This window comes from Pan paniscus, chromosome 17, assembly GCF_029289425.2.
Source record: "Pan paniscus chromosome 17, NHGRI_mPanPan1-v2.0_pri, whole genome shotgun sequence".
Lineage (NCBI taxonomy): Eukaryota > Metazoa > Chordata > Mammalia > Primates > Hominidae > Pan > Pan paniscus.
Window position 1 is genome coordinate 89000636 of NC_073266.2, and position 144179 is coordinate 89144814.

Consider the following 144179-nt stretch of genomic DNA (forward strand, 5'->3'; position numbering starts at 1 on the left):
AAGTGACTATAAAAGAAATCAAAGGAGCATTTACTGATGGGATGGGATTGTTCTATATCATGATGGTGGCAGTCGTAATAATCTATATGTGTAAAATTTATAGAACTGAACATTAAAAAACCACATTTGAATGTATAATTTTAAATATGAAATAAAATGGCATATATATATACACATATATATGTTATTGCCAATATGAAAATATATGTCATTCACATTGATCTCAACGTGTTTATGAATGACCAGATGGATCTGGCGCTTCCTTAACTTACCATTCATTCTTCACTTGAGATACCAATTCTTTGACATAGAAACTCGCACAGATGGGGTGGGGCCAAGATGGCCGACTAGAGGCAGCTGGGTTTGGAGTCTCCCATTGAAAGAAAAAACATAATAAGCAGGTGAATCCTTCACTGGCAACCAAGGTATCCAGGTTCTCTAGTCAAAATAGAAGGCTGGCGTGACACACAGAAGGAAAAACAGTGTGGTGTGGTGGCACACCTGAGAGCCACACTGGGAAGGGGAACCCCTCTCAACACACACACACACACACACACACACACACACACACACACCCCAACCCAAGGGAGGTGGTGAGTGAGCATGAGCATGCTACACATTCAGGGAAACTGTGCTTTTTCCATATAACTGTGCCACCCATGAATCGGAAGAGCCCACTCATGAACCCATGAAACCATCATTCTCAGCAAACTATTGCAAGGAAAAAAAAAAAAACCGCATGTTCTCACTCATAGGTGGGAATTGAACAGTTAGAACACTTGGACACAGGAAGGGGAACATCACACACCGGGGCGTATTGTGGGGTGGCGGGGAGGGGGGAGGGATAGCATTAGGAGATATACCTAATGTAAATGACGAGTTAATGGGTGCAGCACACCAACCTGGCACATGTATACATATGTAACAAACCTGCATGTTGTGCACATGTACCCTAGAACTTAAAATAATAATAATAATAATAATAAAATCCTCAATAAAATAGTGGCAACCTGAATCCAGCAGCACATCAGAAAACTTATCCATCACGATCAAGTCGGCTTCATCCCTGGGATGCAAGGCTGGTTCATGGTACTCAAATCAATAAATTATGTAATCCATTACATAAAGAGAACCAATGACAAAAACCACATGATTGTCTCAACAGATGCAGAAAAGGCCTTTGATAATATTCAACATCCCTTCATGTTAAAAACTCTCAACAAGCTAGGTATTGATGCAACATATCTCAAAATAATGAGTTATTTATGAAAAACCCACAGCCAATATGATATTGAATGGGCAAAAGCTGAAAGCATTCCCTTTGAAAACTGGCACAAGAAAAGGATGCCCTCTCTCACCACTCCTATTCAATATAGTATTGGAAGTTCTGGCCAGGGCAATCAGGCAAGAGAAAGAAATAAAGGATATTCAAGTAGGGAGAGAGAAATCCAAGTTGTCTCTGTTTGCAGATGACATGATTTTATATTTAGAAAACCCCAGCGTGGTGGCTCACGCCTGTAATCCCAGCACTTTGGGAGGCCGAGGTGGGCGGATCATGAGGTCAGGAGATCAAGACCATCCTGGCTAACATGGTGAAACCTTGTCTCTACTAAAAAATACAAAAAAATTAGCCAGGCGTGGCGGCGGGCGCCTGTAGTCCCAGCTACTCGGGAGGCTGAGGCTGGAGAATGGCGTGAACCCGAGAGGCGGAGCTTGCAGTGAGCCGAGATCGCGCCACTGCACTCCAGCCTGGGCGACAAGAAAGAAAAGAAAACCCTGTGATCTCAGCCAAAAAACTTCTTGAACTGATATGCAGCTTCAGCAGGATACAAAATCAATGTGCAGTAATCACAAGCATTCCTTTACACCAACAATAGACAGACAGCCAAATCATGAATGAACTCCCATTCACAGTTGCCGCAAACAGAATAAAATACCTAGGAACACAGCTAATGATGGATGTGAAGGACCTCTTCGAAGAGAATTACAAACCACTGCTCAAGGAAATAAGACAGGACACAAACGAATGGAAAAACATTCCATCGTCATGGATAGGAAGAATCAATATCGTGAAAATGGCCATAGTGCCCAAAGTAATTTATAGATTTAATGCTATTCCCATCAAACTACCCTTGATGTTTTTCAAAGAGTTAGGAAAAACTATTTTAAATTTTATATGGAATCAAAGAAGTCCCCGTATAGTCAAGACAATCCTAAGCAAAAAGACCAAAGCTGGCGGCATCACGCTACCTGACTTCAAACTATATTACAAGGCTGCAGTAACCAGATGCCATGATACTGGTACCAACACATATCTCAGAAATAACACCACACATCTACAGCCATCTGATATTCGACAAACCTGACAAAAAAACAAGCAATGGGGAAAGGATCTCCTATTCAGTAAATGGTGCTGGGAAAACTGGCTAGCCATATGCAGAAGACTGAAACTGGACCCCTTCCTTAAACCTTATCCAAAACTTATCTCAAGATGGATTAAAGACTTAAACGTAAAACTCAAAACCATAAGAACCCCCAAAGAAAACCTAGGCAATACCATTCAGGACATAGGCATGGGCAAAGACTTCATGAAAAAAACTCCAAAAGCAATTGCAACAAAAGCCAAAATGGGATCTAATTAAACTAAAGAGCTTCTGCACAGCAAAATATATTACCATTAGAGAGAATAGGCATCCTACAGAATGGGAGAAAATTTTTGGAATCTATCCATCTGACAAAGGTCTGATATCCAGAATTTACAAAGAACTTACAAAGAAAAAAATAACCCCATCAAAAAATGGGCAAGGATATGAACAGACACTTCTCAAAAGACATTTACGTGGCCAAAAAACATGAAAAAGAACTCATTATCACTGATCATCAGAGAAATGCAAATCAAAACCCCAATGAGATACCATCTCACACCAGTCAGAATGGTGATTTTTAAAAGTCAGGAAGCAATAGATGCTGGTGAGGATACAGAGAAATAGAAACGCCTTTACACTGTTGGGTGGGAATGTAAATTATTTCAATCACTGTGGAAGACATTATGGTAATACGTCAAGGATCTAGAACCAGAAATACCATTTGACCCAGCAATCTCATTACTGGGTATATACCCAAAGGTATATAAATCATTCTGTTATAAAGACACATGCACATGTGTGTTTGCTGGAGCACTGTTTACAATAGCAAAGACATGGAACCAAATGTCAATCAATGATAGACTGAATAAAGAAAATGTGGTACATCTACACAATCGAATACTGTGTAGCCATAAAAAGGAATGAGATCATGTCCCTTGTAGGTACATGGATGGAACTGGAAGTCATTATCCTCAGCAAACTGAAGCAGGAACAGAAAACCAAACACTGCATGTTCTCACTCATAAATGGGAGTTGAACATTGAGAACACATGGAAACAGAGAGGGGATCAACACACACCAGGGCCTGTTGGGGGTGGAGATTGAGGGGAGGGAACTTAAGAGGACAGAGAAATAGGTGCCGCAAACCACCATGGCACACTTACACCTATGTAACAAACCTGCACATTCTGCACATCTATCCCATTTTTTTTAGAATAAATAACAAAAAAAGAAAATTTCACAGACTATTGGATGGTTAATTATCTCTCCTCTCAATTCCATTTGTTGTTATGCATACCTTTAATAAAATGTTTACATTTTAGTAAAATTATCTACCTGTAATGTGTACTTCTCACTCTGAGTCAGAGATGGTTGATAGGTTTCAAGTTACTTGTAAAGCCGGCTTGGTTGAGATTTTGTGGATTTGGTTTCAAAAGTCATGTTTTAAGATTGATTAAAGATTTATTTCTAGGTAGGTGCAGATCACATAAAAATTAAAAATAAATGCCAGTACTCCAAATGCCTCAGACCAATTATTCTCCTCTCAGTTATTAAAACAGAAAGACACCAAATCTGAAAATTTTTAGATTGCTATGCATTTACACTTCTATAATGTATTATTTTATATATACATATTATTATTATACATATTTTATATATATTTTATAATGTATATCTTATCAATGCTATGAACACATATGCTATTTTACATGTTAATAATGAAATAATAGTAGTAAATGTAACATCTGATGTTTAACAGTAACACCATGGTTTTCACACGTTTTTATACTTCTAGTGTTACTTTTGTAATTCATCATTTATTTATATGTCAGCGATTCAGAAATAGAGACTTTCTCAAAGTCCTATGTTTGCTAAAATGTAGTTTTAGATTTTATCTTCCACCTTTTTATCCATTGGGAATAAGGAGGATTACACATTTTTCAACCATTATTTTTCAAGTTCCTACCAAGTGTAGACCCCTCATTAAACAATGGGGATTTGTAATGAACTAAAGTTATATAATAGTTCATCTCATGAGATTATAGTGTATGGAAGGGGTAGTTTTACAATTAAACCGAAAATATATAATGTGTGATTATGGCCAATGTTAGAAAAGATGTTTCTAAGTGATTGGTGAAATGTTACATTTTTCCTCCCAGGGCTTTGCAAATTTTACTCAACAGTAATGGACTGAGCTTTTTTGGCAAAAATGTTACATATTAGCAAGCAGTTGGCATGGGTGTCACTAGAATTTCTCTAGTACTCGCGAATTATACTAAAAATATACTAAAATTATTCTAAACAAATGCAACTTTGTGTAAGTTCACTTAGAAAACACCAAATCCAAGCAAATTCAGCTATTATAATAAGATACAGGATATATATGCAGCTTGAGGGAATTATGTGTGTTTGCAATTTTTCCTATTGTAACCATTCTCTCTAGTTTTTTTTTTTTTTCTCATTTTTTGGCTAAACAAAATTATTCAAAAATCTTCTTTGGGATAATTGAAAGCAGGATGTGCTCTTATAGAATTAGTGTCTGTTAGTGTAGGCAATGAAATTTGGTACAGCATCCTCAAAACTCAAAGGCCTTCAGCTACAGCTGAACTGTTGATGCACCTTTCAGAATACCGCACTTACTTCATTGTGCTTTTACAGGTGACGACCAGACTACATTAAATTTTGCACATAATGCAACAGAAGAAATAGCAATGAAAGTAGTTTAAGCACCATTTCGTTAAATAGCATTTTGTTTGTGAGTGGGTCTTACATCAACAAAAATGGGAACTAGAAAATTCTAACATTTTTCTGAGCAATGAGTTTGTCATTTAATAGATATTTGAAAACTGTGATGATTTTTATTTGCACTCAATGGATTTATTTCAAATGACTTGGAAACAGAATAGGTACATACCAGTCAGCAAAACTATTTTAAAGCAACTGCTTCCTCAAATGCAAGGTAACTGGATTATTGAAATTTCAAATATACTTAAGTTTGAAGCTTATTCTAGGTTATAAAATATATATATACACATAAGTTACTTTTCTTCCTTGCTGTCCATACTGCATTGAAATATCATTGCTAGAATTAAGTGTCTCCTCGCAGAAGTATATGAGACAATATGAGGCAAATGTACTGGTGAGTCTGCTGAAAACTCACAACATTAAGTAAGACGTAGCATACGGTGAGCATAATATAAAATTGCAGTTCCAAGTTCAGCTAGTGATAGAGGATTTTTTCAACAATAATGCATTTTCAGCATTTAAAGAAATCATTAAAGTTTACAAAATATACCCAATACAATATTGAAAGCAAATTTTGAGTAAAACGCATCCAGTGTCATAGAAGCAAACATTGTTTCCATTTGCCTACATCTGGAATTGCCTTATGTTTACAAAATCAAGTGAATGTCTTCACACATTTTTTAATCTTACAAGATCTTTTGCACCAACAACAAATTAAACATTCTCAATGTATGCATTTTACAAGCATAACCATTAGCATCTGACTGACAGGCAAGCTGTGTTTATAGCTGCTTTTAAGGAACCATTTACCATTGTCTATTATAATCCTGATTGCTGAACAAATGCCATTTTAAGGTAGGGTGACAAATACAGGCATTTCCATTTTTGCCTCATTATCATTTACTAGAACTGCGGTTTGAAAGAATTTTCGTGTGATAATGTCATTGAAAAATAGGATTCTATTTTGTCCATTTAGCAAATAGTTTTATTTTGATGACCCTGGAACACTCTATTAAACGATAGGTGACTTTCATCAACTGCTTAACAAATCATACTTATTCCAGCACTTGAATTTATGCCGTTGCAGTATCATCTAAATGAGGGTTTCTCTATCATGATTCTGTTGACATTTGGGGCTGAATATTGCATTGCTGTTGGTGCTGTCTCGTGTCGTCAGCATCCCTGGCCTCTATGTAACAGATAGTAGTGGCAGCACCATCATCAACTGTGATAACCGCAAATGTCTCCAGATATTGCCCATAGTTCTCTGGGGATAAAACCTTCTTCAGATGAGAACTACTCATTTGAATAGTCGGTAATAATATAAACAGGAGGTGGGAGGAATTAATGTCCACATTAATGGACATAATGATGGGGAGGTGTCTTCCCATCAGGAGGCACGGGGGTCAGGGACACACTTGAGTTGGCAGTCTGTCCCTTAGCAGAGCTTGAGCACTGTGCTGGGAGATCTACTGCTCTCTTCAGAGCTGGCAGGCAGGAACATTTAAGTCTGCTGAAGCTGCGCCCACAGCTGCCCCTTCCCCCAGGTACTCTGTCCCAGGGAGATGAGAGTTTTACCTATAAGCCCCTGACTGGGGCTGCTCCCTTTCTTTCAGAGATGCCCTGTCGAGAGAGGAGAAATCTAGAGAGGCAGTCTGGCTACAGCGACTTTGCCGTGCTGCGGTGGGTTCCACACCCAGTTTGAACTTCCTGGTGGTTTTGTTTACACTGTGAGGGGAAAATCGCCTACTCAAGCCTCAGTAAAGGCGGACGCCCTTCCCCCAATGAGCTCCAGCATCCCAGGTCGACTTCAGACTGCTGTGCTGGCAGCAAGAATTTCAAGACAGTGGATCTTAGCTTGCTGGGCTCCGTTGAAGTGGGATCCTCTGAGCAAGACCACTTGTCTCCCTGGCATCAGTCCGTTTTCCAGGGGAGTGAATGGTTCTGTCTTGCTGGTGTTTCAGGCACCACTGTAGTACAAAGAAAAACTCTGGCAGCCAGCTTAGTGTCTGCCCAAACAGCCACCCAGTTTTGTGCTTGATATCCAGGGCTCTGGTGGCGTAGGCACTTGAGGGAGTCTCCTGTTCTGTGGGTTGCGAAGACCATGGGAAAGCATAGTATCTGGTCAGGATGGCACCGTCCCTCATGGCACAGTCCCTCATGGCTTCCCTTGGCTAGGGGAGGGAGTTCTCCAACCCCTTTGTGCTTGCTGGGTGAGGCGATGTCCCTCCCTGCTTCGGCTCGCCCTCTGTGGCTGCACCCACTGTCTAACCATTCCCAATGAGACGAAAGGGGTACCTCAACTGGAAATACAGAAATCACCTGCCTTCTGTATTGGTCTCGCTGGGATATGCAGACTAGAGCTGTTCCTATTCAGCCATCTTGCCCTGGATCCCAGTATTCTCTTCTTAAGTTCGTTATAGCCGTACTCTAATTTTCCTGAGGCTATTTGGAAAATAAACTACAGCTCTTGAGGATGAAAGCTTTATTTTGAAATATATTCCTCCTGTGGATACAAAACAGTGATTTTGTAATATAAACATTCTAGAAAACAGAGTAAAACGATAAGAGAGGTTACTTTAGCGATGGCTCATGCCTGTAATCTCAGCAATGTGGGAGGCCAAGGCCAGTGGATTACCTGAGGTCAGGAGTTCAAGACCAGCCTGGGCAACATGGTAAAACGCCGTTTCTACAAAAAATACAAAAAATTAGCTGGATGTGGTGGGCGCCTGTAAACCCAGCTACTCAAGAGGCTGAGACAGGAAAACTGCTTGAACCCAGGAGGCAGAGGTTGTAGTCAGCCGAGATCGCGTCATTGCACTCCAGCCTGGGAAACAAGAGGAAAACTCTGTTTCAAAAAAATTAAAACAAAAACAAATACTTTAGCAAATCCCAATTGATATTTCTCAACTTCGATGCCAGCAGATTGTTTTCTTTTAGTGGTAAGCATGACAGTTTCACCCTTTATATTGTGACTTAAATAAAACACACTCTGCATGTTAGTTGACATAATATGATAATTCTTTCTTTGGGGGTTTAAACCAAAGATAAGCTAGTGTAAAGGTATAGCAGGAAGAACATTCAACTAACAGCACAAATTACAGTTCTAACCTTTGTACTTTCATGGACAAAACATTTTAGTCTGAACAACTATTTAATTTTTTCTAGTTTATTTGTATTATTTCAGAGAAAAAGAATAAAACAAATGAAAAATTTCAAGCAATAAAATCATTTTATTTCTGATAGCTAGCATCTACCCTTGTTACAACCAAATGAGAGTTTACCATTCATCTTCTTTATTAACATGTTTTTCTTTTCAGGCAATATGACCCACAGCTTTGTTTTAGAAAATATTTTATTCAATTCCCAGACTTTGTTCAAGTTTTTCTAATTGACTACAAAATATGCTTATCAGATAGTTTACCTGGTCCAGACTTACATTTCATCATTTTTTTTCTCTTGTAAGTTTCTTAATTCATCAAAGTTTCTTTTTTGTTGTTGCTGTTTCGGGGAATAACTTTTGAAGACACAGGACACTTGTTCATCCTGGATGTTCTGCCTTCACATTTCATTGTTTGCTTGCTGTTTTTGATGTTAATTGTGTTCCTTTCCTTTATATCTTTGATTCTAGAAGATATAACTGGTGTAATGGACTGAATGGAATCATTCTGGCTAGAATATGGCATAATGTTTTGTTCTCTTCTTCTGTTGGAAGATACACCATGCCTGCTTTACCCAATATTAATGATGAAAGAATTGACTCCTGGGTCAGGCTTTCATTCCCCCTTTCTAAAGTAACAATTTCCATTTTCTTTTTATCGAACAGTAAGCTATGTATAAATTCATATGAAGCATCACACTGTACAAGTTCCCTAGGAAACAGTCACATGACTGTTTTAACACCAATTAGTAAACATTCTTGAATCAACCATCTGCATTAGTGTTTATGATTTACCTTTCTAATGCTATTATTTATTTTACAATTTCAGCTGGCATTTTTCAGTCATATGAATCTTTTTCTCATTAGGTGAGTCTATTTGCTTACACAGGATTAACGTGTAAACTCCTCTTTAATTACGCATTTTTAAAGGAAGGACTTGTTTTAATATCTTCCTCAAATATCATACTGAGGTTTTTTTGTATTTGAATATCACTATGAATTTATGAATTTTAATTGACTCAATGCTTACAACACATTAGAATGATTATTCTTGATTTTTCATATAGTTATAACTTTATCCAGTGGCAAATCCTTCAAGTTGGCAGAATCCAGTTAATTATCAAAAGGTGCCTTCTTTTTTGGTACCACCTTGTCCTGGGCTCTTCTGGTTCTTTCCCTGACTCAGATCAGAATTCAAGCATTTCTTCAGGCTCAGGTTCCTATTGCACACAGTTGTTATTAGAAGCTATCATTTGAGCTCTTGAAATTATCATTATTACTAAGGTAATGTTTATTTTTAGGCCATTTCAATGAAATATTCAAAGATCATGAATTTATATGGACAGTAGCCATTCAATTTCATTTCACTTAAACTTCACTGTATTTTTCAAAAATGTTTTCCTTTTGTTATACATGTGTTACAGAGCAGTGACTAATAGCAACCCCAGTACCTAAATTGGCTGTCAAAACCAAATCTTTATTTCTGGCTCATGTTATTAGAGGCCACAAGGAAGCTGTAGCTCTGCGTGACTCGTGGCTCTTGGCCCAATTGGCTCAAAATGTTTTCTTATTGCAAACCACCGACTGAAGGAGCTGTCCTGTGGTTGGGATATGACAAAGAATATTGCATCACCTAGCCCCAAATGGAAGAGGCAAGGTAATGTGCTCCTGCTACAAGGTGATCAGACTAATCACATGACAAGGGGAGCAGAATGATGTATCATACTATTACAGAGAAAAGCCAATAACCAGCAGTAATACTCCAATTGGCTACAGCTTGTCTTCATTGTCACAAATATTTGCATTCATCTACTCACAATATAAATTAAATTCACTCCCCAAGACTCACCTAAAAATTTGTGTAAACCTGACATAAGGCTTGAATTCAGAATCTTACAATCCAAATTATGTGATGATGCAGCTTTCATTTTTAAATCTAGAATGGAGAAGACTACTTTCCTTACCAGAGATTACCTTACACATGTTGAAAATGGGTCACTATTCTGGACCCTGCACTTCTGAGGAACGAACTCTGAACTTCCTCTGGCTAGACATTTCTACAAAGGATAAGAAGGCCGTGTGTACAAGGGGACCTTGTGGCCTGAAACCTATGTTCTCCCTTCTACTCCGCACTTCTGTTACTGGGGCATCGCATTCCCTATCCAAATGCCTTGAACATGCATCCAGGGCCTCCACAACCCTCCCAGTACCATCCTAGTCAGGTTCTACCGTCCTGCTTGTCTGTCTCTCCCAAAGCCCAACCAGTGGTCAAGAGGCAACTGTGTGGGGGAAGAAGAAAAGAACAGATTGTTATGAGGCACATCCACATGTGTGTACTCAAGGACCCTCCTGGGGCAGGATAGATCTTGAGTTGGAAAAAACAAAGGGCGGGGGTGACAAACCAAGGGCAAAGGGGAATTCTCATGCATTAGCCCATGGGGTGAAGGGCTTTGTAGGAGATTAATAATGCTGAATTTTATCTTCATTTTCTTTTTGTTTGTTTGTCTTCTGCTATCATTGGACTCCTTTTATTTTTTCTTAATTTTACTTTAAGTTTTGGGATACGTGTGCAGAAAGTGCAGGTTTTTACAAAGGTAGACGTATGCCATGATGGTTTGCTGCACCTATCAACCCGTCATCTAGGTTTAAAGCCCCATGTGTCATTTTCTAGGTCACCACAAAAAAATTATAGTTATATATGTATATAAATTTTGGCAAAAAGAATGTATCCTGACAGTTCAATTTATAACATTTAAACTCATATATATGTATACACACACACACATATATATACATGTATACATATATACATGTATACATACAAGTATATATACATATATACATGTATATATAATATATATTATATGTGTGTGTATATATATATATACACACACACACACACACAACACAAAGCTCTATTTATTGTCTTTCCTTGCTAGGCTTGATTTAGGAAGAGACCCTCTCCCTTTCATCCAACATCATCCAACATGCTATGGTAAAACACGAATGGGATAAGTGAAACAATCCCTGACATGAACAGATGAAAAGCAGGAGGCACTTGGAAGTCACTGATCTAGAGCAACTCTGAAATTCCCCTGGAATAATGGGACAAGACTTAGTTCTTTGCTGTACTGTCAATAATTCCAATATGTTCCATAGCACACCTGAACAGGGCACAGGAGAATGTGCCCTTTGACTTTCTGAGACTGATGCCTGACCATAGAAAGCTGGGGGCCAAGAGACATCTTACTTTGAGAATAGTCAGTCTTTTTTGAGATTGTTTTGTTTCTTTGGGGCCTTGTTCCTGGTTTTATGTCTAAAAAGTACATGTCATCTGAAACTAATAAATTTATTAATAAACGGAATGACTGACATGATCTGGGTTTGGCTTTTGCCCACCAAGTGTGTCTTAATTTGAGAATTACTTTTTACAAGGGATGAGTTACATCGTTCAATGTAGTGTGCCTGGGAATTTCCACAGTCTCATTTTTCCATTCAGACCTACTTTCAAACAGATTCTTACATTTTTATAAACTCATTTATTTCTTGTAGTAACTGATTAAATTGTTTTCATAGGCTCTCCACTCCAATTCCTACATAAAACGTGGAAAAAACCTGGAGGCCATTATTCATAGCAAACTCACACAGGATCAGAAAATCAAATACCGCATATTCTCACCTATAAGTGGGAGCTAAATGATGAGAACACATGGACACATAGAGGGGAACAACACACCCTGGCGCCTTTGGGATGGTGGAGGGTGGGAGGAGGGAGAGGATCAGGAAAAATAACTAATGGGAACTAGACTTAATACCTGGTGATTAAATAACCTGTACAGCAAACCTGCATGACACAAGTTAATCAATGTAAGACACGTGCATTTATACCCCTGAACTTAAAAGTTAAAAAGAAAAAAAAAAAACTTAGGCTGCCTTTTTTCCCTTTGTCTTGTTTTCTTTATAGTTTTATGTAATGTGCTCAAAACTTGATTCTAGATATACTGACAATATTTTGGATGCCCTTCTGAAATGAATGTAGCAATTAGTAAACAATTTGCTTCCAAAACTCTGCTAAATTCTGTTTCAACATCCACATACTTCTAGCACTTCTTTTGCTTCATCATTACTTTTGTGTATGTAAAGTTTAAAGTTTTCTCTCTGATCGTATTTCTCATCATTTTTTTTGTAATTCTACATTTAAAACTGTTCGAAGCCCATCAATAATGATTATGATGCCTACAATATCTTCTCCATTTCTCTTTGATTCGAATTCATCCTAAAATGGTTTTATTCAAAAAGGATTCCTGGAGTTATTCGTAGTAGTGGATATGACAGTTACATGTGTAGTTGAACACTACTTATATGCAATATTCTTGGTTCACATTTTCTGTCCTTTTTCTGTCCTATTGTTACTTATGTATACTTCATGGATTTATAGGCATTATTGGATTACAAGATCTGCAACATTAAAATATTTGTGGGGGATCCTGAGACCAGAGGGGATCTTTTACCCATTTTAGAGGACTACTTTTTTTCTAATTAATTAATCATTTATTTTCTTTCTTTCTTTGATGGTCAGTGTTTTCACCAATATATATCTTATCATTATTTATTTTGTACCAAATATCAGAGATTACTGGGTTGAACTCATCTGAAGATTCAGTTTGGATTTTAACTCAGAACAAAACCTTCTTTTATATCAACGAGAGCTTTATTTCTTGATTTGGTAAATAAGGTGTTATGAAATACCTTCATTTACATTATTCTTTCTAGTAGCTTAATCCTTGATAATTTCTCTTTGCATCCGTTGAAGTTGCTTAAGCTTTTCTCCAGGTCTACAAATTGATTATTAGCTGTGTCTATTATTTTTTCTCAGTGGCTCCGTCGTGTTTAAAAGTAAGGTGTTGTCTAAACTTCATTTTATATCGTTTTTTTAACTACAGTATTAGAATCCTTGTGAAATAAATCATAGTTTTGTTAAGTACTGGTTGAATGATATTGGGAGAATTTTTCTTACAGACTTCCAAATAACTAATATTCATGAGGTACGCCATTTACCGACCTTAAATTAAGTGAATTGTTTTGTAGTCATTCTGATCATCTTAGTCACAGTCCAAAAGTCTGTGCAGAGCATATCTATTTTTATGTTATGTAAGAGAAAAAATACACCTGAAATTAGTTACCTATGTTTTCTCAAAGTAACATTTTATTGCTTTAGTGATTTCTTCCTTAATGGATATTTTGGAGGCCTAGAATGTGACAAGGATTATGCTGAATTTGGAGAAAGACAAACTCATGACTTTAATTGATGATGTTTAATACTAAATAGCATTTGGTAGGATAAAAATGTGTGGATGATACAGAATATTGCATGAGTTACTTAAAACTCATACAATATAATTTAAATTAGGTAATGTTAAAGATATTGTCACCTGTATTAAAAAGACACATGGATATTATTAATCAAATGAAGGCCAGTTTATATTTTAATATTTGATTTATTATGTATAGTTACACTTGGAAATACGAACAGATTAGACTTTGGATTGAAAGAAAGAGGATGTCAACTATAAGGAAAACACTTACTAACAATTCGATTTGGCAATATTTTAATGTCTATTTCCAGAAAGTATGAGAAAACTAGGAAGTATGCTGAAGTGAAAGTAATTTTCATTCTTAGATCTAAGCTTCAAGGAACAGTCTGACTACACAAAGAAGAAACATTGAGCAGAAAATTCTTCTTGAGAATTCTGTTGACTACAGTTTTTTTAGTTCACATTTATAAATATTTATTCACATCTTTTAATCCCTGCAGTTTCTGAAATTCTTGACTATTTTCTGTCATGGAAAGTTATAGTTCATCCTTTACCTGTGTGTCTGTATTTCTTTTGTGCTTTAAATAAAACAAGAGAGTTGGCAGTTTTGGGGTATTTAGACATAGTTATGTTGGAAGAATAAATGGGACTTTTTTTCTCTGTGTTATTGTTTATAGATCTCTAATGGAATATTGTTGTTAGGGCAGTAGTAACAATCAGTCACAGTATTTTCTAAATATTATTTAATAATGACTGGGACAAGTGGGCCATGCTATGCTTCCTAGTTGCAAAAGCCAAAGTGATATATGAACGAAAAATGACAATTTACTTTAAAAATGCTTAGCTTTATTAAACTTTATTTTGTTTACTTCTTAACATATTGAATGACATTTGCAAACACATTTACATAATTGTCTCTACTACAGATAGTTTTATATATGTTCCACATTTTTTAGTAATTTTCTAACAATTACATGTCTAAAATATGTGTTGACATATTCAACATATATATACTCAGTGCCTGCCAATGGGCAGGGGCCATGAAAAAGCTTAACTTAAGAAGAGAAAATACAATTACTCAGCTCTTTGAGTGAATATGGAGAAGTAAATATTAATTGTAATTAAAGTCAAATACTGAATATGCTCCATGTTTTATATGTACACAAATTGCTTTATGTTTATCGGTATAGCAGTGTTTAACTTTGTAAAGAAACCCAGCCACATAGGGAAGAAGAGGTCCTTGTTTTTGTTTGTACACAATTTTGTACAGTTGGAATATTTTCATATGCATATGTGACTAATAAAACCACAATAAACTGGGTAGTCCTCAAAATTAATACCATAAATACAGTTTGGAAGATGCCATGACATCAGAAATACCAATTCCTCTTGAAACACCAGCAATTCAGTCAGAGACTTCTCAGAGGCAAAGCTCTCTGTGTGTCAGATGAAACCGTGAATCAGGAGCAGGAGATGGGAAGAGAACACAAAGTGATGTGTATTTGCATTGGGCTGGGGAGGAGAGCCAGAAAAGGGAGCACTTCATGTAGAAATGAGACCTTCAGGATCCAGGAGAGAGGGAAAACAATAGCAGGCAAGGGAGAGACATGTGCACTGTGCAATTGTGTGTATGCACCATTGTGTGAATGGTGCAAATAAGTAAAACTGCAGGCTACTGACTTTCATGAATATATATGTAAACACTCTTAATGGAATATTAACAAATAGATTTCAGAAACATTTAAATATGACGATACACAAGGACTATTTGGGAATTTATTGTAAGAATTTAAGGCTGGTTGAATATTTGACAATAAATCAATGTGTTCCATCATCTGAAAAGGCCAAAAAGAAGGAAAATTGCATGATCAGATCAATTGATGCAAAAAAACGCATTTAAAAAATTCAAACTCATGTTTATGAAGACTCTCAGAAAAATAGGAATAGGGAGTTGCATTGTGAATTTTAAAACTTCATGTTTCTTGTTGGTTGCTTAATCCTCTCCACAGACTATGACTACTCTGACCAGGCACGCTGATCCCAATAAAGGCACTTGACCTCCAGTCCTCATTCTTTCTCTCTGCTCCTTGTCTTCTCTGTGGCGCTGTTTCCACTTAATGCTCCCTACTATGTAACTGCCTCTGTGTCTCTCTAGGACCTAAAAGTATAACAAGCTTTTTTTGTGGGTGTGTTCCATGCCTCTCTTGTGTCCCTTCCCTGGCCACAACTGACTGACCACACATTAAAGGACAGAAAACAGGCCGGGTGTAGTGGCCCACGCCTGTAATCCCAGCACTTTGTGAGGCCGAGGCAGGTGGATCACCTGAGGTCACAAGTTTGAGACCAGCCTGGCCAACATGGCAAAACCCCGTCTCTACTAAAAATATAAAAATTAGCTGGGCATGGTGGTGCATGCCTGTAATCCCAGCTACTCAGGAGGCTGAGACAGGAGAATCACTTGAACCCAGGAGTCAGAGGTTGCAGAGAGCCGAGATTGCACCACTGCACTCCAGCCTGGGCGACAGAACAAGACCTGGTCTCCATAAACAAACAAACAAAGAAACAAAACAAAACAAACAAAAAACCAAACAAGAAAATGGGAGTATTTCTTAGCTTGATAACTAATGCCTGCCAAAAAAAAGTCTACAGTTAATATTATAATTCATGATGAGCGACTGAGTGCTTTCCCCTAACATCAGGAATGATACAACAATGTATTGTCACATTTATTTCTAAGTGTTCCTTGTTTGCCAATTGTAAATGGTAATGCATTTTAATTCCATTTTCTGCATGTTCATGGCCAGTATATAGAAACATAATTGATTTTCTTATGGTTCTTTTGTATCCTGCAAACCTTTTGAACTCATATGTTGGGTTTATTCTAATAAGCAAATAGGGTCCTGTTTGCTTATTAAAATAAACCTAACACGGATCCTTCTGCTTGTTAAATATTTCCCTTACGGAACGTGTGTCACGGACGTATAGTTTTAGTTTACAAAACTAAAGGTGGTAGTTCAGCTCAGATGGCTGAGGCAAAACCGTGATAAATGACCCAAATGATTTTTGCAAAATTCACTTGTGACCCAGTTAGTATTGGTGGGATAGATGGCAACAGGTGAGCATTAGGAAAAAATTTCAAATCCATGTTTTTCAGAAAAACAGATAAAAAAATGAATATATAAAAGGATCACCAAAATAATAATAACACTCAATATTAGAAATCAATTTAAAAACAAATTTAATCACATTTCACATGATAAAGTTATCTGTGGAATATAGCAATACAATCAAATTACTTAAAAATTTCATATACATACCCTAGAAGTGTAACTTTGGTTTTATTAATTTTATGGAAATTTGTCATTTTAAAAATATACACTTTTTCATCATATTTGCCAGTTTTCCTGGGGATTAAGTCTGCAGAACTTTTGATGCTGCAGTCCTGGAAGGGAAACCTGATGTGTATTATCTAAAATATTATTTTAATTTATATGTCTCAGCTGTGTGGCATCATCATAATTTTTGAATCATTCATAGTGCTAAATTAAAAGAAAATTCATGTAAATAATTATCTTCATAACAAAACTATCCTTGGAGAAATAGAGTGATTGGTGGGAGTGAATTTATCTCCAGAAAAGTTGCAAATGAAGTCCCGTGCCTTTATCAACACCTGTACAATGCTGGAAGTCATAGTGATAAAATTTAGATAAAAATCGTTCTATTTAAAAAGAAAAGTCAAAATACATATTAAGGAATATGGTGGCATTTGACATGTTCTGCAAAGGAATTTCTAATCCCTCATTGATGATATTATTCTGATTGGTTGTCAGTCTTCGCTAGTTCTATTGTGAGTATGTGTGTGTGCACATCATGTATTGTAGACTCTGCTGTTATAAGATTTAGTATTTACAGCTTTCTTTGTTAAGGGGACCTGACTCCACTTTATTCAAGGTGTTCTGGAATTTTGAACTGTCCCTTGTCAGAAAATTAGGTGACAGATCCTGACTCTATTGTGTTAATTCAAAGAATATTTCTGTTTTCCAGAATCATCATTTTTGTTCTTTTTTCTTGATTTGGGCTTGACTTTTTTTTCCTTTTCTACTATTCCAATGATCATATAACACTTTAGTATGATGTTCATTAATTTCACTTACAGGAATGGCATGGCCACATAGTCTCAAAAAATCTACGCAGGTCAAACCAACCCATTCTGATAACTGCTCTGGCCTTGCTGGAACTACAGAAACTGCCTCTTTGTCTCTCGAGGATAAGGGCCACCCTTTGCCATCTGTCACTTGGAAGACTCCTCATCCATGTAGAATTCAGTAAAGACCACTTTGATGGTGGCCTCTTCTGCTCTCTTTTCTGGCCACTGCAGAGCCAGCAATGTGAGATGCTAGAGCAGCCCCGCCAACATCCTTCTCAAAGCCTTGGTGAAGTGTGGGTGCGCCGGACCCTACAGGAGGAAAGAGTTAGTACACCTGTCCTCTTCTGATTAGTATACCTGTCCTCTACTTAGTATACCTGTCCTTGTCTCATTATTATACCTGGCCTTTTCTCATTAGTATACCTGTCCTCCTCTCCTTAGTATACCTGATCTTCTCTCCTTAGTATACCTGTCCTCCTCTCCTTAGTATACCTGATCTTCTCTCCTTAGTATACCTGATCTTCTCTCCTTAGTATACCTGTCCTCCTCTCTTAGTGTACCTGTTCTCTCCTCCTTAGTATATCTGTAACCCTAAGGTTTGAGATACTTTCTTCTACAGAAAATTGAGGAAATTCTGGTGTCTCAATGTCCTTACCAATTTTGTCCAAGTTCAAGTCAACTGGCTGAGCAAACTGTTAGGGCCTTTCAGCTGCTCACACTAATACATTGACTCCAGAATTTCTGGTTAATTCACTCGTATGAAACGTCAGCCTAACTCAACATTATGTCTCTCACCCATTCTTTCCTCGAGCCCCATTCTCTGTATGGTTTAGAATTAAAGTTTGCCAGTGAGAGTTACTCATGTGAGGTTTGGAAGATATAAATGAACGGAACTGTTATTTTTTCAAACATAGACATATGATGCGGTTGGATTTCAGGTCTATTTATAAGCTCTGACTTTGCAGTTATGACAATGGCAAACATCTACACAATTAGAGACTTTCTTCCCCAATTTAAGCACCACAAGATAAAATCAAACTTGTTTTTCAACCCCTCAGTTATATTAATTATATTTTCTTTTTTTTCCCCCCTTTGATATGGAGTCTCCCTCGGCTGGAGTGCAGAGGTGCAATCTCGTCTCACTGCAACCTCTGCCTCCTGGGTTCAAGCAATTCTCCCACCTCAGCCTCCAGAGTAGCTGGGACTACAGGCGCTCACCACCACGCCCGGCTAATTTTTGTATTTTAGTAGAGACGGGGTTTCACCATGTTGGCAAAGCTGGTCTCAAATTCCTGACCTCAGGTGATCCTCCCACTTCAACCTCCAAAAGTGCTGGGATTACAGGTGTGAGCCACCATGCCCGGTCTCAATTATATTTTCTAGATCTTCACTCTCCTAGATTCTTTAACTTTCATGAAGACACTACTTTTTATACAAACTACTTTTATTGTAATAATTACAGGAAATGTGTTTTCATATTCAAACCAAGCTGATACAATATATAAATAAACCAAAGAGTGTGTATCAGAAAATACGAAGGTAACTGCTTTGTTTCTTCTTTCATAGAGCCTTGTGCCTCCAAACAAGCAACAAAAAGGCCATGATCAAATTCTTTTTCTAATTAGCTCTAATTTCTTAGAGGGCTATCTGTACCTGGTCATGAAACTAATTGTTTTTTTTAATCTACCTCAAAAAACATTATTATTATTATTTTATTTATTTATTTATTTATTTATTTATTTTGGAGTCTCTCTCTGTTGCCCAGGCTGGAGTGCAGTGGCGCGATCTTGGCTCACTGCAAGCTCCACCTCCCGGGTTCACGCCATTCTCCTGCCTCAGCCTCCCAAGTAGCTGGGACTACAGGCGTCCACCACCAGGCCCGGCTAGGTTTTTGTATTTTTAGTAGAGACGGGGTTTCACCGTGTTAGCCAGGATGGTCTCTATCTCCTGACCTCGTGATCCACCCGCCTCGGCCTTCCAAAGTGCTGGGATTACAGGCTTGAGCCACCGCTCCCGGCCAAAACATTGTTATTCTTAATTTTATAAATATTTATTAAATTTTAATTGTCAGGCAATAAAAACGTCAAAGTGATGAAAACAGTGTCTTTAGACATGGAATTTATAGTCTCTGGAAAAGGGGGATTTTATTCAACTTTTCAATAAACATAAGTACATACTTCAGCAAATGCTGTGACTTAGAAATAAAGATGTGACAGCCTATGGCAGAGGGATATGACTTGGTCCTTAGCTTCAGGAATATTTCCCCGACAAAATGGTTTTTGAGCTGAGATCTAAAATATGCACAGAAATTAACTGGGCTCATGGGGGATGCTGTTCAAGGCAAAACGAACTGTATTTGGAAAAGTCCGGAAGGTAGAAGAAGCATGTTATATTCAAGGAATGGGAAGGGGATATTGAGTCATGAAATTAGCAAAACCAAGGGTGCAGTGATATTAACTGAGCTAGAGAGGAATGCAGGGGCCAGATAAGGCAGGGCCTTATAAGAACTTTGAGTTGTATTCTGAAAATAATGCAAAGTAGAGGAGTGATCTGGTCATATTTGTATTTTCCAAAGACTATTCTGGCTGCAATGTAGACACTGGATTTAAAGGAGGGAAGCAAAGCTGACCGAAGTTAGGATGGTGAGGAGGAGATTTTCATAGTTCAAGTGAGATAATGATGTCTTGTCCTACAGTTTTGCTGTCAAGGTGAAACACAAAGATATAAGATTGTTAGGACATAGTGCTGAATTTTACATGAAAACTGACAGTGCCCTAGTTACCTTTTGCCTCTGGATTTCCCAGCTCCAGGACCGGAGATAATGTTTCACAAAAACAGGAAATATGGAAGGAGGATGTATAACTATGAGTTGCCTTTAGAAAATCTACATATTTGGGTCACTGAGCCTGGATCCCAGAGGAAGACATTTAAAGTTATAAAGTTGTGAGCCATCAAGCAGCACTTGGTAACTGAATCAGGGGTGTAGAGGAAATGGCTTGGAAAGATATTGTCTAATGAGAAGAAAGAGAAGCCTGGATCTTAGATTTCAGGGGTTCAAGCAACAAAAGATTCTGAGATATTTTAGACAAGAAATGAAAAAGGAATGCAAATAATATAATACAATTGAAGAGTGTAGAAAATCCTTTCAAAATATAATTTAGGTGATTAAATATAGATGAGTTGTTAACCATATATGCGTATATACACACACAAACACACAGGTACACACATGTGTGGTATGTATAAAAATCTACATTTTATGTGCTAATCAATGACTTGAATTTTTTAAAAAGGAAAAATTTTATTTTACCTCTATATACTGCCAAATTATATTGTCAATTACTTTCTGGACCTTATGAGGAATAATATAAAAGTCATAAAAATAGTGACATTCTTTTGAGACTTGATCAATCATTTAGGAAAGCAGGTAATGTTGTCTAAAATCCCTGCCTCCAGCTCTCTTATTGTGTTGCCTCTTGCCATTTGGCACACTGTCTCCAGATGTCTTATGCTCCTAATGATACTTGTGACAAATAAGAGGAAAAGGGAAAAATTTGTTCTGCTAGATGGTAAGATACTTTACAAATCCATAGTAATAAAAAAGAGTAGTATTGGCATGAGTAAAGACAAATAGATGAAAAGGACTGAGTAAAACTGAGGGAGGAGCATATAAATATTTGGAAATTTAATGTACAATATATTTAGTACCCTTAATCAATAGGGAAAATGCAGTGGTCAATGGGAGAAGGATGGAAATGATTCTCTACCTAATACCAGCTAGTGGATGAATTCTAGATATGTTTAAGACAAAACTGTAAAAGATAAAATTATAACCTTAATAAAAAATAAAAAAACTTTATTAGCTACATGGGGTAAATAGCATCTTAAGGAAAATTTAAAAATCACAAATATATGGCAAAAATTGATGATTATGATTAAGACAAAGTCAGAACTTAGGTGCAACAAAGGAGATAGAACAATATAAAAATAACCACACAAAAAGTCTATATGCAACATTTTGGCAAGAACAAGTATAAACAAAAATATATGCATTAAATGTTAAACATACTAGATTAATTTTGAGTAAGGTGATCTTTTAGCCTATTTTTGATATTGCAACTATCCTTCTCAAAACATCATGCTAGTTTGGACAATAAATTATATGTTTGTTTCACTGCCTATAGTTGAAGAAATGAAAATAGATTAGAGTATGAGGATAAAATAATGAAAAAAATACTCAGCATGATGGGAAATGCTTAATAACCATCTCTCTGAAAAAAATACACTTTTACATATTAAGGTTTTATACATTTTACTGATATAAAGAAAGCGTAGCAAACAATTTACCAAAATGCTAAAACATTTTTATTGCAAATGTTATATATTCAATGGAGTCTCAGAGTGTACCTTTGTTGATTTTTTTTTGTTTGTTTTTTGGCCAATCCTTGCATTCTTAGCCAAACAACGCTTGCAGTCCAGCCATGATTTGACAAAAAGTTGCATCCTAATTAATGAACTGTTCTCTCAATAAATTAATTGTTACTAAATCCCATATAGAGTCTGCTTTTGAACTATTCCTTCCTCTAATGCAAATTTTATTCATAAAACTGAGAGAGTTTTCAGCTTTAGCTCTGGATTTGTCGGAGCTTTACTTGTTCACTCATGATGTGCACAAATTCTCGGCTGAAGGCATTAATAATTTCAAATACTGGAAAAGTATTTTCTCATTTTCGTGTGCTTTGCATAATTATCATTACTGACACTACATATTTTTAAGGCTATCCCTCATTGCTAACATTTTATCCATCACTTTAAATTTAAACAATAAATAGAAAAGTAAATCAAATCCTAATTTGTATCACTTACCAATTCCTGTGGTGTAAATATTTTTACCACAGCTAATTTCAAGCAATTAACATGACGGCACTGAGGAAAGAGTTGAGAAACAATACACTTGTATAATATTTTCACTCTACAGATGCTATAGGCATAAACTCAAAAGCACAGAATATGGTAAAATATAATACAATGGGCTGGGCGTGGTGGCTCATGCCTGTAATCCCAACACTTTGTGAGGTCGAGGTGGGTGGATCATGAGGTCAGGAGATCGAGACCATCCTGGCTAACACGGTGAAACCCCGTCTCTACTAAAAGTACAATAAATTAGCTGGGCATGGTGGCGGGCACCTGTAGTCCCAGCTACTTGGGAGGCTGAGGCAGGAGAATGGCATGAACCCAGGGAGCAGAGCTTGCAGGGAGCTGAGATCGCCCCACTGCACACCAGCCTGGGTGACGGTGCGAGACTCTGTCTCAAAAAAAAAAAAAGGAAGTAATACAATGGTTGTGTGAAGCAATGTTTTAAGTATATTACATTATTTTAACATAGTGTTTTTATAAAGTTTAATTTTTAATAGGAGCTCTGTGTAATAACTAGCTCACAAAATTCCTGAAGATTTAACCGCTAGTCCTTGTCAGACCATTTCAACCACCTCTAGCACACTGCTGTTTACAAATATACACGTAAAACAAACCTTTCCATTTTCCCTTGAATTTCTTCTTTTTATTGTATATATTTATGGAGTGCAATGTGATGTTTTTATATATGCATACATTGTTTAGTAATTAAACTAATTAACATATTCATCACCTCATATGCTTGTCAATCTTTTTGAGGTGAGAAAATTTAAAATCTATTTTGTTAGCAATTTTCAAGTATGCAACACCATTCTATTTCTAGAGTTACCATGCTGTAGAATAGATCCTATGTTCATTGCTACATTATTCACCACAGCTAATACATGAAATCAACCTAATTGTCCATCAACAGATGAATGAATAAAGAAAATGTCAAATTTATAAACAATGGAATACTACTCAGCCTTTAAAAAGAAGGAAATTCTGTCATTTGTGACAACTTGGATAAACCTGAAGAACTTCATGTTAAATTAAATTAGCCAGGTACATTTTGACAAATACTGCATGATTTCACTTATATGTGGAAACTAAGAATTTCAAGTCAGAGAAATAGAATGGCAATTTCCAGAAGCTGGGGCAGGCGAGGGGAAATGGAGATATTGGTTAAAGGATACAAAGTTTTAGTAGACAGGAGGAGCTAGTGCTGTCCCTGAAATTCGAGTAGGGCCTGTAAAGACTTATTCCTTTTATTCCATCAGAGTTTATACCTTTTCAATATCTCAAGTTCTTCACAGAAAAGTAATTATATTATGCCTAGTCACAGGACTAAACTAATTTAGTAAGGTTTGTCTTCTAGCCCTGGATTTGCCCTTGCTGGGTCTCTAATCATGAACAAGTTCTCCCGCTTCTTCCATCCATCCCTGCTTCCTCTCCACAAAGGCCTGACCCTTAGCACTGAGTCACCTTGCACCCTTGTGACGTCTAGCTGGGCTCAGGCCATGGAAAGCACCAGCAAGATATCAAGGAGCAGGAAGAGCCACAGACATGGATTTCTTCTCCAATCCATCTCTTCTTTCAGGTTTCTTTGTTTTGGCAGTGGCTATCTCCCTCTATGACAGTTCTACAGGGTAACACCTCTTCATGTTTAAGGAAACATAATGCTAATGGCAATGCAGGGAATTTGACATTTTAAAGGTAATTTTAAATGTATGATTCTAAGACTTTTAGATAAGTTCGTCGCCATGGTATGATTCTGGCAAGAAGTACTGAAGAGGTATCAAGGTGTGAAGAGAAGCCGCAGTTGGAGGGAGCAGAATGGAAAGGAGCGTGAGGAGCAATGCGTTATCTTCCCATCAGGATTCATGACTGCCCCCTTTTCCTTCTGTGTCGTCCCCTTCAGTACTCCATGATAATGGGTACTAATTTCTGAAAGTAAATATACAAGTAGAAATACTGACAAGGCCAAAAATGAAGAGATGAACACGCTGCCCTGTAGGTACTGTCACCATCCGGAGAAAGAGCAAGTGGCACAACAGCATACGTCACACTCTCGGGAATGTCACTTTAAAAAGCAAGTGAGAAATAAAATGCAACCAAGGTGCTAAATACTGCCGCATTATCTTGAATGAAAGAGGATCATCTACACAGTCATTTTCTGCAGCCCTTTCAGAATTCAGTTGCCATTGTTGGGGAAACTTCTATTTCAATCAACACCTTATTTATTTACTCTACAGCTGATTCTAACCATACATGTGTACAGACTTTGCTCTGAAACCTGTCCTATCTTAGAGTCCTATCTTAAAGTACACACTTTGCTCTGAAACGTGTCCTATCTTAAAGTAGAATTGGATCATCATCATCACATGGGCACTAACTGTGCATTAAACTAAATATTTCTCAATATTTTTGGTATATTTTATACTATTTGGTTGGTGCAAAAGTAATTACGTTTTTTTTTTGCCTTGAAAAGTAATTGCCATTGAAAGTAATGGCAAAGACTGCAATTACTTTTGCATCAATCTGATAAATTATTTCTGTGTCTGTTCTAATGCATTTACAATATATTCAGAAACATTTAATGAACTGAAATTCCCTTCCAATGTCATTTGTGATGACATTGGAAGACATTGGAATAACTCATTTGGAAAGAGTACTTTTCTTTCCCATCTCCAACTCTTGCCAGTTTCTCACCCAGACAGAGTCATTACTACTTGGAGAATTTCCCTGCCACTTCATGAACACTGTTTTCCAAGGGAGTCTAAACATGATGCAATGCATAGAAACTGTATATATATGTGTATATATACATATATATGTATATACGTGTATATATACATATATATGTCTATACGTGTATATATACATATATATGTCTATACGTGTATATATACATATATATGTATATACACGTATATACATATATATGTATATACACGTATAGACATATATATGTATATACGTGTATATACATATATATGTATATACGTGTATATACATATATATGTATATATGTGTATATACATATATGTATATATGTGTATATATACATATATATGTATATGTGTATATATACATATATGTGTATATGTGTATATATACATATATGTGTATATGTGTATATATACATATATGTGTATATGTGTATATATACATATATGTGTATATGTGTATATATACATATATGTGTATATGTGTATATATACATATATGTGTATATATACACATATATGTGTATATATATAGTATTCCTCTTGACTACATTTTGAGAGAAGTAACATAGAAACTGTATATATATATATATATATATATATATAGTATTCCTCTTGACTACATTTTGAGAGAAGTAACATAGAAACTGTATGTGTGTATATATATATATAAAGTATTCCTCTTGACTACATTTTGAGAGAAATAAAATAACAAAATAATTTTTTTATTTTAATATAAGTATAAACTTGCCATATAGATTTTTTCTTGCATTATTTTATTTTTTACAAAAAAACTTGTACTTATAAAAATTAGAAAAATAAAAACTAAAATGACAAAATTGAACTCTCTAGGAATAAACCCTATTAAGACACACAAATGTGCCTTTTCGAACATTTTTAACACACACACAACACACACACACATGCATGCCCACATTTTACAGTAATAGACTCATAATACACATACAGTTATGTGAATTGGTTTAAAAAGGCAACAGTATAACAGGTTAACTTTCCATACCAAACATAGAGACTTAGTACATTATTTTTAATAGCTTTATAAGTGTTCCATAATATGGCTTCTTTTCACTTTAACATGTGAGGAATAAAACAAAAAAGGATATAAATAATTTTAAATATTCTTTACTACGTCTGCATTTCTTAAACCCTCTTAAGTCAAGGTTGATTGTACACTTTCTTTCAAAGGTTCTTTTTTGATTGATAGCACCCCAGTGACACTGAAGAAAGATGCTTCAACTGAAGTTGTAACTGTCTTCCTCAACTCACAGTTGATGAATGGATCTGAAACCCTATGAGTCCCTATGAGAATGGTATAACCTCAAAGATGGTAGCCATTATTCTTTGCTTCTGTGACTGTCTTTTCTTCTTATTAAAACTCTTCAAAAGTATCCAGTTTCACAAATATTACTTTAGACCGAGTATTTTACTCAAACAATATTTAGATAACTATAGGGTAGGTCTGTTTTAAATTTCTATCAATAAACAATATATATTTTTCATAGAAGTCAAGAATAAGAATTAAAAATATCCAAGCTAATAAACTGTTTCTTTTTTATAGCCAATTAAGTGTCTTGTTTATACTTCTTAATTTATTAATAATACCAGAATTAAGAGAATCTTCAACATAACCAAAGACAATGTGTCTTTAATAATTTCTGCCCCAATATAATAAGAGGAGTATTCATATTCTTGTGACTCCTGGGTGTTTTAATGTTTCCCTGTTTCATGGAGATTTAAACACAGCTGCTGTTTTGTACTGAACTATGTCACCTTTGATTTCATTGCAGTCTTCGTAAATTTAATTCTTTATGATGAAAAACATAATGAAAACATGTAGGTGTTACTTGGGTCTACAGGCCTTGCCAGACTACATTTATGTGAGTCACAATTTGTGACTATCGCGTTTCTAATTGCTCTGACAATTTCTATGACAGCTTACATATAAAACAAAAGCAAAAAACTCACAAAAATTTAAAATATCTGACATCAGTGCATGAGAGCTCTGGAGAACCATGGTTAAGACGCAGAAGCTGAAACCGTTTCACTGAAGTATTGCAGGAAGATATGTAAAACCAAAGCCCCAAATTTGGCTTCTGAAGATTTGTTTGTTCAAATTCTAGTCATACGTGTGTCAGCCAAAGCTATTCCCATTTCTACTGCAAGAAAAGAGAAGTTTTCTTCCAGAGAAAGGCCAAGTTGCCACCTAAAACCTACAGGCAGCCTAATATCCAGATGAATATTTCCTTTGAGGCAGAAAAATTGTCTTTGTTGTGAGGTTTCAGTGAGTATTTTGACAATAGGCAGAGATTTGAGAAGGTGGCTTACAAGGAAATTTAGAAAGAGATGGGTGGAAAGAGCAAGTGATAACAATGTTGTAGAAGTAGTAATAGTAGTAGTAGCATACCAGTAGTAGCAATAGTAGAGATAGCAGTAGTGGTAACTAGAATAAGAAGATGGGGAGTGTCAGGGAGTTGAAATTGTTTGTGAGTAAAGCAGAGTGAGTCAGCTTCAAAATTGCTGACACTCCCCAAAGTAAAGAAACAAAACTCAGAACTAGCCAGTCTTTTTAAATGAATGAGCTCTGTTGTCAAACACAGAATCTCCAGTACAACTTGGGCCTAAATGATGTTCTGTGTGTAGGTCTTTCTCCCCATGTCCCTCCACCTAACACATTCTCCTCTACATGCCTAAGGGATTCTAGTCTTGCTGAGCCAGGTCCTGGATTATTTAGTGACATGGATACCAAGAATGGGACAGGAGGAACAGGTGCCTAGAGGAGACAGAAGGGGAAGTACTTGGTGAAAGAGGCTAAGTCCATTAAAATAACTCAAAATGGAAAACTGGGTAAATAGCAGGCTGAAAAACTAGAATAAGGAAGTAGAGTTTTCTATAATGTTTTGGCAAGTGAGAGACTAAAGATACTGTGGAATAACAAATTTGAGTGGAGAGAACGTGGGATACATTTATTAATGAGACGAATAATTTGTATGCTACTGCATGTCCTTCTATGGACTAGAATCAAGAGCAATAGCAATTCTGAATTAATTTCAGTCTTTTTTGAAATGTGCTTTTGAAAATATGACCTAGCTCCTGTAATAAACCACAGGGACTGAGGCTTCAATGTAGTTATTTTCTTAAACAATGACACTCACGTGCTAGAAATGCTCGTGGCACTGAGATTTCTTCCTATGCAACCTTGTGTGTTCTACATATGTTTTGGAAGGCTGAGAATTTATGTCAGGTTTAATTATACGAGGGAAAGGGATTTCACCCTCTCTGAAAGTTCAAATTATTTAAATGAATTAAAACACAGGCAAAGGAATTAGTTTTCAAAGGGAATCTGCAGATGAATTTCCTTGACTGCTTAAGAAGGTGAGGAATACAGAGAGCATGCACAGCAGGGCTTCAGCAGGCTGCTGGGGAGAGTCTCCTCAGTGAGGTCCTGACCAGCAACCAGGTAAGAAGAAAATGCCAGAATATCCACGACTGGGAAAGGAAGAACTATGAGCAGTTTCCCAGCTGTTAGAGTAGGAAGGATTCATTGAAAATGGAGAGAAGGCTGGAGTTAGTTAGTGGAAGGAAGGAAGAGGTAAATTGATGATATTGTCTGGCTCTGTGTCCCCACCCAAACCTCATCTTGAATTGTAATCCAAATTGTAATCCCCACGTGTTGGCGGAGGGATCTCATAGGAGGTGATTACATCATGGGGGTGATCCCTCCATGCTGTCCTTGTGATAGCGAGTGATGGTTTTATTAGGCGCTTCTCCCCCTTTTGCTCATTCTTCTCCTTCCTGCTGCCATGTGAAGAAGGACATGTTTGCTTCCCCTTCCACTATGATCATAAGTTTCCTGAGGCCTCCCCAACCATGCTGAACTGTGACTCAATTAAACCTTTTTCCTTTATAAATTACCCAGTCTCAGGAATGTCTTTATTAGCAGTGAGAGAATGGACTGATACAGTTGAATAGTGAGGTGAGAACAGTAAAGAGAATAATACCTGGCTTCCATGAGAGTGGCCCTTTACACAACATCAATGAAGGCAGTAGGAAGTATGGAAAGAGAGACACTTGTAGATCTGGTTCAACCAAAGTCCACCAAGCAATAATCCAGATGACTGGAGGGAGAGAAATAAAGGAAAATAGAGAAAATAAAAATGAAAAAAATAAAAGTAGTAGCACCCCTTACACACACACACACACACACATACACGTAAAATAGGATATTCCATCAATTACTCCTGTGGTCTTGTTGGTGTGGTTTGTATATTTGCTTATTTATTTATTTATTTGGATTGAGAGGAAGTGGAGGAGGTAAGATATTCCAGGGAAAGTCCTTGCAGAACTGCAGACCACAGTTGGAGAAAACCCAGGAAATTACAGCTCCTGCATCTTCAGCCATTCCAAGTAGTCCAAGTGCAAACAAGTGTCGGCATAAGACCAAGAGAGGAGACTTGAGTCTTATCTTCTTGTCTCTAGGTAATAAATCATCTTTCTCATTGGATTTATTAATGAAATCTCTGTGTGTGAGTTTTCTGTTGCTTTTATAACAAATTCCCGCATATAGTGGCTTAAAAATACACATTTCTACCTTACTGTTCCATAGGCTAGAAGCCTGACGTGTCAGAGTGGGGTAAAGTCAAGATGTCCCTAGGGCTATGTATTGCCTTCTGGAATCTCCAGGGAAGAATCTGTTTTGTTTCTTTCTTTGGCCTCTAGAAGCCTCCAACATCCCTTGGCTCATGGCTTCCTTGCTCCATTTGAAAGCAGTAATGTTGAGTTTCCCTGACCCATTATTTTATGGCAACAATTCCTCTTCACCAGACATGGGATGGGACGGGTTTTTTCAATGACTCATGTGATTATATTCACCCCATGTGTGTAATTCAGGCTAATCTTCTCATGTCAAAATTCTTACATTTAGTCACATAATGCAATGTAACTTATTCAGTTTCCTCAGGTTAGGACATGGACCTTTTGGGAGCAGACAAAGAGGGGGCATGATTCTGCCTACTACACTTTGTAAAACTTAAAATCCTGCTAGTTAAGTGAGTGAGGAGAAAAGTATTATTACATATTACACTACCTTAAAAGTTTCTTGATGCATGAAAGACCTTACATGTATTAAAAGATTCAAATTGTATAAATGAACAATCAAGCAAACTGGGAATCACAGAAAACAATGATAGAATCAAAAGTAAATGACCTCAACCGTCACACATATATATTTCATGCACAATTAGGTGAATCAACCTCTTCTCTGGTCTCTTTCTTATGCAGTCCGGATATGAAAGTCAGTCATGAATTTGTTTCCTTAAATTTCATAAAATATTGATCCTTCTAAGATTGAGTAAATTTCTAGGTGGGCAGTCGCCATATTCACTGTTTCTGTTCTTTCCACCCTAGCCAGACAATTCAGCCTCAGAGTAGAATTTAAAACCAAAACTCTCTCTTTACTCTGTCCTTATCCACCAAACAGGATTTTAGAGATAGAGAGAGAATGAATTATTTCTTTGACAACATAGCATGTGTTTGTGTTTATTTTCAGATGAAATAATGATTTGAGAAGTGCTACATTTATAGTTCAGTGGAACATTTAATATGTTTTAAATTGAATGTCTGTGGCTAAGAGGGTACAAACTTCTTGGAGTTGAGACACGTGATAAAATTTGTGTGATAAAATCCCTATTGTAAAAAACAGTTGTGATTTTTTTACTGCGTTAGCAAAATTCATCATTTTAGGTAGTTTCCAAATTCACCATAAGGCGTAACAAAAATTGAAATTGAGAAATCTGAATAAAATTAAGGCCATAATTCTCTATTTAGATTGATGGGAACATGTGTGTCAGTAGAGGCGTGCATCTGCTTTTGACAAAAGAAATTAATTTAATTGATTTGACAAAAATAATAAAAGTTTTTTCTTCATTAAGCATTAGAGGATGCATATCTGGTAGACACTCATCATTGAACCTTTAGTTTCAATAACAGTTTCAGTTTCTTCTTTGGCATAAGAATTCTGTAAGATGGGAAGATGATATGTATGTAATTTGAAATGTGTATTGAGGAAATAGGAAAATAAATTTGAGGCTTTTTAATTAAGAAAATAGTTTTAAAAGTTAGAAACAAAGTATCTTTTTTTAAAAGTATCTTTTCCTTTTCTTTATTTGTCTGGGTTTTGTAAAAATAAAAAAGAGCTCAACTTCTTTTTTGTTTTGTATGAGTTAGAAAGCAATGACCTCTTCTGAGCTGTTCAACAAGGATAGTGTAGGGTAAAAAGTGAACTGTTGCTCATGTGTCTGCAAATGGAGCTCACGTATGACCCAAGGTTACAATTGTCTAGAATTGTCTGTTTTTCATCTGTTTTTGGAGTTGATTTTTATAAATCCAGGACTTGGAAGGCTTTTTATTGCTTTCAGAGTATTTTTCTATCATCTTGACCTAGTGCTACCATAGTCTCTGTGGGCAGAAGAACTGGATTTCACTTTATGCAGTTGAGACAAGGAAATTAACTTAAAAATGTAGACTTACTATTATATTTTGAGCACCCTAATATTTTGACATTCCACATTCACTAGATTGTGATCTCCTTGAAAGCAGGAATTATGTCCAACTTATTTAGCTTCATATTCAATAGGGTCTATTAGAATGGGCACAACTAAACAAATATTAATATTTAATAAAAATGTTGCATATTCTTTAACTAGAGCAATATTTAAATAAATCAATTTCCAGGTAAAATAAAATATGATTGGTACTTGACCTTTATAATTTCTAAGTGGACAGTTCCCTGGTTTCTCCCATAGAGCTAATAATTTTGAAATCTGGGACTAATTTTAAATTTCTCTGGAAATTACCTTTGTGATTTCCTGTACTTAGGAAAACATGCCAATATAAATAATAGAAAACAATAACTTTCAATTAAGTTGTGAGTTATTGGAGACTATGAATGTAAAAAAAATCTGAGATCTAAAAGAAGGCATCAGGGTACAAAGAGAAACATTAGAATTTATTCATCATCTATATATTGATATTGTATTTTATAATTGATTAATATTTTTAATAGAATTATCTGTAAAGAATAAAGTTTGGAACAATGAGGATTAATAGCTTATCCTTCACGATTGCAGAAATGTCATTATTGAATTTGCATTGGAAAATCCTTTACATATAATCATGTTTATCTATGTTTCTAAGTTAGTGAGTACATTCATTTTGCAATTTCTGGTTTTCAAGCAGAATCCACTGCTTATAATCAGAAAATCATTGTGAAAATATTAATTCAGACAATGAGCTTTGGAGATATTTAGTCCTAGATCCAACATGGCCTTGTCCCTTGTTAAGGTATGTGGCCGTGGGAAATTTATTATTCTCCTTGAGTCTTAGTATCCTTCTCTTTGGAAATATATAAAGTGGTATCTATATCTCACATGTGTGGTGATTTCTGGTGTACATGAACATGCCCAGAAAAGAGTCAACAAATAATAACTATGATCTCTCTATAATTTTAAAATCAAATAATAGAATATTTTCTGTAAGAGCTTAACCTTGGAATCAGTTAATAGTTTATGTTAAACTGCATAATTTGTATATATTTTTTTTTTTTGGGAGATGGAGTCTTGCTCTTGTCACCGAGGCTAGAGTGCAGTGGCAAGATCTCAGCTCACTGCAAGCTCCGCCTCCTGGGTTCACGCCATTCTCTTGCCTCAGCTTCCTGAGTAGCTGGGACTACAGGTGCCCGCCACCACCCCGGCTAATTTTTTTTTTGTATTTTTAGTAGAGACATGGTTTCACCATGTTAGCCAGGATGGTCTCGATCTCCTGACCTCATGATGCGCCCGCCTCCGCCTCCCAAAGTGCTGAGATTACAGGCGTGAGCCACCACGCCCGGCTGGTCTATTTTAATGAGTATCTCAAAATATCTTTATAATTTTTCTTGAAACATTTTCTATTAGTAGTAAAATATAATTTAGAAACATAATCATTGTGCTAGGCTATATAGATGGGTTTAATATACTTATGTTAAATGTGAAATAATATACATTTTTCAATTATAAATGTAAAAGATATACATGCATTTTTTCATTCTAGTGGTGTTTTGTGACTGGTTGTGTTTTGGCAATGAGTGTTGTGGTTTAAGATAGAAACTGCCACGTTATTTTATTCTATTTTCAGTTCTTTTTTCCTGGACATTTTACCTAAGCTACACTATTCTGCCTTCCAAATTAACATGTCAGAAAGCCATTTCTTTACTTGTGTGGAAATGATAATAATAATAATAAAAGATTACTAAATTATATTATCTATTCATGAATATTTTGTGTAGTACCCCATAAGGCAAATATTCATATTCATCTATATATGAATAATTTCTCTATTATGGAATTAGTGACAAATTTTCAAACATCTTTGTTTTTGACACACAATGTATTCAATTTACATATATTTACTTAGCAAGAGAAAGTTTTATTGGTCCTGGGAAAATGAACATGAAACATTTTTTTTCTTCCTTTGTGGAGTTTAAGTGACATTTTGACATTTGATTAACCTGTTAAGTTGTCCCCTTGCTTTTCATTTCCCCTACACCATATTGACAGAATTCACATTCTAAGAATACCATAGAACATATATCCCCCTATTACCCAATAATATAAATAGTTGTTATTAAACATAAATTGAATTTCAAATGTCTTAGTTCAGCATATAAGACCTATGTGACATTTCCTTTTGTATTTCCATTAACCCCTTTGCCTATTCTTCCTGGTGCTTTAATTATTGTGTCAAAGTATGTTGTGAAATATTCCACTTGTGTCTTGGTTGGTCCCATTGATCTTCATTTGTCTTGCCCATTATCTATGTGATACCCATCACCCAAGGTTGTGCTCAGTCATGATGTTCTTTAAGAAATCCTTCCCTGGCATCTGTAGTTTCAGCAACAATCTCATGGATGTCATCTTTTTAGATGTCATAGCAATTATGATTTGTATCATTGTTGATGCTGTAATTTATTTTTGTATGTATGTGTGTGTGTCTCCTCAAACAGATCAATAATTCACTGCTTATTGTGAAGTACAAATTACTAAATAAAACTATCACAAAAATTAGCTTCATTGAAAAATTCTCTGATTTTTCAATTATCTTATTAATACAGATTAGGTGATAGAAGTGAGGTACCAATGAAGAACACAATAAACAGTCGTAACAAAAATAAAATGACATTCAAATTCTCATATAATTCTCACAGTGCTTATCAATCGCGTGACTTCTTGAATTGTGCCAGTATATTTATTTTTATGATACTCAGAATAAATACATAGAAATATTTTAATAAAATGTAATTATTCTGAGAGAATATTATCTTAAGTCAACAGTTCATATAACTTTTTTTTTTTGAGACAGAGTTTTGATCATGTTGCCCAGGCTGGAGTGCAATGGCACAATCTTGGCTCACTGCAACCTACGCCTCCTGGGTTCAGGTGGTTTGCCTGCCTCAGCTTCCCAAGTAGCTGGGATTACAGGTGCACGCCACCACTCCCAGCTAATTTTTTTTTTTTTTGTATTTAGTATAGACAGGGTTTCACCATGTTGGTCAGGCTCATCTTGAACTCCTGACCTCAGGTGATCCACCCACTTCGGCCTCCCAAAGTGCTGGGAGTGCTGGAGTGCTGGGCCACCATGCCCAGCCCATATAATCTTTTAAAAGAAATCAAAACATGAATGTAATTAATTTGCTAGTAGTTGTTCTTGCTTGGTCCTAGCCAAAATCTATCATTATTCTCAGTATAGCCATCAGTAATCTGTTAAAAATATCTAAATATAGGATGAGGATGTGACTTTATATACTCAGGAGAAATTCATAAGATGACAGACAAAATAACTCAATTATGAAAAGAAAAATAATTTAGCAGAAATCCAATAAAACCTCAGTCATAATTTTTGAATTAACTTGGGAATGTTATTGGGTAGAGAAGGAAACATTAGTATTTAGTAGTTATATTAAAACTCACTCAGCAATAAAAAGAACATGTCTTAAATAAATCAAAAAGAAAAAACTAATAACTTTTAGTCATTTAGAGTAATTAGATGGCACTGGGAAGAAAAACAAGAGAAGTTTAAATGGTTACCTTTCCTCATTACTGAGCAAATTCTATTTGGTATTTTTTTATATAAAACTGTACTTTTTAAATATTCTTATCATTTCATTTATTTTAATTAAAAATGTAGAGTTGTCAATTGCAATTTAATATTTCCCTTCAATTATTTTCTCTGACACATTTTAAAAATTTATTTATCGCATATGTCTCAGTACAGTTAAAAGGAGGGAAAATCACCTCATCACACATTTGTTCAATGCTTCCTGTGGGAATATGTAGTTGTTCGTATAGTAATGCATGTTGCTATCTATGAATAAGTAAGCAATCCTAGTAGGTTAGGAATAGAAAAAAATTTAGATGCCATTGAATTCATTCCTTTATATTAAAGAAACTGAATACCAGATGTTTCCACAATTAGGAAATGAATCAATACTATCCAAGTATCCCAACAGAATACAGACCTAATGCATGTAAATTCTTATTTTAATTCACATACTAATAAATAGGCAGGAAGTTTGTGCAAGAGTTTTGCTAAAGATTCAGAGACCAAAAATAGAACATTGTTCAGAAAAAGGGAGCAGTCAATACAAATTTATTTCTGTTGGAAATAATGGAAAATTATTTAAGTACCTATACTAAAGCATTGGCACACACACACACAAACAAACAAATGAAAGAAAAAGCAATAAAACAAACAAAACAGTGTAAATGTACTAATTTTTTACATTAGTGAATTAATAATGCAATTAAAAGCTTGTAATACAAGTAGTGAAAGTTAAAGTATATTGTCTAATATTAAAATCTAACCAATAGAAAAGCAAATGTCATCTGCAGAGCTATCAATTTTTGTAATACAAAATACATTGAAAAACTAACAGCAAACATAAAATTGTGCACTAAAATTAATAGCTGAAACATGAAGATGATGTATCAATGCAAATATTTGATAAAATCAACCATAAAAAGGAAAAAAAGTAAATAAATGATTAGGTAATAGGGAAAAATCCAACTTTTATCTTATATAACAGATGGATCTTTCATAAATCTACTACATAGTTTGGAAGTTAAAAAAATTAGGATACATATACCAAGCAAATGGACAAATAGGAAGCAGGATATCAAGTTTCCTTGAGACAAAGATAATTCAACCACTTTATAATGAGTGGTGAAATCTACAACAAAGATCCAGCACTTTTCACTAAGAAATAACATAAAACTATGAATTAAAATACATAGAAACTACAAGAAGAAATATCAGATATAGTATATGAACACAAGGGCTTAACAATCTTGTTTCAGGGCACAGATATTAAAATAATAATGTATTCCACCTCCAAAACAGATAATATACTTTCTTTTCAACTGTTGGAGAACATATAAAATTTGAAAATTTTGAAATGACAAGGATAATAGGAAAATAGGAAACAAGCATATTGGAAAAATTTAAAAAGTAAACATTTTGTTCAACTATACATACAAAAACATAAGTAATATGAATAAATGAGGGCCAGGCGCAGTGTCTCACGCCTGGAAACTTACCACATTGGGAAGGTTGAAGAGGGAGAATTGCTTGAGCTCAAGAGTTTGAGACCAGCCTGGGCAACATAGTGAGACCCCATCTCTACAAAAATCAAAAAATTAGCCAGGTATAGCGGTGCACTCTTGTATTTCTAGCTACTTGGTAGGCTGACGTGGGAGGATCACCTGAGCCAGGGAAGTGGCAGCTGCAGTGAACCATGATTGCACCACTACCCTCCAGCCTGAGCAGCAGAGTGAGACCCTATCTCATTACGTTATCTACTGCAAGAGTTCAGCCAAGAGTGCTCATCCAAGACAACAGAAGACACTGACCTTGCTCAATATATTTATGTGTACTATGAGAGACATAAGTGTTGCTTCCTTGAAAAACCTTGCAATTCTTACATTTTCATTAAAATAAATGCAAATGCAGATAAAGCTGATGTAATAGGTGGTTTTGATATTGAAATATTAACAGATATTAACTCATTATCTCTTTTGCTTTTACTATGAACAATTCTACAATAAGCATAGTTTTAGGTATGACTACCAATTTAAATGTAAAAAAATGACAATATGTAGAAATACTGGAAGAAAACAGAGGCTTCTATGTTTTCTTTTGTAATCTTGGAAACATAACAGTTACTCTAAGAAAAGTATAGTGACTACACTATAAAGAATAAATTATTTAATTTCAGCAAAAATAAATAAAATAAGCAAAAACAAATAAGCACTGAAAAAAATTACCAATTCCAATTTATGCAAGAAAAGAGGAGAATGGATCATTTACTAGGAATGATTATTGAACCTATGAGGAACCATGGAGCCTTTTGTCTTTGATTTACCATGTTTGCAACCGTTGATTACCATGCAAAATTACTATTTTTTATATGAAAAATAGAAAAGGATGAATAATTTATTTATAAAGAATAAAAAAGTCATGAACAACAATGAACAATTTCCATTTATATCAAGTACAAGACACATATGAGCATAATCACTCTATCATTTAATGTTATTATCGATTTTTTCACATAGCTAGTTAGAGCTAGTTTAGATAAAAACAAAAGAAAATATTGGAAAGTATAAAGGAATATTGACATTATTTACAAATGATTAAGTTAAATCTGGAAAATTTATGAGAATGCACAAAGAAGTATTAGAAACATATAATGTAAATGTCTCTTTGTAAATAAATATCAATAGTTTTATAATATGTTAATTAGAAATTCATTATGGAACAGTTCTTATATGCTATGGAAAAAAATCAGGAAAATGCCTAAGTAAATTTAAAAGACCTAGATATACTTAAAAAGTAACCATTAATTCAAGAAAAAATATAAGGTACTAAAACAAAAAGCTTCTTTTTTTCTTAAGTAGAAAAACTCAGCATTAAGGAAAAATAGTTAACCTAGGATTTTGATGAAAATTCAAAATGAATTAAAATTATTTTACTGTCTATATGAGAGGGAGTAAGACTGTGACAGTGGCATACCAATTATTAGGGAGAAAAATAAGAGCAAGTTGTGATTTACATTAAAATGCATTATAAAGAAAACATAGTTATGTCGTTTAATACTGGCCTCATATATTGAGTTATCACTACTTATAACTCTTTCACTCCTTCCCTAAAAACATAAATATTAATACTTTTCTTTCTATGGCTTTTTGGAAGAAAGAAGTGGTCATTACAAGTCAATGCTATCACTAGAACAAGTAGAACATATTTAACGTACATAACTAAATACATTAGCAAAATCATCAAAGAACTTTAAAGCAACAAAATAATGTAAAATTTTAGATGGACAGAGCTATGTCTTAATGGGCTGATGATTGTATAACCAACAGTTTTTTTTTAATTTTATTTTCCCCTTCAAGAAGAGTAAAATTTGGGCTCAAGCAAAATGTCAGATCTATCGTAAGCTGCCAAGAAACAGAGAAACCAGCAGTTTTTGCGAGTTTCGCTGAGACGTATGACAGATGTGAAAATTGAGGGACTTCTAATAACAACTAAATATTCCTTCATAACCTCTGTGTTTTAGGTCTTTGTGGGAAGTTGAAGAGGTAGGCTATTTTTTCTTTTTTCAAAAGTTAGATGATGATGTCTTGAAGTATTTTAGTATTCACAGAAGAAAATTAAAAGAGGACCTACACTGTAGCATCCTTCAAGTCTTCCCATCACAATTTTGCAGATTTTGAATACTTGCAATAAGAGACTGGGTAGACTGTAGAAAGTTTTCAAGGCAAGAGGCAATTTCTTTGCAGGCTTTTACGACTGAAAACAAAGGAATCTTGTGAGCTTTAAATCAAATGCCCACTAAAACAGTGCTTGAAGAACAGGGGTAAAACAGAGAATCACTAAGGCTTACTTAAGGTTTGAACCTAATGGCAATGGTTGAAATCCAACACTGGATTCAGATGATTGTTCTCTCAATCTGTTGTCTTAATAGGCAGTTAAAGAAACAATTTCAGGTAGAAGATATTAGCATTTGAGGGGACTCTACTTCTTTTATATTCAATGGTTAGTGCACAATGAAAATTTACTAGACATAGACTATAATCAGAAAGCTTTTAAAAAATTAAAAAGGACTAGGAGAGGACCCAGAGAAGATCAAGATGTTGGAGTTGATGAACAAGTTTTTAAAATAACAAGGGTTAGTATTTAAAAATATAATACACCATGGACAAAATAGATTAAAGAATCAAAATTGTACCAGAAAATTAAATTTGAATAGAAGTATCAAAAATCACTCTCAATACATAAAGGGAAAAAATTAATTTGAAATCCGGATGAAGTTAACAGCAAATGGCACTCACCAGAACAGAAGAATAGAAAACTCAAAGGACTGTCAGTAGAAAATACCCAAACTGAGTCACACAGATGGACAATGAATGAAAAATAGGTCCTCACAGTGACTAAAAATATATATAATTGCATTACAATAGTAAGAAAAGAGAAAGTATAGGGCAGAAAATATAATTATAGCAATAATGGCTGAGAACTTTAGAAAACTGATTTGGAAAATTCAACTGACTGATTCAAAGTCTCAGAAAAACAATTCTGATTAACAAAGATTGTCATAGTTGGATGTATCATAGTATAACTCAGGAAAAGGATACAAAAATATAAAATTATGAAAGAAATTAGGGGAAAATGATACAATACCTTTAAATAGATGACCAACAACTCAAAAGAAATGATAAAATCTAGGGAAAAAATGCATGATTAGAGCACTGAAAAATAACTGCAAACCAATAATTTTGTAACTGGGCAATACACACTTTATATATGCACATACAAAGATGCTTTCAGACAAAGTTTGAAGGAATTTGTCTCCAGCATACCTTCAATAAAATGAAAACTGAAAAAAATTATTCAGGCAGAATAAATGATCCCAGAGTGAAATATTTAAATCAAAGAGGGGAAAAAATTGAAGAGCAAATTGCAATTATCAATTAATATTGACTGCACATACAATAAAGGTAATGTGTTATGCAGTTTAAAATATACATGGAACAAAATTGATTACAATTATAGCATAAAATATAGAAAAGGACAAAAGAAGTTAAATTTTCTAAGGCTCTAAATATATCAGGAAAGTGATAAAAATAATCATTTGTATTATTACTGCACAAATTAAGTCAATTGCATAAAAGTCATGTATGAATGCTGTAGTTTCTAGAATAGCCATCAGATGTAGGAAAAGAACAACTAGTGAATTGTTAAAAGATGAAAATAAGGTGTATTAAAATTATTTTGTTAATACAGATAGACAGCTTAAGAAACACAGAACATTGCCAGGCGCAGTGGCTCATGCCTGTAATCCCAACACTTTGTGGGGCCGAGGCAGGCGGATCATGAGGTCAGGAGTTCGAGACCAGCCTGGCCAACATAGTGAACCCTCATCTCTACTAAAAATACAAAAATTAACCTATCATGGTGGCGCGTGCCTCCAGCTACTCAGGAGCTTTGAGTTATGCTAATAGATAAAAAAACAAACAAACTGACAAAGCAAACCTGAACAGTGAAAGTTCTGGCTCAGGGAAGGTGAAATACGGAATAAACAGTAAAAGAAGGAAGCCCTTGATATCCATTACAACCTGTGACCAACTTCAGAAATGAGAACTGTCTAGATTTGATTTCCTCTCTGGTTATTATTTATATTTATTACATACTTCAGTTATTTATATTTATATTATCTCTTTTTTCTATAAATATTTGACATGAAGTTATGAAACATTAATTTTACCATTTAGTCTTTAGATAGAAGAATACCCTGTGACTGATGAGCTTGCAGAGTAATTAATATAATTAACAATGGATAGTGTCTGATGGCATTCTGCATCTCCTCAGTTGGGGTAAGGGCAAGAACTTCTCTTAAAAGAAAAATACTTGTATCTTTCAGTGGAAGCTTATAGCTGTTTCACTGAAGTATAGAAGTTAGAATGTGTGTGGAGGATGCATGGAGAAACTGAGGAGCCAAAGGGCTGTGTTTTGCCACTTATAAATCTCTTAAATCTAAACCTACACACTTTTGCCTCCTCTACAATAAAGGAGTTGAGCTTTGTAAACATTTCTTTTGTTTTGTATGCTGTCTGGCTTTGGAGTATGATGATTGAAAGTTTAAAATCATTATACCATCCTGGTATATAAAATCCTTTTGCATTTTGAAATAGATATATTCCAGGAATATTTTTATCTTTAAACATATTAGTCTGATATATGCATAGCTATACATACTTCAGTGAAAAAGCTGAAGTATTTAGTTATTTATATACTCAGGAGGCTGTGTCTTCAATTATCTTGCTTTTGTTGTGGTCATCCTAGGTGTTGTTATAGTTTTGCCTTAATCTTTACCCTTGGACATGGAACTTCATAAGAGACCACAAATAATTGCCTGGGTTCCAAATACAGTACCTTTTACTACCATTATGTAGCAGCAACTCAATTTCCTCATGGTAATCAAGATAATTTTTTTTCTGGCCAGTAGATTAACTCTTTTTTTTTTTCCCCTGCCTGTTCATTCAGTGGCACAAGGAACCCAAAATGTCCAGAACAGAATCTCATTTTACAATTCAATTGAGTCATTATTGTTTTTCCTGTTTGAAGCACCACCCAAATTGTTTTGGACACCAAGACCCCAGATCAGCAGGTTTCTAGCTAAAATAGATCTTTACTTATTAAGTAAATTGAGGCATTAATGAGTAACATAAATAAAGAAAGCAAGAAGAAAAAAAAGAAAGAAATTACCAGGCCTAGGACATTTCACTGGTGAACTCTTACCAAACACTTAAGGAAAATATAATACTTATTCTTCAAGATCATTCTTGCTTTCAAAAAATAGAAATTAAAGAAACACTTCTTACTTCATTCTATGCGGCCAAAATCACCCTAATTCCAGAATCACATAAAGACATTACAGAAAATAAAAATTACAGACCAATATCTCTAAAAAACATAGCAAATGTATTAGCAATCAAATCTTAAAATGCATAAAAATAATTGCACACCACAATTTACTAGGATTTACTCCAGATATTCAAGGCTAAACATTTAGGTATTCAAAAATCAACTAATGTAATCGACCGTATTAACAAACTAAAAAACAGTCATGTGAGTGTGTTAATTGGTACAGAATAAGATTTATTTGTATTCAATAGCCATTCATGACAAAACCTCTCAACAAATGACATAGAAGGGAATTCCTCAATATTATAAAGAACATATACCGAAAACATATAGCTGACATTATAGTTAATGGATAGAAACTGCATATTTTCCCCTTATAACTAGAGCAAGGCAAGAATGGCCTCTCCTGCTATTCCTATTCAATATTACACCGAGACTCCAACCTAGTGCAGTAAGATGAGGAAAAGAAATAAGTATATAAAGACTGGCAAAGATATCATGAAATTGTCTTTACTCACAGGTGACATGATTGCCTAGGTAGAAAATCTCAGAAAATGCAAAAAACATAATTAACAAACAAAAGATCTCAAAAACTCTTGGATTTAATGAGCGTGCGTAACAAGGTCGTAAGATACATGATTAACATACAAAATTTGATTGCTTCCAAAGAGTAAAGTATGAAAAGGGAAAAAACAGAATAACTTTATACTGGAGAAACCTGACAGATATTAACTCAACCAGGCGATTAAGTTTAGCATCAACAGTGACAAGTCAGGATAAGAGCATAGATGTACTCTTGACCTGATGAAATGAAAATGGCACTTTATTTCTATGGTCTTCTTCCTAAAAACATTATCAGTCTAGTCACGAAATAAACATTAGACCAGTTCCATTTCAGGTACTTTATACAAAATTCCTCATCAATACTAAGCGTCAAGGTCATCAGAGACAACAGGAATCTGAGAAACTGCCATAGCCAAGAGGAAGTTAAGGATATATGACTATTAAATATAACATGGCACCATGGAGAGGATTGTGGACACAAGAAGAGATGATAATTTAAAAATAAGAAAATTTGAATCTAACAGGGACTTTTGTTAATATTGTATCTTGAAAATTCATGCTTAAGAAGAGAGGGTTTCCCACCCCAGTAATAACATTTGGATCAGTAGACACAGCAATTCTTGCCTCTGTTTGAAATCTTAAACAAACTCCTCTGACACTGCTGTCCCCAATTAAGAATGGTAATAGTAAAAACCCATCAATGATAAAATTAATAATGCATCAACATTAGTTCAATATTATGACAAATGTATCATACTAATGTAAGATATTAATAACAGGAAAAACAGGAACTATGTACTACCTTTTCCAGAACACATACACATATTCTAAACTGAAATATTTAATTTAAATACCAGTGAGTAGAACACACAAAAAATAAAAATAACTAGAAGAGGCAAACTTGTGTAAAAATTAAGCACTAGACTTTTAAATAAGCAATGGATCCAAACAAAATATTTTAAAATAGAGCACGTATTTTCAACTAAATGAAAATGATGGTCTAGCATATAAAAACTTGTAAAACTTGACTAAGCATTGCTCAGATGTATTTTTAAAGCTTTCAAGTTATCTCAGGGAAAAAAATTAGAGAAAAAGCTCAAGAATAATGTCCTTTTTATTATTTTATTATTTTTATCTATTTCCTTTTTTTTTTTTTTTTTTTTTTCAGGACAGGGTTTCTCTGCCACCTAGGTGGTTCTCAAACTCCTAGGCTGAAGCAATTTTCCCACTTCATCCTCTCCTGTCTGGGATTACAGGCATACAGGCATACAGCACTGTTATTATTTGTATTCCAAGAAGCAACAACAACAACAAGAAAACCCACCAAATTAAACTAGGAAAACATAGCAGGAAAAGAATCATAAGGATAAGAGAAAAAGAAATTAAATAGAAAACACAAAAACAATACAAAAAATTAGGAATGTCATGTGTTAGATTTCACAAAATTGATAAAATCCAACAAAACTGATCAAGAATAGAAAAATAAATACTTTATTAGCCATGAAGTATGAGACCTCACACAAGTTTCTAGAAACATTAAAAGGTCAGATGATATAGTGAAAACTATACAATAAATTTAACAGTAGGGACACAATTACCAAAGTTTTTAAAAATTATACTTAAATCTGAGAATTTAATTTCAGATTTATACTTAAACCTGAAATATACTTTTGTGACTTAAATGTTTTTTACCATGTGTCTAAGACCAGATTTATAATCATTGCACATTAGATGTGTAAAGCTCACAGAAATTTTATTTATGTTATTTTTATTTTTGATTATACTGATAAATACATTTATGGAAATAATCATAAACTTTGAATTCAGGAAAGCAGATAGGTGGCATTAGTCAGTGGATATGTATCATAATATATTTGTTCAACCCAAAGTTATAATAAATTTGCCAGCATGATAATTAAATATAGGATATTTGGAGAAATCATTTCAGTAATATTGGAGCTAGTTAATAACTGTATGAAGACTTTAAATATAAATATATCTTACAAATAGCACTCACTGCTTTATGTATCACCTAGACAACTATTTCAGAATGCAGCCACACACATATGAAAGTCAGTCCCATTAAAGGATTCTTAACATATACATACATAGGAATTCAGAATTGTAGTATTATGAATTTAATTTCAAAAGCTAAAGAAAATCACTAATATAGGATGACAATGATGAGAATAAACTACAGCTTCAATTTAATAATTTTTTTAAAGTGCACCAAGAGCTACACTTAAAATGTTTGACTTTGTTTGATTTCCTTTTCTTGTACTACTTCTATCTGAAAATTGTGTATTTGTATTCACAGATACCCACAAATGCACATCTATCCACATGATTTTGTACACATACGCATTTCTTCCTCCCTTCATGTAAGTCTCCCATATGAAGTTTGCCATAAAGTCCTGTAAGTTCACCCCAAAGCTTCATTCAATTGTTTTTAATCCATTATCAAGGGATGAAAATGTCACCACTCTAATTCAGGCCCTTGTAATCTCTGTGATATACCATAGAAGATTCTTTCTATTTTTCAGGGTTTTAATCTTCAAGTTAACTTCCATAGTGTCACCGTATGTATCTTCTGAAAGTAGAAATAGAACTATGTCATGTCAGACCTGGATGATTTAAAATTACTTGTTAGTTTTCTAGTATGCTCCACATAAAATTTAAGTGTTTAAAAATCCAGTATGCTTTTCAGCCTGAACGTGCATTAAAATAAAATGTTATTAATATCATCACTGCCTATAACCAGGACCCACTTTTTGTCAAGCAGACCTAATAAAGGATCTAGACATCAGAGATGTTAAAAGTTCCTAGGTGATATTGATGAGCTGAGACCCACTCTCTCAGCCTCATATGAAGAGTTTTGTATTATCTGGTCCTTGTTCCATGGGGCTCATGGATCTTCATTTTCTTGTGTAAACGCTAACTTCTCCTGACCTCAATGAACTCCCTCATGTCCCCCCCCACCCTCATCACCACCCACATATTTCTGCCTGGGAAACTCTTCTTTCTTCCCCATATTTCTTTATGGGAAACTCCTTTCCTGTTTTCACCAACCTGACCATTTTCTCAAGGCTCATCTTCTACTCCCTGTCCTTTCACTAGTCTTACCTTGTGCGTTCCCTTGTGGCCCCTCATGTCACCAGAACACTATGGTAGCTATGATTCCTTGTGCTCAAGGACTACCTAGCACTCCCATCTGTCTCTGCACTTCTCACACTACTGTAAGTCTGTCCCTCTATATGCATTGTAAGTCCTTCAGCGATAGAAGACATCTGTCTAATTCAATGTAGTAACTAGTAGAGGACTATCCACATAGGAGACGTCTGTGATATACAAAATAATGGCCCTCCATCCCAGTATGTTCACATGTTGATCCCTGGGAACTGTCAATGTGACCTTCTATGATAATTGGCATTTTGCAGCTGTGATTAATTTAAGGACCTTGCAATGCATGTTTTTCTTGGGTTATCAAGTGGACTCACAGCAACCAGAAGGGTCCTCATAAACAGGAGATGAAACATCAGAGTCACATTAGGAATCCTGAGGCTGGAAACAGAGGTTCAAGTGATGGGAGGAAGCCACTAGGAGGCAGGGAATGCAGGCTCCCTAGAAGGAGAAAAGGCAAGGAAGCAAATTTTACCATCAGAGCCCCAGAAGAAACCAGCCCTGTCCACACCCATATCCCCAAGATTTAACTTTATTTCATAAGATCAGTTTTAGGTTACTGACCCTCAGAACTATAAAAAATTAAATTTCTGTTGTTTTAAACTGCAAAGCTTGTATTTATTTGGTAAAGAAGCAATAGAAAAGTAATACAGTACTCAGTTTATTGAATTGATGAATTGATTTTTTTTAGTAATCACATAAATTTCTGTAAGATTTGTTATACATTGTTTACTGTCACAGAATCGTGTTTTATAATTATATCTTCAAGCTCAAAGCAAGCTTTCAAACATGAATTTAGTTCTTGCATAAATATGGATGATTGTTTCTCCATTGTTGAAGCAGTGTATTATTTCCATAATGATCTGTAAAGTAGGTGGGTTTCATGACATAAGTGTTATTGTTGATCTTTATATATACAAGGAAAACACAGAGTCATCATTCATTTGTAGCTGCATTTATCTCTGGTTTTCAAGCATTTCTATAAAATAACAATTAAGCTTAGTGTGATGGTTAATACTGAGTGTCAACTTGGTTGGATGGAAGGAAGCAAAATATTAATCCTGGGTGTGTCTGTGAGGGTGTTTCCAAAGGAGATAAACATTTGAGTCAGTGTGCTGGGAAAGGCAGACCCACCCTCAATCTGGGTTGGCACCATCTAATCAGCTGCCATCGCAGCTAGGATATGAAACAGGCAGAAAAACGTGAAAAGTCTTGACTGGCTTAGCCTCCCAGCCTACATCTATCTCCTGTGCTGGATGCTTCCTGCCCTTGAACATTGAACTCCAAGTTTGTCAGCTTTGGGATTCACACAGCCTTCCTTGCTCCTCAGCTTACAGATGGCCCAGCCTATTGTGGGACCTTGTGATTGTATGAGTTAATACTCCTTACTAAACTCCCTTTTATTTATATGTATATATATGTGTGTGTGTGTGTGTGTGTGTCTGTGTGTGTTTGTGTGTGTATATATATTCTAGTAGTTCTGTCCCTTAGAGAATCCTAATACACTTAGCTTCTCCTTGTCTCTTTCTTTTGATCTTCTGTGAAGCCCTGGCTCGACTTTTCCTGGAAACTTTTCCTGTGACAGTGCATGTATCGCAAGATGGTCCTGTCAAAGATACATCATGTTAATTAAAATATATAATATTCAATAGGAACCCAAACAGTACAACAGATAATGGCAAAAGATAAACAACATTTCTAAGTAAAATAAAGTTCTGAAATGCTTTGAATTGAGGCATAAATGCCTTACTGACAGTCCAAAAATGACCTATAAAATCCAGAAGCATTCACCTATCTAAAATTCTGAAAGTTATGATTTCTGTGACAACATAATTTTTATTTACTTTGCATTTTCCTGAAGAGAATTATCAAGTTCACTAAGGCAAAAATGTTATGAAAGAAATTAAATGAGCCTCAAAGCTGAGTCTCAGATCTATAGCAGGAAGTGCCCATGAAATTTATTATATATCGCTTACCAGTGTCTTCTAACCCCTGCAGAACTATTCAATCTGCTGTTACACACATACAATTTCCATAGTACTGGAATGGCAATAAATACTGCTGAAAAAATCTGATCTCTCACCAACTCGTTGAGCCCCTTTCATGATTTATGTTCAATCTGGAGCCCACCAAGTAATGAAGATAATAAAAATCTAGGCCAGAGTAATAGAGTTGCCCTGACAAATTCCATGCTGCGACAGAAGCTCCTTCACATTCTCCTCTGCACAAAGAGTATGAGACTTGCCAGGCAACAATCTAGAATGAGACTTTTCTCCAAGTCTCTCCATTGTATCTCCCAAATATTGATAATTAAGGGGGTAATTTTGAGACAGTTCTTCCCAGGAGATTTTTCTTTTTTTGGCTCATGGATCCTTTAATTATTTGATATATAGTTTTTTAAAAATGAAATGACACAAACTAATGCTCCGCAGCTTTTTCTATCCATTACCTGACATTTTAGAGCAACATTTCTGAGAAACGCCTTAGTCCTGAGACATTCACAGATGTTACATATAACTAATATACTTTAATTGCAATGAAGACAAAACATGCTCTTTAAATCCATTCACAGAGACATGTGTTTCTTTTCATTGGCAAGTTCACAATTACAGTGACTTTCTAAATTGTTTAAAATTGCTATTTTATTCTTATTCCTCTTCACTTGGAGCTTATCCAGTCAATTTAATTGTTGCAGACTTTAACACTGTCACCTTTTTATATCCCTGCAATTAACACAATGAATGTGTGAAATGCTCTCTTCTGTAAAATAACCACAGTCACAATGACACACAGACACACTGACACACACACACACACACACACACAAAACTTGTAAAATCAGCCTCTCTTAACCTAAAAGGAGAAGATAAAATTGTATCAATATTCCCATAAGCTGTGTTTCACAGTATCTCTGAACACATATCAAACCCTTAATAGCTAAGTGTTCTACTAGTTTAATTAGTTTTCCTCACTCTATATGAGTAGTATTCCCAACAATGCAGCATTACATTTTGTGTCTCAAATTCAGTAAAGGAAAGCTTCATATATAAAACAGAACAGTGCTCTAAGCATTAGAGGAGGAAGATTTAGAACACTCTCTGTTCCCCATCTGCTCTGTGACATGTAACATTTTGCTAATTGCAAATAGCCCTTGATAGAGATATTTGGAAATGGAAGCATTGTGCATGTGTATGTTTCTTCTGCTAGCTGTTATTGGAAGAGATGCGTGTAGTGTTTTGCATTGACAGTAAAACTACTGTACCTTGCAAGCAAGTGTTTAGAATTTAACTAAAACTTCGGGGAGGATTGCAAAATAAAATGTTAGCCATATTTTTGGACATAAAGAAAACGTGTCTAAATTACGTGGAAAAACTCTACAAGGTGACGAAATCAGTACTCAAGTGAAATATGGTTTAAAATATGTACTTTGGAAAAAAATAAACATTATAAAATGAATAAAAGCAGAAATTTTGATTAAATATAGAAATAAAATGTAGTCTCCTTTCCTAAATACACAAGAGTTTAAGCATGGAGTGGTAAAAATCAATACGAAAATCACCAATAATCACACATAAAGAAGGTAAGCCAAATATTCAATTACATATTATTTCATTGGTATTTACCTTTTGCTTGATACTGTTTCAAACACTGTTATGTATTATTTCATTTAATCCTCAAAATATCCCTATGAGGGAGATTTTTGTACCCGTGGAGGCGCAGAGAACCTAAGACACTTACTATCAGAATTATAGTCTTACCCAAATAAATGTATAAATATACTACAATAAGGAAGCTTTTATCTAGTAGATATTAATTATATTTTAAGTCACTGAATTTCACTGAAAAAACAAGATAAAATACAGAAACTTACCTGATTATTATATGATAATTTCATATAAGATGTCATTATTTATAAGTGATTAAATAATAATGCATCTAGTAAATATTGCAGATAAATTTGGCTGCCAAGAGTAAGTAAATTCTAATTTCAGAGCATTTATCAAAGTTAATTCTAGGTATAACATAATAAAAATAAAACACTTCCAGCTGCAGAGAATATTTTTAAGCATGAAAGGAATAATTCATAATTATCCCATAATTTGTAAGAACAATATGAATAAATTTATGGATATAAATGTTAAATATATATTTAGATACATATTTAAAATTGAATGTTAAATTCAGACTATGTGGAAATATTGAAAGAAAAATTGGTAGACAAAGGGTTTGCAATTTTCAGTATATATGAAAACTTTATCATGCAGATAAGAATAAGGCAGAAAGAAGGAGGAAAAAAAGAAAGGAAAGATGGAAAGAAGGAAGAAAGAAAAGAAGGAAAGAAAATTTAATAAAATAAGGAAAAAAGAAGTACAGAATATTAATTGGCAATCAGAAATCAGACAATTCTAATGGTCCATAAACTAAGAAAACGTACTAACCTTATCAGTAACCCATAGCGTGCAGATTCAAATAGAAGTAAATTATCATTTTTAGCTGATATTTGGGTTGTGGATTGGGAGCAGAGGAAATAGAAAAATATCATTAAAAAGAAAAAATGATGTCGCTTGCATATTGTAGTGAAAGTGAGAATAACTATCATGTTTTCTAAAGTACCCTGGCACGCTGTTACCAAATTATAAATTCATATTACCTTTGCTTCATAAATCCCACTTTGGGATTCTATTTCACAGAAATAAAAGCACCAGAACATGAATATGCACTCCATGGTAGGTCTGCAAACGCTGTTGGAGTCAGGAGGCTTGGCTCCTCTTGTTGGACAGGGTGTGAAAGGTTAATCCACGAAATGCGTAACAGTTTTTTGCTCAAAATGTCTACTTAATTGCACATTGAGTAGCTGTAACAAACTGTGAACATACCAGTAGAATTTAATTAAGTATATGCAAACTATCTCTGAGAGTCTTAAAGTTTTCAAAAATTTCATGTATTGAAAATAACAGATAATAAATTTTAATGTAAGGCAATATCAAAGCACATTAAATTATTTTGAGAGGATGAGGATTGCAATCAAAATCTTACTCTACAGAATCATTCTGAAACTTCAATAAGGATATTGACTTCAACAATGAATCAAATGATTCTTTGTTCCTCCCCATGACATACAAAAAGCTGTGTTTGTTTATGAGGCAAAATCTGGCTTATAGCGCCACACTACATTTCGGACTCTTTCGTTTTGTAATTGTGTTTTTTAGTCACCTTATTTATTTGTCATGACATCTATATTGCCCTTTAACAACAATTCCCAATTGATAATCTTAAATGTGCCCAAATTAATGTGATGGTTGTCTTTGGTGTTTTAATTAAGACATTTTTAGAAGTAATAGATAAAAATTTTTGGACACTTTTTGTGGCTTGGAATTGTTGTGAACACTTTACATATACTAATTTTAATTCTCTCAACAAACCTTTTAAATATTGCCATAGCATTGTTCTTGTTGTACAGAACAGAATAAACAAGCCACAGACAAATTTGGCCAGGTTATCCAGCTATAAAATGTTACCATGGGATTTGAGTCTAGGCAATTTGCTCCCAGAACCCAAATACTTGACCGCATTTTCATCTTTAGATACCCATCAACACATAGTTTAAGGCTCATTACAATGTATAATGCTGTACATATCACTTAGAAACTTGAATTAATTATGCAAAGATATTGCCTAATATCAAGTGTCTCAGTGCTAGTGGTATTTCATAGTTTGGGTTGCTGCAGAAAAGAATTTGCCATCATAAATTCCATTCCTATTTCTACCATACAATATTTGAGTGATGTTAAGCAAGATGCAAAAAAATTATAAGTTTAGTTTTCTACCCAAAGGTAAATGAAAAATGTCTACACTATAGAATTCTTGTGTGGAGTAAATGAACTAATAGACAAGAAAAACTTTCTGGAAAAATTCACCACGTAGAGATTTAAAGAAAAGCTATGAACATAGTAAAGATAGTTTCCATATACCATAATTATTGGGCATTTATTATGGATTGGGAAGTTATCCCTGTGGTTAGTATCTTTCATTGTTGTAATACATTTATCATACTTAATGAACCACAATTGAATATCATTATTAACTAACATCCGTACTTGATTCAGGTTTCCTTGGATTTTACCTAATGTCCTTTTTCAGTTTCTGTATCCCATACGGTATACCACATCACATTTAGTTGCTGTGTATCTTGACTGTAATAATTTTTTAAACCTTCTTTATTTCTGAAGACCTTGACTGTTTCAGGAGTAGTGGTCAGGTGTTTTGTAGAACGTGTCTCAATTAGAATTTGCTGACTTGGTCTCACAGTTAGCCTGGGGTTTTGGGATTTGGGGAAGAAGACCAGAAGTAAAGTGCCATTATCTTCACATTATACCAAGAGTGCATATATCCTATCAACATGACTTTGGACTGTGGATATTAAATTTGATCACCTGAATGAGGTAGTATTTGTCAGGTTTCTCCACCATAAAATCACCCCATTTTCTCTCTTTCCATACTGTACTCTTAGGAAGGATGTCACCAGGCATAGCCCACACTTAAGGAGTGAAAATTTGTTTTCCATATACCTAAGGGTAGTGTATCTAGATAAATTATTTGGAATTATTCTTTACAAAAGATTTGTCTATTTTCTCCAAATTGTTTATTTATTTCATTATTGATTTATATAGGTATGGACTCATGGCTTTGTCATCAAATTACTTTATTTTTCTCAAAATTTTCCAGCTTTGTCCACTGGGAGAGCCTCCAGGTGGCTCCTTTACTCCTTTGACATTCTTTTATCATTAACCAGCCAAGATGTTAAACAATTTATCCATTTTCCTTAAAAAATTAAGTGTAAGATTGTCATTCCTTGTTGTTGGGGATAGTGAATTGTTTTGTTTTTCTACCTTTTTTTCATTTTTAAAGGAACTTAACGTTTTGCTTACAGTCCAATGAGTGGATTGTCAAATTATGTGCCCATACATGTATGATCCCTTCTAACCAATTCTTTGAATGTAAAAACTAATTATTATTTAAATCCAATGTATGTAAACATTTTCTATGTAAAATTTCTGAATGATTTGAAAACCAGCAAACAAAAGACCTCAATTGGAAATATATAGGTGTGTTATAGATACCAAACTACACACATACGATTTGTAATTATATATCTTAATTTTGTGGCACTTACTCTAAAATCCATCACATAATTGGAAGTAAAACTCTGCTCAGCAAATGCAAAAGAATTGAAATAATAACAGTCTTTTGGACCACAGTGCAATCAAAATAGAAATCAAGACTAAGAAATTTGTTCAAAACCATACAATTACATGGAACATGAATAACCTGTTCCTGAATGACTTTTGAGTAAATAATGAAATTAAGATAGAAATCAAGTTTTTTGAAATGAATGAGAACAAAGATACAATGTACCAGAATCTCTGGGAAGCAGCTAAGGCAGTGTTAACAGGGAAATTTATAGCACCATATGCCCGCACCAAAAAGTTAGAAAGATCTCAAGTTAACAACGTAACTCACAACTAAAAGAACTAAAGAACTCATAGCAAACAAACCCTGAAGCTAACAGCAGACAATAACCAAAATCAGAGCTTAACTGAAGGAGACAGAGACATGAAAAACTATTCAAAAGACCAGTGAATCCAGGAGCTGGTATTTTGAGAAAATTAATAAAATAGATAGATCACTAGCTAGACTAATAAAGAAGAAAAGAGAGAAGATTCAAATAAACACAACCAGTAATGATAAGAGGGATATTACCATTGACATCACAGAAATACAAACAACCATCAAAGAATATTATGAACACCTCTGTGCACATAAACTAGAAAATCTAGAAGAAATACATAAATTCCTGGACATGTACACCCTCCCAAGACTGAACCAGGAAGAAATCAAATCCCTGAACAGATCAATAATGAGTTCTGATACCAAGGCAGTAATAAATAGCCTACCAACCAAAAAAGCCCATTGCCAGTCAGATTTACAGCTGAATTCTACCAGATTTACAAAGAAGAGCTGGTACCATTCCTAATGAAACTATTCCAAAAAATTGAGGAGGAGGAGGGACTCCTCCCTAACTCATTCTGTGAGGCCAGCCTCATCCTGATACCAGAACCTGGCAGAGATACAACAACAAAAAAGGAAATTTCAGGCCAATATCTCCTGTAAACATTGAGGCAAAAATTCTCAAGAAAACACTGGCAAACTGAATCCTTCAGCACATCAAAAAGCTTATCCACCATGATCAAGTAGGCTTCATGCCCAGAATGCAAGTTTGACTCAACATACGCAAATCAATAAATGTGATTCATCATATAAACAGAACTAAAGATAAAAACCACAGATGCAGAAAAGTCTGTCAATATAATTCAACAAACCTTCATGTTAGAAACTCTCAAACTACGCTTTGAAGGAATATACATCAAAATAGTAAGAGAAACCTATGACAAACCCACAGCCAACATTATGGGTAAAAGCTGGAAGCATTCCCCTTGAAAACCAGTACAAGACAAGGGTGCCCTCTGTCACGACTCCTGTTCAACATAGTATTAAAATTCTGGCCCGGGTAATCAGGCAAGAGAAAGAAATAAAGTGCATTCAAGTCTGAAAAGAGGAAGTCAAACTATCCATGTTTACAGATGACATGATCCTATATCTAGAAAACCCCCTAATCTTAGCCCAGAGCTTCTTAGGCTCATAAACAAATTCAGCAAAGTCTCATGATACAAAATCAATGTGCAAAAATCACTAGCATGTCTGTATACCAACAACGGTCAAGCAAAGAGCCAAATCAGGAATGAACTCCCATTCACAGCTGCCACAAAAAGAATAAAATATCTAGGAATACAGCTAACTAGGCAGGTGAAAAATCTCTACAGGCAGAACTACAAACCACTTCTCAAAGAAATCAGAGACGACACAAACATATGGAGAAACATTACATGTTCATGCATAGGAAGAATTGATATTGTGAAAAAGGCCATAATGCCTAAAGCAATTTATAGATTCAATGCTATTACCATTAAACTACCATTTACATTCTTCACAGAACTAGAAAAAAAATTTAAAATTCATATGGAACCAAAAAAGGGCCCGAATAGCCAAGGCAGTCCTAAGCAAAAAGAACAAAGCTGAAGGCATAATGCTACCTGACTTCAAACTACACTACAGGGCTACAGTAACCAAAAGCATGGTACTGGAACAATAACAGACACATAGAACAATGGAAAAGAATAGAGAACCCAGAAATAAGAATGAACACCCACAACTCTCTGATCTTTGTCAAACTTGACAAAAACAAGCAATAGGGAAAAGATTTCCTATTCAATAAATGGTGCTGGGATAACTGGCTAGTCATATGCAGAAGGTTAAAACTGGACTCATTCCTTACACCAGATACAAAAATTAACTCAAGGTGGATTTAATACTTAAATGTAAAACCCAAAAGTATAAAAACCCTGGAAGATAACCTAGGCAATATCATTTGGGACATAGGCATAGGAAAAGATTTCATAGCATATTTTTTCTAAGTCATTTTGATTGAAATAAAAATGAAGATTTTAGGGTGAGTGAAAACAAGAAAAAGTATGAAAAAGTAAATTTATCTATACTAAAATGAAATCCCCAAATGCCTCAATTTTAAGTCACTATTGACTTATTCACAGTGAAAACTACCTTAATTCAACCTATACCTTTAAAATGGTGTGCTACGAGAGATACATTTTTTAATAAGAAGCCAGGCAAGGAACTGCTTTGTGAGAATTATTTAAGTGATACATATGCTTCTAATGCTTTTAAGAATATTCACCTCCCCAAAAAGGAATATCATGAATAAATATCTTCCCATCCATGATATAATTATGTAAACTGTGAATTACAAGTTAAGCAACCTTATTTTAATCATTTTAATATTTGATTTTTATATTTACAATTAAATATTGACCTATTTTATAAAATTGCTTACATTTAAAATTTAATTGCCCAGATATATAACGATCTACCACTACAGCGGTAGCTATTAGTGCATTGGGGTAATTCCATGGTTGATTCATTTTACTTTTGCAGCTGAAAAAACCTCATGCTGAGCAGAGAGGCATCTAATTTGCTCATCATCCATGCTGGAAGCTTTTTTTGTCTATTAGCTTTGACCTTTATGACCTAAAAAAGTGTGGTAATATTTTACAGTTAATAACACAAAGGAAGCGAATAACTGAAAATAAAATATATGAGTATGAAATTCATTTTAAACCCTGATTTTAAAAATTAATTCAACTTTAGAATTGATAGATTTGCTTGATCAATTACTGGCAATCTGTAGTGGGTAGAAAATTCTGAGCCTCTTTTCAGCATACTTATTAGCAGCAAGGTTTAACAAAGACGGAAAATTAAACTTCAATGATGACTTTATGCTTTAGATTTTTATAACACAAAATACACATAGATTTTTATTTCAATCAAATTCAAGACTTACAGCTATATTATTTATCATCAAGTGAAACCTTCAGAAAGATGAATTCCTAAAGCTAGGGACATACCTCTATGAAACGCTTCCCTCACTTGCTATCTAAAATATGTTACCTATTTCTACATCAATTCCCATATCTATATTATTTCTTCACCTTTCTTTTCAGTTAATTGAGAGAAAAAAGTGAAATAAAGGAATAGAATGATCCAGATAAGTAGAAAAAGATTACAATCTACTGTCAAGGAATCAACCTTATCCATTGATTATAACGTAATTATTCCTTCTTTCCATGCATCTTATCCATGAATGTTATTTAATCTAATCTTTTGAAAGTGATTTCCTCTAAAGAGACTAAATTACTACTGTGTAATTATGTAAAGAGTTCAAAGAGCCATTGAAAGTTGGAATACAAAGGAGTTATTTGGTAGAGGAAAACAACTAAATTAAGTTTAACTTGCATTTTAATTTGTCATTAACGGTGCTGAAAACACCTACAGCAAACCAAATTCATGCTTTTGTGTCTGAATTACGTAATTTTAACTTCTAAATTATGTAGCCTATATGAAAGAGCTCTACTTTAGGTCTTTCATAATTATCATAATAAACTACATATATCCTACCCAATCAAGTGTTTGTTGTGGTTTTATGTGTTATGTAAGTTGGATACTGTGAAAATAATCCAGTGATCAAATTTCATACTTACTGTTATAAATTAAACATTCTATGTACTTTTAATAGTATATTGTATAAATATAAAGTCTCCCATCAATCACTATTTATGTCAATAGCTACATTTATATTTTAAAAACACTTTGCATATATCTTTGTACCATTGCACAAGTATTTTTGAAGTATAAATTTCTAAAAATAAAAATGGTAGTTATAAATAATTCATAATTCTGAATTTTAAATATATTAAAATATTCTAGAAAATGTTCTTACCAATTTGCATAAAATCATCAAGAGTGAAATAAAGCTTTGTTATATGTTTTCACATTACCTATTTACCAACCTAACAGGGGCAAAATTTTAAATCATCTGCTTTTGGCTACAATATATTTGCTTCTAGAAGATTAATATCCCTCTGCAAACATGTTAAAAAGTAGAAAATACGGATATAAGTGCATTAAAAGTATCAAATAAAATGTTATTTTAGTACATTAAAGAACTATTTCGTTAACCAGGACTTTAGATACCAGAATCCTGAAGAAACCATGAGAGCAGAGAAAGCAGTAGAGCTTTCTGGAGGAAAGTAAGCTCATTTACAACCCCCCACAAAGTTTCAAATACCTGCTATTCATTAAAAATGACAACTATCAAATACTTGGTATCCCTTAAAAAATTACAAGGTAGGGAAATATACACGACCAAATGAGGGAAAACTATGAGAAAAAACAAAAAACAAACTACAAAAACACCTGACATTAGAAAAGGACCCATGGAGATTTTGGTATTGGCTCTGTTATCAGACAGAGGTCTTAAAATACAACGCTATTATCTTCAACAGGAATGAGACTAATAAGGTGGAAGACAAGGTCAAGACAAAATCTCTAAAATAAGTATTCAAAAAAGATGATTAAAAAACAAGATAAAAAGCAAGAAATTCAAGTAGAAATGGAGAGAATTAATAGAAGAAAATAGTAATATCTGCAGAATCAGTGCCTGAGAATTCATAAAATAGATATAGGCAACAAATCGCATATGCAAAATATCTGCAAATCTAAGCAGTATACATACAAATAAAGCTACATGAAAGCACTTCACACCATGCTGAAAAAAACACAAAAAAAACTACTTAAAAAGCAATCTAATATTAAAAAGCATATTTATGTCTTTTTAAACGATAAAAACAATAACAGTGACACCTGAATTTTTAAAGGAGCAGTAGAAGCCAGAAGACAATAATTGATGTTTTAAAAGGATGAAAGAAAATAACTGTCAAACTATAAGTATATTCCAGCAAATATATCCATAAAAATAAATACATATAACAGTTCATTGATGATGTGTAAAATAAACACTATAACTTTTGTTTTACTTTTGTGACTTAAATTTTTTTAACCATGTGCCTAAAACCAGTTTAAGAATTAACTTACCCATTGGACATTTATGCCTTTAAATGAATGGTACAAACACTTTCACCTATGTCCTATATCTTCCAAGCTACAGGCTTCACAATCTGGAAAAAATAAAAATAAACAGTTTCTCTGCTTACTTTTAGAATTTATAAGTAAGTCTTTGAATATGTTAAATGGAATTGCTGTTAAAATTACTGTGAATAATAGCAACTCCTACTCCTAAATAAGATGTATTTTGTGAAATCTGGATGTTTTAATTCTTTTGACATCTAGTGATATTTTATGCAGTAAACTAGAAAAATTTTTAAAAAGAGTATTTTGTGCATTAAATTAGTCCGTTACTTAAAGCCATAAACACGTGGATTTATTGTTAGATAACTCAGTCTGACAAGTACAAAGAGACTGTAAACTGTTGAACCTTGACAAATATCTAGGGAAAAAATACTGAATAAAGATGTCAAAAGGTTTCCTGAAAATTATTTTTTGTTTACAGTCAGGGGAAACATACATTTTGTACTTTCCATTTTCTGTTTCTTCCAGGGATAAAATATTTAGTGTTAGCAGTGTAAATTCTATTCTTAGAGAGCTGGAGCTAAAATGGCTCAAATGGTTTAGAGCTCCAAAAACTTCAGGGTATGCACAAAGGGAATTGTTTGGAGTAGTTTTCCTCTCTGTTGTAAAATGGTATTATTATGTACTTGAAAAGTTATCCAAAATGATGAATAATTTTGAGAAGAAAAATTTCAAATGGATATGAAAACTAGAAATAGCTAATAACTTCTCTACTGTAAAATTAACATGAATGATTACATTGATTAATGCATTCACTATTTCATGTCTGAAATGAAGTCATGGAGCACTCCAGAGTAAGCACTGAGCTATAAACTGGTGATAGAATATTAATACAATTGACACATCTCTGCACTCATACAAATTACAGCATAAGATGAGAAGTGGAAAAATTATTAGAATACATGGTTAGATATAGTGTGCTATGCAAACATGGAGAGAGTTTCTAACACTAAATTAGCCATAAGGAAGGATTAAGAATTTCAGGTAGAAGGGACAAGGTCAATCCTAAAGGCTTTGACATGTTCAGTACTTAGAAGTATAATCAGCATGGAAAATTAACAGTCAGTCAGGACCAGAGCTAGTGGAAAGGTAGTTGTGAAGGCCTTAGTATCTCATGTCACAAAACTTGGGATATTTTTTCAGAATAACAGGAAACCACTCAAGAGTTTAACCATTGCTAGCTTTTGATGATTGTACATTTCAGGCAGGTACAATAGTGTACATTGATGATTGTACATTTAAGGCAGGTACAATGTGAGGGACAGATTAAAAAATTGTCAGGGCTAAGGGACAAAGGAATCTGCTAGGCTAAGACCAGGATTAGGAAAAAATATGATATTAGGTAGTTTTAATGGGGATGGAGAGAGGAGAATGAATATGAGAAACTTAAATGAATGGTGGTGATTTTATAATTAATGTGATTATTTTATTAATGTGAACGGTCTAACTCTCTGCAGTGAAAACTGTTGAAAACAGGGGCTGATCTGTCTTTGCTCCGTATCCATCCCATGACCCTAGAAGGGTGCTGAGTTCATAACTAATCAATGAATGTATTTTTAAACTGGTGACATTCATACTTCTAAAAATAATTCCAATTTATTTGAGATTTGAGGAGTATATGTTCAGGTTTGTTCCATTAATGTATTGCATGATGCTGAGGTTTGGAATATCAGTGGCCCTGTCACCCATGTTGTGAGCATAGTACCCAATAATTAGTTTTTCAACCCTTGACCCCTTCCCTTTCTCCCCCTCTGGTAGTCCCCAGTGTTTATTGTTTCCATCATTAGGTCCATGAGTTCTCAATGTTCGGCTTCCACTTACAAGTGAGGACGTGCAGTATTTGGTTCATCTGTTCTGTGTTAATTCACAGCACAAGTATATCTTCTTTTGAGAAGTGTCTCCTCGTGTATTTTGCCCATTTTTATTGGGATTATTTGTGTTTGGCTTGCTGAATTGTTTAAGTTCTTTATAGATATTAGACCTTTGTTGGAATGCATAGTTTGCAAATAATTTCTCCCATTCTCTTGGTTGTCTGTTTGTTGACAGTTTCTTTTGCTGTGCAGAAGCACTTAAGTTTAATTAGGTTTCATTTTTCAATTTTTGTTTTTGTTGTAAGTGCTTTTGAGGACTTAATAATACATTATTTTCCATGATTGATGTCTAGAATGGTGTTTGCTATGTATTCTTCGATAATTCTGACATTTTGAAGTCTTACATTTGAATCATTAATCCATCTTGAGTTAATTTTTGTATATGGTAAAAGATAAGGGTTTAGTTTCATTCTTCTGCATATGGTTAGCTAGATATTCTAGCATCATTTATTGAATAGAGAGTTCATTCCCCATTATTTAATTTTGTCAGCTTTGCCGAAGATAAAGTGGCTGTTCATGTTTGACTTTATTTGTGAATTCTCTATTCTATTCCACCTGTCTATGTGTCTGTTTTTGTACCAGTACCATGTTGTTTTGTTACTGTAGCCTTATACTATAGTTTGAAGTCAGGTAATGTAATGTCTCTAGCTTTGCCCTTTTGCTTAGTACTGATTTGGCTATTCAGGATCTTTTTTTGGTCCTACCTAATTTTAGAATAATTTATTTTAAGTCTGTGAAAAATGATGTTGGTAGTTTGATAGGAATTGTATTGAGTCTGTAGATTGCTTTGGACAGTATGGCCATTTTAACAATATTGATTCCTCCAATCCATGAGCATAGAATGTTTTTCCATGTCTTTATGTCATCTATGATTTCTTTCAGCAGTGTTTTCTTGCTTGTATTTCTCGTAGAGCTCTTTCACAATCTTGGTTAAATACATTGCTAAGTTTTTTTTTTTGTTACTGTAAATAGAATTACATTCTTGATTTGGCTCTCAGCTTAAATGTTATTGGTCTATAGAAATGCTACTTAATTTTTGCATATTGATTTTATATCCTCAAACTTTACCGAAGTTGTTTATCAGTTCCAGGAGCCTTTTGATAGAGTCTTTAGTGTTTTCTAGGTATAGAATCATATCATCAATGAAGAGAGATTGCTTGATTTCTTTTCCTATTTGGATGCCTTTTTGTATCTTTCTCTTGCTTGATTGCTCTGGCCAGGACCTTCTGAATGTATTTATTTATTTATTTATTTTTTGAGACAGAGTTTCACTCTTGTCTCCCTGGCTGGAGTGCAGTGGAGTGACCTCGGCTCACTGCAACCTCCACCTCCTGGATTCAAGTGATTCTCTTGCCTCAGCCTCCAGAGTAGCTGGGATTACAGATGCTCACCACCATGCCTGGCTAATTTTTTCTATTTTTAGTAGAGACAGGGTTTCATCATGTTGGCCAGTCTGGTCTTGAACTCCTGACCTCAGGTGATCCACCTGCCTCGGCCTCCCAGAGTGCTGGGATTACAGGTTTGAGCCACAGCACCTGGCCTCTGCATGTGTTTTTAATGAATGTAGAAGAGAGAGATGAACAGGATAACGATCAGACCAAAGTTCTTAATGGGATAACTGTTTAGATGGTGTTGCCATTTACTAACACAGAGGTATCAGGTGGATAAACTAAATGTGGGAGTATATAAAGATCTCGTTTTTGGTGTTTTTAGTTTGAGATATGTTTAAGCTTTTCTAATGGAAGTATTCAGTAACCAGCTGCATAAATAAGTCTTAAACCTTTAGGAAACAAATTGGAGCTGACATGTACGTGACGTAGACGAAGCCGTAGAAAATTAAGTGATCTAACCAAGAGAGTACAGAGAATGAATTAAAAAGGAGAAATTAGAACTCAGCAGAAAATCAACAATTGAGACATACATAAATAAGAAAGTAAGCCAAAAATAAGAGGTTGAGGGGAGGGAATTAATGGCTAGGGAGCTATGAGGAGAATGAAAACATCATAGTATTCATTCAACTTATTTTTATAAAATATTTGGCAATTGCTAAATGCTAGATATTATTCTAGGTCCTGGTAATATGGCAGAGAACAATAGCTTACTTCCTTCATGATATTTACATTCTAGTGGAGGAAAACAGGCAGCAAACAATATAAATGTAAAGACATGCTACACAAGTAATAGATAAGCTGGAGCATGATGAAGGCAGTAAGTAGAGACAATGCTGATGTGTGTAGGCCTTTGTTATGTTATAGAAAATACCCTGAGGAAGTCTATTTAGGCATGTGACTTTTGAACAGGAACATAAATGAAACAAGGTAGAAAGCTACGTATCTGTCTGGATGGAAAAACATTCCAGACAGAATAAAAGCTAGTGCAAAGTGAAGTAGGAAAGAAAATATTTACCATATTCTAGGCATATCAAGCAGGCTGGTATAGCTAGAGTGGAGGAGGCAGATGGGAGATCAAATCAAATGGTTACAAAGGTGGGGAAAGAACATCAAGAACGTTTTAAGCCATTGTAAATACCTTTAGCTCAGAGAGGCATGAGAATCCTTTGGAATATTTTTAGTAGAAAAATGACAGGATCTTATATTTAGAAAAATCTCTGATTCTTCTGTTGAATATAGATGGAAGAAAGGCAAAGTTAGAAGCATAAAGACCCATTAAGAAGCTATTGCAACAGGCCAACTAATGCATATTAGTGATGTGAACCAAGGTTATCATGGTATAAGTTTTGAGCAGTTCTGGTGTTCTCAATACCATGTGGCAATTGAGACACCAGGATTGTTTTGCTGAATCTATTACTGGGTGAAATAAAAAGAGAATATCGGAGTAATTCCAAAACATTTTCCCAGAGTACATGGAAGAACAAATTCGCCGTATATGCAATAAGTAAGATTAATAGCAGAAGAGTGGAAATAATTAATCAAATTTGTATTTTCAGTATGTTAAATTTGAAACGTATTAAAAATACAAGGACAGAAATCCTGTAGACATCTAGAATTTAGAGGAATGTCAGAGTTAGTGATATAAATTTGAAAAGCATCATACATATCCTGCAGACATCTAGAATTTAGAGGAAAGTCAGAGTTGGGGATATAAATTTGAAAATCATTATACAAAGCAAAGAATATGCCCTGGAAATTATTTTTAAAAACTGTGTTTCACACTGGAATATTCAACTGAGTCAAATATGGCAGATACATAAAATGAGGATGAAATATTAACCAAGGGATTCATATACTGAGGGTTACCGGTGTTGATAGCAGGACATCGCTGCGGCCCTGCCTTTATATCCAGAGATGCATTTAACTTGCTTGTGTGTGCATCCACCTTTGTCCATTCTGCTACTGCCCTCTCACACCTGCAATCTTCTGAAGAGTATTAGCCCCTACCGTGGAGTGATGGGTTTCTTTCCCTTTAAATTAGACAGATGTGTCATCCATTCTGACTCATATCATGGTACATTGGCCAAGGGTGTAAAAGCTCTGGGGAATCATCCAAAATGATAACCAAAAATACTAATCTCTTTCATGCCGCCACTAAATCATAGACAGAATGAGATAGACCTTCAAAGTTCTAACGAAGTTCTAATGTATTTAAAGCTGTGATGTATCTAAAGCTCATGATAAGATATAAACTTTTTACCAACCAATAAAGATAAATTAGCAATATTTCTATTTTCTCAATAAGTTCTGTGTACATTAAGTTAAATGAGTGCTTCTAAGTAAAAGAATAAAGGTAAAGTTAATGATAATTTTATAGTTCTTTATAAAACCTTTTGCATATACTTCTCAGAAAGTGAGAAAAGATACATTAATAAAAACTAAGAAATTATATTGCAAATAAGATGATTTAAAATACTTTGCTTTCAATAACATTGAAGAACCAACTAACAGATCCATCAGCAATAAGATATCACTAGACAATTTTTGGCATATACTAGAAATAATTTTTATAATAAAGTTATATTGCTTTAGAATAGTCCTTCAATTTTTATATGATTATTTATTTAAATAAGTTTTCTAAACTCTCAAAACAATATAAAATATTAGAAATAGAATTGATGCTAAGATCTGTCTCATTTATTTAGTAATGAAGAAAATGAGAAAAAATCCATCTGTGTTTTTGAGATGTGTTTCAAACAATTTTGTTTATATTTTATAATTATTTATCAAAATATGTATTATGTATTTGTAGAAGATACTAACTGGAAATACAAATTCAAAGACAAGAGAAAGTGAGTGATGTAACAATCTAATAGTAAAAGATGTTATACAGATTGGGCATCCTTCATCCAAAAATCTGAAATTCTAAATGTTCCAAAATCTGAACCTTTTTGAGCACTGACATGATGCCGTAAGTTGAAAATTTTACAACTGACTTCTTGTGATAGTCTCCATCAAAAGAAAGGTGCACTACAATTTATTCAGCATCCTCACGGGCAAAAAACAAAAACAAAAACAAAAGAGCCTCCCAAACTTTTTCAGCTGTAATATGTCTTTTCTGTGCATATCCAGATTCCCCTACACAAACACTTCCACAAAGGGTAGTAAAATGGCACGTGTGCAGGCTGGATGGCCAAGGACAGGATCCCTGCAATGCCCCACTTGGGACCAAGACCTACCTGCGTTACTCAGCAGTTTTTTTTTTGGTGTTTTTTTTTGTTTGTTTGTTTGTTTGTTTTGTTTTGTTTTGTTTTTTTTTTTTTTTGCGCCTTCTCTGTTCTGCAGTTCAAAGATATTTCGGAAAATGTCAAAAAGGCCTGTAGATATCCCTTGGGTAACAGTGATAAGAAAAAAGGAAGCATTTATGTTTTTTTAATAGTACAGAAAGTCAAGATGCTGAAGAAACTGGGAAGCAGTGTAAGTGTGAAATATTTTACCAAAGAATGTGCTGTTAGAAATACCATTACACATGGCCTGAAGAAACAAACTGTTGAAGTTCTATGCTGAAATCGATGAATGGAAGTTAATGAAAAATACAAAAACACTGCAAAAATCTGGAAATGAAGATCTCGCTCATGTATTGAAAGAACTGATCCACCAGCATCACAGTAACCCCGGCCACTTAATTGCATGCTGCTCATGAGACAGGCAAGATCTATCACCATCATGATGAACTGAAAATTGAGGAAAACTGGGAATATTTCTGCTGGTTGCAGAAATTTAAGAAAAGACATTGACATTGACATTACATTTTCAAATATTTGTGGAGATAAAGCACCTGCAGATTATGGGGCAGCAGAGAAATTCATTGATGACCTTGCCAAGGTCATCGATGATGGAATATGATGCAAGGACAAATCTATTATGCTGGCAAAATGTCACCGTTTGGGTATTATTATCTCAGAAAGACACTGACTACAGCTGAGGAAACAGCCCCAGTAGGAATTAAGGATGCCAAGGACAGAAATTTGTGTTGGCAATTGCTAATGCAGCAGGCATGCAGAAGTATAAACTTGCTGTGATAGGCAAAAGCTTATGTCCTCACTGTTTGCAAGGAGGGAATTTCCTACTAGGCCACTGTTGTGCTCTCAAAAAATGCGTGGATTACTGGGGACAACATTTGGTCTAATTTCACAAACATTTTCTACCAGCAGCTCACGCTTACTGCAGGAAAATTGGACTGAATGATGACTGTGAGATTTTGTTATTCCTTGACAACTTTTCTGCTCATCCTCCAGCTGAAATTCTCATAAAAATACTGTTTATGCTATGTGCTTTCTCCTAAATGTGACTTTATCAATTAATCACGTGACTGGTGCATCCTTAGATCAATGAAGCGTAAATATGGAAATACTTCCTTGAATAGCATGTTAGTAGCATTGAGCAGAGGCACAGGCGTGGAAGGTTTTCAAAGGCAGTTTAGCATGCAGGATGCCTTACATGCTGTTGCCAATGCTGAGAACAGAGTGAATAAAGACACAGGTGTGCATACCTGATTCAACTACTGGACTGTGATTATGTTAAGTGATGATGATGATGAACAAGGTGGTGTCAATGAGAATTAAAAATGGCCTTACCACCTTACTTATGCAAAAATTATACCTTCATAGTATGTCAGCAATCTGAAAGATGTGGATATTGAAGAAGCTTTTAACATCAATAATGAGGTTCTGGTTGTTCATTTATTGACTGATAGTGAAATAGCCTAAATTTTTCTGAACGAAGGTTGATTCTTATTATAGGTACAGTAAAGATGACGTTGTTAACACTTCAGAAAATGTTCCAATGCATTACATGGTGAAAGTGTGTGATGGGCTAATTGAAGGACTAGTGAAGTGTATATTCATAATCAAACAAGAAATCATGTCCATTAATAAAATCAAAGAGAGATTTCTAAGGAAAAATATATTGTCAATCAGGCAGATGACTCTGAAGGAAATATTCTAAGAAGCCATCCAGCAGAATGCCTCCTCATCCCTACAGGACCCACTTTCTGGTCCCTCAACTGCTGATGATGTTTACACACACACACACACACACACACACACACACACACACACACACACACACACACTGTACGGTAAGCCTTTAATCAAAACATAACATCATAGGTGGAGACTGAAAGTTTATCATTGTTCATTGCTGCTGTTGTCTAGCAGCTGATCCAGGTGTTGTGCTGTGTTGCTGAGTTACCCTTAACATATAATTTTATCACTGTAGGTCATACTTTTTACCATTAAGTGCTTATGTGTAAACAAATGTAAGAAGAGAATTGCTTATTAGTAATATATGAATTCAGAGTCAAGAATGGTGGAAATGCTAGATGACTACAGATTGTCCACATGGGGGGCTTGCCTTTGCTTTCTGATAATTTAATATGCACATATTTTGTTTCATGCACAAGATTATTTAAAATATTGTATAAAATTACCTTCAGGCTATGTTTGTAAGGTATATATAAAACAAACAAATTTCATGTTTAGACATTGGTCCCATCTCCAAGATATCTTATTACCTGTATGCAAATATTTCAACATTTAAAAAAATCTGAAATACAAAACATTTCTATTCTAAAGCATTTTGGATAAAGGATACTCAATCTGTATAGTTGTGTGTGTGTGTGTATGTGTGTGTGTGTGTCTCTAACGGATGGTGGTGGTGGCCAAATTGTTGTTGTATGTGGAGGGTCCAGTTAGATAAAATTAGAAAAGTACTTCAATAGTTTTATTTAAATATGCCAATATTTATTATATTTGGTAATTATGTCATTTGATCATATGCACCTGTTTAAATGAAAAGTTTTGGTTTCTAATAAAAATATTTGAGGCTTTACGTAGCATTGAAAACATTGAGTAAAAGGAGAATAAACTAACTTGAAGTCAACCCCTCTAGATTGTCATCTGAGTTGGCCAGGTTCAACACTTTCTGATTCAATACTACCTGACATTTTTCTTTACATAATGACTATTTAAAACATTGACAAAATGAAATGACTTAAAGACATTATTATGAGCATGTACTAAATTATAGATTTAAAAATCTTTCAAGCCCCTATTGAAAGCTGTCTCTAAAAAACAAACGCATGAGACATTACCCATTTGGGTACCATGAGTTTTAGTTATTTGGCTGAATTGGGTTTTGAATTCTCATAATAGACGTTTATATTTTCCCACTAAGATTAGCAGAAGCAGAAAAATTAAACTGCCTCTACACAATGCAAATAACCTGTTTGATTGATTGATAGTCGTATTGAACTTATAATGTATACTAACAAATAAACTAAATTATTATGACAATCATTTTAATAATCTTCACAATCTCCCATAAAAAAAGCTTGATAGTAGCATTTTTGGGTGGATTTGAAATTTCTAGTTAAATTTTTCAGCTATGAATTTTGAGGAAATTCATTAGTCTGTGTTCTCAATAAAAATTGTACTGTATATTATCTGTTCGAGTCTATGTAAGTTAGAAGAATTCTATAACACAATATGAGTATTTAATCAGGGCCTGAAAAATCGGAAACTTATTTTTCACATTCTTGAAATTCTAATTAGTACTTGTCGTTTTATTAAAAAAAGCTGTAAAATATCTACACTTGGGAAAATTATAATATAATTTATTATTTAAGTTTTCAGTAAGAATTTAGTGGAGAATATTTATTACTTAGTTGGTATTAAACTCTTATCTTACATCTCAGATTTCAGGGCATATTAGCAATGCCACAGCCACAGTAATTGCTGTTAAATGAAATCGATGATATTTAAATATTTTAGTTTAGCAATGGTCACTATTAGCATTGGCAATGAAACTCAAATGTATAATTTATCATCTTCTATTATAGGCACTGACCTGTATTCATGTCTTACCTTGTCAAATGGAAAAATAATGATAACATTTCTTAAAGCTGAGCAACAATAACCTTTTGTTAGGTAGCTGATGGCCAAGACATCCAAGTCCAAAATCTCAAGTTTTATTAAAAAGCTATGAATAAGATATGCTTTAGAAAATATCTTTTCTTATGCCCCATCTGATTTTATTTTAAATCTGGTGTATCAGAAAAAAGTTGGATGAATGTTAAATGAAGAAATTATGCCTCTGCTTTCAACAATTCTGGATTTGAATGTTTAGCATCTGTTTTTAGTTTTATTAATTGTTAAATTAATATCTATATATATAGATATACACACACATACACATAAGTACATACATGCATACCTCAGAGATATTGTGTATTTCGTTCCAGAAATCCACAGTGAAATATTACAAAAAAGTGAAACTGAATTTTTAAAAATTTCTCATTGCATCTAAAAGTTACATTTGCACTATACTGTACATTATTATATATAAAATGTGCAAGAGAATTATGTTTAAAACCAAAGTTCATACCTTAATTTAAAAATACTTTATTGCTACAAAATGCTAACGATCATTTGAGCCCCCAGCAAGTCATAATCTTTCTGCTGGTGGAAGGTCTCTATTGATGGTTGCTGACTAATCAGGGTCAGATTGATGAAGGTTGGGGTGGGTGTGGCAAATTCGTAAAATAAGACAATGAAGTTTGCCCCTCAGATTGATTCTTTCTTTCAGGAAAGATTTCTGTGCTCTTTGATAGCATTTTACCCACCATAGAACTTTTTTGAAAACTGAAGTCAATCCTCTCAAACTTGACTGCTGCTTTATCAACCAAGTTTATGTAATATTTTAAATCCCTTTTTGTCATTTGAACAATGTTCACAGCTTCTTCACCAGGAGTAGAGTCCGCTTCTAGAATCTTCTTTTTTTTCCCTCATCCATAGAAATAACTCATCATTCATCCAAATTTAATTATCAGATTTCAGAAATTTAGTCACACTCCTAATTCTAGTTCTTTTGCTATTTCCACCACATCTTCAGTTACTTCCTCCACTGAAGTCTTGAGTCCCTCAAAGTCATCCATGAGAATTGGAATCAATTTCTTCCAAATGCCTATTAAAGTTGACATTTTGACCATCTACCATAAGTCATGAATGTCCTTGATGGCATCAACAGTGGTGAATCCTTTCCAGAAGGCTACTAATTAACCTTGCCCAGATCCATCAGAGGAATCACTAACTATGGTAACTATAGACTTATGAAATGTATTTTTTAAAATAAAAAGACTTAGAAGTCAAAAGTATGCCCCTGATACATTTGTTGCAGAATGGATGTTATATTACCAGGCATGAAAACATTAATCCTCAATGCCCATTTCCATCGGAACTCTTGGGTGACCAGGTGCATTTTCAATGAGCAATAATATTTTGAAACAAATCTGTTGGGCTTTTTTTATTCTGAGCAGTAGGTCTGTACAGTTAGCTTAAAATATTCAGTCTACCATGCTGTAAACTTATGTGCTGTCATCCAGGCTGTGTTCTTCTATTTATAGAGCACAGGATGAGTAGATTTAACATAATTCTTAAGGACCCTAAATTTTTAGAATGGTAAATAAACGTTGGATTCAACATAAAGTCACCAGTTGCATTATCCCCTAACAAGAGAGTCAGGATGTCTTTTGAAGCTTTGAAGCCCGGCATTGACTTCTCCTCTCTAGCTATGGAAGTCATCTTCAATAGATAGCATCTTCTTCCAAGACATGGCTATTTTGTCTACATTGAAAATCTGTTGCTTAGTATAGACACCTTCATCAATGCTTTTAGCTAGATCTTCTGGATAACTTGCTGTAGGTTTCACATCAGCACTTGCTGCTTCACCTTGAACTTCTATGTGTGGTGATGGCTTCTATCCTTAAACCTCATGAAGCAACCGCTGCTAGCTTCAAACTTTTCTGCAGCTTCCTCACTTCTCTCAGCTTTCACAGAATTGTAGAGGGTTAGGACCTTGCTTTGAATTAGGCATTGGCTTAATGGAATGTTGTGGCTAGTTTGATCTTCTATTCATACCACTAAAACTTTCTCTGTATCACCAATATGGTTGTTTTGCTTTCCTATCCTTGTGTGTTCACTGGAGTAGTATTAGTAATATTATTCAAGAATTTTTCCTTTACATTCACAATTTGGCTATTTGGCCCAAGGGGCCTAGTTTTCAACCTATCTCAGCTTCTAACATTCCTTACTCACTAAGCCTAATCATTTCTGGCTTTAAGAAATATGTATAAAATAGCAAAGACATAGAATTAACCCAAATGCCCATCCATGATAGACTGGATAAAGAAAATTTGGTACATATACACCATGGAACACTGTGCAGCCATAAAAAGGAATGAGATCATGTCCTTTGCAGGGACATGGATGGAACTGGAAGCCATCCTCAGCAAACTGACACAGGAACAGAAAACCAAACACCGCATGTTCTCACTCATAAGTGGGAGCTGAACAATGAGAACACATGGACACAGGGAGAGGAGCAACACATACTGACGCCTGTCATTGGGGGTGGAGTAGGGAGAAAAAGAGTATCAGGAAAAATAGCTAATGCATGCTGGACTTAATACTTAGGTGATGGGTTGATAGCTTCAGCAAACTACCATGGCACACGTTTACCTGTGTAACAAACCTGCACGTCCTGCACATGTATCCCAGAAATAAACTAAGCTGAACAAAAATAATAAATGTATATAAATTTATGATGTTCAAGCATAATTTTGTTAGATGCGTAGATTGAGTAGTAGTGAAATCAGAGTTTTTAGGGTATTACCCAAATAACATATATTGTACCCATTAATTAATCCCTCATCATCCATTTCTAGATTTTGATTTACAATGAGATGTTCTCATCTTTCCACTTGACTACTTAGGAGGCCATTGCAAATTATTAATTGGCCTAAATTCAACATTGTTGTTTCTTAGGGAATAGCAATACCTGAGGAGAGGGAGAGATGGGAGAGCAGCCATTCCATGCAGCAGTTAGAACATACACATCTATTAATAGAGTTTGCCATCTTACATGGGCGTGGTTTGTGGCAGCTCAAAATAAATGCAATAGTAACATCAAAGATCACTGATCACTGATCATCATAACAAGTATATCAATAATGAAAATGTTTGAAATATGGCGAAACACAGACACACAAACTGAGCACATGCCGTTGGAAAAATGGTGCTGATGGACTTGCTTGCTGTAGGTCTACTGGCAGCCTTCAATTTGTGAAAAACATCATATCCGTAAAGTGCATTAAAGTGAAGCACAATGACAGGATCTGTGCTTGGACACACATTTTATTATATGTTCATCAACACTCCTGATGCTGCTTTAGTATCAATATTTTATTTATGGAAATAGCAGATTGTTTTCTTCTGCTAATAGTTGAACCTGACCTGAGGAATTAAATATGACGCTAAGAGATCAATCTGACTAATAAATAATTTGTGATTTTTTTTAGAAATTGTGATATTAATATATTTAGGTGAAAAAATGTATGCAGCATTCCAATAGTTCTGTATCCTCTGGTGTTTTTTTACTTACTATTTCAGCTTTTTTTTTTCTTATGGTTTTTTTCTACGTCAGCTTCTGCTTGCAGTTCTTGTTGATGTGTGGGTAACACAATAAAAGAAAGCAGAGTTTTAAATAATGTTTTTTGCATCTCTCATTTGTAGTATTGGTATTGCTGGACCCTTCTGTACACATTGGAATCCTGAGATACTGCAAAAGCATTCAACAACCCATGTGCTGTCAGAAAATGTAAGTCCCTTTTACATTCTTGAAAGTATGGTATTGTAAATAGTTTTACATGAGCTATTTTAAGAGGCTTTAATAGTTATGTGGTTCAGATAGGCATTGCTATAAAATTGTAATTTGCATGAATCTAATTGAATCAGAGAACTTTGACTATTAAAACATACATTTTTATCATGAACATACTATGTGTCAAAACCTAGGAATACAAGTGTTAAAGAGGAAAAACTGTTGTTATATAGGCATATGGCCTAGCTAGAAAGGATATTTGTAATAAACCAGTTAAATATGGCAGGCAATTTTAGAATGCTAAGTATTAAGGCAAAAAATCACATGGGGTAATGGAATTGAGCTACTATGGTCTGAAAGTTTTGTGTCCTTCTCCAAATTTATAGTGGGGGTTGAAATCCTAACCCCCTAGGTAGTGCCAGGTATTAGGAGGTGGGTGGTGCCTTTGGGAGGTGATTAGATCATGAGAGGGGAGGCCGCATGACTGGAATTAGTGCTATTATTAAAAAGGGGACTCTGAAGAGTTCCTCTGACCTCATACCTTGTGAAGACATAAAGAGAAGGCGCCATCTGCAAATCAGGAACAGCCCTCCCTGGACTCTGAATCTGCTGGCTCCTTGATCTTGGACTTACCCACATCTAGAAACATGAAATAAACTTCTGTTTATAAGCCATACAATTTAAGGTATTTTCTAATAGACACCCAAACTAAGACAGTGACTTGTGTCGGCATAGGAGTATGGTATCTATCTATCTATCTATCTCTCTCTCTCTCTCTCTCTCTCTCTCTCTCTCTCTACCTACCTACCTACCTACCTACCTGCCTATGGAAATAAGTCTGTTAATATTCCTACCCTAGAGGCTTTCAATATTTTTCAGGCTTGAGTGCTTTTCTAAGGGACCATAGTTAAGACCTCATAACATAATGTGTATTGTGATGTTCTTGAAAAAAAAAATCTGTGAGTGGTTTCTCAAAGTTGTAATTGAAGAGAGCTTAAGAAATTGATTATTTATGAATTTAGGATAGGGTGAAGGGGAACAATAAGGGCAAGCTAAGGACTTAAGAGAGCTCTGAACATGCTTTGTTCTGAAAGGAAAATAGCAGACAGCTAATGGCACTCAAGGCAAGCCATGCTAGAGGGCATGGACCATCTACTGGCTTTCAGTAGAATGACATAGTCATTGCCGAAATGGACCCTTAACAGAGAGTAGCAGTGGTCTTAAATGTCCACACTTGTCACTCTTCCTGATCTCTAATATTATGCAATTTCCTCCCATTGACTGAAAAGCCATATATTAGCAAATATTACCCAGAGATATATACAATAACATTGTTATTCAGTTTTTTTAAAGAATGCCTTTGTTTAGCTCACCCATCATCACCAACACTCTGAATGAACATAAAAAAAATTCCATAGACCATTATTATAAAGAATTTTACAAGGACAGTGATGATTATAATATACTAAAATATTATGAGATTGCTATTACTCATTTAAATCCCCAGGAAATACCAAATAGCCAACTTCCTTAAGATTCAGAATAAGTGACTGAGTCTTTTCTGTGAATGTTCATTTCCTGCTTTTTGAGAGATTAAATGTTCTTCCCAGCATCCCTGAACTCATGAAACTTGCAAAGTTTGAAAACTACGTATATAAGGACTTCAAAGGCTTAAAAAAGCTGGCAAAGAAACATTTCAAACCAGCAGTTTTTCAATATTTTACAGATTATTTTGTGTGAAATAAATGATATTAAAGTAGGAGAATGTGATTCTATAGACAGAGATGTATGATCCCCGAGGCATCCCTGCACATTCCAAATACTCAACCAATTTTGCGTTTGGAAAATGGTGCAAGCGTTTTTTCTCAGGTTTAATCTGTTTCACATTGGTGAGCTGAAGAAAGGAACAAAAGGTCCACTTGACAGGTCTATTCTGCACATTCGTCATATGTCGTCATAAACCTGTGTCATTTTAAAGGCGATGCATTTGTGTTTGTTTTTAGCAAGAGAATTTAAAATGCTCTGTGACAGACACTGAATATAAGAATGTCAAACACCACACATCTAAAAAATGTACATTGTAAAAATAAGTAGGCACAAAAATTAAAACATATAAAATGCAATGATTTTCTGTCATTTTTTAAAAAATGTTGTGTTTATTCAATATTCTTTCTCGTTTTCTAAGATCTTAAATTACAAGCTTCTTAAACAGTAAGTTATCTAATATGCTAAACTCTATGCACCTTATTTGAGCATTAATTTTAACATTTAAAGTAACAACAAATAAAGTCACCATTTAAATAATGCCTCATGTAAGTCTATACAAACCTGAGATATTCCTGAGAACCAGCAAACAAGTGTGTGTTTATAAACAATTAACATCTTTCAGTGCCAGATTATTATTTTTTTCGAGTAATAAAAAGCTTATATTTGAAAATTGAGACAATAAAGATGAAATGATTTATGTATATTAATTTATTCATTTCAGTTAAGACATTCAATTAAGTACATACTTTACCAAAATGTTAAGTTCTTTTTCACCATATTAATTTATCAAAAAAATTAAAATATCCATTTCCTCCAAAGACTATTCCAATTCCATTGGAAAATATCTGCTAAAACAACCCTATTCATAGAAAAATATTATTCCTTTATGATTGAGGTTAATGTACAAATGGAGTCATTTATAGACTATGGATCACTTCACAAAGTGTTGGCTGCTATATCCTTCCAACCACATGGCTGTGAAGTTTTGGTTTTTACAACCTTTATTTCCAAAGCTTTGTGAATAATTGGGTATAACTTAACAAGCATAAATTCATATAACAAAAATTCATGATTATTTCATTAGGCTGGAATAATATAAAATATAGTTTCAATATCTTACCTGTATTGTTATGATGAATATAGATTACTTATACATATTGAAATATAGATATAGATAAATACAGATATAGAAGTGTACACATATAAATATAGACATACAGGTACACATGTATACCTGTATATATTACAAGTAGAATGTATACAATAGTCCCCCTATCTGTGGAGGATACCTTCCAAACCCTTGATGTCTGAAACAGCAGATTGTACTTGAAACTGTCAAACTGTAGATTAGGAGGAACTACTGTATGTGTATATATATAACATATATATATAGGTATATACACACACACATATATATACACACAAAACAAGTAGTGTATATTACATGTGTGGGTGTGCATGTGCATATGTGTACATGGGCAAAGGAGGATAGATTGCAGGCACGTGAAGATGCTAACTCGTAGGTATAGAAAGGAGAACACGATTAAGATACCATTATATTGGAAACATTGAGGAGCTTATATAAAGACCTCTCAGATAAACATATATTTTTGCAAATGCCATATAAAATATGTATACACTTATTTGCCCATATTTATGCAGTGTCTACTATTCATGAGGCAAGATAAAAAGATACACATGAGATCTTAATTTTGTGTCCTCTGAAAACTGACACTGAGCTTTTTTTTTTTTTTTTTTTTTGAGATGGAGTCTTGCTCTGTCGCCAATCTGGGGTGCAGTGGCGTGATCTTGGCTCACGGCAAGCTCCGCCTCCCGGGTTCACGCCATTCTCCTTCCCCAGCCTCCCGAGTAGCTGGGACTACAGGCACCTGCCACCATGCCCGGCTAATTTTTTGGTATTTTTTAGTAGAGACGGGGTTTCACCGTGTTAGCCAGGATGGTCTCGATCTCCTGACCTCGTGATCCGCCTGCCTCAGCCTCCCAAAGTGCTGGGATTACAGGCTTGAGCCACCGCGCCGGGCCGACACTGAGCTTTTGATTAGGCTGTCTGGGAGAGTGATATAGTTTAGATATTTGTCCCCACCCAAATTTCATGTTGAGTTTTAATCCCCAGTGTTGGAGATGGGGCATGGTGGGAGGTGTTTTGGTCATGAGGTTGAGTCCCCCATGGCTTGGTGCTGTCCTTGCAATAGTAAAAAAGTTCATGTGAGATCTGGTTGTTTAAGTTTGTGGCATCTCCCTCTTAACTCTCTCTTTCCCCTGTTCCTACCATGTGACATGCCTGCCCCCGCTTCACCTTCCACCATGAGTATAAGCTCCATGAGTCCCTCCCAGAAGCTGAGTAGATGCCGGTGTCATACTTATTCAGTTTGCAGAACTGTAAGCCAACTAAGCCTTTTTTCTAAATAAAAATTACTCAGTCTCCGATATTTCTTTATAGAAGTGAAAGAATGGTCTAATACAGGAAATTGGTACCAAGGAGTGGAGCATTGCTATAAAGATACCTGACAATGTGGAAGCAGCTTTGGAACTGGGTCATAGGCAGAGGTTGGTAGAGGTTGAGGAACTCAGAAGGAAACAGAAAGATGATGGAATGTTTGCAACTTCTTAGAGACTCATTAAATGGTGGTGACCTAAATGTTGATAGTGGTAATAACAATAAAATCCAGGCTGATGAATTCTCAGATGGAAATGAGGAACTTATTGGGGACTGGAGCAAAGTCACATGTGTTGTGCCTTAGCAAAGAGCTTGGCTGCATTGTGTCCATGCCCCAGAGATATGTAGAAGTTTGAACTTCAGAATAAATGACTTAAGGTATTTGGCAGAAAATATTTATAAGCAGCAAAGCATTCAAGATATGCCCTGGCTGTTTCTAACATCCTAAACTCAGGTGCAGGAACAAAGTAAATGACTTAAAATTTGAACTTATATTTAAAGGGGAGGCAGAGCATAGAAGTTTGAAAATCTGCAAGCTGACCATATGGCAGAGAAAGAAAAAGCATTATCAGGAGAAGAATCCAAGCAGGCTGTGGAGCAACCACTTGGCTTGAAAGATTTACATAACGAAAAGGGACCCAAGTGCTAATAGCCAAGATCATGGGGAAAGGCCTTCAAGGTATTTAAGAAACCTTCTAGGCATCTCCTCTCATCACAGACCCAGAAGCACAGGGGTACTGAATGGTTTCAGGGGCCCAGGGCACCACTGTCCTGTGTCACCTCACAGTAATGTTATTTTACTGTGAGGCTGCTCCTCATCTCCAGGCCGTTCCAGCTCCAGACTCAACTCTGAGGACCCCAAATACAGCTTGGGCTGCCACTTCAGAGGGTACAAGCCATAAGCCTTGATGGCTTTCACATGGTGGTTAGCCTGCAGATGAGGAGAGTGTATGAGTGAAGCCTGTGGGTGAGCAGTGTATAGGAGTAAAGGAAGCTTGACAGCCCCCACCTAGATATCAGTGGATGTATGGGAAAGTCTGGGTACCCAAGCAGAAGCCTGCTGCAGGGGTGGAGCCCTCACAGAAAACTTGCATTAGGGCAGCATGGGGAGCAAATGTGGGAATGTGGGATTGGAGCCCTGACACTGAATCCCCACTGGGACATTCCCTAGTGAAGTTTTGGGGACAGGGACACTGTCCTCCGGACCCCAGAATGGTAGATCCACTGGCAGCCTGCACCCTGCACCAGGAAGAGCCTAAGGCATTCAGCTCCAACCTGTGAGAGCAGCTCCAACCTGTGTAGCTGGCAAAGACACAGAGGCAAGGCTTCCCAAGGCTTTGGAAGCCAATCTCTTCAACTAGTGTGTCCTGGATGTGGGACATGGGGTAATATAAGAATATTTTGGAGCTTTGAGGTTTAATGATGCCCCATTGGGTTTTGAACTTGCATGAGACTGATAGCCCCTTTCTTTTGCTAATTTTTCACTTTTCAAATGGGAATGTTTACCCAAGGCCTACACTCCCATTGTATATTGGAAATTAATAACTTGGCTTTTTTTTTTTCTTTTTTTGTAGGCTCATAGGTGGAAGGGACTTGCCTTGGCTCACATGAGACATTTGAGTTAATGCTGGAATGAGTTGAGACTTTGCGGGACTGTTTGAAAAGGCACGATTGTATTTTGAAATGTGACAAGGATATGAGATGTGGGGGACAAGGGTTTGGATATTTGTCCCACACAAATCTCATGTTGAAATATAATCCCCAGTGTTGGAAGCGGGGCCTGATGGGGGGTGTTTTGGTCATGAAAACAGATCCCTGATGGCTTGATGCTGTCCTTGCAATAGAAAGTTCATGCAAGTTCTGTTTGTTTAAGTGTGTGGCACCCCCCTACCCTCTCTCTTGCTCCTGCTCCTGCAGTGTGAGATGTCTGCTCCTGCTTCATACTCCACAATAAGTACAAGCTCCTTGAGGCTTCCCCAGAAGCCAAGCGGATGTTGTGCTATACTTGTACAGCCTACCGAACCAGGAACAAATTAAACTCTTTTCTTTCTTTTTTTGGGGGGGGATGGAGGGCACGTGTGGGTTGAGGCAGAATCTCACTCTGTCGCCCAGGGTGGAGCGCAATGGCATGATCTAGGCTCACTTCAAACTTTACCTCCTGGTTCAAGTGATTCTCTTGCCTCAGCCTCCCGAGTAGCTGGGACTACAGACGCACACCACCACACTCGGCTTATTTTTGTATTTTTTTAGTAGAGACATGGTTGTGTCATGTTGGCCAGGCTGATGTTGAACTCTTGACTTCTGCTGTTCCGCCCGTCTCGGTCTCCCAAAGTGCTGCGATTACAGGTGTTACGGGTGTGAGCCGCTGCACCCAGCCAACTCTTTTCTTTATAAATTACCCAGTCTGAGGTATTCCTTTATGGCAATGCAAGAATGGCCTAATACAGAGGGGCAGGAAGAGTGGTAATGAGGTGGGGAAGTGACACAGGGAAGATGCATTAAATGGAGTGTTATGAAGCCAAGCACCACTGGGAATTTCTGGAACTTAATGTTGTGAGGAAATTCTGAGACTCGTCTAAAACAGATGTCTCTGAATGATTTAATTCAAGGAGCAGGAAGCCTAGGGTATTTATACATCAGCTTCCTAGAGTTACCATTTGAGGACAGCTCCCAGGGTATGTTAGCTTCCTGGCATTTCTGCCTGTGGTACTCATGGGGGAAAAAAAAACAGCTTTCATGACAGTCACAGAAACACAGAGAAAAACAGCTGAAAGTCTAGGAGACACTTTGCTACCTCCAAGGGAAATGCCGAGGCCCTGATCACTTCTGTAATCATTCACAGACACATTTATGTATATGTCAAAAGCCAAGTGTCTGTGTTCGAACATTCATTTATATGTAAATGATAAATATATTTACATCTGTATATTGACAAAGCATGACAACAAATATCTCATGTAAGTGATTTTTTGGGGCAGTAGAACAAATTTGTTTCTGATAAAATATGTTATAGAATGTTATGCATTATTAAAATGTTAACATAAAAAAGTACTGGGATTGACTTTGAAAAAAATGACAGCTAAAGTGAACACAGTTTCCTTTTGTCTCAAAGGAAATGATGCTCTGTGGAATTTCAGTACACAACTATTCAATTTTAGAAATTTTATCACAAAAGGCAAAATCTTTTTGGAGAATATGTGCACATTTCATCTGTGACTTCTGAATATTACTAATGAGCAACAAATGGTGTTTTTAAAGTTGTTCTTTTAAGGAGAAATGAGTCAAATGTATGACTTTACAAAATTGCAATTTATTATTCTAAGTTTTATGGAAAACTAGCAGTGGTATAATTCATGAAAGAAAGGAAGAAAAAAATTCCTATATTCTCTACAAGCTGTTTTTCTATTTTTTTAAGAGAAAATAGAGAAATATTAATCTTTTCGCTATAGAGTTGTAAAAGGTATTCCTTAGGAGGAATAATTCATACAAAGAAAATGCATCGTTTACTCTCTGACTCATATACATTTTCCAAAAGTACATTTTTTCCTCAAAATAAGAATCAGTGTCTTGTCAAACCATTTGATTCCCTACCTTCTCAAGATATATATTTATATATGTTTATAAATAAATCTCTTCCAGTATGCACAATTTTAGAAATTATATTTAGAAATTCTAACATTGATAACTTTTGATAGCAATTACTCGATTGAACATTGACCAGTATTGAGAATACTGTTATATTTTAAAGATCTATAAGGAAGTGAAAATGTGCACATATTCCTCTAAAAATAGAAATTCATATAAGTTGTGACTTTTAAAATAAAATGCAATGTATAAATTGAAACTCTTCTATTTAAATGCAGAAATCAATTTTGAATAAAAATATGAAATGAATAAATGGATATACAAGAAAATTATGTGTTTTTGTTAGGTTAATATGATCACATAGCATTGTTTTGCCTTTATTACCTAATTTCTCTGATATAACATCATAGTACTTTTATAATGTAAACATATTAAAGCGAACATTAAGGATGTGAGATATACAATGCATATCGTTAAAGTAAGTGTTGAACCTAATGACAAAATTTTATGAAACAGGGCACATCATTTCTTGATGTTGTTTCATTTTAATTTGGCTCAAAAGTTTCTGTTTCTGATGTGTAAGTGCTTATTTTCCTTAAATTTTCTAAGAAATTACAAAATGATAGGCATTACTGTCAGTCCATCTGGTTTCTACTTCTAAAATGTCACCATAGGAAGAATGGGGAGAAGGAAGGAAGCACGAGGGTGGGGTGGGGTGGGGTGGCGAGGAGGGTGCTGGGGAGCAGGGACAGGCCATATCAATAGGGAAAGAGACTGAAACACTGGAATACAAGCTGAGGAGGAAGTGGGGCATTGCAGCTGAAGAGAACAAGTTTATCATTTTCATGGGTAGCCATTCTTGGCTATGTGTTGACTTTTCTGGTCTTATTTCTCCCAACTCAGCCACCTCCATTCCTTCCTGATCTGCATTCCAAAGCAGGTGAGTAAATCTAGCTCCTAGGGCTACCAAGTGATCATTCACTCATAGTCTCACATAAATGGCTCCAACTCTGAAAAGTCTTTTCATTACTCTCACCATTTTCCTTCCACCAAGTTAGTAGTTACCTTTTTTTTTTTTTTTTTTTTTTTGAGACTGAATCACGATCTTTGCTCACTGCAACCTCTACCTCCTGTTTTAAGTGATTATCCTGCTTCAGCCTCCCCAGGAGCCCGGACTACAGGCAGGTGCCACCACGCCTGGCTAGTTTTTGTATTTTTAGAAGAGATGGGGTTTCACCATGTTGGCCAGGCTTTTCTCACACCCCTGACCTCAGGTGTTCCACCTGCCTCGGGGTTCCCAAAGTGCTGGGATTACAGGTGTGAGCCACTGCGCCCATTACCCAGTTACCCAGTTAACTTCTAATTGCCCTAATCATCCCCCAAGTATAAGTATAAAACTCATTTTTCTCAGTGAAGCCGTTTCTTACTCTCAATAATTGCTCTTGGAGCACCTTGACATTTTTCCTCATTTGCCATATATCTCATGTCATCATCATTTCTTGTTTTAATTGAATGCCATCCCGCATAGTAAGTATGCACTATAGGATTAAGCTCAGTAAATGTGCCTAGTATTCAACACTTAGCTTAGGCTTTGCACATCATAAATGAGCTGAGAGAGAGAGAGAGAGAGGGAGAGAGAGAGAGAGAGAGAGAGGGAGAGAGAGAGAGAGAGAGAGAACTAAATCCTTTAGAACAAGGGCTTGAAAAAACACAAAATGGTGTTATAGGTTGCATAATGCATTACAATTTTCAAAGGATTCTCTCATACGTATCGTTTTAGGCAAGACGCTTGGGTAAATTTTTATTTCTCATCATGTATTTTTGCTTTAGTCACGGTGCTGACTTTATTTTCTCCTATCATTGTATCAATGGGCATGTAACCAACGCTTTGAAGTGGCTCCTCTGATCCCCGTCAATGAGTTATAAAGTGGGATCTTAGTCCCACCACAGAAGGCGTGGGTATGCTTCCTGACTGGTTTTCTTAGTGTGAGCATACCTGCTCCTGGATCATCTGGCATAGCTAGAAGGCTAAGTATTATTTTTGGCCTACCTTGGCCACATACTGTCCTGTGGGATTGGTGGAATGTGATTTTATTTTTATTTAAGAGATAGAGGAGAGGTGATGGGAAAATATAAATGATAGACACCACTTAAATTGCCTCAATTTGTTATATTGTCAGTATTGGAATATTACTTTTATTTAAGTGAGGAAGCTGAAGATCACAGTGATTAACCATATGCTTTAAGCACGTACTATTGATCTGGGAAACTGGGAGATTATCACACACTGATGTCAAAACTGGAGGTTTTTTGTCTGAACCTCACATTTGTCTTCATATGTGCTGTGCATCTGAACAGATATATTACCTACTGCTTAACTAGAGCCTGTTGGTAATTCATCTTATCCCCAGGACACCTCTTCCAGCTCTGGAGAGCAGGAATTTTAGAGCACATGCACTGATGTGAGAAACACAGTAGGGGATTAAATCCAAAACAAAGTTTGTTTTGTTTTGCTTGTCTTCATTTTTTGACAGTTATTCCAAATAATTGTTATATAATGCTAACATTGGAGAGATAATAATAGAAACATTATGCAAAGAAAGCATCAATGGTCATTAAGTTACAAAAAGTGAGTGTTAGGAATGAAGTCTATAAAAAATAGTATGAGAGTTTTCTTGCTATTCAGTTGCACTGAGTTAGTAGGCCAATAGCTAAATGTTTCACAGTCACCCTTGTCACCCTTGTATAAATCTAGTGCACTCTATTCAGGAAAAAAAAAAAAGGAAAAAAAAAAAGATAAGAGCGCGGTAGCTCGTTCAAGATATTTTCAGATTGCTTTTCCATATTATAAACGTTTAAGTCGTGAAGTATCGTACAGAACATGTCTAGGTTTGTAATGTTACAGATGAGGAAATGGAGATGCTTAAAACTCAAGGGAATATTCAAAGATTAAGTAGTTATTATCACTCAGAATCAAAACGAATAATGGAGTCTTCTAAATTCTTTAGCCAGTGCTTTTTCATTAGGCCATAATTACCAGATGCTATGTTACCAGAATAATAATTCACTTGATATGGGAATTGAGTTATATTTCAAAGTATATACTATGACAGAGGACACATTTATCTTGTGACTATAAAATACTATTTCTCTATATTTAAAAATGGGGGCTATCTTAGGGGCATGTATAATGTATCAGAGATCAAGAATATATTAAAATTAAACCAATAAGAAAGTACTAGTGATAATGTTAGTCTCTACATTTTCATATAGAAGCGAGTATGTTATAAGCAGTGGCAAAAAACAATTAACAGCAATGATGAGAAAAAAACTCATTTCATGTTTTCAGGGAATATATGTTTGATGTAAATTAAATTAATAAAGAAGTTGAACCACTCTATTTTATACCAAATTTCATATTTCAGGAGATGGTGTCCTATTGAGAGAAAAAAAAAGGTTTATAACTCTATTAGTTACTTCTGGCTGTTATAATAAATTATCATACATTTAGTGGTTTAAAACAACACAGATTTATTATTTTACAGTTCTAGAGGTTAGAAGTTTGGTGTGGGTAACCCTAAGCTTACCCCAATATGTCTGCAGTCTGCATTCACTCTGAAGGCTCCAATTCTTTTCCAGGTTCTAGAGACCTCCTGCGTTCCCAGGCTTTTGGTTCCTTGCTCCATCTTCAAGCCAACTACATAAAAAACCTTCAAATCTCTCTTCCTCTCTCTCTCTCTCTCTCTCTCTCTCTCTCTGACCATGGCTCCTGATTTCATCATCACAGTTCCTTCCTTCTTAAAACACTCTTGTGGATACATTAGGCCCACCATAGATTCAAGATAATCTCCCAATCTGAAATCATTAATTACATACTTAAACCTTATTTTTTCATATAAAGCAACATATTCCAGAGATTTAGGACATGCACACTTTTGGGAGAAGGGTATAATTCAGCCTGCCATAATCTCCTATTGGGTGGATATGACGGCTTTTTGAAGAGAAAAACCATCTGACTTACAGTGCTTTGGTACGTTTAGTGTTTGATGTTGGGATGCCAATTCAGTTCTTCATTGCCAGTCTTACCAAAATTTCTTACACCAAAGTCCTAGTTTATTCATACATATATAATAAATAAATAAATATTTCCTTAAATATAGTAGTTGGTTTTTTTAAGAAAAATATGTAAAATTGACAAATCCTGAAGTAGACTAACAGAAAAAGGAGACTCAAATGACAAAATTTGAGAAATGAAAGAAGAGACGTTATAACTAATGCCTCAGAAATGTAAAGGATCAAGAGGAATTTTTATCAACAATTGTATAGTAAAAAAAAATGAATAACCTAAGAGAATGTATAAATTTCTAGAGATATAGAACTTATCAAAACCAAATTGACAAGAAATAGCCTGAACAAACAAATAAAAATCAGGAGATTGAGCCAGTAATCCATAACCTCCCAACATAGAAAATCCCAGGACCAGTTGGCTCTACAGGCAAATTCTATCAAAACTCAAAAGCAAATGAATACCAATCTTTCTTTAACCCTTTCAGAAAAATAAAAAAAGGAAATAGTTCTAAACTCAATTTTATGAGGCTAGCACCACCTTAATACCAAAGCTAGGCAAAACACCACAAGAAAAAAGTATAGACATAGATGCAAACATTGTTAATAAAATACTAGCAAATACCACATCAAAAATATTACACACAATGACCTAGTGGAATTTATTCCTAGGATGCAAGGTTGGTTCAACATAAACAATTCAGTCAATGTGATTTACTGCCTCAACAGAAAAAAAATGGGAAATCCACACGATCATCTCAATAGAATCAGAAAATACATTTGACAAAGTTTAACACCCATTCATGATAAAAACTCTTAGCCACTTAGGTACAGAAGGAACTTACCTAAACACAAAAAGACCACATATGAAAAACATGCAGCTACCATCCCAATCAAAGTGGAAAAACTGAAAGCTTTTTCTCTAATATCCAGGAAAGGGCAAGGATGCCCACTCTCGCCACTTTATTCAGCGTAGTCCTGGCAGTCCTAGCCAGAGCAATCACACAAGAAAAAGAAAAAAAAAAGATATTCAAACAGGAAAAGAAAGTAAAATTATCTCTGTTTGCAGATTACCTGATCCTTTATGTAGAAAACCATAAAAACTCTCTTAAGAAAGAAACTGTTAGAGCTAATAAATGATCTAAGTAAAGATGTAGGATACAAAGTCAATGTTTGTATGGTTTTTTAATACAAACAAAAAAAAAATTCAAAAATGAAACAAAGAAATCAATCTCATTTACAAGAGCATCAAAAAGAATAAATACTTAGATTGAAATTTAATTAAGGAAGTGAAAGATTGTCCACCAGAAACTATAAAACATTGATGGAAAACATTAAAGATGACACAAATAAAATTTTTAAATCCCACGTTCATGGATTATAAAAATTAATGTATTAAAACGTCCATACTACCCAAAGTTTTTTACAGATCCAATATTATGTCTTTCAAAATTCCAATGGCATTTTTCATAGAAATAGAAAAAAGAATCTTAAAATTTTTATTGAACCATAAATGACACCGAATAGCCAAAATAATCTTGAGCAAGAAGAACTAAGTTGAATATGTAATACTTCCTTATTTCAAATTACATTACAAAGACATAGTAATAAAAACAGTATGACACTGACATAATCATAGGCACATAGACAAATGAAATAGAAAAGAATACTAGAAATAAATTCACACATATACAGTCAACTAAATTTTGACAAAGGTACCAACAATATCCAATGGAGAAGGGGTAGTTTGTCCAATAAGTGATCATGAGAAACTCTATATTCACATAAAAGAATAAAATTGGACCCTTAAGCAATACACAAAAAAACTCAAAATTTATTAAAGATTGAACATAAGATCTGACACTCCTAGAAGATAGATGAAAATCTCCTTGACATTCATCTTGGCAATAATCTTTTGGTTATAACACCAAACACACAGGCAAAAAGGCAAAAATAAGTAGGACTACGTCAGACTAAAAAGCTTCTGCACAGCAAAGGGAACAATCAACAAAATAAAAAGGCAATCTAAACATGGAGAAAACATACTTGCAAATCATGCATCTAATAATAAATTGATCTCCAAATATATAAGACAACTCAATAGTATAAATAAATAATCTAATTAAAAACTGGTCAAAAGGGCCAGGCACCGTGGCTCATGCCTGTAATCCCAGCACTTTGGGAGGCCAAGACGAGCGGATCACGAGGTCAGGAGATCGAGACCATCCTGGCCAACACAGTGAAACCTCATCCCTACTAAAAATACAAAAATTAGCTGGGCGTGGTGGCGTGTGCCTATAGTCCTGGCTACTCAGGAAGCTGAGGTAGGAGAATCGCTTGAACCCAGGAGGTGTAAGTTGCAGTGAGCTGAGATCACGCCACTGTACTCCAACTTGGCGACAGAGTGAGACATTGTCTCAAAAAAAAATCGGTTAAAAAACTTGAATAGATATTTCTTAAAGGGAGACTTACAAATGACCGACAGGTATATGAAAGCATCCTGAACATCACTATCTTCAGAGAAATTCAAATCAAAACCACAATCACATATCATCTCACACCTGTTAGAATGGCTATTATGAAAAAGATAAGAGTTAACAAGTGTTGGCAAGATGTGGAGCAAAGGAGACCCTTGTACATTGTTGATGGAAATGTAAATTTGTACAGCCATTATGGAAAAATGTAATGAGGTTACTGAAAAAATTAAAAATAGAACTACGATATGATCCAACATTTCCACTTCTAGGTGTATATCCCAAGAAATGAAATCAGTGTCTCCAATAGATATATGTACTTCTATGTTCATTAAAGCATTATTTATAGTAGCCTGTGTTATTTAATGTATAAATGGATTAAAAAGTGATAGATAACTTATATTACACATATGTCACTATATACATATACATGGTGGAATACTACTAAGCCTTAAAATATAAGGAAATCCTGACATTTTTGACAATGTGGATGAACCTTGAGGATGATATGTTAAGTGAAATAAGCCACACACAAAGGAAAATACTGCATGATCTTACTTACACTTGGAATCTAAAAACTCCAGGCCAGGCATGGTGGCTCATGTCTGTAATCCCAGCTCTTTGGGAGGCCAGGGTAGGCAGATCACTTGAGGTCAGGAGTTCAAGACCAGCTTGGCCAATATGATGAAACTCCACGTCCACAAAAAGTACAAAAATTATCCAGGGGTGGTGGTGCATGCCTGTACTACCAGCTACTCAGGAGGCTGAGGCAGGAGAATCACTTGAACCCAGGAAGAAGAGGTTGCAGTGAGCAGAGATTCTGCCACTGCACTCCAGCCTGGGTGACAGTGTGAGTGCGACTCTGTCTCAAATAGAATAAAATAAAATAAAATAAAATAAAATACAACTAAATAAAACTAAATCTGCAAATTCATAGAAGCAGAGAATCAAATTATAGTTACCAGGTGCCACGATTTGGGGGAAATAAAAAGATGTTTATAAAAGGAGACAAAACTTTCTCTATGTAAATTCTAGTGATCCAATGTACAGCAGGGTAACTATAGTTAATAATGCTGTTTTGTATGCCTAAAATTAGCTATGTGAGTAGACCTGAAGTATTCTCACTGCACCAAAGAAATAAATGATAACTATATAATATAATGGATAGGCTAATTAGTTTTACTATATTAATCATTTAACCATATATGTATATCAAAACATCACATTGTATACCTCAAATATATATGCTTTTTATTTCATTCTTTTTTAAAAAGAAACCATCAGATTAAGAATATAGTAATCAAATCATCAGAAGAGAGTTACTTGGAATCTTATGAAACAGAATTTGGTTTCAAATGGAAATTGTAATTTATTCATTCCTTTCAGGAACTCCATGAATGGGATTTTCCCTTATTTATTCTCTTTTATTAAGCTTTTAATTTTATCAACAGATCCTAAGCAAGATCTCTTTTTCTATATATATATTAGAAATGAATATAGAATATATATATCTCCTTCTTAGGCATACTGAATTATCACTGGCTGTCTTTCTTTAAATGGAATTAATTAAAATACTGTATACTAATATTTATGAAGTTACTGGGCCAAATGTGATAATCCAACATGTAAGATAGGCATTTTGTAATTACAGATATATTATTGTTTTTCCATGGAATGTGGCAACAATTTAATGAAATAGATGTATATTTTGTACTTAATCCTTACTTCAGTGCAGAAATCCTTTAGATAACAAAGACTTTATGACATTTAAATGATTTTATATACACTAGAGAGACATATGATTGCATGAAAAAACAAGGTAAATTCCTTTATAGTGCATCCATCATTTTCTATATAATCTTACCGCAGACCAAGCAATAGCTTTATTGTCTGTGCATAATTTGTGCATGGAAATAGTGCACAATTTTCATGCTTTATGGAGGATCTTACTGAATGACTTGAAGGACAGTAAAAGGAGACACAATTTTCTCCCTCCTAATTAATTTTAAAGTATTCATCAAAATATGATACACTGGAAAAGAGAAGTATATGCACTGTCTTTTGAATTCTGATATATTTCAAGTGTAATGACCTTACAATGGAACATTAAAATTTGTCTTATATATCATGAAAATGTTGAAAGGTTGTTTTTTATCACACACTTTTTAGGATGTTATTTTAGCATGCTAAATTTTCTTATATTTAAATTCTTCTCTTTTATACAATGGGCAGATAAATGTCACAACTGTTTATAACATTTTGACAGTGATGTTCAAAGTACATTCATCCTCAGTTATGGTAATTTAATAACTCTTTTATCTATCAAACCATTACATGAAGTTAGGATTTATAAAAATGTTGGACTCACTGCAAATTTAACAGAAAATATGCAGGAATGTGTGAATCTAACACTGCGTCCTGAGGCAAGTGGCAATTTAATATACAATATTTGTTGCTTGAGTATGATATTCAGGAAATTCAAAACAACAACATGTAAAGATTTTTTTTCTTTTAGTGATCAAGAAATTAATTTAAATAAGACATTGTTTTTAAAAATGTTACCATTTTATGAGTATAGAAAGCGTCAAATTTCATCCATCAAATGGAAATTTCACATGCACTCATATACACACAAATGCACACCCTAGATACTCAAAAACTCTAGGAGCTCTAGTTAATTAAGGAATGTATAGAAATCTGGAGAAGTCCAGTATCTGTACATTTTGAAGATTAAAAGTAAATAAATTTTTCATTTAGATGAAAGCAAATGGGAACACACTGTAATCATAAAACTAAAATCTTATTCTTGTCGATGATAATATTGTGGCAAACTCAACTCACTGGTCTCTGTCTAGTCATCAAATAATGACAGCTACATTCATTAAGAATATATCTATATTGATGAGAAATAAAATAAATGTTCATTCTATGGTAATATTTAATGAGGAAATAGATTTGAGTATATTTAATATTACAGAATTGTATTAGTCCCTTCTTGCATTGCTAGAAGGAACTACCTGAGACTGTGTGATTTATTTTTAAAAAAGAGATTTAATTGGCTCATGGTTTGGCAGGCTGTACAGGTAGGTTGGCTGGGGAGGCCTCAGGGAACTTACAATCACGGTGGAAGGTGAAGGGGAAGCAAGCATGTTTTCACATTGTGGAGCAGGAGAGAGAGAGCAAAGGGAGAAGTGCTACAAACTTTGAAACAATGGGGTCTCCTGAGAACTAACTCACTATCAGGAGAACAACAAGGGAGAAGTCAACCCCTATGATCCAATCACCTCCTGCCAGTCCCCTCCTCAAACACTGAAGACTACAATTCAACATGAGATTTGGGTGGGGGACATAGAACCAAACCATATCAGGGATTATTGGCAAGGTTAAATGTAATGATACCTCACAGGCACTTGAAAATGTGGGACAAGAGTTTAGAAATAAGGTCAAGAGTCTGGATTAAATTTTAGAGATATGCTCATAGAGGCAATTCAACATATTACGTAATTAAATGTTTTTACCAAGGTGGTGAGTGTACATAGCAGTAATTTTCAATCTATGGGGTACATAAGAATCACTGATTGCATGTTAGAATCTGTGCTACAGCTTCAGGCTTTTGGATCAGGTAGATCTGGGTGAAGCCTAGACAATCTACAAGTGCCAAAATCTCCCTAACTTGTTCTAAAGCAGATAATCTGTAGGATTTACTATAAGGAAATTGCTAGAGAGTGACGAATAGCAAATACAGCGGTATCTTTTAGATGTAACTATGTTTAAAGAGAAAGAGTGAAAAGAAGTGTGGGAGAAGGGATTAGAGAAGAAAACATTAAAATTACTTAAGGAAAATCACAGTCGAAGACCTATAAAAGCTAAGAATAGAAGAGTTTAATAAATCTGTGTAGAGAAGAAGAGTTGGAAGTTTGTTTGATAGGAAGGACCTAAAGGGTAAAGCATGTTTAGAAGGAGCAAAGGAGTGTGAGCACTGCATACATGGGAAGTAATGAAATCATCTTTTGATACGAGTAGTCTGAACTTAGTTCTGAAACATGAAATGACATTTATCTGACCTTTTACAGGATATAAAAAATGTCAATTGGAGGGACTATTTTCAGAGTTTAAAAAAGTAGTGATCTTATACAGTATAGTATCTTTGAAATGATCTCAAAATGTTAGTATTTCTTTTCTTTACATACTGGTTTCTGACTAGCTGGATGTCTCTTTTCATTTATAATTCTTTCAGCTGATGTGTTATGATTGTGCTTAAGTAATATTTCATTTTTCTGTTGGGTATATACTTACATTAAAATTGGAAATATTTTCTTTGTTCCTGTTGCAGTTGAATTTAGATAATTTGGAATTTTTTTACATTTTTCTATATGTCAAATATTTGTTATGTGAATGTAGATGATGAACATCATTTATTCATGGTTAGAATATTCCCATGTTTAATAGAAATATGGAGTTTTTAATTTAAAGTCCTTAACAATAAGTAGATAGCCAGATGTGGTGGCGTGCACCTGTAGTCCCAGCTACTTGCTACTTCGGAGTTTGAGGCAGGGAAATCCCTTGAACCTGGGAGGCGGAGGTTGCAGTGAGCCGAGATCGTGCCACTGCACGGCAGACTGGCAACAGAGCGAGACCCTGTTATACTTAAAATAAATAAGTAGATAAGGTACTGCAAATGTGTGAAACAACTACCCTTGGCATTTGTATGACTGTGTTTTTGTCCTTCTACAGCTTTTCTTATGGAACATGACGTAAGAACAACTATAAATTACCTAGTAGAGATGTTTGTTTTTTATTGAAACCACTGGGGCTGGCCTGTTTAATAAAAATAATATGAGGACTATATATTCCGAATAGAAGCAAAACAAAAAGCTTGATGAGTACACATGCCCTAAAAGAGCTAATGTGACAAACAATGTATATTTTTCATTAGTCTTTTGCCCAGAGATAGGAGAGCAACAGTTTTTGGTCATGATTCTACCTACTTTGTTTTTTACTTGATACATATCTAGCACAATTTGTTACATGTAGAATAAGAGTTATATCTAAAACACGTCTTCCATATATTACTATAAAAATGAGGGACTCCATGGAGGTTGCAGTGAGCCAAGATTGCTCCACCGCACTCCAGCCTGGCCACGGAGTGAGACTCTGTCTCAAAAAGAAAAAAAAATGAGGGACTCCAACATCTATATATATTTTATGTATTCCTTCTTTCTGTTTAATATTGTATGTTTTAAAGTTAGGATACATGCTAATATTGTATTCATAACAATTTCAGCAATTGAATATGCACACAATAGCAATCCATATCAATAGCTCACGTGTATTAGTTAATGTTTAAAGACACTGTTATGTATTTCATAGACATCAGTTAATTAATTATTATACTAAAACATGTCCGTGAAGTAGGTATTATTGTCACTTCACAAATGAAAAAAATGGGGATTTGATAACTTAAAAAAAAAGTTCAAGGTTTCCACCTCATAAGTGGAATAGCTAAGGTACGAACATAAATCTATTAAATTAGAGAGTTTATTGTCATGAAATTCTGTCTCCAATAATGTTATAGCAATATGTACTGGATTTGTGTTCAGGGAATAATATGAAGAAAACTACAAATGGTGTACATGATGTGATACAACTATTTAGTGCTAGGCACAGTGTAAGTCACTGAGAGGCAGCTTTGTGAAACTGAATGAATTATTTCTTGACAAATGATACTGAACCAACTTGGCCTACCTTTCTTCACCCAAAACAAAGAAACAAACAAAGGAAAACTTCAAACATTACACAGATGAATCCTGTTATAAATAATAAGGTAAAGTGGGGAACCAGTGTTTATGTATGAGCAAAGTATAAGTTACTGAATTAAATAATATATATGTTATAACATATATAATAATATATATGTTATAACATATATAATATATGATAACATATATATTATATATGTAATAACACATATATATTATATATTATATATGTTATTATATATACAATATATATGTTATTATATATACAATATATATGTTATATATGTTATTATATATATTATTATATATGTAATATATGTAATATATGTTATATATTATTATATAAGTTATAATATATAATAATATACATGTTATAACATATATAAATTTAATAATATATGTTATATATGTTATATAATTCTACATGAATTAAATAATATATAATATGTATTATTGCATTAAATAATATATATTATATATGTTACATATATATAACATAACATGTTATGTTATATATAATATATGTTACATATTATATATTGTATATGTTACATATATAACATATATGTTACATATAATATATAATATATGTTATGTTATATATAATATATATTATTATATGTATATGTTATATAATATAATATATATTATATATAATAATATATATAATACATAGATATGTTTACATGTATATGAATGCATACATACATACACACACATACAGAATGCAAAATACATCCAAAAATAGATACAAATATCTCAATTCCAGATGATAGAAAAATATCTAAACCTCAGATGTGTTAAGTTACTTGGAGCCAGCATTTGGGTGAACTGATGGTGAATGGAAGGCAGGTAGGAGTTGTGGGTGCAGCACCTTCAAATCTTGCACGTAAATGCAGTGTTAAAATATTTTATGGAGTAATAGACTTGTATTTCACATTTTCACACTATTTATAATTTGTGTAATGTAAACTTTTCTTTTTTCCATAAGCAAAAATTATTTAAGCTTGCTGTTTACTATATAAAATTATGTGTTGAATGTTTGTTTACTTGTGATTGTGTGTTTTTCAACTGCATATCTAATCTCCCAAAAATTAAAACAGCTTTGAGATCAAATAAAAATTCTGGCTTTCAAATGGCACTACCTTTGGGTATTGGTGTATTAAGGGAAAATAACATTGAACTATTTTTTATGAAAAAAAGAAAAATGGCAATTTAATAATAAATGTGGACTTTTTTTGTAGTTTCCTAGTGAGAATTCAGACAGTGGCAATGATAATAGAAAATCACCCTTTGACCTGAATCATCCTAGGAAAAAAAATGATTAGAAAATATTTTCTCATGTTATTTCCACAGTATTAATTTCATTAATCAATACACTATACTAAATTTTTAGTAATGACACTGGATGTTTTAGGAAAATAATAAGAGGGTGATGCTTTTCTAACATTTTTCTGAACATAAAAATAAAAACATGCTTATAGAAGAGAATTAAAATGTTTATAATAGCAAAATAAATTTAAAAATTTTTAATTTCTAAAATCACTTTATTTTTTTACAAATATTTACTTTAAATAATGTAGTAAAAAAAATTACCCTTAGAATATATGTGCGTGTGTGTTTGTGTATTTATACACACTTTCGTCAGTAATGAATGGGACAGGCACCACAATATCAAAGGTATGTAGTGATGCTACAGTTTATTCAATTTTGCTAGGGTCCCACAACACTTTTAATAATATTACCATAGACAAAAGTTGACACTGCATTTAAAGTTAAAAGCAAATGCCATCCACATACTTGAACAAATGAAATAATTTAATTCCTATACAATTACTCCTATTCGAGTACATTCTATCATTAGAGAAACAGTGAAGGAAGGTTATTAAATACACAACTTCATGAACTGACAAAAGAAAATGATATGAAGTTATTTGCAATGTTTTAAATTTTAGAGCCAGATTTTCCAAATCATTCTGATGATTTCATTGATTTAAAAAGTTGGGATTTTTTCTTATTGATAAAATTATGTCAATTTTAACACATCTTGTGTTATTGTGTATGTGACATAAATCAAAGGAAAGGATTCAGGTGCCTAACAGGAAAAAAGAAGAATATTAGAAGTCATAAAACAAGTTCTACTCACAACTCTGCTATTGTTTAATAGATCATCTGGAATAAATCTTTAATCATTCTTTATTATTTTGCATTGCTGGGTGATTGAATGAAGGTACAGAACTAGAGGTCCTCTCTAGCACTTCCTATGTCTCAGTACTACAAATCATATCGTCACAGCTGGCTCATGATAACTAGAAGTTAGAACCCAGTTATTTGAAATCTTAATGAAAATTGAAATAGGATTATTGTAAGCACTCTATTTCTCCTTACTAACTGGCATAGAAAAATAATGAATTATTGTCAAAAATAATAAAGTTGCCTACAAATATTACATAGGAATGTAACTGCTGGGGGTTTCTCTTACTGCTATAAATTAACTGAAATAAATGTTACATGCCAAAAGATATTCACTAAAACTTTATTGATAAGAGCCAAACAAGGAACTTGTATGGCTCTAAAAATCCAGTGATATGAATGGGTTTTAATGAATTAGGGTACTTCAAAATGTATTTTGTTACCATTAAAATAGTTAAAACTCTATATTAACAAACACATTGAATGACAATGTACCAAGTGACAAAATCAAAATATAAGATGATAATTGTACAATGATAAACCTTTAAAAAATATAAAAGAGGAATCAATATATTCCACATTAAATATTTAAACAGTAAAAATCCAGAATATCTTAGGAAATGGAAAATTTTGATACTGTATATAGTAGATATGAAAATCCTAATATGTATAAATTTAACAATTGCATATTTTAGATCACAAGACTTTGAAATTAAAAAAGGAATTACCAAATTATGACATACTGCACAGATGTATATCACAGTCTACCACCTAACGTTCTTTCAACTATTGTATCTTTTGTAGCCTCTCTTTTTAAAGTCACCTCAAATATAACCCATACTAATATAAACTGTTTTATTCACTAAAACCAGGATAATGTAGACTTATGGTCATAGTAAGAAAAAATACCAATTTTACTCATCTGTGAAATTATTTAGTCATCACAAAATTCTCTAAATTTTGTTATTATGAGTAACTTGAGATTTGTGTGTGTACATGTATTTATTTTGTATTATATATGCATATGTTTATAAATGCATTTTAAATTTTATGTAGCCTATTTTTCCATGTTCTATATGCTATATGTACATATTTGATAGACAACTAATATATTAATATTATATAAAATAAAATTCTCTATATTTCTATAACCCCTCTCTGTTTTTCTCTATGCATTATAAATACATTCTATAAAGTGTATTTGTGTTTATGTATATTCCCATTAATAAACATTTACTTAAAATCCTGTTTAATCCATTTAAGCCCTTTTGGTAGTTGTGATAGATACCATTGATGTTCACATTTTAAAGCCATGACAATTATGCCTCAAATATTCTTAGATTTCTTAGGCTCATGCTGTTAATAGGAACCAATACTTGTATCAGTGTATGTCTAGCTCAGGACAATAACCCATTACACTTTATTCTTCTTTGCAGTGAGGCCCCTTAACAGTGCTGCCTCAAGGAGGTAATTCTTCCAAAGTATCTCTCACATATGAGGTTGTGCCATTGACTATATAAAATAAGGATATGAGATAAAGAAATATTGCCAGTAGCCACATCTGATTTTATCAATCTGTTATTTAAGATTTAAAGTTAACATATTATTTTAGAATGGTGTTTTTACATATTTTATACAAAAATGTATTCTTGTTCAAATTGACTCTTACATACATTTTATTCCTTTTGGGGTTTTCATTTTATGATTATTATTTGTTTTTAAAATGTAGTCTCAAAAATAAGATGGCCTTTAGATTTCTAGCATAGGTAAATACATGAATTGAGTACATTTGATAAATTCCAATCAGGTTTCTGACATCCTTAAATTAGATAATCACACCTCATGTCTAATATACTAAATTCTAGGAATTAAAAAATATATACACTAGATGTGTGTATATTTGATCTTTTAAAATTTTTTTTTATTATCATTAGATAATAATATTAAAACAGAGATGAGAAATAATGCATGGCCAAGAGGAAAATACTATATTGAGTATGTGGAAAAAATGGACAAATGTTTAAAATTGCAGGATATTAATTGAGTAGTATGAAAAACACAAACATATGTACAGGCTTCTTTTGCATAATAAGTTTAGAAAATAATGGAGACACATGTTTCCTATAGGATGTGCTCACCTGCACTCGAGTGTATACAATATGCAAATGTTCTCAAATTATTTGTTTGCTTAATCATTTTCTTCTTAAATTAGCCTATGAGTTTGGCAAAGTGCATTCACTTTGTTAAATTTTATTTTAAATATTTGCGTTAGAAGATGACATTTAAAATCATCCTGCAGAAAACTAATGTATGTTTCAGTTTATGAAAAAATTATATTTTGAAAATTATAACCCTAAACAAAAAAAATAGGAAAAATTTTCAACTATTTCATATCTCTTTGCTCATCTTACTAATTTAAAGTAATAATTGTGGTCTCATTTAAAGATCACGTAGAAAATATAAGCTAGGGAATAAGAAAGATATATTTAAAATTCCATGTTAAAAATCTATACCACTCTAGCAGCATGTAAAATTATGTGTTTTTAAATAGAAAATATCTTTAAAATGCACAGACATGTACCTACATGCATATATATATTTTGGGAGCAAGCCCCTGAAAATCTGGCCATAAACTGGCCCCAAAACTGGCCATAAACAAAATCTCTGCAGCACTATGACATGTTCATGATGGCCATAACGCCCAAGCTGGAAGTTTGTGGGTTTACTGGAATGAGGGCAAGGAACACCTGGCCCGCCCAGGGTGGAAAACCGCTTAAAGGCAATATTAAGCCACAAACAATAGCATGAATGATTTATGCCTTAAGGGCTTGTTGCTGCTGCAGTTAACTAGCCCAACCTATTCATTTAATTCGGCCCATCCCTTCGTTTCCCATAAGGGATACTTTTAGTTAATTTAATATCTATAGAAACAATGCTAATAACTGGTTTGCTGTTAATAAATATGTGGGTAAATCTCTGTTCTGGCTCTCAGCTCCGAAGGCTGTGAGACCCCTGATTTCCCACTTCACACTTCTATATTTCTGTGTGTGTGTTTTTAATTCCTCTAGCACCCCTGGGTTAGGGTCTCCCCAACCGAGCTGTTCTCGGCATATGTACACGTGTGATATGATACAAATATCCAATAATGCATTTTAATAAATAATGATATAGGTACAGAGGTTCAGATAAGATGGAGAGAACTGGAAACATATAGATAGATACAGGTATAGATGGAAAGAGAAGATAGAGATAGAGCCACAGAGACAGAGGTGGAAAGAGTGTGTTTATGCACTTTCTAAAAGATGACTTTGCAAGATTGATATTTTGAAGGGTATCTCGAGGTTTTCTTCTAGAATTTATATAGCTTAAGGTTTCACATTTAATCTTTAATCCATTTTGAGTTAACTTTTGTATATAGTGAAAGATAAGGGTCTAACTTCATTCTTCTGCAAATGGCTAGACAGTTATCCCAGCACCATTTATTGAATAGGGAGTCATTTTCCCATTGCTTGGTTTTGTTGCCCTGGTCAAAGGGCAGATCATTGTAGGTGTGCAGCTTTATTTCTGAGTTTTCTATTCTGTTCCATTGTTTTTGAACTTGTACCATGCTCTTTTTGTTACTGTAGCCTTATGGTGTAGTTTGAATTCCAGTAGTGAGATGCCTCCAGCTTTGTTCTTTTTGCTTATGATTTCATTGGCTACTCAGGCTCCTTTTTTGTTCCACATGAATTTTATATTAGTTTTTTCTAATTCATGGAAGAATGACATTGGTAGTTTTGATAGGAATAATGTTGAATACGTAAATTGCTTTGAGGAGGATGGCCATTTTATTATTAATTCCTCTAATCCATGAGCATGTGATGTTTTTCCATTTATTTCTGTTATCTTTGATTTATTTCAGCAGTGTTTTCCTTGTAGATATTTTTCACCTCCTCTGTTACCAGTATTCCTAGGTATTTCGTTTTCTTTGTGGCTATTATAAATAATCCTAAGCAAATTAATGCAAGGAACAGAAAACCAAATACCACGTGTTCTCACTTATAAGTGGGAGGTGAACATTGAGTACATATGGTCATAAATATGGAAACAATAGACACTGCGAACTACTAAAGGATGGAGCTAGGAAGAGGGGTGGGGGTGGAAAAACTACCTGTTGGGTACTGTATTGGTCCTTTCTCACATCACTGTAAAGATACTACCTGAGACCGGGTAATTTATAAAGAAAAGAGGTTTAATTGACTCACAGTTCTACATGGCTTGGGAGGCCTCAGGAAACTTATAATCATGGTGGAAGACGAAGGGGAAGCAAGGACCTTCTTCACATGGCAGCAGGAGAGAGAAACAAGGAGCAAAAGAGGAAGACCCCTTATAAAACCATCAGCACTCATGAGAACTCACTCACTATCATGAGAACGGCATGAGGGAAACTGTTCCCATGATCCAATCACCTCCCACCGGATCCCTCCCTTGACACACTGGGGTTATGAGAATTACAATTCAAGATGAGATTTGGGATGGGGACACAGCCAAACCATATCACTCTGCCCCAGCCCCTCCCAAATCTCATGTCCTCATGTTTCAAAACACAATTATGCCTTCCCAACAGTTCTCCAAAGTCTTAACTCATTCCAGCCCAAAGGTCTAAGTCACAAGTCTCATCTAAAACAAGGCAAGTCCCTTCTACCTATGAGCCTGTGTATTATTCTGTTTTCACATGCTGAGATAGACATCCCAGAGACTGGTCCATTTACAAAAGAAAGAGGTTTAATTGGACTTACAGTTCCACATGCCTGGGGAAGCCTCACAGTCATGGCAGAAGACAAGGAGGAGCAAGTCATGTCTTACATGGATGGCAGCAGGCAAAGAGAGAGATTGGGCAGGGAAACTCCCCTTTATAATACCAGCAGCTCTCATGAGACTTATTCACTATCACAAGAACAGCATGGGAAAGACCTGCCCCCATGATTCAATTACCTCCCACCAGGTCCCTCCCACAACACATGGGAATTCAAGATGAGATTTTGGTGGGCACACAGCCAAACCACATCAGCCTGCAAAATTAAAAGCAAATTAGTTACTTCCAAGATAAAATGGGTATACAGGCACTGGAAAAATGCTCCCATTCCAAATATAAGAAATTGGCCAAACCTAAGGGACTACAGGCCCCCTGAAAGTCCAAAATCCAGCAGGGCAGTCATTAAGTCTTAAAGCTATTAAATAATCTTCTTTGAATCCGTGTCTCATATATAAGCAGTGTTGATGCAGGTGGTGGGCTCTCATGGTCTTGGATAGTTCCACCCCTGTGGCTTTGCAGGTTACACTCCCCCTCCCAGCTGCCTTCACAGGCTGGCATTGTGTGTCTGTGGCTTTTCCAGGCGCAGGGTGCAAACTGTCAGTGGATCCGGCATTCTGGGGTCTGGAGGGCTGTGGCCTTCATCTCACAGCTCCACTAGGCAGTACCCCAGTGGGGGCTCTGTGTGGGGGCTCTGACCCCACATTTCCCTTACACACTGTTCTAGCAGAGGTTCTCCAGGAAGAGTACTACGCTCACTACCTGGGTCCAATTTGCCTGTGTTACAATTCTATACATGTACCCCCTGTATCTAAATTATAAGCTAAAATTTAAAAATCCTTTATCAAATGCTTTTGGTACATAATCAAGTATAGCATACTATATATCATCTAGGAATATTGCATATTATATACATTTTGTTAAAGATTATTTATATTCCTATGAATTATATCTTTATTTTGTCATTTATGGCCTGAAAAACACACTGGACCAATTTAACTAAAAATTGTAAATTGTGGCCATTTGTGTTTCTATGAGTATGCAACGCATGAACATGTATATCCATGCACACAATACATAATAAAGGTGATTTTTGTTTCATGTAAAATAAAAAGGATGATCTGTACCATATTTTAGGGAAGTTGAGTTCAATTAAGAAAAACATGCCTATAACTAAAGAAGCTTTCTATGATGTACAATTGAGATATGTGTATTTTTAGCTAAATTGACAATAAATTAAACATCAAAGGCATGAGAACTCTGATTATCAAATAAGAATTAATCTATACATCTAACAAGTAAACAAACGATACATCTTAATACATTGTGAAAACATTCCTTAAATAGCTAAATTCTGGTATTAGAACAGTAATGTTTACTGTATCTTTTGCTGGAACTGGATTTATGTTTGCTTTCAACACTGCAAAAATGTAGATCAATATTGCTAATAAATCTTCAAATGCTTTTTAACCTTACAAGCTCTTTATAATCTGAAGGATAATCAATAAACACGGCAGTAAAATGGTTTGTGATTCATCTTTTAAGGCAGTGTTACTCTATGACATAATGCCAATAACTCTGCATGTGAATGCCAAGATCAATTTTGCATCTGATACATTATTTGAACAGAGAAGGCAGTACAAAATAATCACTTTTATTTACAAATTTACCAGATTAACCTTAATCAATATAATACTTAGCTAATTATTTTATCTGCGTTATACTAAAAGAAACAATAATTTTATTCCACTGTGATTTTTTTTCTCTTGAGACATTACTAATCACCAGGATGTGCCTAGCTGATACCAAATCAATTATGAATTCTTTATTCACATAGAATATGGCAAATCATACACTGTACCTGACTCAATTTTTAGAAGAGAGCTTTTATTTTTCATACCCAAGAGAAAAAGTAAACCAAGGATTTTTTTTTTTAGCATCTTTCTCATGAGCAAACATTTTATATTACTTTAAACAACTTCTTTAGGACGGGCGCAGTGGCTCACGCCTGTAATCCCAGCACTTTGGGAGGCCGAGGCAGGCAGATCACGAGGTCGGGGGATCGAGACCATCCTGGTTAACACGGTGAAACCCTGTCCTACTACAAATACAAAAAATTAGCCGGGTGTGCTGGTGGGCGCCTGTAGTCCCAGCTACTGAGCCGAGATCAGGCCACTGCACTCCAGTCTGGGAGACAGAGTGAGACTCCATCTCAAAAAAAAAAAAACAAAAAACTTTTTTAAACTTAATTTTTATAGTATATTCAAGTACACTGATTTATATGAACTATATAACTATCTCGTAATAGATACATTGAGGCAAATAATATGTATGATTTTATAGGTTGGTGCAAAAGTAATTGCGATTTTGCCATTAAAAGTAATTAAAAGTAATGGCAAAACCGCAATTTTGCACCAATTTATATTGTATATTTCTAATATAGCAATAATTAGGAGGAGTCAAGAGATTATATTCATTTTTATTATTTCCCAAATGATAAGGTTTCATAAATTCTTATAGCATAAAGAATGAATCTTAAGGTATGTAAAGAAAAACATTTGTAAAAGCAAGTTCAAAATGAATTTCAGCAGATGTGTTACCATCATGAATAAATGTCCTCTACCACCAAACAAACAAACAAACAAAATAAAACAAAACAAAAAAACATTTAAGAGGATGGAGAATCACAGGATGACATGCAAACTGTAAAAACCATGTAACTTTATTACAGTATATGAAATGCCCCCCTTGTAAGAGGTGGGGGGCAAAGTTGTTGACCTAAATAACTTGGAAAATGATGGAGTTCATAAGACTGAAAGGAAAGGGAATTGTAAATAGCAACGTCTCCAGTAGGTAAAGTTGTTTCCTGAAGGAATATGTGTTAATTCTGATACCATGCACATTCATGCTGAAATTTTAAAAATAAAGTAAATGAATGTCAGAAGGTGGGAGTCAAGATTTATTTTTATAGTGGGAGGTTACAGACAAGCAGAAGAAGAAAGTAAAGGATTATATTTGAAGATATCAGCATGAACTCATATTACTTAATGCAGCTAAACACCACTGTTCTCTGCGGGAAACGCATGAGGGGAGAAGAAAAGACACACACACAATACCTTTAAGGGTAAACAACTTTTATCCCATGTAAATGGCAATGCAGATATAATAAGCAAGTGATATAATAATAAGAAAATTGATATAATCAGCAGAGTGATAGAATAAGCAAATTGCAATGAGAAGGGGAGAAGAAAAAAGAGAAATATATATATGTAAGAGAAAAGAATATATATATAAGAAATATAAATATATATAAGAAATATAAATATGTAATATAAATATATATTATATATAAGAAATATAAATATATATTATATATAAGAAATATAAATATATATAATATATATAAGAAAAAAGAGAAATGTGTGTGTGTGTGTGTGTGTGTGTGTATATGTGTATATATATATATATATATGTATATATACACTCACCAGACAATGGAGGACTCACCACCAGACCGGGAAGCAACAGCCTGGGCTCCAGAGTAGGTTGGACACTCTGTGTCCGGCTCCTCTTTCGTGCACAGACGAGGAGAGGTCTCATGAAGCTTCAGCACAGTCTGGGATCCTGGCTCTTTCTGTAACAAGTTGTTGTGCATGAGGCCCGGTCACGAGGGCCCTTCACTACTGGGCTCAAGGAACACAAATAGGTCAACTTGTTTTTGTGATTGTCTATTGTTTTTCAATAACTAACATATAGGAATAGATTGAAATAGAGATTTCTCTGAAACAGAGCTGGATGAACGCCTCAAGGGGCTCACACAACCTGTTCTGGGACTTGGTGATCATTGTTTGTGTCCATGTTCAATTGAGTTCAGATTTAATATTTAACTTTTCCTCCACAACCACACATGACTGTACTAGAACCATGCAACTAATAATTCCTATTAAAGAAAAACAATACACAGTAGGGGAAACAAAACAACTGACAACAATATAAGGAAAGACTGATTTCCTTTGTTATACAAGCTGAAGAGAATTGCAGAATACCAGGCAAATGAGTGGGAAAAGTATACACATGGCTTTTTGAAAACAAAATTATAGTACAAAGATAATAAGAATTTTGTAAAAGTTATCTATGAATTGGAATAAGGGAAAATATTGAAATGTAAATTTAAAAATCTTAAACAAGAAAGTGTACATAGGTTAATTGTTCTAATATTCACTGGGTCCAGATGTACTGTACTGAGATAACAAGAGTAACAAAATATTACTTGAAGACTTTAGCTATCTGAGAGGTTTGTCAAAATAAATAATTCAATAATTGGGAATCATAAATTTTATTTTATTTTATTTGAAATGGAGTCTCACTCTGTCACCCAGGCTGGAGTATAGATGCTGGATCTGGGCTCACTGCAACGTCTGCCTCAGAATTTCAAGGGATCCTACCACCTCAGCCTCCTGAGTAGCTAGGATTACAGGTGCCCACCACCACACCTGGCTAATTTTTGTACTTCTAGTAGAGACGGGATTTCACCACGTTGGCCAAGCTGGTCTGGAACTCCTGATCACAAGTGATCCATCTATCTCTGCCTCCCAAAGTTCTGGGATTACTGGCTGAGCCACCATGCCTGGCGGGGAGTGTAAATTTTCAAAGGTCATGTACTTGTAATCTTGAAGATTAATTTAATGGGTGTTATGGGTTAAGTATAATGCAAATAATAAAATATTCCTGAAAAAGGAGAGGTGATGTAGAATAATTTAATTAACATTCTGTTTTCTAGCTTATAGAAGTTTATCTAAATAATATGATAGGGGAAAGATAGAAGTGTACTTTTCTCAGTTCATGCAATTTAAATTTTTTGATACAGATATAAATTGATTTTATTATTAAAATATGAATTTAAATATATATGTGCATGTCTAGGAAACATCTATAAAAGCCTTGACTTAAATAATGGTATTACTTGGGGTTATAGGATTTTAGTAAAAGTTAGTTTAAGGCATTACATTAATTTGTTTTTTCCTAATCACCTGTTGCCTGTTGAACAATACATTAATTTGTTTTCCAAATTGTTATAGTATAATATATGGCTTATAAAATTGTTTAAATACATATTATTTTGAATGTTATATAGCTATTGAAGTCTAGATTGATACTTTGAATAATTACATAATATTCATCCACAGTGCCACAGAGGAGTCATTAGTAACTATTCTTTCAACTTTATGCAAAATTGACTTCTAAACCAAATTATGCAGGAAAAAATATTTTTGACATGGCTCAATGGTTCATATAAATCTATTAATATTTTCCTTAACCATGGAAATAGATACATTTAATTTTCCAAATACTCTATTGATTGTAAACAAATTGTCAGTAAAGCAAATAATGTATTCAGTAATCATTAACCAAAATATTTTATAAAGTTACATGCTGATACCAAGATTTTTTTCAAAACAAAGTTGATCGTGTTTTAAAATTCTAGAAGTAATCTTAAGGTGTATGTGTGTTTGTGTGGGTATGTGTGTATAATCTACTGTTAAGGAAATTAATCATAGTATTACGAATTCTTAGGAATTCTCTGAAACTATCCATTATTAACATATAATAAAAGTTTGATGTATATTTGCTCATCAGTTTCAAATCATTTATTTGGATAGACGGACAGTTGTATGTTATGTAACATCTATATATTAATAAAAGTCTACAGATAAATACCCAAGAGCAAGTTTCTGAATGAAAACAGACTAAAGTGTGAAAAATCAATACAATATCCTCATTAGAATGTGGCAAGTACTTATTGATTTTAGGCATTGCTCCTTTTTCCTGGAGCTCCATGCTTCCTGCATTTTTCTTCTTTATGTTAGGCTGAATTTGTAATATGCCACTGGATTTTTGGAATTAAATAATGTCCTTTCTCCTTTTCATTAGTGTTTTGATAATACCTTAATGAATGTATTTTTGTAACATTTGGTTTCTTCCAAAATTAAAAAAGAACAGATGGAATATTACTCAATACTCTGTTATTTTCCTATCATTTAATTTTTTAATGAATAAATGCTATATTAAGTTGTAATTTCCCTTCTTCCCTAGGAAATAATAGGGAAATACACACACTCGTAATGAGCCTTTTTAGAAACCTGATACTTCCCTTTCCTTATATGGAAAATAGACTTCCTACTCTTATCCAAATTACAGTTTTGTGTGAAAACTGGACAACATATAAATTCCAGTAAAATTACATAGTATACGAATTGCCAAAAATATTGAAAACTACGTAATATGATGGGTTTGAGATAAAGGAGATTTTTTCAATGCCACTCTTTTCATAGTTTTCAGAGTCACAATACACCAACAAGGCTTTCACATACATTGGTGGTATGCCTGCATTGTGTATTAGTCTTTAAAAGGTTGGTTATTTAGCCTGGGAAATGCTATGTGTACATTTACCTGTACACATAGCAAGCATGCTTTTAAGGGCTATTCCCGTTAAGTAATCTATTTCTAAAATCACTTCAAGACTCTTCTTGATGCCCAAATTTTGCATTTCTCCTGTGTTACCAGAATGGCATGCTTGATTTTCACGTGAATCTTAGCCTCACTTTAAACTTGACCTTACGTAGTGACAATTTAAGGATCCCTTACTCATTTTGGAATACATTATCAAGTTATATTTTTGAATCGTCTGACATTGACCAAAATTTTGTCTCAATTGTAATAGCTTCCTTATTCCTGAAATCCTGCATGCAGTTTGTGTGTCAGGATAAGGAGGATGCGCTTTGTTTGAAAGTCCATCTCTCTGGTCTTTCATGCAGCATACTTATGCATGACTTTGCTATTTCCTTTTCCTTCCATGAAAACTCTTTAACAGAAACATGTGTGTGTGTGTGTGTGTGTGTGTGTGTGTGTGTGTGTGTGTAGTATTGACTGCCGTAGACTTACGTATGAATTGTTACTATTAATTAGAATTATTTCTAGTATCATCTTGGTATCTCTTCATCCACATTACCCAAGTGTTAACTCAGGAAGGGATGTAATCCCACATCCCACCCCTTTTAATGCACCTCCTCGTGTTTTAGGTACGGTATTCAGATATTAGAGTCTCTTTACATCTAGTCCAAGAGTTGCTGTTGCTGCATTTTTGCTTTGAGTTAGTGCTTTTGACTGCAAGTATTAGAAAGCCAACAAAATTACTTAAGGAATCAGAGAATGCATTATTATATCCTGGCAGAATAGTAGAGGTCAGAACTGACTCATTTTCATAGCTCAATGATAACAATACTCAGATTATTTTTAATCTTTCAGCTATGTTATTCTCTCCTTTGTTGGCAGTGTTCTCAGTATAAATTTTCTTGAGTTGACAAGATGGCTAAATGGTTACAGTGGTTCAGGCATCCTATTCAAATAGATAAGAGATTACCCACCGCCCTCTTTCTGTCTCCCTTCCTAATCTTAACAGTTGGAAAGTCACTTTCATAAACACCAGCAGACCTGTCTCACTGACCAGCATTGTCCCGTATGCCTTGACCTTAAGAAATCATGACCTGGAACAGTGCAAGTACCTTAAAAGGCTTAGACCAGCCAGTATCTAATTTCCATGGATTGAGTAAAGTTCAGCTTTCCTGTAAGTGTACAGCTTCACTTCATAGAGAATGATGGATAGCTGAAGAAATCTCTGCTGGTGTTGAAGATAAGGAATGAAGGAGATGGGGTTTAAACTTGAGTGTCAAATATTAACAGGTTCAATGTGTAGAGTCTACTACAGTACATGCTAAACATCCACTCATTCCCTTTTTCTCATTAATAAAGCTTATACCTGTAGATAATGCACTCACTCATCTGGAATGTGAGAAAAGCTTCATCTTTCTAGTGTATCTATCTCCAATTTCAGGAACTCTGGTTTATGCTCAAGTCTTTCTCATTACATCTTGATACAGGTATCCACTAGATAACCAACACAGAGAAAAGAGAACACGAAAACTCTGACAGGTTCCAAAATAGTCGACTTAAAAAAAAAAACTCTCTCTATAGCTAATTTTTGCAATTACTTTTATCAAAAGTTGGAGTCTATTTCTTCAACTCTCAAAAATGTACTGCCCATGTAACTTGCTTTGACCAAAAGGAAACTGCAGGCTTTTGGACATTTCGTATGCTAACCCAGAGCCTCAAGAAAGTAGGCACATCTCTGATCTATCTTGTAACCATGACTTGAAAAGCCCAGATGACCTTATGGAAGAGGAAACATCACAGAGGAGAGAATCCAGTTGACCTAGCTGTCAAGCTGTCAACATGCCAGAACTGTCTACAGTCAGATGATCACCCTGCCCCCCACCAAATATTTGAAAGAGTACATCCTAGGACAGGGGTTGGCAATTTAAGTTTACATTTGTAAAGTGTTGTTAAAAAATAAAGAAGAATGTGCAATAGGAACCCATACATGACATACAAAGTCAAAGATATTTACTGTTTAGTCCTTTGAATAAATATTGCTGATTCTTAATCTTTTAGAGAAAAAGAGCCAGCTGTCCAACCCACATTTGACTGTATATGCATGAGTGAATTCTGGTAATAGAAGAAAACAAATGAAATGGAAAATAATGAACAATAATAGTAGATCATTATTAAGCCACTAAATTTGATGTGGATTGTTTTTGCAGCAATTGCTGATATAATGATTCAGAAACTTCCATTCAGAAAATAGAAGAAAAATAATATATAAAATTTATGGATCTATAGCAGAGTTCAGCATGCTTTTTTTTTTTTATAAAGGACTCAGTAGTTAATATTTTCAGGCTTGTGGAGAATGCCATCTCTGCCACTACAAAAATAACTCCACCATTGTAGAGTTAATGGAACACTGCTATATCCATTCACTCACTTACTGCAAGTGAAAGCATGAAAGTAGCCATGCACAATAAATGAATGAATGGGTATAATTCTGTTCCAATAAAACTTTACTTACAAACAGAGGAGACAGGCCATGTTTTGCCCACATATTAAATATTTCAACCCCTGTCATACAGCATGTATCATGGGTTTAGAAGCTATCCCTAATGGAAGAAAAGAATGAAGATTCCTATGGAACGAGTATGAGTATTTTTGGTTTCACTTTGCTTTCTTGACCAATACATCTATTTAACTTCTGCTTTCTGGCGAAATCTCCAAATTCCTTTGTTAGCCATAATTCTTAATTCTTCATTTAAGGGAATTTTTCTTGTCCATTGTCCTTAATGTTCAAACCTGGGATGTATATTGGGAGGACTATGTTTTCTGGGAGTCAACCCAGCTTACTCAGCGTTTTAGTTGTTCTTGACTATGGGAATACAGCAGCCTGGGAATTCCTTTCCAGTTAAGAGTTGTCATCATTCAACTTATGGTTTCTTAACATAACACTTAGACTTTTACATTTGTGTTCAGTCAATTCTCAGCTAACAACTCCAACCAAAATGTTTATTCAACCCTAGATTTCTGTACGGAAATCCAGTATCCTAGCCAAGGTACTCTGCATTTGTTTGTAACTTGGATGCTCAGTTTAATGATCTTGAAAGACCAAGACATGCAGTCTCCGGGGGAAGTCCTTGTCTCTATTTATCATACATTCATTTCCTCTGGGCTATTTTCATTTATTTGGCAAAGAATGCCAAATAGAAGGTACTCAGAGAAAAATTAGATGTTAATTATGTTCCAATCTTACCTCCTGCTGTTTCCCCTGCTTACCATGTTGGAGAGAAACCAAACTTTCAAGTTAAGGCATACTAAAAACTACAAAAAATAGCCAGCAAAATACGCAGGTAACCCCACATTGTGCTGTTCATTTTCATTGTGTCTGTAAGCTCAGTTGAGGTGTAAGGATTGTAATTTGCTCAATTATTTTATGACCCCATAAAAACGTTAACCAACTGCCTGTTGGGAAAAATGATGTTTTCACTGCCCTCGTTTCTGTTTACTTTGATCAGCCAATAATGCCACGTAGATGAATTTCCAGCATCCTACTCTTGATACTGTTAGTGTCTTTCACTAATAAGTTAAATACAATTTAATTTTTCTTTCCTGAATGCTATTGATTATTATTCATCAAAAATACTACTTATAGACCCAGCTTATTAAATGAGTAGATAAAATGAAGGTTAATATTCCCAAGGACTATGCTTAATGTGAAGCTAATTGTATTATTAAATACACAGAGACACAGATATATAGATACACAAATCTATAATCTTTTATAAAAAGCACTTATATGGAAATCAGGACTAATTTGCTTAGGCTTACAGTCTTCTCATTGATAACATAGCGAATGAAATATTTTCTCTTGAAATCTTGTTTTTTTTTCCCTTTTATTCCTTATTCTTTAAGGAAGGCTACAAAAGATAGATTATTGTGTACATCTATACAACTGTGTACATAAATGCATTTTTATCTGGGGACGTCAAGATTTGTGACGCACTCCCAACAATTCTTGCCAGTAATCAAAAATAACCAGTCACAATTAACTTACATTTTTCTTGCTGAATATCAAATCTTTCATAGGTAGAAACTAACTATTTTGAAAGAAAGTTTTCAGACACATAAAACATTTTGAAGTATTCTTAATCTTGTTTGACTTCTGTGCAATGCACTATATCAGAAAAACAAAGAGAATAAAATGTTCTTAGAATATCATTATGTTTTAATGAAAGCAAACAACTTGTTTTTTTAAGTTTTAGTCATTGTCCTTTGTCTTACGGAGAAATAAAATAAAGAGAAATTTAAGCTTTCTTGAGATCCTTTGAATCCATGGAGTACGCTTTGGAAGAAAGCAAAACCATTGTTTTGTTTTAATTTTCAGATCTGGAAATGAGCACTGCGTACATGAATTGCCAGCAACAGTGTGTGTTACAAAGAAACCACAGTTTATTTTCACCAAGAGAACATTTTCGCTAGATTCCTCTCAGGTGTTCATTCATAGGGTTAGAAAAAATGCCATTTCACTGAAGTGGCTTAACAATACATTTACAAACATAAATAGCTAAAAACATTCATTATCTATTATAGCCAATTTACATTGGAAACTGAGTAATGTAGGTTAAGGGTGAGTTGTTTACACTATTCTATATAACTTTCCAGAGATAATCATCAGAAAATGTCATAGCTAATTGCCTGGGGTCTTTGGTTTTAGGCATGAATTAAAAAGAGAAGAGAAACAATAATTTTAGTTTGTGTGTCCAAGCATAATTTCTCAATGATACACGGATATAAGAGATGAAGCCCAGGATGACAATAAAAATAAAATTTAGCACTGAAATCATGTATAATATTGTCACTTGATCCCTAGCTGTCTCCCTCATGATCTTCCAGCAGATATCAAGCCTATCATTAGCTGCTGCTTGGTATGGCAATCTTACGATGCCGTGGATAATTGGGTGATGTTGCATGGTAATCAGTGAGGTTTGAAGGATACCCCCCGGTGTTGTATTTATAGCTGTTCATAAATATGGATCTTTTGGCTCTTTCTTACCCTACAGCAAGTTTTGCGATGTCTGAGAGCGATCCCACGGAGGAGAATATTTTCTTCCTACTAAAGGCCTGATGATCAGCCCCAAAGTCCCCCAGGAAGCTTGTAGATCCTGATGGTAGTGGAATTGCTTTCTATCTTCTCTAATTGTCTTACATTATTGAGTGGACACCAGGATCTGGTCTTTAATATGATTTTAAGTATGCCATGCTAGCATAGTGCTGACAATGAAGTGGAAACTCAGTCAAAATTTGCTGAATTAATATATATACATATGAGTGTATGCATTTGTGTGCATACATATGTGTATATTTATTTACATGCACTGCACTTTTTTTCAGAAATATTAGAAATGTTCTATAATTTGTTTTAGCAATGCAAGGAAATACTGATAAAATAAGAAGACCAATATATTGAGTCAAAACTTTTCAGAACTGACTTTATCTTAAATTCTGCCTTACCTTTTAAAAAATTCATTTGCTAACATTTATTTTTCTTTCAAGTAAAACTTACATATGACATAGTGCACAAATCTTAAGTCTACATCTTCATGATTTTAATGTATGTTTACATCCAGACAAAGACATTATATTTCTAGGACCCCATCAGGCACCCTCATGCCTTCATTCTGGATAACGATTACCCAAAATGACCACTTTTATATTTTCTACCATCATATGTTATTTTTCCTAATTTTGAAATTCATATATATGTAATAATACAGTATATAGTACTTCATATCTCATTTTTTTCACTCAACATTGTAAATATGGGATTCATCCAAGTTATTGCATGTTTCAGTGGTTTGCTCTTTTCTTGCTTGGCAGATTTTATTATATTAATATATTAAAAATTACTTATATATTTTAGGAATGATGTACATTCAGTAGTTGTTAGTTTCTGTACAAATGTTTAGATTTAGTAGACAATGAAAAGGTTTTTCCAACCGGTTTTACCAATTCAATTCCAACCAGGGAATCGTGAAATTTCCAGTTGCTCTACATTTTTGACAACACTAGGTCTTGTCAATTATTTAAATCTTAGCCATTCTGGGGGTGGATCTAATATGTCAAGTATCCTTTTATATACATATTGGTGATTCAGAAAACCTTATTGCTGAAATGTCTGCTCTATTTGTTTGCATATTATATTTGTTTGCCCTTTCTGCATTGTTTTGTAGCCGTGCTTTGTATTACCTAAGTATGAGTATGTATGGCTTGCAAATATCTTCTCCTGGAAATTTTACTCTTTTAATGATGTATTTATTTCATAGAAATCCCTATTTAAACTAAGTTTAATTTCTCAAAATTTTATGGTTATTCTTTTATGTTTTATATTTTCTGCAATATGCACTTAAATTTTCTTGTAAAAGCTATATTATTTTTCCTTTCTTATATAGATCTGTAATCCTTTTCAGCTTAGGTCTTTGTGTACATTTGGGAGTTATATAGGTATGTGTCTTTTTCTGTTCTCCAGGTGCTATGTCCTATATCTCTACACTTACATGGACACTATGCTGTCTTATTGCTAGCTTTAAAAAAAACTCTTGATATCTAGTGATATACATTCTCCAGCTCTGTTTGTTCTCATAAGGATTGTGTTGAATTTTCTACTTCCTTCAATTTTCATAAAAATTCTTAAATTAGTTTGTTAAACTCCAGGAAAAAAAATAGGAATATTGATTGAAATTATATTTTATTGGGCACAGTGGCTCACACCTGTAATCCCAGCACTTTGGGAGGCTGAGGTGGGCAGATCACTTGAGGCCAGGAGTTTGAGAGCAGCCTGGCCAACATGGTGAAACCCCATCTCTACTAAAAACACAAAAATTAGCTGGGCATGGTGGTGGGTGCCTATAATCCCAGCTACTCAGGAGGCTGAGGCAGGAGAATCACTTGAACCCAGGAGGCTGAGGTTGCAGTGAGCTGAGATTGTGCCACTGCACTCCAACCTGGGCAGCAGAGCAAGACTCCATCTTAAAACAAACAAACAAAAAATATATTATATTTTATCTATAGATCTATTTAGGAAGAATTTATATCCTTACAATATAATATATTTCATTTATTAGCATCACATCATATTTCTAAATATATTTATATCTTAATTTATCTAAAATAGATTTGTAGTTATTAGTGTAGAGAGCTAATATACCTCCTGTGAGATTTATTCTGTGGTATTTTTGGTAGTTTTATGTAAAATGATTTTTTCTTTCCATGTTTAAATTTTTTGCTACAATATAAAATAAATTGGTTTTTACACATTTAATTTAAAATTATAGACCCCGATAAAATAATTTATTCCTTCTAGCAATTTATTTAGAAATTATTCCATTGTGTGAATCCGATGCCTAGAATATCCAACCATCATATTTACAAGCCAAGGATTAATACAATGTCATATTTCACAAAGGAGTCATTTAGTTTGTAATTATTTTTGGCATAGCTTTTTGTCACAAAGTAACATTATTTAAAACAATTTATTTGAACAATTCATACTTTCTTAAAAATAATCTTTTACTGTAATAGTCTATTCTTAAACTTTCAATTTTTTAAACTATGCCATTTTGATTGGTAATTTATTTTTATCATCCCCACTATTGTTTGAAACATATGTATTGCTTTTAGATATTTTTCTAAAATGTTCATTACTCTTAAACATTGGCAAAGACTCTATATATTCTATGAGCTCAACTTTTTTATCTTCTACTTACAAATAAAAACATGTAATATTTATCTTGCTGGGCCTGGCTTATATCACTTAACATAATATCCTCTAGGCTCATCCATGTTACAATGAAAAACAGGATTTTGTTAGTTTTCATTGCTGAATAATATTCTATTGTGTATATATACCAAGCCTATTCGTTCATCTCTTGATAGATGCTTAGGTTGATTCCATATCTTGGTTATTGTGAATAGTACTGCAATAAACGGGGGAGTGCAGATATCTCTTCAATACATTGATCTCCTTTTCTGGACCATGAGCAATGTGAGGAATGGGAGAAACAGCTAACTGCAAGATAAATAGTGTAGAAAGAGCAGAGCAGGACAGGCAGCACTACAAGAAACACCTGGAAGAGCAGAAGAGGTTGGAGGAGCAGAGGCTAAAGGAGGAACAGAGGAAGGATGTCCTGGAGGAGAAGTGGAGGCAGAGACTTGAGGAGGAGAAAGAACGTCATGGGGCTGTTGTACAGCATCCAACGGGAAGGAGCCAGAAGCCAAAACAAAAGTGTAACCTGTGGTCTTGGGGAAAAGCTCTCCACGGTAGCCCTATGATTCACAGTGCAGGTGGTTTTCTTGAATCTTCATTCTCCTCTTTCAATTTAGCAGGGCTGGACCACCACTTCACAACTTCTGGTGGTACCAGAGAAGCTGTGATACAGACATCCCTGTGACTGCCAATTGCCTGACCTGTAGCTAGCACCTCAGGCCTAGGGCCGGTGCGTCAATCGCTGAACCATCACCACCTTAGTCATCATGTATGCTTAATACTTTCATGCATAGAGGTAGATCTGGGATTGACACATTGTTTCTTAAGTGTGATAATATGACTGAGGTGACTTAAAGGTGTTGAAATAAAGTAATTACAGTAGTAGAAAAAATAAAATAGGATTTATGGATTATAGAGTAGTTCTAGCTTTAGTTTTTTTAAGGAACTTCCATTCTATTCTCCATAATGGATATACTGATTTATATTCCCACCAACAGTGTAGAGAGGCTGGTATAGACAGGAGGAGATGTGGATAAAGAGATGTCAGTTAAATAACACAAAATTACAGCTAGATAGGAATAATAATTTCTTGTATTCTTTAGCACTGTACGGTGACTACAGCTAATGGTAACTTACTCTATATTTTCAAATATCATTAAGAGAGGATTTCGAATGTTCCCAACACAAAAAAGGATAAATGTTTCAGATGATGGATATGCTAATTACTTTGATTTGATTATTACTTTGATTTGATTATTACACATAATATGCATTCAAATACAACTGCATACACCCTAAATATGTACCATTATTGAGTCAATTAAAAAAATTTTCGCTGGACGCGGTGGCTCATGCCTGTAATCCCAGCAATTTGGGAGGCTGAGGCGGGCAGATCACGAGGTCAGGAGATGGAGACCATCCTGGCTGAAAACCCCGTCTCTACTAAAAATACAAAACAATTAGCCAGGCGTGGTGGCGGGCGCCTGTAGTCCCAGCTACTCGGGAGCCTGAGTCAGGAGAGTGGCGTGAACCCGGGAGGTGGAGCTTGCAGTGAGCCAAGAGCGCGCCACTGCACTCCAGCCTGGGCGACAGAGCAAGACTCCGTCTCAAGAAAAAAAAAAAAAAATTAAAGAACTTGCAAGTTATATATATAATAAAGGACTTGTATCTAGTATATATAAAGCACCCTTACAACTCAAAATGAAAAGACAAATTGTCCAATTAAAAAATGGACAAATGATCTGAATTGACAGTTCTTCCCATGAAAAATACAAATGACCAATAAACGCATAAAAAGCTGATCAAATCATTAGCCATTGACAAATCAAAAGTACAGTGAGATACCACTTTACATCTGTGAGGTTGACTATAATAAAAAACACAGATTACAGCCAATAATAAATGTTATCAAGGATGTGGAGGAGTTGAACACTCATACACAATAGGTGAGAATGTAGAATGGTGCAACTGCTGTGGATGACAGCTCGGTAGTTTCTCAAAAAGTGAAATGTAAAATTACCATGTGACCAAACAATAGAGTAGAATATCGTTCTACTATAAAAATGAAATACTGGTATAAGCTTCAACATAAATGAACCTTGAAAACATTATGCTAAGTCAGCCAAGACAGACACAAAAGGCCACATATTGTATGACTCCATGTATATGAAATGTCTAGAATAAACAAATCCATAAAAACAGAAGGTAGATTCATGGCTTACTGGGGCTAGGGAGAAAGGGTAAATGGGGAGTGACTGCTTGATGGGCATGACTTTCTTTGGGGGGAGATGAAAATTTCCCAAACTAATTGTAAGTAATGGTTGCACAAGACTGTGAATTTACTAAAAACTACTGAATTGTATATTTTAAGTGAATGAGATGTATGGTAGGTAAATTTTATGTGAATAAATCTCATATAAAAAAAGAAAAAGAATGAAAAATACAAGGTAAGACAATTTGGATAAAATAGCTAATTTGTAATTTGATATAAAGAAGAAATATAAAAAGTAAAAAGAAAAGGCAGAACAAAATGATTTAAGGCTACACCAATGTTGTAACAATTTATTGCGTATTCTATTAAAATACAGAAACATACATGATACAGTTTGGCTGTGTCCCCACCCAAATCTCATCTTGAATTGTGATCCTCATAATCCCCATAATTCCCATGTGTCAAGGGAGAGACCAAGTGGAAGAAATTGAATCATGGGGGTGGTTTCCTCCATGCTCTTCTCGCAATGGTGAGTTAGTTCTCATGAGATTTTATAGTTTTATATTGTTTGGTAACTCCTCCTATATTCATTGTCCCTCCTGCCGCCTTTGGAAGAAGGTGTCTTGTTTCCCCTTCACCTCTGTCATGATTGCAAGTATCCTAAGGCCTACCCAGCCATGCCGAATTGTGAGTCAACTTAAACTCTTTCCTTTAGGAATTACCCAGTCTTGGGCAGTTCTTTATAGCCGTGTGAGAGTGGACTAATACAGTATACTTGCCAGAGTTAGTTTTAGGGAGATGGAGATTTCTCTTCTTAAACCATTTGAAGATGCTTGAGGTGGAAGGATAGATTATAATAGACCAGAGTGTGATGAGAATTACATTGGAGGATAATACGGATGAGTCCAGGGACAGGAGAAAGCTATGTTTTTCATTACACTTCCTATCCCTGTAATTCAGAGTGGTCAGTAAGTTACTCAAAAGAGTGAAAAAATACCTGTGATGAAGCTTTGGGGAACTTAGGAGTGTAGCTCTGCATTGAGAATCCTGAAATATATTTTGAGACTTAGAGAAAATAGGTGATATTCTTTAGGCCTTTGCAGTTATGTTGGAAATAACATGGAACAAATTCCATCCAATAGGAAATCTGGACCACGTTCAATGGTTTTTGAGAGGCTGGAGCAACCTAGAAGACACTAAACAAAGCAAGTCAGAAAAAAGGGTACGATTACTACTAACTCATTCCATTTTGTTCTCATCCATGAAAATTCGAATTAAGATTCTGTTCAAAGCCGTAGCTCTGATTAAATCTTCCAATCTTTAATAGCTTGCCAGTGTTTCAAAAGAAGATCCAGATATATGCAGCATTATGTGAATTAACTGGAGTCGTTAAATCTTACGATTTTCATATGGATTAGCTAACAATGGAGTTGTCATTGTTTGATCAAACTCCATTGGAAACTTAAGCCTCTGTGGGCCTTGGTTGCATCTCACTGGGTCGTCTTGACTTATCACCAGCTTAGAGGATCCAGGAAACATTATTAAAGGAGATCTCACAAAATAATTTCACCCAAGCACTTTTGAAGGAAGTGGGATTAACAAAGAAAGCATAAAATGTCCTCTGTATTTTACCTAAAACAAAAGTAGATTAGTTGTACAAAAAAGTCTGCGTATGGTATAAAAATACATTTGCCAGAATTTTATTTCAGGCAGTACATGGTGCTAGTTTAGAATGCATTCTTGATAATCTCTGAAACTTGAATGTGAACAAAATGTTCTTGTTAGAGAAAAGCGAGGCTAGTGGAAATAAGAATGCAATTAAGGCCAGGCGCGGTGGCTCAAGCCTGTAATCCCAGCACTTTGGGAGGCCAAGACGGGCGGATCACGAGGTCAGGAGATTAAGACCATCCTGGTTAACACGGTGAAACCCTGTCTCTACTAAAAACACACACAAAAAATAACCGGGCGTGGTCGTGGTCACCTGTAGTCCCAGCTACTCAAGAGGCTGAGGCAGGAGAATGGTGTGAACCCGGGAGGCAGAGCTTGCAGTGAGCCGAGCTCGCCCCACTGCACTCCAGCCTGGGCAACAGAGCAAGACTCCATCTCAAAAAAAAGAATGCAATTAAACAGAAAGATGGTAAGGGGGTATGATGAATGATACACTCTTCTGTTTTCCCTTTCACTCATAATATTCAATAATAACTTGCAAATATTCACAAAAATTTTGAAGCTGCAAGAAAAATTTTGAACAAAGATTTTTTTTTTAGCAACAAACTACTTGCTGAGAAAAATTTTCGGAAAAAAAGTTTTGTTTTAAATGTCGCATTCAAAAATAGAGAAGACCTGTTGAGAAGGAATTTAATTTTCAGGGAATTAGGGTTGTGTTAATTGCTGAAATCAAAGAGGTGATCGGATGGTCTTGATACTTTTTCAAGATTATAAGTCAGATTCTATCAAATCACAGAATTAGTGATTTCCCATATGACTTGAGGCATCTTGACTGCAAAGAAATAGCACTTTGATTAAAATAGTAGAAACTAGAGGACGTTGTGCTAAGTTAAATAAGTCAGGAACAGAGAGACGAATACTGCATGATATCACTTACATGTGGAATCTTAGAAAGTTAAACTCGTAGCAGTAGTTAGTTAGTAAATTGGTGGTTACTAGGGGCTGGTGGGGAGGGTGGGTGTGAAAAGGGACGGCATTGAACAAAGGGTAAAATTTTTAATTAAACAGGAGGAATACATTCTGGTGATCAATTGCACAGCATAGTGACTTCAGTTAATGACAATGTGTTGCATATTCCAACACAACTGAAAGAAAATGTTAAATGTTTTCAACACAAAGAAATGATAAATTTGAGTTGATAAATATGTGATAAATTTTGAGGTGATAAATAAATAATTAGCCTGATTTGGTTATTCCACAATATATAAATGTATCCAAACACCACACTGTACCCCATAAGTATAATTATTTGTCAAGTAAAAACAAAATACGTGTTATACATTATGTTAATACACACATATTTGCAGATTTATTTTATGTTTTCAATTTGATGGAAATATAATTTAAAAAATCACTTCCAGGGTGAAATGCTAAAGAATAGGCAAAATGATATAATTGTTGATGGAAGGCAAACATAAATATTCTTCCTGGGCTGTGAAACTGTAAGGTGAATGGAAAATTCTCACAGTAACTGCAGATCTATAAGGTGGTATCTCACAATGCATTCACTGTGAATTTATTCTAAGCACAGTTCAATGGGAAATTATGCAAGAGTAAATCTTTGTGATGGAAATATTTTCAATAAAACTACTTCTGTAAGAAACATTTAGGTTAAGGAAAAGAGCAAAATTACATCATTACCAAATTTATCAGCGAGTAAATTATTAGAATTTATTTAAAAATATCTTTTTAGAGAAGTTAGCTAAAGCAAAATGAGTGGAGTTTATGGATACCTATAGCTATTGCTCTGAGGCTCATTCTAAGCCATTTTATGTCGAATGGTTGACTTTTAGGGAGGATATGGTTAAATTGTTCTGCTCGTCTCTTTACCAGAAATAAATGGATCAAGCCCAGAGTACTTTCTGTGAATTGAACAGTTTCACAGGGTTTGAGAAAGGACTTCTCAGTTTAGACCAAATTATACTCCATGTGTATACCTTGGATTTGTTTATTTCATACTGCATCCCTCTTTTTTTGTTAGGTGATGCTGCAATATCAACCAATTCACAAACATCAATGACAAAAAAAAAAAAAGACACAGGTTTATTCTATCTTTCACATTCTATGTTGTCTAAGACTTCACTGAAGATAAGCTGCATGCCTTCGTTATTCTGGAATTCTGGTTGAAGGAGCAGCCCTTACAAAACGAAACTGTCTCAAGATGCAGGGGAGAGAAAAAATTGTGGTACCAGATATTGACTTAGATTATTTCTGCTCGGACATGGAAAACGTCATTTTAGTTTGCATTTAATTTATCAAAAAGCCAATGACACAAGGAATTATAATTCTATCAGGGAAGAGAGGAAATGGGAGATTGTCAAATCTACCAATGAATTTTAAAAAATTGTTATCATCTGTGTTTAATGTCCTAGAGCTAACCACATACATATTATATGAGAGACTTAAGTGCCTATATTCATTAAAGTGATCAGAGAAATTATATTTTCAAGTACTATTTGTACATATGTATATATTTTAACAGCTAGATGATATTTCATTTAAATATGTACATATTTTCTAGAAATGTAAGCAACTTTGCAGTGAGCATCCTTCTTTGAATCTGCGGCACATGTAATGTATCAGCACATACCCGGTGGTGGTATTACTGACTCATGGGGCATTTATTTAAAATTGTGATAGATATTACCAAAATGTAATTCAAATATGTCATACCAATTTAAAAACTCACCAACAATAGATGAGAATCATGATTATCCCAGAACGCTGTCAATATTGAGTATTGAAAAATTATATCTTATTCTAGTTTTACTTTGCATTTATTTTGCTATTTGCAAGATTGAGTTTCTTTTACATAGTTACTGTAATATGTATCTTTACAGAATTATTAGTGGATTCAGACACTTAAGTATATTGTGAGCATCATAAATTCTTAGAGAGTTGAACTACAGATTCAATATAAACCAAGTGGCCTATTTATCTTAGGATATTGAAAACATCTTTGACCTTCTATATCTATTATTTATTGAATTAACCAAAATAGCCAAAAATATTTAATGACTTCTTTCCATAAATTCACTAGTTCACACAAACAAAGAACATATAGATTAAATGTGGGTACAGGGCATGAAAAAGTCTTTAGAAGACTAAAGACATTGTGTTCAAATTATTAGCCCAATGTTTGTAGAAAATAAGTGTTCCTAATCAATGCATTAAAGACTTTTTGTGTAATCATTTGTCTAGGAATGTTTCTGAAGGAGGAGGTTATAGAATCTTCCTTTGTGAGATGGTAGGATTTAGCTATATGAAAGCCGTCAACTTTTATGTACGGTACTATATATTATGGTATGAATAAAACATGTATTTATACCATAGGAATTACTTAATAATGCTCAAATATTTCAAATAATTGTTTTTTATCCAAACCATTTATTGATATGTACAATTTACATTTTTTAATAACTTAAAATTTACTAAGTGACAACACCAGTAGACATCACTAGGATAACTAAACATGCAGGAAGAATACAAAAAAGAACCATCTAAGTGAGAAAAGAGATATAACTACAGGTGAATCTATCTAGGAGGGAGAATAGAAATTAATTATTTGATTGAGGCTTGAACCTGGAATGTCTACAGGTGAAAATTGTTGGAGAAAATCTCAAAATATAGAAAATGCCATGAAAACACAGGTAGAAATAAAAGCATTTTTTAGAAAATGTCTAAATAATGCACTAAGAGATTAAAAAACAAAGACTTTAAGATACTTTCTTTTGTTATTAATTGACACGTAATAATAGTACTTATCTATGGGGCACAGTGTGATGTTCTGATATATGTTTACATTGTGTAATGATCAAATTAGGGTAATTAGTATGTCCCTTACCTCAAACATTAACCATTTCTTGATGGTGAGAGCATTCAAATTCGTCCCTTCTGGCTATTTTAAAATATATAATACATTGTTAACAAGTCAACCTACAAGCAATAGGTTACTAGAATAGATTTCTCCTCTTTAATTGTAACTTTGAACCTATATAACTAGCCACTGTCCACCTACCACAACCACCCTTCCTTGACTCTGGTAACTATTTTTATCCTAGGACCTCCATGAGATCAACATTTTAGCTCTCACATATAACTGAGATCGTGCAGTATTTGTCTTTCTGTGCCTGGCTTATTTCACTTAACACATTTCCTAGGCTCATGTCTGTTGTCACAAATTACAGAATTTATTCTTTTTCATGGCTGAATAGTATTTTATTACATACATATACCATATTTTCTTTCTTTATCCCTTTAACCATTGAGGAACACAAGCTGATTTCATACCTTGGCTATTGTGACCAGTACTGCAATAAACATGGGAGTGCAATATTCTTTTACACACAGATTTTCTTTCTTTTTTTTTTTTTTGAATATATACCCAGTAGTGGGATTGCTGGATCATGTGATAGTACTATTTTTAATTTTTTGAGGAATTTCCATACTATTGCTCATAATGGCCATACTAATTTACAACATTACAACAGGAAATAAGGTTTCCTGTTTCTCCACATCCTCACCAGTATTTGTTATGTTTTGTCTTTTTGATAATATGTATTCTGAATGAAGGAGATGACATCTCATTGTGGTTTTGATTTGCATTTTCTTGATAATTAGTGATGATGATCATTTTTTCGTGTATGTCTTCTTTTGAGAAATGTTTATTCAGGTCTTTTGCTCACTTATGAAAAAACAGTCTTGAAAGATAATCTGGTTAATATTAAGTCTTGGGAGCTGAAGTTTATATATGACTTGGTGACAAAACGATGCCACCATGTATTACATCATATAAGATATGACCATTGTAATACAATTTTATGCATTCAGGAAGCAGCGTGGCCAAAGAATGTGCGATTGATTGGACATGAAGTGGAGGTAAGAAACATAACACCAAGGTCATAAAAAGGAAGCAATTAGGGAACTGGACAGGAACCATGATTTGGAATGAGACTGGAAGGAAAGAAGCAATTGTGAGTTATTGTAAGGTTACAATCCAGAAAATAGCAATGGACTAGGTATGCATGTAGTGCAAAAGGGCTAAATAAAAGGTTAATATGAAGCTTTTGAAATTAACTGCCTGAGAAGATATTGTCAGCTTTAACAGAATAAAACTCAGAAGGGATTGTTGATTTGGAGTTGGACAGATAAATTACTATATGATGTTTGGTTTTTTTTACATTTTGACTCAGCAAAATTGACTAATAAGGTTTTCTCTTAGAAATTCTTGTCACAGTCCCTGAGACGTCAGGATTGCAGAAAAACCTTTCTGCTCCTCAAGTTCAATTATCAGATTTGAAAGCAAATTTGAACAGTGGAAGAAAGCAATCCTAGAATTGAAGTTGCTCCCTAAAATCTATCTCAGGAAGGCATCTTCAATGGCATTTGTTATGTCCATGCTATTCTAAAAAGAAATCAGGTACATTGAACATTTACAGTGCATTACTAGTCTATTTAAAGAAAAATCAGCAAACAATTGCAAATATGTTTTGACTGATACAGTGACAGCATGCAATATATTCAAGTTAGTGTGAAATACACAAAGGCACTTTCTTTTTGTACACACAAGTGTGGATAGTAACATGGACCTCATCCATCACATCATATTATTGTTTTATAGCATCCTTAATGTACTATTAATGCAATATGGGAAGTTTAGTCTCCATTCATCAAGTTGTATTAGTACTGTTTCTTGTTATTATTGTATTAAGTTAATATGATACAGTTCTTAATATAACATCATCAAAGTCCATACTGAACGGTAGCATTAATATTAGGAAATTTTCAAGTGCATTTCCACACTGCTTGTGAATCTTTTATGTGCCAAGATGTAATAAGAGGCTCAGAAATATCTGTTGAGACTGCAAGAATATCCATGAGGGAACATTATGAATGTATTATTTTTCGTGTCTGCATACATTCCCATGGAGGCATGTCCCACATGAGCCAGTAAACGTATTTGAAGGGTAAACAACATTTTCTACCCCAATTCTCATATTGGAAGAAATAACATTGTATTATAAAAAAATGTAGGTTGTACATTTATCCTTTTAAAGTCTATTTGGTTTTGGTGCCTATTTACCATGTAGGAAATCATAATTCAGTTCAAAAGATAAGATATGCAAACATAAAGTGGTTAACTAGATACTCAGATATCAAAATGTGTGTGCTAATTATTGGAAAGACAAACAAACCCAGACACAGTTGGAGCTAGAAAAAATAATTTTAATACAAAGGAGCCTGTAATTTTTTAGATATCTGAATAACTCCCAATATAATGCAGCATGTGACTCATACTTTAGAAATCTGAAGAATTTTTTTGCAGATGAAAAATGAGAAGTTACATGAAAGAACAGCATGGGTAGGATGATGCAGGAAGAAAAGTTAAGACTAATTGGGATACTTTCAGTTTATAGTGAAGAGACTAGCTTGTTACTAAATAGAAATTATAGGGAAATAGGAAATACAGAACTAGATTGTAGTTTTTGAAACTAATCCTATAGAAATCTGTGAAGCTATTTGAAGATTATTAGTATAATATAAAGTATATAAATTATTATCTTAGGTTGACAAATATGTCCGTGTTCTTGTAAGGAGGAAAAATGTATAAGAAATTAGGAACAGAAGAAGAAGAACAGTTGATAAGACTCTAGACAAGAGGAAGTAACAGAGTGGGGAGAGAAATAAAAGTTATTTTGGAAAAATGATTCATATATTTAAGAGCTAGGAGACCTTTCCAGAATTATGTATGTTGAACTTCTCTGTTTATATACAAGGTAATGTTGTATTGAACATTACCAGAATTTGGGACTATTTGTATATTGCTAATAAAAAATACAAAACACTTATTAAATATATATGTGGATAGATAGATATATCACAAACTCTGAAAAGAAAGAAATGATGGTTAAAGAAAAGAGCAGAAATTCTCCTCTGGAATATTGATGGAGTCATATTATGCTGATGAGATGAAAACAAGCTTATGAGGTAAATTATGGTCGTGAACATTGATTTTTGAATCCAGTGACAACTGTAGTCATAAATTAGCACCAACTCAACAGCAAGCGAACATTAAAAATGTAAGAGCAGAAGGTCAAGGACGCTTGCCTCCCATTTATGGTTTAGCAATAACATAATTTCTGATGTGAAATGGAAATCAAACAGAAAGACAAGGCTCTGTAAATTACACATTTAGCATGTAGAGTCAATACAGAGATATTTCTAAACCAAGTACATAATGTGTGAGGCTCAGTTCCAATCATAAAACTGGAAAGCTCCTGTAGCAGAGAAAAATCATCATTTTTTTTTCATCATTTTCAATATTGACCTGAACAGAAAAGAAAGAAAAAAAATCCCTGTTATAGCCCCCATTTCTTTTAGTGGAAAAGTTTTTTTTTTTTTTTCATTTTGACACTTGCTTAGATCAAGACTTTATGTGAAATACATATATATATAAATATATATGTATTTATATATAAATACATATATATAAATATATATGTATTTATATATAAATACATATATAAATATATATGTATTTATATATAAATACATATATAAATATATATGTATTTATATATAAATACATATATTTATATATATGTATTTATATATAAATACATATATATATAAATATATGTATTTATATATAAATACATTTATATGTATGTGTGTATATATATATATATTGCTTACATAGTCCACTGGGTACAATGCCTTTTCTAACATCAGGATACATGATATATGTAATCAGTTCTGCCTTCTGAAAAACATGTTCAGTCAAGTAGTAGGAGAATTCCGTCTATTTGAATGCATTTGGGGAGTAAATGGTTTTCTGCACAGCTGATTCAGGCAGAACCCTCACAACATGACTGAAGTGGTTACAAGAGAAATTTATCTATATCTCTCTTGTCATTTAAAACTGGAAATATTACCCTGGAAGAAAAGGACTAAGAATTAACCTGTTTTTCTAACATCTCTAGTATGTGCATGCATATATATATATATATATGCCCAATATGTGTGCACATATGTATGTATATGTGTACATATCAAAAATCTTAAAATAGAGATTTCCCGGAGAGATTGTAAATTTGAACTTTTGAATTATTGAGGGAACAATCTACTACATCTTTATTGTTCCTATGCAAGAGTTATCTTGGAGGTGTGACTACATCCTAGCCTTGAGTTTTGCCTTAAAATCTCAAATTAAATTTTTATATTCCCTTTACTTCTGAAAATTAGGGGCATGTGAAGACATATTAACCATGCAGCTTCTTGTATAAAACATTTTTCTGGATGTAACTTGATATTGACCATGAGTTAATCATGTGTGCATGCATGTGTGGGTGTTTACTTTTAGGATACAGTTTATTCCACCAGAAATATTGTGCACACCTTTTCTATCTGACATTGGCCTCTTTTTTACTATCTTTTAACCAATTTTTATGATCCTTTCTCTATTGAATTCCTTTTTCTACTCTAGTGTGTACTTTGCAACCAATGCTCCAAAATGTTGAACAGTTGCTTTTTTGGTGCATAATTTCCAAACACATACAGGCATGCAATGAAACACCTATGTTCTAAATGTAAGTTCATCTTAGTAAACATTCACAGAGTATTCCTTACAGTAAATTTTTTTTTCTAAAACAAATATTGCAGTTTATCTTTATCTTTTATTTCTCTTTTTTGTCTAAGTCTATAATTATACTCAGGCAAGTTCATTGGTTATTTTTTTATCCTTTATGCTGTCATGAAAATGACCAAGTCCTATATTTCTGTCAAATTATCTCATTTCGTTAAAACTAAGATGTAACTCAACTTGATAGGGATAGTGCATTCCCATATGTATTTTGGTGTGGCAAGGGAAACAACCAACAAAATGAAAGGTAACTATATTTGTGGATTGGAAAAGAATATTTGCAAACCATATATCAGATAATGGGTTAATAACTACAGTGTATAATAAACTCAACTAACTTGATACCACACACAGACACTTGAAAAAATGGGCAAAGGACCTAAATAGACATTTTTTCAAAGAAGACATAAAAATGATCAATAGATATATTAATATAAAAAAGTTTGTCAGTATCACTAATCATTAGGAAAATGCAAATAAAAACCACAATGAGATATCTCTTCACACCTATTGTGATGCTATTATCAGAAAGACAAATGGTAACAAGTGTTAGCAAGGATGTGGAAAATGAGAATGAAAATTGTTACTGCCATTATGTAAATCAATATGGAGATTCCTCAGAAAATTAAAAATATAACAACCACAGACCCAGCAATCCCTTTTCTGGGTATGTGCCCAAAGGAAATGAAGTTAGCACCATGCAGAGCTATCTGCATCCCCATGTGCATTCCCCATGTGTTATTCCAAATAGCCAAGATATGGAATCAATCTAAATGGTCATCAATGAATGAATGCATAAAGAAAATGTGGCATTTGTGTATACAATGGAATATTGTTTTGCCTTGAAAACGAAGGAGATCTGTCACTTATGACAACATAGATGAACCTAGAGGACATTGTACTAATAAGCCAAGCACAGTGAAATAAAAGTGATCTGACTTATATCTATAATTAAAAACAAACAATAAACAAAAAACTCAAATACATAGAAACAGAATTGAACAAGAGTCACAAGGGGTAGAAAGTTGGAGGAAATGGGGAGATGATCATGAAATGGTACAAATCGTACCGTTATGTAGAATGGAGAAGTCTAGAGACCTAATGAGCAGCATATGGACTATGCTGAATATCATACCCTGGAAATTTGCCAACAAAGTAGAGTTTAGGTACTTGCACCACACACACAAAAAGTTAACTCTGTGAGATGATGGTTATGTTTATTTGTTTCACTGTAGTAATTATTGCACTATATATATATTTATATAGCAAAACATTATGCTATACATCTTAAATATATGTCCAAAAATTTAAAACTTGAAGTGATTTTATATAAATTTTATGCACTTTAAAGGCATTTCAAAAGTTAATGTAACTGCGAAATCAAGATAGTGAAGCTGCTGTAAGAAACAGTTTGGCAATTCCTCAACAAGTTAAACATATAATTGTTATATGGCCCAGCAATTCCTTTATATTTATGTACCCCAAAATTGTAAACAGGGACTTAAACAGATATATGTATTCTAATGTTCACATTAACATTATTCATAATAATCAAAAGATGGAAACAGCCTACATGATCATCAGCTGATGAATGAATAAACAAAATGTAGTAATATACCTACAATGTACTCTTATTTGTCTCTAAAAAGCAATGAAGTTCTTAAACATTGAAAAACCATAGATGAACATTGAAAACATTATACTAAGTGAAATAAATCAGACTCAAAAAGACAAATATTGTCTGATTCCTTTTATGGGAAAATTCAGTGAGACAGGAAGCTGACTAGAGAGCTACAAATAAAGGGAATGGAGAGAGATTCCGAAAGCGTACCAAGTTTCCGATTGGGGTAATGAAAATGTTTGGAAACAATGATTGGATAGTGATAATGGTTTACAACATTGTGAATATAATCAATGCTATTGAAGTACACAATTGTTGAAGTTGGAAATGGTATTCTATATGTATTTTACCACAATCATACATGCTATGTAAATAATAAAAAAGTTAATAGAATCCTTTAAATCAAATTTTCAATCAATTTTTATTAAACATTTCAGCTAACTAATTATTGTCAGTCAGGAAAATTAATTTTAAAAAGACTAATTTACATTGTTGCTGCTACTATTTCTTATTTAATTAAGAATGGTCACAGAAAATCATCTTGCAGTCACTACAGATAGATGTAAAAGTGCTGTCTCCAACCCCACTTCTCCTGCAGCCTCCAGTTGTGACCACCTCACTTGTATGAGGTTCAACAAACTTTGAATCTCTCAAACAAACTTCACTAAATGGAGTGGTCATAATCACTATGTCTGAAAAAAAATTAGAATATCATTAAACAATAGTAGTCATAGTTAGAAAGGAAAACTATGACTTCTTAGTAGTTAACAAAGAAAAAAATTACAATCACTCCGAAGTATATATCCCCTGAATAAGAAGGAAAATGATAGCTAGGTGCCTGCAGTCCCAGCTACTTGGGAGAATAACTTTAGCTTAGGCATTTGAGGCTGTAGATGGTTACCAGACCTCAGCCTGGGCAATATAGTGAGACCCTGTATTATAAAATATAAACACATAAGAAATAAGAAGGCAGGGAAATGGTGCCTAAAGTCACTTATTCTATTTTTTTGTTGTTAGATGGAGTTTTGCTCTTGCTGCCCAGGCTGGAGTGTAATGGCAGGATCTCGGCTCACTGCAACCTCCACCTCCTGGGTTCAAGCGATTCTCCTGCCTCAGTCTCCCGAGTAGCTGGAATTACAGGCATGTGCCACCGTGCCTGGATAATGTTGTATTTTTAGTAGAGATGGGGTTTCTCCATGTTGGTCTCTAACTCCCGACCTCAGGTGATCCGCCTGCCTCAGCCTCCCAAAGTGCTGGGATTACAGGTGTGAGCCACTGCGTCCAGCCACTTATTCTATTCTTATTAAGGTTATCTGTATGCTGAGATATCATTTATTGGAGAACTGCAAGTATTGACCATGAAGAGCTGCAAATTTGGAGCCCCTTATGCTGAAATAGGATTACATTCCCTTGAGCAGCCAACGCTGTCTGTGAATACACCTGGATCCGCATCACTTTGAATGGATTATTATCCACACTGCAGAGAAGAAACAACAGTGTTGGACTGATCAAATCTTTGTTTTCTCTCTAATTGGATATAGAAGCTGTACTGGTTCTCACTCCTTTGAAATATAATGGCCTAGATTTCCTGGAAACTTGTGTGAAACAATGGAAATCAAGAAGGTTAAAGGCCTGTGACAAGAAGGGCTTGAGTGTGTGAACAATTATTTATGGAAAAACAATGAATGAGACCCATTTGTGTCATATCCTAAAGCTTTTCATAACATGTGCTGAAGTGTGATACTTTAGGAACATTATAAGAAATACCCAATTCTCATTTTTCCTTGGAGCAGGCAGGAGTGTAGGAAGGGATATATTGAAAAACATTCACATTACACATACAAGCTTCTTTATTCAGATCAGTAACTGTAGTTACTGATTTACACTGCATTGTTCCTCTTTTGGTGTTATTCAGATTTCTTAATTTTTTTGCAAGTAACTCTAAACCTAATTATATGCAATATGTGTCATAATCTGTATCTTATGTGTTTGGATATATTTTGAACCTATTAAATTTTGACTTCTCTGAGTATCATAAAGAGTGCAATATTAATCATTTTATCTCCAGTAATGCAAAGCAGAAGCTTTAGATTTGATTAATGTTTATTACAAAATATGTGGCTACTCTTGATTTTTATTTCTGCTTCAATTTTAGCAGAACTTTGGCAGGGTTGGACTCTCTAATTTCATGACAGAGTTGGCTATGCCCATGTGCCAGAATGAAAGTGTTTGCACTTCTCCTAAGAAGGTAGAACCTTCTATCTAATATCAGCATTATTCTGTTATTATGTGTTCATGTTAAAATGGGGAGAGATATGATGCTTTTGTGTGTGTGTGTGCATTTGTGTCTATGTTTGCATATATATGTCAATATATATACATACACAGAAGCATAAATAGAGACAGGCTACAGTAACCAAAACAGCATGATACTGGCACCAAAACAGAGATATAGACCAATGAAACAGAACAGAGCGCTCAGAAATAATACTGCATATCTACAACTATCTGATCTTTGACAAACTTGACAAAAACAAGAAATGGGGAAAGGATTCCCTGTTTAATAAATAGTGCTGGGAAAACTGGCTAGCCATATGTAGAAAGCTGAAACTGGATTCCTTCCTTACACCTTATACGAAAATTAATTCAAGATGGATTAGAGACTTACATGTTAGACCTAAAACCGTAAAAACCCTAGAAGAAAACCTAGGCAATACAATTCAGGACATAGGCATGGGCAAAGACTTCATGTCTAAAACACCAAAAGCAATGGCAACAAAAGTCAAAATTGACAAATGGGATCTAATTAAACTGAAGAGCTTCTGCACAGCTAAAGAAACTACCATCAGAGTGAACAGGCAACCTACAGAATGGGAGAAATTTTTTGCAATCTACTCATCTGACAAAGGGCTAATATCCAGAATCTACAATGAACTCAAACAAATTTACAAGAAAAAAGCAACCCTATCAACAAGTGGGCGAAGGATAGGAACAGATACTTCTCAAAAGAAGACATTTATGCAGCCAAAAGACACATGAAAAAATGCTCATCATCACTGGCCATCAGAGAAATGCAAATCAAAACCACAACGAGATATCATCTCACACCAGTTAGAATGGCGATCATTAAAAAGTCAGAACACAACAGGTGCTGGAGAGGATGTGGAGAAATAGGAACACTTTTACACTGTTGGTGGGACTGTAAACTAGTTCAACCATTGTGGAAGTCGGTGTGGCAATTCCTCAGGGATCTAGAACTAGAAATGCCATTTGACCCAGCCATCACATTACTGGCTATATACCCAAAGGATTATAAATCATGCTGCTATAAAGACACATGCACACGTATGTTTATTGTGGCACTATTCACAATAGCAAAGACTTGGAACCAAGCCAAATGTCCAACAATGATAGACTGGATTAAGAAAATGTGGCACATATACACCATGGAATACTATGCAGCCATAAAAAAGGATGAGTTCATGTCCTTTGTAGGGACATGGATGAAGCTGGAAACCATCATTCTCAGCAAACTATCGCAAGGACAAAAAACCAAACACTGCATGTTCTCACTCATAGGTGGGAACTGAACAGTGAGAACACATGGACACAGGAAGGGGAATATCACACACCGGGGCCTGTTGTGGGGTGGGGGGAGGGGGGAGGGACAGCATTAGGAGATATACCTAATGTTAAATGACAAGTTAATCGGTGCAGCACACCAACATGGCACATGTGTACATATGTAACTAACCTGCATGTTGTGCACATGTACCCTAAAACTTAAAGTATAATTAAAAAAAAGAAAAATATAAAAGCTGAAGAAAATGTATAGAATATTTTGCCTTTTGCCTTAAATAGTTATAAATAATTAAAAAATTATTGTGATTCTCTGGTAATGGTAGTGTCTACATAATGCCAAAATGATATGGAGTATATTTCTTCTCACATTAACAAATGTGCAAAGTGTTAGATTTCTTTCATGACACATTCTGTTCAAAACTATCTCTTAACAATACATCTCCTTCTGTCACATAGTAAGACCATTTCAACTTTTTACTTCTAATGTTTGACCTTGCTTAATGGTTGTTTTTAATGAAGTAGCAACATTTTTAACCCAGGATGGGTGGTAAATTTTTGCAACAGCAAGTAGATAAACCATACCCAGCTGAAGGTGTCATTGTGAGATGGTGACATAATGCGTTCAGGGTGTTTATGTGATGCAGCTCAAAAAGGAGCAGATTTGAATTTGCCTCTTAGTAAAGTTATGAATGATAAATACATCTTCAGATATTCACTTTGAATATCTAATTGGTCAAGTCAAAGAGTTACTGTATTTTCCAAGTATTAGTTTTCTCCCATGTGTTTATTTGATGTTCTATATACTCTTGCTTTGTACCAAAACCTCCTGACTTTTCTGTAGAAATTGCTGCTATTCTACATTCTTTTTCTGTTGCAGAAGGGTAGAATAGGGCAGATTAATGTGTTCATTAATTTGTTCAACAGTAAAATAGTAGAAAACAGTAGTGCTTACATGGAGTTTATATGTCTACTGGGGTGAGAGAGAAACCATAAACAAAGTAAATAGTTATAAAATATATCAAATGGTGATAAGGCGTACAAAGAAAATAACGCAGGTTAAATATAAGATGTGATACAACTGGAAAGAAGGAAAAAAATCTATGTTTGTATAGCAAAGTCATAAAAATTTTCAAAATTGATTTGAAATGGAGAAGTCAATTGTGAACACATTTGCTTTGCTTGATTTTTTTGATGTGATAATTATTTCCTACAGTTTCTTTATCTAAGAGGAAAAAGCTTGAATTCAGTTACAAGAAAAAAAATATAGAAGAAACTGGCTTATGAGATTAGCTGATTTTTTTTTTTTTTTTTTTTTTTGAGGCGGAGTGTCACCCAGGCTGGAGTGCAGTGGCGCGATCTCGGCTCACTGCAAGCTCCGCCTCCCGGGTTCACACCATTCTCCTGCCTCAGCCTCCTGAGTAGCTGGGACTGCAGGCACCTGCCACCACGCCCGGCTAATTTTTTGTATTTTTAGTAGAGACAGGGTTTCACCGTGTTAGCCAGGATGGTCTCGATCTCCTGACCTCGTGATCCACCCGCCTTGGCCTCCCAAAGTGCTGGGATTACAGGCGTGAGCACCGCGCCCGGCCGAGATTAGCTGATTTTAGTATGACCGCCATCACTCTAAGCAGCTGACATAATGGAATGGTGAGATGGCCTATTGAAAACTCAGTGGCAGCACCTGATGTTGATAGAAACTTGCTCAGAGCTGTCTGCTAAGGTGAAGTGTAAGTTTTCACTTTGTGACCCATATATAGTGCCATCTTTTCTGTAAGAACACTTGGCTCTGGAAATCAAACAATGGAAGAGAGGGCATAACTCTTTTCATTATAGCAAACCCTCACTTCTCATTTGCAAAATTTTTCTTTTATCTTTGGGATTTGTGGGTCTAGATGTCATAGTAATCACTGGAGAAATGCTTCTGTCAGGGGATCCAAAATAGTTGAATGGCACCTGAGTCTAGGACTGCTAAACTGGCCACTTTGGGCTCCACATTACTGTGCTATCAAAAGTAAACATGTGAGAGATGACCGTACAAACTGGGATGACTGATTGTGATTATCTGGAAAAATAATGTTCGTGTTTTGAGCGTATCTGTAAGCCAAGGTATTCACTCGATTCCTATGAGCATTGGTAAATATGACTAAAAGACAATAGCAAACCAATTTAGATAGAACCACGGATGACTTCTTCTATTCAGGAGCAGGAGTTTGGAGTCAATGTGCCAGAAAATGAAGTGCTGTCAGCTGAGGAGCTTGCTGAAACCAAAGGAAACATTGCATAGGGAAAGAAGTAATACAGACCAGCTATTGCCATAAGAACAGTTATAAAGATGAGAACTGCAGAACTATAGAAATACATGTGTATATTCAATTTCTCTCTTTAAACTCACACATATATACATCTACATATACAAATATTGATGGATTGATAGATTGATGATAAGGTATTTAAGAAACTTCGTAATCTTTGTATTTTAACCAGCGTTTCTAATAGCCTTCCTCTACTCTTCTATAAAGCACTGCTGGTGATTAAATGTATAGCACCATCTTTAAGTTGCTGGATATCTGAAAGACATCTTGTAAATGGGATGGAAGGAAATGAGGAGTACTCAATGAAGGGTACAGTGACTTATGAGAGTGCAACCTTTGCTTTTTGAGAGGGAGTCTTGCTCTATAGCCCAGGCTGTTGTGCAGTGGCAGTATCTGGGCTAACTGCAACCTCCGCCTCCCAGGTTCAAGCAATTCTTGTGCCTCAGCTTCTTGAGTAGCTGGGACTACAGGTGTGCCCCACCACTCCCTGTTAATTTTTGTATTCTTAGTAGAGATGGAGTTTCTCCATGATGACCAGGCTGGTGTTAAACTCCTGACCTCAGATGATCTGCTTGCCTCGTCCTCCCAAAGTGCTGGGAATATAGGCGTGAGCCCCTGCTGCTGGCCAACCTTTGCTTTTTGAAGAAAACTTACATCATATTTGCCAGAAACAAAATGCAGTTTTTAATGGTTCAGTAGCTGAAATTTTGTTAAAAGTTCATATACAGATGCTGAATTGACAAAGGAATGAATTGCGCTGGGCTTTTTGTGGTTACCCAAGCCTGTCTGACACCCCTATTTACAGTCTCCTTGGATGGCCGAGGAGAATCTAGGAAGAATCTTTCTCAGTATCTGATTTATAGCATAGGTCCAGATAAGATTCTGCCAACGAGAGAGTTTCACATGAGATTTAGAAAATGGAAGAAACAGAGAAGTTATCATTATCTGAACTCATTTGGAAGCACCACCACGCTTGCACATAGCAAGTCACTCACACCGGCTTTGATGCTGCAAGATGTTAAGGCAGGTTCCATCAAACCACCACCACCCCATCCCCAGCACTAACTAAAATTCTACAGTTTCACAAAAGCATCTTAGTAAGTGTCTAAAATAGTGAGTTCCTATTTATAATATTGTCCTTTGTTTTCATTCAAAGGCATTCTAATAGTGTGTAATAAGTCTCCAATTATCTGCCTTCAAACAGTGTCCACTTGGAATACTTACGGTGGTTTTCATTTTCCTTACCAAATCTCAACTGAAGCATCTGCAAAGAGCATTCCAGGCAGAGGAAAATGCTACCCACACCACCCCACAGAGGGAGAATGCATCAGTTAAGGTCCTGTCTCATTTTCCTTTCACTTGGCCTTAAATGAACTTCAAGTATCACAGCTGCTTTGAAGGTATTCGATAACATATTTCCTCAGGCAGAGTACCTAAAGGATATTTGCTGGATTATAACAGTGGAAACTGTAGAATAATTCTGTACTTCATATAAAATAGTTCTGTTTTAGCCAACCCAGGTGCCTGCAATATCAGAACCATTTTCTATGACATAAGTAAGCTACTTCTCATGTCTCAGTGTGATGACCAAGCCTCTTGAATCGAGTTAATACATGACTTCTTTTAGACTTAAATGAGCCAACTGGACTGAAATGTTGTAGTTTTGTAAAATGACAACATGAGCATATTTATCAGTGTTCTGAGTAGATAAACTGTGCTTATTGGATTGTTCCAGCACACTAACCACTACTCTGATTGCATTAAAAAAGGCACTTATTGTCATGATAGCCAATGGGATTGTTTGTCAGTATCTGAATTCCAACCTAAATAATTGTTGTGTTAAAGGAAATTTCTTGATTTAAAATGGAAGATACCCAGAAGCACTCCTTAGTCATATTATTGTAAATAATTTCAATAAGTTTGTTACTGGTGTTGTCAATTGTGGATGAATAGATATTGAAGGCATCTACATAGCAAATTACTGAATTAATATGCAGAATGTTACTTCAGATCTCTCTATAGGCTTTAGAAAAATGAACACATCAGCAGAATCCAAGTGGTAGTTAATAGGTTTACCTCAGTGTCAGGGAGTTCAGAATTCATAAGATCATGTGTCCTTGTCTATAATTAGTGTAGATCTTACTTATTGTTCATTCGTTATGATGTGGGAGCCATCTAAAATATGCTGTCTTATTGAATGTAATGTTTGTTTTATAATGATTGTGTGTAAAAATTTCTGCTTTTAGACTCACCAGGGATCCAGTACAAAGTAGTTAAAATGTTACTGAACTTAAGCATTAAAGGCTTTATCTGATAAAGAAAATAAAAGATAATTCCTAACAATCAACATTCTCCCTACGAATTAATGCATCTGACATAGCTCACTCTTGTAAATATATTAATTGAATTTGAAGCCATTGAGTACCAGAAAGATTCTAATTTATGTCCTAGAGTTGGTTTGCTCAGACTAGAGCTCCCAAGAGGATGATACTCAGGAGGGAAGAGATGGTTCTAGGCCCAATTACAAGAAATAAACCTAAAACATGTCCATGCTGTTGGAAATTTTGACCTACAATTGTAGTCCAGTTTTCAAATATGTGCTTTTACTAGAATGATTATATCATTTCTTTATTAACTGTTTGACAGTAAATATTGTTTATGAGATACTTCTAGTGTCTAATGACACAATATTCTCATCTGTCTACAATTGCCCAATCCTATTTTCTACTACTACTTACAGGCAGTCTATACTCAAAACAATGAATTACTACATGAAAGTTTGGATTTCCCATATCCTTAGTTATGCTCATTTCGCTCCCAATACTGACAATAGCTTTTTCTGTTTAATTTCTTCATATTGAACTTCACTCATCTCTTAGTGAAGTCAATATAGCTGTAGAGTTCAAAAATTAGAATTTCTTCAAATATACTCTATCTTAATGGTAATCATTAAATTTCATTAATGTATAGTTCTGAATTATATTGATACATAATATTTTCACAACACCTGCTACCCTTCCCTCCCTGTCCATTCTTTCTGCATAAAGAGCTTTGCTCTTACTAACAGAATGACTAGGTATCAACAACTACAGGATGTTTGTGGTCAAGCATGTCTGCCATTACTTATCTGAATACACACATACAACAGTTATATACATCAAGAAGTATAAATAGGGGTACAGAATTTGTATTAAATGTAAATACATATTACTTATATAATAAAAATTATATACAAAATATATACAATATTAAATACCGATAAGATTTGCCAAAGAGTTAAATTTGACTCCATATATTATGTATACCTCATTGCCTAATTGGCTAGAAGAGAATTAATACAGCTCATGTAGCCCTTTGCTCTATATTAATTTCAAAGTACTGTGGAACCACTAGTAGCAATGTTGTGTTATATACTTCTTATGCTCCGATATATTTGTCCCTTTGTGTGAAACTTTATTTTATGGTTGAATGTGCTACAGTTGTATTTTGTAATTTATATCTATTAAAGTTCCATGTGTTTATTATTTTGATGTTTCACTCTAATCAAACCTTTATTTTGTAGTAACTTACCTATTTTACAAAAATAATGTTTAAACTATTAAATTTTAAAGCTATTAAGCTTATTATTTTGGATTGTTTTAAAATAAAACATTCCATAGCTATTATGAATATGGAATTTATTAATGACTGGTAAATTCTTTAAAATAGAATTTAAGAAATTCTGAGAAAGAAAACTGTTATGTATAAATTTATACTTTTGTCATTGATGGCTAATTGTTACCTTTTTCTATGAATATGAGTTAAATTAGCTAATCAGAAAAATCAATAATCTGAATATAATAATGTATAAGAATTCAATCCCAATTAATACACCAATTCAATTATTTATTTAAGAACATATTGAGTGCTATATGCCAAGAATGTGCTAGTAACCAGGAAGACAAAGTCAAAAAAATGTCAATTAATTGATCCTGAATGGTTAAGAAAGGCAGACAAATCAACTAACAATACAGCACAGTGTATAGTGAGAGCACATTTCATACTTGAGCAGGATCACCTGAGACTGACTTTGAGATCAGGATGGAAAAATACCATGCCAAAAAGGAGACTGAAATTACATTAGCTAGCCAAGGAAGGGTTAAGGATATTAAGGTTGATTTTATCAAACTTAAAAGAAGGTATATTACATTTGTTTGTATTCAGCAAAGAGAAAAAAGTAAACACAATAAATTAACATTTAATAAAAAAAAACTTCTCTTAGTTTGGCATCCCCCTCTATATTGCTGAGTGTGACTGAAATGTTACCTCCAAAAATTATCTCTTCGTTGATGGATAAGGTTGATTTAAGTAACCTGACTAGCTAGACAGCTCTAGAGAGTTGAATCTGTGTGCTATTTATTACATATTTTTAGCTATCAGAGTGTAGGGCATTTGTAAAAAGAGTGCCATATTTTTATTTTTAGTAACTCTATATTCTCGAATACATGGTCTTTCTGCAAAGTCTAGATTGTTTTAAGATTAGTTGAACCCTAAGGGCAGTGCATATTTTTATTTGATCGTGGATTAGGAAAAATGTGGATGAAGTTTTGCAGCTTGTTCAAAACTCTATCCAATGTATCGATGAAGAAAATATTCCAAAGGAGAAAAAAGTAATGTCACTAAAGTGTTTGTATTTTTTTAAGCTGCTTTTATTGGTTTGTATCTCTTCATAAAGAAATGGCTCCCAGTTGGATTCCTTTAAGATTGAATGCTAGAAGGTCTTTCTTGGAATTAATGCAAAGTCTCTGTTTAGAAGATAATATGTCTGATAAGTCAAGTTGATTCCAAAAAAAGAATATATTCTCATTACAGCTCAATGACCCACCCTCAAGCACTGGTTAGCAAATGGTCCATTGAAGCAAACAATGACCCAGTTCCATGCAGCAAAACTTACTGCTGTACTGAGGGAGGAAAGCAGAGAAACCTTATTCCTTCATATTACCCAGAGACTTCTGATAAACTAATTAGAATTTCATGGGGTTTTTATTTTAAGTGTTTTCCTCATAGCTAGGCTTACTGTTTTATAAATCCTGCTTGTTCTCTATCCCCAGATTAATTAGACTCTGAGATGCTCAGACTAAAAAATGCAGAAAATCTTGGGAAGAATATAAGTTTTCTGTATTTAGCTATTTTTAAACTTATGTTTTGCACACTGAACTGATATTAAACTAAGAAGAATGCAGGTGAGAACACTTCTTTTTAATATATGCTAATGACTGCAGTTTGGCCCAAAATGTGCTGCTGTTTCTATATAACACTTTGTTACTGCTGGAAAGATTTTCTCCTAAGTGGTTCTATAGTTAATTATTATCCCCTTCATACCTTCATTTGGATTCTATACTACCATTCACCACCTTTTCAGGCTTCCAGTACCTAGCAAACTAGTTCATAGTTTTATTACCTGCAGTGAAAAGATTTAGAAAAGAAATTAAGGACCATTTTTTCCCAGATTTGATTTTCATGCCTTGGAAAACGTTTCAGAGAACATTACAATTTCTAATATCTTGTTATATTACCTTGAAAATTGGAATTTAAAATAAAAGCCAAGAGTTTGAACTAAATAGAAAGAGTGAATATAATCTAAAAACGCAATGATAATTGGTCCAATCTCCATGAATTTGAAATGAATGAACAGAAATTTTCAACATGAAAATTATTAAAATAACTTTTAGTTATGGAACCTGAGGGTAGTGGTAATTATTGGCTTTATCTATTGTTGGACTTAAACTAAATCTGTAAAGCCAAAAAAAAAACAAGTTTATTTTCAGCTGTTTTATACTATACCTTGTTTTTTGCTTAGTGTTGCAATAAAACTAGGAATAAATTATGCCAACAGAATCTATGCATGGAATTCCTTATAATTGTCTCTGAAGAAGTTGTGGCATGGTGAATCTGTCAGCCAATAGACCAATTTCTAAACTTCCTTCATAAGATAACTTTACAATTTACAAGTTTTGTGACCTCGCGAGGAAACTGAAGCTCTTTTGATCCCTGGTTTCTCCTGTATTAAATGAAGAGAGAAGAAAGAGAAGAGGACTGTGGGTGAAGGGAAGACTTTCAAGTATTGATATTTCATGATTAGGTACAAACCGTGAATCTTGTGTTTAATTTTTTTCTATTGCATTTTTGTGTGATTGGTGTCTTCTTCAGCTAGCAGGATGCCTGCTATATATTGCCGTCTAGAAGGAAAACTGAATATTGAAGAATTTTGTGTCTCCTGGGGGAACATTGAAATGTTATTTGCCATTAAAACACAACGTTACACTACTCATGAGCACAGTGCGTCTGTTCCACGATAGGGAACAGAACTCTGGCAAAGTCTATAGTAATGAATCTCTACCTACACATTCCTTATTATAATTTGCACAAAGCACTTGTTTCAAGATTGGACAGGAACAATGTAAGTTCTCACTCAACATTAATTAAAAAGCTCAACCCAGGATATATGGATCAAATAGTTTATTATTTAAAGGATATCTTCCAGATGTTCATATGTTGCTAGAGATTGGTTATATGCAGGAAGTAAGTCATAAGTGTTTGTAAAAGTAGTAACAGTCTAGCTGGCTGGAGAGAAAGACAGAAAACATAAGTGTAAGTTGGTATGATATATGGAATCGTAGAATCATACATAGTGTAAAGCAGCAGTATGGCTAAGCAAAAGTAAAAGCTTCCAAAAAGTCCAAGTAATATTTTTTCTCTCAGGTGATCAAATGTTTGGAAGAGCTGTGACAAAAGACAAAAAATAACGAGTACTGTTGAGGATGCAGAGAAAAGGGAACTCATACACTATTGGTGAAAATGTAAAAATTCACAGATGCTGGGAGAAGTAAGGTTTCTGGTTTAGCGAAAAAGGAGTGTATTACTCAAGGCAAAAAAAGTTAGCCTGAGCAGAGTATTTGTGTCAGTTTCTCTTGCACCGAAATCCCAGAAGGGCAATGCAGAATGGTTTCAATGAATGCCCTCACACAGAGTACATCCATTATGGAAAGCAGTGAGGTTTCTCAGAAAACTAAAAGTAGAACTACATACAATCCAGCAATCCCGTTACTGGATATTTATCCAAAGAATGGAAGTCAGTCTGTCAAAAGGATACCTGCACCTCTATGTTTATTGCAGCACTATTCATGATAGGCAAGATATGGAATCAACCTAAGGGTCCATCACAGACAAACGGATAAAGAAGATATGGTAGGTATACACAATGGAATCTTATTCATCCATAAAAAGAATTAAATCCTATCATTTGCAACAAAATAGGTGGTACCGATGGTCATTATGTTAAGTGAAAGAAGCCAGTCACAGAACAACAAATATTACATGTTTTCACTCTATGTCTGGGCTAAAAAAGTTGATCTCATAGAGGTGGAGAGTAGGATAATAGTTATCAGAATCTGGGAAGAATAAGGGTGGGGAATGAAGAGAGACTGGTTAATGGGTGCAAATACACAGTTAGGAAGAAGAGATAAATTCCAATGTTCCATAGCACAGTTAATGACAATTCATTGTGTATTTCAAAATAGCTAGAAAAGAAATCATAAATGTTTGAGGTGATGGACATCCTAAATGCCTTGCTGTGACCATTACACATTGTGTGTATACATCAAGATACATGTAACCCAGAAATTTGTACAATTAATATGTATCCATTTTTTAAAAAAATTAAAAAGAACTGTGAAGGTCTGAGATTTTACCCTACCTACAATCTAACAAGTTAACATGCCAGCTTCACAGATGCTGGGAGAAGTAAGGTTTCTGGTTTAGGGAAAAATGAGTGTATTACTCAAGGCAAAAAAAGTTAGCCTGAGCAGAATATTTGTGTCAGTTTCTCTTGCACCAAAATCCCACGAGGGCAATGTGGAATGGTTTCAGTGAATGCCCTCACACAAAGCAAGGTGAACTTTGGAAGAGAAACCTTGAGCATAGGGAACCTGAATCTATAATAATATGCAATAAGCATGTCTGCCCTTAGCTCCAGAGGTAAACACTGTCTCTGTCTTCCCGGGCTACAGGCCAGCCTACCCTTTACCCTGATGGGAAACACTACCTCTCTCTTCCATGGCTGTTTCCTACATGATGTTCCTGAAAAGATCGTTTGGAACAAAGGCAGTAGGTGGCTGTTCTAAGACTTGTAGAAATGGTTAGAGACCCACAAAAATTTTTCTTTCAACAAGTTGTAGGGACTTCATGTTCAGCATTTCAGAAGCAGACCTGGACCAGAATGGTGCATTTTAAGTACGTCATGATCTGTATGTTGCAAAATAGAGAATCTTAGATGGCTCTAAGGTGAAAGAAAAAAAGAAATTTTATTTTGGTTCAGGAAAATGGCATGACACAATTCAATAGCTATGTGCATTGAAGGTAGAATTTTCATAATAAATTTCATTCTTTTCTGTTGAAATGAAGGTAAACTACAAGAATACTATTAAATTGTAGGCTTAAAATTTGAAATATAAAAGTAGCAATAAGTAGCTAATGTAGATTATTTATATAGGCACCATATTGAGACATATGATTTTCTTTCTTTATTTTTTTTTTCTTTGAGACTGGAGTCTTGCTCTGTTGCCCAGGCTGGAGTGCAGTGGCACAATCTCAGCTCACTGCAACCTCCGCCTCCTGGGATCAAGCGATCCTTCTGTCCCAGCCTCCCAAGAAGCTGGGATTACAGGCATGTGCCACGATGCCTGGCTAATTTTTTGTATTTTAGTAGAGACTGAGTTTCACCATGTTGGCCAGGATGGTCTCGATCTCCTAACCTCGTGATCCACCTGCTTTGGCCTCCCAAAGTGCTGGGATTACAGGCGTGAGCCACGGCCCCAAGCCTACTGTTTTTTGTTTTTGTTTTTGTTTTTGTTTTTCCTGAGACTGGAGTCTCGCGCTGTTGCCCAGGCTGGAGTGCAGTGGCACAATCTTGGCTCAGTGCACCTCCACCTCCTGGGTTCAAGCAATCCTCTTGCCCCAGCCTCCCCAGAAGCTGGGATTACAGGCATGTGCCACCATGCCCGGCTAACTTTTGCATTTTTTTGTAGAGACAGAGTTTCACCATGTTGCCTGGGCTGGTCTTGAACTCCTGAGCTCAGGCAATCCACCCACCTCAGCCTTTCAAACGGTTGCGATTATAGGCATGAGCCACCATGCTCAGCCTGAGGCATAGGATATTTAATGAAAACAAACAAACAAACAAACCGGTAGTTACAGGGAAGCTGATTTTGAAAAGCTTTCCACCAGTGCACATGCATTGAGTGCCTGTTATATATTGGGTGTACATTCTAGGCTTTGGGAAATTGGGGGAAATAAGAGAAAAGAAGCCAGATATATATTTTCTACATTTTGTCCAGTTAGAAGAAGAAAATGGGAGGTAATTTTGTACCAAATGAGAAAAAAAAATGTCAGACATGTTGTAGAATAGTCTATCAGTGTTATGGGCATGAGAAACAAATGAAAACTAAATGATAAATGTAAGTTTCAAAGAACACTTGAGATTTAACTGAGCCATGAAGGAAAAAAAAATGATTTAAAGACGCAGAAAGAAGCAGCAAAAATGCCATAAAAATGAGAAAGCACAGCATTATAACTATTAAGGGGAGCGACTAAAAAGGGAAAATATTATCACATGAAAAGGTTTATACAGCATAAGATTTAACTGTGAATGACCTTGATAGAATCTGCCTGTACTTGGACATTCTCTGGTGGAAATTAAGAGCCATGGAGAGTGCCTTTGCCACAAAGGCTCATGAAGCTTATATGTACGCAGTGGCCTCTTGTACAGTGTAATTCACAATGTGTCCACATGGTACAGTAATTTTGTAAATTTTGCTAAAACAACATTTTTGTAGCCCTACTTTTGGAAATTCCACCTCCAAAATAACAATGAATAAATACATAAAACAAAATGAAAGGCTTCAGTTCCCTCAGAATCCTGGATGTTTTTGGAAAGAAGGTCAAGTATTAAAATCATTGGTCACGATTATAACTGAATTCAGTAAGATACCATTTGTGTTTCTTTAGGTTTTCAG

The 144179-nt window shown here is 34.6% G+C and overlaps 1 long non-coding RNA gene across 1 annotated transcript; it reads right to left on the reverse strand.

Annotated features, from left to right (window-relative positions):
* Nucleotides 1-44426: 44426 nt before the first annotated feature.
* On the reverse strand, nucleotides 44427-103486 carry LOC130540985 (uncharacterized). The gene is made up of 7 exons (XR_008955022.1): nucleotides 103317-103486; nucleotides 73277-73374; nucleotides 58701-58783; nucleotides 56104-56297; nucleotides 52261-52450; nucleotides 46454-47742; nucleotides 44427-45546 (listed from the first exon to the last, which is right to left on the reverse strand). It is a non-coding gene; the product is annotated as an uncharacterized LOC130540985 (long non-coding RNA).
* Nucleotides 103487-144179: the final 40693 nt, after the last annotated feature.